Source organism: Colius striatus, chromosome Z, assembly GCF_028858725.1.
Source record: "Colius striatus isolate bColStr4 chromosome Z, bColStr4.1.hap1, whole genome shotgun sequence".
NCBI classification, from domain to species: Eukaryota; Metazoa; Chordata; class Aves; order Coliiformes; family Coliidae; genus Colius; species Colius striatus.
In genome coordinates, this window is record NC_084790.1 from 36,236,052 (window position 1) to 36,380,230 (window position 144,179).

At 40.9% G+C, this 144,179-nt stretch overlaps 1 protein-coding gene across 5 annotated transcripts; it reads left to right on the top strand.

The window, feature by feature from the left end:
• The first annotated feature begins 19,048 nt into the window (after positions 1–19,048).
• On the top strand, positions 19,049–106,824 carry ZNF462 (zinc finger protein 462). 5 transcript variants are annotated; one of them, XM_062019240.1, is made up of 13 exons: positions 19,049–19,106; positions 58,970–59,224; positions 59,775–65,263; positions 66,141–66,305; positions 68,081–68,184; positions 70,557–70,675; positions 74,858–75,049; positions 89,602–89,860; positions 92,453–92,589; positions 97,615–97,838; positions 100,004–100,136; positions 105,650–105,764; positions 106,584–106,824. In XM_062019240.1, exons 2-13 carry the CDS (start codon positions 59,005–59,007, stop codon positions 106,783–106,785), a joined length of 7,359 nt encoding a protein of 2,452 aa, XP_061875224.1. In that variant the 5' UTR covers positions 19,049–19,106; positions 58,970–59,004; the 3' UTR covers positions 106,786–106,824. The 5 variants fall into 5 exon arrangements, with proteins under 5 accessions (XP_061875224.1, XP_061875227.1, XP_061875226.1 ...); XM_062019243.1 differs by having other exon boundaries at positions 60,192–65,263; XM_062019241.1 differs by lacking the exon at positions 19,049–19,106 and adding an exon at positions 41,490–41,577.
• The last annotated feature ends 37,355 nt before the right edge of the window (positions 106,825–144,179 follow it).

Here is a 144,179-nt window from a genome sequence, read left to right on the forward strand (position 1 = left end):
GCTCAAGCTGTGCAAGGGGAGGTTTAGATTGGAGACTAGGAAGAATTTTTTAACTGAGAGGGTTATTACGCATTAGAACAGGCTGCCCAGGGAGGTGGTGGAGTCACCATCTCTCAAGATATTCAAGAAACGAATAGATGAGATGCTGAGGGATATGGCTTAGTTTAGCAGTGTGGGGTCAGTGAATGGACTCCATCATCACGGAATTACAAAATGGTAGGGATTGGAAGGAACTTTAGAGACCATCTAGTCCAATCACCTGCTCAAATATTTTCACATAGATCAGGTCACACAGGAACACATCCAGGCAGGTTTTGAAAATCTCCAGAGAAGGAGACTCCACATCCTCCCTTGGCAGCCTGTGCCAGGACTTCCTCACTCTCACAGAAAAGGAGTTTCTCCTCATGTTCAAGTGGAACTTCCTGTGCTCCAGCTTGTGCCTGTTACCCCTTGTCCTGTCACTGGGCACCACAGAAAAAAAAGCGTTCCCCCATCTTCTTGACATACACCTTTTAAATACTTGTAAGTATTAATGATGTCCACTCTCTCTTGATGAAGATGTTGAACACGATTGACTCCAGAACCAACCCCTGTGGAACTCCACTGACCACAGACCTCCAACTTGACTCAGCTCTGTTGATCACCATCCTTTGGGCTCTGTCATTCAGCCAGCTCTCGATCCAGCTCACCATCCACTCATCCAAGCCACACTGCCTGAGCTTTCTGATGAGGATGTTTTGGGAGACAGTGCCAAAAGCCTTGCTGAAATCAAGGTAGATGACAACTGCTGCTCTCTGCTCATCTAGCTCTTGGTCAATCTGTGTTGAGTCTGTCTCATAGCCATCTTTTCCTTCATGTAAAGATGATGATGGCATCCAGCATTCGTTTTCATCACCCTTCCACAGATGGAGGTGAGGCTGACCAACCCGTAGTTTCCTAGTTCCTCCTTCTTGCCCTTTTTGAAGACTGAAGTGACACTGGCCTTCCTCCAGTCCTCAGGCACCTCACCTGTGCTCCACAATCATTCAAAAATTATGTAGAGTGGCTTAGCAATAACGTCAGCCAGTTCCTGCAGCACTTGTAGGTGCATCCCGTTAGGTCCCATATATTTATGTGTGTTAAGCTTGCTCAGTTGGTCTCCATTTTCATCCACCAAGGTAAAGTTCTCCATTCTTCAGACTATCTCACTATCCTCCAGAGACTGGACTTCTTGAGGGCCAGCCTTGGCAGTGAAGACTGAAGCAAAGGCGGCATTCAGTAGCTCTGCCTTCACTGCATCTTCTGTCACCAGGGCACCCTCCTCATTCAGCAGTGGGCCCACATTCTCCCTAATCTTCCTTTTGCTGCAGATGTACTTGAAGAAGCCCTTCTTGTTCCCTTGCCAGGTTTAATTCCAACAGTGTTTTGGCCTTCCTGGTTTCATTGCTACCTGCTCTGGCAATGTTCCTATACTCTTCCCAGACAAGCAGACCCTTTTTCCACCTTACATGTATTTCTTTCTTCTCATTGAATAATTTCAGTAATTCTTTTTTTCATCCATGTAGGCCTCTTGACTCTTTTTCCTGATTTTCTAATTTTTGGGGACACGTTGATCGTGGGCTTCGTGGAAGCAGCACTTGAAGATTGACTAGTTTTCTTGGACACCTCTAGCATCTAGCATCCTATCCCATGGGATTATTTCAAGCAGGTCTTTGAAGAGGTCAAAGTTAGCTCACCTCAAGCGTAGGGTCGCAAGCCAGCTCAGTATCCTGCTTCTTTCACATAGGATCTTGAACTGTGCCATCTCATGGTCACTGCAGCCAAGGTTTCCTCCAACCTAGACTTTAAATGGTCTTCTCTAACCGTAATGATTCTATGAAATAAATAGAAATGCATCAAAAAGCCTGTGTATCTTCTCTGGGAGGCACAAAGGTGGTGTAGTGTCAAGATCAGCCTTAACTTCAGCAAGGCTTTTGACACTGTCTCCTAAAACATCCTAGTCAGAAAGCTCAGGCAGTGTGGCTTGGATGAGTGGACAATGAGGTGGATTGAGAGCTGACTGAATGACAAACCCAGAGGCTGGTGATCAGAGCATGGAATCGAGTCGGAAGCCTGTGGCCAGTGGAGTTCCACAAGGATGGGTTTCTGGGACCACTCTTGGTCAACATCTTCATCAACAACCTGGATGAGGGGACACTCAGCAAGTTCACTGATGACACCAAACTGGGAGGACTGATTCCCCAGAAAACTGTGCTGCCATTCAGTGGGATGTCAACTGGCTTGAGAATTGGGCAGAGAGGAACCTCATGAAGTTCAACAAGGACAAGTGCAGAGTCCTGCACCTGGGGAGCAACAACCCCATGCACCAGTACAGGCTGGGGATTGACCTGCTGGAGAGCAGCTCTGCAGAGATCTGGGAGCCCTGGTTGATAACCAATGAAACATGAGTCAGCAATGTGCCCTTGTTTTCAAGAAGGCCAATGACATCCTGGGATGCATCAAGAAGAGGAGTGTGGCCAGCAGGCGGAGGAAGGTTTTCCTCCCCCTCTACTTTGCTTTGGTGAGGCCTCAACTGGAGTCCAGTGTCCAGTTCTGGTCTTCCCAGCTCAAGGACGGAGCATTTCTGGAGGGTACAGCACAGGGACACTAAGATGATGAGGTGACTGGAGCATCTGTCTTATGAGAAGCTGTACGAACGGGGGCTGTTTAGTCTGGAGAAGAGGAGACAGAAGGGGAACCTCATTAATACTTAAAAGTATTTAAAAGGTATATGTCAAGATGATGGGGCATCATTTTTTTTTTTTTTTTTTTTTCTGTGATGCCCAGTGACAGGACAAGGGGTGTCAGGCTCAAGCTGGAACACAGGGTGTTCCACTTGGACATGAGGAGAAACTTCTTTCCTGTGAGGGTGTGGGAGCCCTGGCACAGACTGCCCAGGGAGGGTGTGCAGTCTCCTTCTCTGGAGGTTTTTAAAACCTGCCTGGATGTGTTCCTGTGTGACCTGATCTAGGTGAACCTGCTTGATCATAGGAGCTAGACTAGATGATGGTTAGAGGTTCCTTCCTATCCCCACCATTTTCTGATTCTATGATTCTATGATGAGACTCTGGAATGGAATTTATTACCTTTTCCTTTACTACATTATTTATTTTACCATCATCAGGCAAGATCAACACTGCATCTTGCTCAACCTGTCATCAGAACTGTCAAGGAAAAGAAGAAAATAATGCAGTTAGCTAAGGTGTGCAAAGGTCAGATTGATCCTGCCTCTGACAATGACCAACAGCAGATTCTTGAGAAAAGAATATCAGGCCACAATAGCTACAAAGACATCTTTCTCTTCTACGATCTTCTGTATTCTTAAAATAAGCTGAAGATAAGCTTCAACAAACCTGCATATGTTACTACATGCTGGGAAAATTTTTACTTGTATGTGTCTGTATACTTGGTGTCATGCATGATTGGCTAGAAGGGGATTCCATTCAATTTACCTCAGCCTAACACTTTGAACAACAGCTGGCTTACAGGACAGCAAATTCAACAAAAAATCCCTGACCTGTTGCACCCCAGAGTAGACTGTTAAAATTTAAATCTTTGAATGCAGTGTGAGAGAATAGCACCATGACAAGTCATCTACTTCTACTCAAACTCAGCTCAGTTTTCAAGCTATGGTCAGACTGATTATGTTCACCTCAGGAAGCTTGAACACAACCACTTCCCTGACATCACCACCACTCTCTCCACCCCACAAATAGATTTATTGGCAGTAAGATAAAACACACACCTAAACAACAGAAGCAAACCTTACATGGGATCACACTAGTCACTGTGCGGTAGAAGATGAAAACAGAGAAATCTGAGGGGAGTTAACATTGTGAGAATGACAGTCAAGCGTTACCAACACTCAGTCCTGTGAAGTATTTGGCTAAAACAGAGCAGACAGTTCATTAATTTCTGTAGAACAATCCAAACTATATCAAGCTTGGACTGAGGATCCTGAAGCTTGCTAAAACTTCGACTTTATCAAATGTACTTCAGTAGACCGGCCAGAACCATCTTAATTTGGCTGGCTGAAGTTTTGTGTCCTTTTCAGCTTGGGATTCATATAGCATTTACATCACTTGAGTCTCTGAGTATTTGCAGCAGGGCATTAAGCCAACTGAGGTTCTCTTATCCTCTGTTCTCTTATCCTCTTTCAGCAGGTTGTTTGGGCTTGCAGACGTACTACTTACACAGTTATATGTGGCATATGGTCTTCACCTATACATTCACCTATATTTGCATGAGATGAAGCAATTTGAGAGAAATAATTTCCTTTTTAAACAGTAGTGCAGTTTGTGACTGTTTTCATATAGCCATTTCTTAGCATAGGCTCAAGCCCAGATAAGATGCTCTGTTCTGTTCAGTGTTGCCTGTGCAGTGTGAGGATCCACTCAGCTACAGGAATGAAGGACAATTTTTGCCTTGGAAAACAGGATAAATGATGATTGGGACCCCATGGGATGTTACTGCCCAGATTAAAATCCTTTCTGAACTGACAGACTGAGGGATTCTTCTACAAAAGAGCAAAGTGCAAACAGTCATGGAAGGTAAGATATTTGGTTTTTTTTCTCAATTAGTGAAGTGTAGCAGGAAGGAGATAATATTTTGGAAAGAATCATCTGAAAATGCAAACAAAACCCTAACAAGTGAGGCTAACAAGCAGCCCATAACCTCTGCTCATCCTACTGCTTTGTGTGCTGAAGCATTTGATGGCTTGCCTTGCTAGGTCAGCCATGAAACAGGGTCATGGATGAAGAGAGTGGGTAAGTATCCTGCCCTTCTTGCAAAATTAAGGCCAAATGGGCTCACATTGAAAACCAGCAAGGACACTCCTCCCTCTTCATTCTGCTCCCAAAGCAGGCTGTTCTTTCAGCCCTGTTCTCTGAAAGAGAAACAAGCCAGTGACTGAGCTGAGGAAGAGGTAGTAGAGGCTGCTAGCAAGAACAGTGGGACTGTGTCCAAAGAGAAATGCCACTCAGTGCAAGAAAGATGGATGCATCAGGCCCTCCAGGTTTGAGTCAAAACTCTCTGTGGTTGACGGAAAGCATTCCATTCACTTGAGTGGAATCAATGAATGATTCATGACATATATTGTTTAGATGGTAGTGAGTGAGCAATTCCCTAGGACAGGAATGAACCAGAAGGTGTGAGCTCATGATGTGTAGGAAGTCTTTTTTAGATATAGATCACACTACAGGAAGCCTTTGATCTTCAATAAAAATCTTACTTTGTCTTCAGCAACATGGAATACACGCACAATGCGGCAGGTATGTACCCTTGTAAGCCATAGTTTCTGTTATTATTACGCTGATTTGATTTCTGAAACAAAATGTGAGTGACAAAATGGTAGGGCTGAGAAACATCAGGTGCAAGTAGGACAGCAATGTGGACCAAGATAACTTTTCTATTCCTGAAACATGGCTTCCAGATTGACTGAACAGGACTAGGATTCATTTTCCCACAAATTGTTTCCTCTATTTGGCAATCCACTATATTGCAAGCGTCCACATTCCAATCCAACAAACTGTGAAAAGACAGGACTTGTAGGAACTCATGCGTTTGGGATTTATCAAGTCCACTCACATGCCAGAGACTAATCCTTTGCAAACTTGTATGGAAAACAATGCAACTGCATTAGTAGCAGTATGCAGATCAAAGATGGCTTGTGTTGCTCCCTGCTACATTTGGTAAAGTGCTTACAGCTGCCAGAGGTGGAATAATCAGTGATTATTCGTCTCCCTCTTTATTCATTTACTCAGCCAAACCCATCTATGTCTTAAATTGGGAACAGACACTCTTTTCCTGCTAACTGCATGTTTCCTCAGGCAACACTGACTGGTATTGAAAGGCTTAGTCTAGCTTTTGTGTTGTTTCACCTTTATTACAACTCAACTGTGGTCATTCAAACTTTGATTTCAAACTTGAGTATTAGTGTTCAGTACCTGCCACACCTACCCAACTTTTTGAGATGCTTTCTTCACTTTTATACTGAAGCTGTTTATATAACTGTAATACAAATACTTCTACCAATTTAACATGATCAGTGAAATACAAATTCCACTGTAACTGTCCATAAACGGCAATTGCTGAGGCTATAATTCTCCCAGATTTGTACACTAGGAGATGAACCTATTTAATAACTGTGATGCTAATAACTTATAAAGTGTTGTGATAAAAGTGTTGTGACTGTATTCAATCCATGTTTTAAAACTCTTCAAAGTACCACCTTTGTATTCACAACATTTTTATAAAAAGTGAGGCATTTCAGCACAACTATTTTTCTGTTCAAACCTATGCAGGTATCAGAAAATTACTGAGATTCCATTTATGTGTTACTAATGAATTATTTCTAAAATTGCATCACAGGGAACTAGTTTATCACTTACTGCTAGACACATGCATTGATGCTTACAAGAATTATTTCAATTACTTTTGAATTAACAACTTTATTTGGAAAATACAGTTTTACCAAAATCCTATGTTATGGTTTTGAGTCATTAAAATTGTATGTGTTGAAATATTCAGAGAAATTTTTACTTCCTCTTCTAAATAAAACCAAAATCCAATTTTAAAATATCCAAGCCCTCGTGAAATTGAAAGTGTGTGTTCTAGCCAACTTTATTTAATGTTTAATAAACATAACATACCTGTTTATGAAAGGAAACCTAAAATAAGAATTGCCAAAATTCATTGGTGGCATTTTGTGGTGAGTGTTTTAAGCCTTTCAGATAGGTTTAATTTGGTTTCATTACACGGCTGAAGAGACCCAATATAATCATGGCTCTCAGGAAAACCAGTTGAAAGCCATTGCGTCTTGTTCTCGTACACCTCTGAAGAAAGGAGACCACAGAGAGGAGAGGAGAGCAATTCTGCCAATGGCAGGGAATGGGATTAACTGGATTTCTGTACTCACCTCCTAGAGTATTTCTTAATAAACAAAAGAAAATAATGATGAGTATTCAAGTTCAAAAACTTTTAATGTTTTTTTAACCTTTCATATACATTTTTTTGAGATAGGAAAAGGTTAGATTGACCTCCAGACACACAGTTCCTCACCTTCATAGCATTTAGTTCCAACACTTTGTTCTGAGTCAGCTCTTTGGTCTTCAAGGCCCTTCACAGCCCTGATTTCATCCTTAAGTATGGAGAGAAATGAGCTGCCAAAGAATGGCTGGTAGAAGAGGATAAAAGGCATGGCTGGAAGCAGGGAGACATTCCTTCCTTGACTTCAAATGGAGGGTGAGTCCCTCTTAGGCTGTGACGTTAGCCAGCCCTCTTTGAAAGCAGATTCTCACAACAAACAGGTGAAGGCTGCTCGTTGATGTGGTTTCCAAAGGCTAGGGCAAAGGAAAACCAGGAAGAGACCTGGTTGGCAGGGTTAAGTCTGGTGGCACACAGCAGTGGAGCTTCAGGAGACCTTGGGGATGCAGCAGAAGGCCCTGCCAGTACAATAGCTTTGCACTGCTTGGTAGAAATAAGGTTGAAATTGTAAGGCAAATAGTTGGAGTATGATGATGGCAATAATTTATTTTCTCCAGTGAAGAAACAAGCTGTCAGGATGCAGAAGTTACTGCACTTACTACCTGAGAGCATCTGAGCAGTGGTTTTCCATTGAATATTACACAGCAAGAAGAATTACTACTATAAGATACTCATGTATCTATGGTAATCTTTTTTTTCATATAAGGCATGTCCACAACACAAAAATCTCCATTAAGCTTGCTCTTGCTGTTCTGTCTGGGGATCTAATTTTAAAAAAAAAAAAAAATTAGGGATACTGTGTGAGACTAATTAAAAGGAAGAATTACAGTAGGCCAATACACATACACACACATAAACAAAATCCATCCACCCTGTGATGTGTGCTTGTATTTGAGTGTCTTCATAAGAAACATTTATCTGCATCACTGCAAATCCATTAGGTATTTTGGTGTTTTCTTCATATGATTTAATAATATAATGTGTAAAATAACCTAAAATACAAAATAGTGGAGTGTAGAAAACCATGAAAAAGAGTGTAGAAGAAAAAAAGTCATCTTTACTTGCTGTTTTCACAGAGGTAAGTTGATGAAATCAGTGTCCGGTCTTAAACTCTGAAAAGGATTGAAGAGGAATAATGGAATTTCTTGATTTCATCAGGTAACATTAGAGACATTGGAGTGTATTGGTGCCTTTTTTATCACACAGTATTACAAGGAGTAAGGCACTCTATGTCCATCTATGTGAAAGTTAGCAATGAAGAAAGGAATAGACCTGTTCAACTTCAAACACGCATTCTGGCCTAAAGCTGTCCATTGCTCAATTTGTTCACATTTGAACAAGGTTAGATATCCATGAATGGAAGAACAGAGAAGGCAAAAATGAGCTTGGCAAAAATGGAAGCATCCTGATGGCAGGATGTATGTGGCTTGGCTGACGAGTCTTGGCTGAAGGGCAAAAGATCTGGAATCAGATGGGTTCCAGGGCTGAAATGGCAGGAAGCCTTGAACAAAATGAAAAGGTTTGTCAGGCTTCATAATCTAGGAGTGAGATAAGACTCCAAGACATGTTCCAAGGTTTCTGCAACTGGGTCCATGGGTCAGGCAAGCAGATTAGTCTAAGGGTTTGTCTACACAGGAAATAGACTGTTTATATGGATATAATGATACTACCATAGCTTGGCTGATCAGTTTCCCATTGTAAACAATTCCTTAGCAAGGCAAAGAAATTCTTGTGAAAGAGAAAAGACACTGGTTGGCTAGGCTTATCCATCCTGTGGCTATCTCAGAGATGGTTAATCCCAAGATGACTTTCAGTCCTGCTTGTTGGGGAAGACCAAGGAAAACAACTTCTGGCAGATAGACTTGTTAGCTAGGAAACTAGTATCCTTCTAGTTTGTGAACACAGAGAGCTGCACATTTCAAAGGAATGGCAGTGACCATCTCCTGTGACTTATACTTTCTCTGCTTATGTTCTACAGTCCTAAAGGGATGAAGAGCAATTGTTTAACTTAAACAAAAGGAGGATGGATGCTTGAATAAACTTGTAGAATATTAAAGCACTGTGAATTGGTGTTTGGTCAGTGCAATTAGGTAGTGTTTGATGCAACAAAACTGGTTAAAGCCTAACCCAGAGAGTGTAAGATCAAGAGTGATAAGACATTTATTGCTCCATGCCTCCTGGCCAGCAAACTACACCTGAGTTGGTACCAAAAGATTCTTGTTGCTGTGAAATTACATGGCAGCTTGATTTTACACTGAAGATACTGAAATCCACTATTAACTAGCTATAAAGGCAATTAATCATTGTACATTAATCCCAGAGACAATTAAGTAGGAAGGCAAACCAATTAATTTATTAGAGTCCCTATGCTTTGTCTAGTACACCATGGGTTCTTGCACTGGCAATTCCCATCTGCAGCTTGAAAGTTGTCAAGAGGGAAAACAGACATCATTGCAGCTATAGACTTTCTCACCTGGAGGGCACAAGAAACACTTTGAAATTAGGGAATAAAAACTTCAGAGGACTTCTGTGAAATGATCAAAAGAGAAATAGTTAAAAATGTGGGGCCAGCACTGAAGCTGATGATTAAGTTAGAAGGTGAAGAATGACAATTTAAGAACATGATAAATGAGAAGGTTCAAACCTCTTGGAGCTATTGCTCCAGGCTCTCTGCTGACTCAGAAGTACCTGCATCAGCTGGTGTTTGAGGTACCTTTATCAGAATTTCCTTTGCACTCACAATGACTAGAAACACATTACATGACATGCACACTCGGACCTTGGAGAACAAGTAGGCATCAGGGAGAAGTTTCTGTAGGTAACAGCACCCACAGCAAAAATCACCACCTGAGAACAGAATAGGCCAGCAGTGAGAACTGTGATAATGCAATCTAGAGTCAGGGAACAATTTTCAGTGCAATTTTCTGAGTCTAACTGGCTGCAGCTTAGGCCTGACTACATCCCCTGTATATGGAATCCCCTACATTTCTTTATGAAGAATTGCAAACTTGCTGCTGTCCTCAATTTTTTTTAATCCAAAACATGAATCCTTAGTGTTTTTTCTGAAGCTGTTAATTTCTCTGTGACTGTTCTACAAACCTCTGGATTGATTATCTTTGGTACAATCACTGTTCTACTGGATTTTCTGATACCTGCTATGTCTCCTTCAATCTGTCACAAATAATACTGCCAAATAGCCTGTCAGTCCAGCTACGTCTTAGTGCTCTCCTAAATCCCCTTCTCTAGTCATTACTTACAATCATGTCAAATTTGAACCTTTTTGATGGTGGTGGTCATGGTGGTTTTCTGTCTCCTCTCCTCTCCTCTCCTCTCCTCTCCTCTCCTCTCCTCTCCTCTCCTCTCCTCTCCTCTCCTCTCCTCTCCTCTCCTCTCCTCCCTCTCCCTCTCCTTCATGCTCTCCTTGCCTTCCCTTGCCTGTTCTTTGACACTTGTGTGCTTTCCCCTTATGTCTCCCTTACTTTTAAGGGTTAGACATGGGTGAACTTCCATTGCTTCCAGGACATTACCAGGAGTAGGAAAGTGAAACAGGATTCAGTGGAACTAGATACTGTGCATATGTCATAACAAACTCTTCTATTTGACTATTTAAAATAATTCTCCCCACATTGGACATACTTACTTTTCTTTCTCTTCCAAGACTTTCTTTAAGTCATACTTTCCACAAGAAATTGTCTCACTTATTGTATGTGTGTGTAAAGATTTCAAGACACGGAGTAGAAATCATTTTAACAATATAACTAACAAATCGGCTAAATCTCTGCTCAATCATATCACTTCTCATTCCATTCCTTGTCAAGTTTTGATGCTCGGCATGTTTTACTATTAGAATAGTAAGTACTAGCTTGATTGCAGCAATATCTTTTGTACGACTACATAGAGAAGAGTACCACCCACTTACAGTTGTCAGATTTTCAGATAAATTACTTCATTACTGAGGAAATGATGGCTTTTTTTCTGCCATCTTCTTTTGAAATTAATTCAAATATTAATATATTGATTGGACAGGTGGCATTTACAAAGAGACTGATATGTATAAATAATTGTTACCTTTCTGAAGACAGAATGGAATGCTGAAGTGTTTTCGTAATTATAGGTGAGGATTTTTTCCAAGTGTACTGGTTCTATTTATGGACTTCCTTTGGTGTTCTTCTTTTGTCCTACTTTCTCCCTATTAATGGAGTCCACCTGGTCACCTCAAAGGCTGAAATATAGCCTGGGCTTCCATAAAAGAGCTTGAAAATTCTGTTACAGAAATGGTGCTGCCAAAAAGGAAACAAAACACACCAAGACATTTCTACATGTGAGTGTAGAAAATTTATTACAGGCAGTCCAAGAGAGCTGAGTATGACCAGAGAGTATGAAACTTATAGGGAAACCCACACATGCCTTCTTACACATGAGACTATCTTTCCTGACAATATGACCACCCATCTCTGAGTCAATTGGCATCTAATGGGCATTGTAAATATTCATTCACATCACAAATTGTGTATCTTCAATTCCAGAGAACACAACTACTGTCTGGAATGGTCAAAACTGGGAACAATGTCTTTTTCATCAATGGCACAACACTACTGTAGGTGAGATATTACGTTAAGAAAGGTTCCTTTGAAATGCAGCATCTTGGAATCAATTGATGCAGAGAGACGTTCAGCAAAATGCTACAGTTTAAAATGTAGGAAGTCAAGGTGGGCATTAGGTAACTGAATCACTCTGGAGAGATCAGTTAAGGCAGCAGAAAAGAAACATAAATTTTAAAACCAGATAACTCTTTGTGAGATATCAATATAGCATAGTGAAAGTACCAATGGAAAAAAACATGTAATTTCAATATGTAATACCTACAAGTAAAAAGAGAAATATCTAAACCACTGTAAGCAATTGGTAAAGACTATTAACCCAGCTAGATGAAGGAATGAGCCAGGAAGAAGGTTTAAATTAGCAGCATATCCATTGGAGTCAATGAAACCAGACAAATTACATCAGCTGAGGGTTTGGCTGATCATGTTGAGATGTGGAACCAGGGGGAGGGGGGAAAAAAAAAAAAAAAAAGTCATGTTATTAATGTCATTAATGCATGGGAGTAGAAAAAAAAATCCATCTTTTGTCAGAGATAAATGGACAACTTCATTTTGTGTTGGTCATAAACTTAAGATCACGAGAAAAGGTCTTCAAGAGTATTTGTCGAAATATCTCCAAGCAGTGACAAGCTCACAGATAGGAAATGTGTGCCCAAAACAAATGACATTATTAGAAGTACAGAACTTTGGTATGCACTTCAGCAGTGTTCAACTTTCTGCAATGTGCATCCCTATGCTCAAAGGTGAAACGAACTGGAATTGACCCATGTGTACAACTGGGAAAGAAGAAACAGCTTCACTAGGAAATGAACTGTAAGCTGAAGTATTTCAAAAGTAGGAGATACATTGTTTCCCTTTTGTATCTTCAAAGACATGCAAGATAAGAAATCAACTATGTCTGAAATACATCCATGGGAAATGAAAATACCTACTGGAGTTGCTTCAAAAAAATGAAACTTGGGCTAAATTTGTAATGTATCAATAAAAACGTCATCAAACTGTATATAGTAGACAAATTATTCAGCAATACCAGGCACTTCCCTACAAAGCCAGAGATGGCCTTGTTCAGTTTTATGGTGGGTCTAGAAAAATTAAATATCAGAAATACTGACTAGAAAGCAGAGCTCAAATCTATCAGAGGCTGTATATTATACAGGTTGAATAGGACATACAGAATAGAAATTATTTGGCTGACACTTGAGAGCTTAAGTTTTAAAAACACTGGATTGTGAGAGAGACAGATTGAGAGATGCAAGCATTGCATTTAGATTAAAAAAAAAAAAGGAAAAAAGGAAAATGCATTTTTTCAAGGGTATGTGAGTAAGAATAGTTTTGTAGTGAATGGCATAAATCTAGTAAAATATCCTAGGTGGAGAGACTGAAATATGGCGAGTAAATAAAGCCAAAAAACATTCGTATCTGAGCAATAATTAAAAATAATTTCACAAATCGCTCAGTATCTCTGTCTTCTGAAGATGAAATCAAATGGTTTCTCTCTTGATGTCTCCTTAATAGTGAATATAATATAATTTTGGGATATGATGTGCCTATACAAATGAGGAACAGTTGTCATGATCCAGAAGGTCAGACACTGTAAAGTGACTGTAGTTTCAATCTCATTGACACCATCTAAAGCCACACAGAAGGTTAAATGAAATCTGGCTGTGTCTTTGTAAGGACCTAATTTCAGAAAACTTGACTTGCACTTATAGAATAGAGTACTTTGCTTCTAAAGATTTCAAAAATGCAAAGTGAATTTAATTAAGCTTCATGCTCACTGTTTCTTAATGGTAAGAAGTGAAATCGAGATGTGCCTTCAGTTGCTTAGCAAACCTTTCTCATGGTAATTTCAGATTTCCCCAAAATCTGTTTGCTGCCAGTCTTCTGGTGATGGATAAAACACTCTTTTACCTAGCCTGTGTTCTTTTATTAAACATCAACAACAAAACATTGAAAAAGAGAGTATTGATGAATTACTTACTAACAGTTGCTTCTCAAGGTCCTTCAAAATAAGGAAACTTTTGGAGGCTAAAGAAATAAGTGAGTTGCCAGGGTAAAGCTCAGAACACCACATTTCTAATCTTCTTAGACAGGAAAGTGAAATTATCTCAATTGCTGCAGAAGATAATATTCTAGAGACCTATTATACAGAACATAATATTCTAAATCGGTTCTGGGGCCAGTCTTGTTCAACATTTTCATCAATGACCTGGATGAGGGAATAAAGTGTACCGTCAGGAAATTCGCTGATGACACCAAACTGGGAGAACTGGCTGATTCCCCAGAAGGCTGTGCTGCCATTCAGTGGGATCTCAACCGGCTTGAGAGTTGGGCAGAGAGGAACCTCATGAGGTTCTACAAGGACAAGTGCAGAGTCCTGCATCTGGGAAGGAACAATCCCCTGCACCAGAACAGGCTGAGGGTCAAACTGCTGAACAGCGGGTCTGCAGAGAGAGACCTGGGAGTCCTGATTGATAATAAACTAACCATGAGCCAACAATGTGCCCTCGTGGCCAAGAAGGTCAATGGCATCCTGGGATGCATCAAAAAGAGTGTGGCCAGCAGGTCAAGGGAGGTTCTTCTCCCTCTCTGCTCTGCCCTGGTGAGGCCTCATCTGGAGTACTGTGTACAGTTCTGGGCTCTTCAGCTCAGGAGGGACGGAGAACTTCTGGAGAGAGTCCAGGGCCACCAAGATGATCAGGGGACTGGAACATCTTTCATATGAGGAAAGGCTGTGGGAACTGGGGCTGTTTAGTCTGGAGAAGAGGAGATTGAGGGGAGATCTTATTAACATTTATAAATATCTAAAGGGTGGGTGTCGAGAGGTTGGGACATCCCTTTTTTCTATAGTAGCTAGCAACAGGACAAGGGGAAATGGGATGAAGCTGGAACACAAAAAGTTCCACTTAAACATAAGAAGAAACTATTTCACTGTGAGGGTGAGGGAGCAGTGGCACAGGCTGCCCAGAGGGGTTGTGGAGTCTTCTTCCTCGGAAGTCTTCAAGACCCGCCTGGACATGTTCCTATGCGACCTTATCTAGGTGATCCTGCTTCTGCAGTGGGGTTGGACTAGATAATCTCTAAAAGCCCCTCCCAAACCCTACCATTCTATGATTCTAGGATTCTATGATTCTATAGAGACAGTGATACTTAATTCTTCAGTGAGCTGATACAACATTTGTCTTTTGCGTAAGGACAGTGAAACATTGCTCTGGTAGGATAGAATAGCCATGAAGAAGTGGAGAATAAATAGGAAGTTCACTAAAACTTGTTTCAGGAAAAGGAAAAAACTTCTCCAAGTATGGGAAGGGAAAAAAGAAATCCCTTTCATTCTGTGAGGAAACACTAACAATGTGGTCTCACTGTTGGTTATACACTGTTGTATAAAGATGTGTGCTTTCAGTGCGTTATTTTCCACATTGCTTTCCTAATGTCTTATTCAGTAAGGCTGTGTTCACTGTCCATGCTAAGTGTCCCAGAGTTTCCCATCCTAAGGAGTCAATTATAGCCCGTGGATAAATGGTTTTGGTCTAAAAAATACAAATTAAAAAAAAAAGAGAGAAGGCAGAATAGCATCATCTTGAGCTTTCTGCAGTCTGCTCACCTCTGCGCCTGCAGCCTTGCTGCTGTGGGGCTACCTGTGCAGCCCCGCAGGCTTCCAGAGGCATTAGGAGCAGGCTGCAGGTGTCAGTCAGGGCCATGCAAACCTGCATCATTGCACATCAGCAAAAACCTGGTCTGGGAATAGGGTGCTCAGGCCCTGGTTAGTCAAGGTTTTCTGGGTGAGGAAAGATGTAGCCAGTTTGAGAAACTGGAAAATGTCCCATGTGTCTTCCCCCCCCAGGCCCCCTTTCCTCTAAGTACATGGTAGAAGACCCTTTCTACCCAGGTGGATGAATTTTTCATTTAAAACCAAGAATATCCCTTTGCTGTGGCTTCAGTCACCACGGTGGTTGGACAAGACTTTGCTGGGAAGACAGACAGAAGCTGAAATCCCCTCTCGTCGTCTCTTACTTCTACAACCCGCCCCCCTATCCCCCCCCCACCCCCGCAAACCCCGAGTGGGCAGCAGGGGTGCTGAACCCCAACCGCGGGCTGCCAGTCAGTGAGATGCCAGTGCCTTTGTGTGCACCTCGGCGTCATCGGCGACTCAAATGCCAGCACTCACAGAGGCGCAAACTATTCTCTCGAACGGGAAACGGGAGTGTTAACCCTCCGGGGTAATTAGGACCAGGGGGCTGTCAGGACTGTTTAACCTCTTTATCGCCAGGCAAGGCATCGGGGCGAGCCGGAGGGCTGCCTCGCAGCTAAAGCCCTCCCTCTCCCCCTCCCTCCCCTGCCCGCCCAACACCTCGGGAAGGTTTTACACCCCGTCTCGCCTCCTCCGGACTTGGTAGCCAGAGGCGCCAGTTCCTATGCGAAACCAGCGGTCCGTGAACACGGGACGAGTGGGCTCCTGGGAGGCTTCCCCCTCTCTTTTCTCTGCTGTTTGCTTCTTGTCGGAGTTCTCTCAGCCCAGCGTGTCCATCTCGCTGGTGGCTTTCCCCGGCGGCGCTCTCAGCACGGTGGGGATGGCAGAAAGCCTGGCGGGAGGAAGTTAAGGACCACTCGGTCCCTAGGGAGAAGCCTCCTGCCCCATTCCCCCCGCTCTGCCCTCCAGCCTCAGCGTTCCTCCGGCCGCTCTGACCTCCTCCCCGGGACGGCCGATGGGTGCCCGGACATCCGCGCTCCCTATGTGACCACGCGGTCCTCCACGGGGGTCCTCCGCGGGGCCAGCGCAGAAAAGAACCCCCCACCTCTAAAGGACTAGGGCATAGGGCGGGAAAACATTCCCAGGCTACCTCCATGAAGATACATTTCCTTTCTTTTTCCTCCTCCCACCCCGTTTTCCCCCCCTCCTTCAGGTTTCATGCCTACTCCTCCCAAGACCCTTCATTTTGAAATGGGATTCTTACTTCTCTGGAGGGTGTCTGGTCAGAAGTCAGGTGTTCTGGGGTTTGTGTTCTGGAGTTGCTCTATTTTCTTTTTTTTTCCTTTTTTTTTTTTTTTTTTTTTAATGTAATGCTGAGAGACAAAGAGGTAAATTATCTGCCTTGGCGTTGACGGTACGTCAAAAATTGCAAAGCCCAGGCGCTCTCTTCCTGCGAAGAGGATGATTTATAGAAAATTGCAGGCAGAACACATGCACATTCTGGCAGCCGTAAAGACAGTCCCTCCCTTTTCCTTAATGTTCTTTTATCAGCTTCTTAGGAGGTGTCCGCTTCATTTGTCTGCATGAAACCAGTAGTCTTAGTAGGAATCCCCAGTTTTGATGTTTTTTCCCCTTTTCCTTAAGAAGGATTCTCTAAATCCAACAGTGCTCCTTCTGCCCAGATATTATCCTTCCTCCTATTTCTCACAGCACTTGTTTGAGGCGAGGGGGGTGGGGAGCGGAAAGGGAGAGGAGGGGGGAGAAGATCTTTCTCCTGTTTAGTGATTAACTTGCACGGCTCGAAAAAAGAGAAGATTTAATGGGAGAGATCCTGCCTGTGTGCTTTGTACTCAGGGCAGGCTTGCGGATGGGAAGACCGGAGAGTGCATGGGTTTAATGTTTGACTAGTACCTGGGCAAACGATTTTTGTGATTTTATTTTATCGCTATTGTTAGCATTTCTGCATTTGGTCTTCATCTGAGCTGGGAGGGTTCAGAAAATGAAGTTCTAACATGCCTGACGTCTCCCAAACCCAGTGAAATCTGGTCTTCTTTTTTTTTTTTTTTTTTTTTTTTAAGAAGTTCATCTCGGCTTCACCACTCACATAAAACTTCCTCGGAGCAGGGGAGGGATCTTCACCCGAACCGGAGCTTTGTGGTTCTAGTCTCTCTTCCATCCATGCAAACTGCAGCGCTTGAGGGCTTGAGAAACCCCAGTGATGTTCCAATACCAGTCATGCCCTTGCGCTCAAATTGATTTTGCCTCAGTCCTGTGTATTGATTTTCTGAGTCTGCACGTAACCCCTAATCCGCGCCCCCCCGCCCCCCTGTGCTAGACATAACCCTAGAAAGAATCTGACCTGGTGTTATAGGAAGACTAGGGGGGTGGGGGGGAGGTGGAGGGGTGGTGGGAGTGGTGAGAGGTTGGGGGTGGGGTGGGGTCTGGCGAGCAAAAGAAGTAGCTCAGCACAATGCTTAATAGAAACGAGACTAAAAATGCAGGCAACAGCCGCTTTGTCTTTGCCTGCTTGCCTTCATCACCAAGATACCTTTCTTTGTGAGCCGTGATCATTAGTTTCCACGGTTTAAATAATGAGTCACAAAGGAGCAGACAACTAGGTGTTGGAAGACATAAAAGTTATTTTAAGTAGAATTATTTAATTTTTTTTCATCAAAAAACATTTCACCAATGTAGAAAAGTGATTTAGGTGCTCAGTAGTACAAGCTCTCTTTTCTTCTAAATGCTTGTGAGAAATAAAAAACCTGGAGATGACTGTCTTTATTTCCAGGAGTAGACTTCAAAATACGTGCCAGAAATGGACAATTGGAGTCTCCTTTCTCTACATCAAATGCGAGCTGGAAGGGGATTAAAAACCAACCACGTGGTAGATCTGGTTTTATACTTTGCAACCTCCAGCTCCATTTATGTTCTTTACCCTGCTCAGGGAAGATTAGCCTCTAGATGGATGTGTCTGAGGGATCACCTCAGGGGCAGATCTGCATGCAGAAACCGGTTTTTGCTATGGCTGGAAGAGAGCTATGACCTAGCAGTGCGCTCCATCTGAGCAGTTCCCCGAGCATCGCAGTAACTGCTGAGCACTCCTGCACAGGAAAGCTTTGTGAAGGCAACAGCTTGGAAGGGGAAGCTCTTCAGATCTTTCCCCATTCTTCTCCTCCTCCCTGGCCTGTGAGTGATTCAGTGTCCCAAACCTTAACTTTTTGCTACCACCTTCCTCCTCTTAATCTCCTTCATCTTCAACACCTCCTCCTCTATCACTACCATCTTCTCCTCCATCTGTCTGCCGCCTGGATCTCTCTCTTGTTCGCTTGCTTTCCCCCCTCCTCTTCCACCTCCCTCCCTCTCTTTCTTCTTGCCTTTTCCTCCTCTCTTCTCTTTCTCTTTTTCCTTCTCTTCCCCTACACGTTGTTGTTGTTGTTAGAAAGGATTCTTGCACCCCCTGGTGCTCTTGCGTTTTGTGTGGTAGGAGAGGAGATTGTCTTCTTTCTCTCTCTCCCTCTGGTTGCTCATTATTCAGAGAGAGACACAGAGGGTGAGTGAGAGAGAGAGAGAGAGACGGATATCTCAGGTCATCTGCAGCTGCAGCAAACCAGTGAAGGAGAGAGAGAGAGGGAGAGGGAGAGGGAGAGAGGGGGGGAAAAGCAGGGAAAGATGGCGATCCTCCATTGCTGAGACCTGGCAAGGAGCACATGAGACTCGCAAAACAACTTCCACAACAATAACAAGAAGAAGAGGTAGACAGAGAGGAAGAGGAGAGGAGGCAGCAGCAAGAGCAGCAGTGCCGGGACGCTCCTGTAAGTTCTTGCAATTAAAACCCATCTCCGGTTTGGCACTGGAGAGATCATCTCTTGTGTGTGTGTGTGTGTGTGTGTGTGTGTGTGTGTGAGTGAGAGTGTCTGTATTTTGTTTGGTCTTTTCTGTCCTTCTGTCCTTCCACCACCTTCCTCTGAAATCCATTCATTCGGTCAACGGAGGAAGGAGGAAGAAAGGAAAGAAGAAAAAAAAAAGAGGAGAGGGGAGTGAGAGCGAGGTGTTTTGTTTGAGAGAGAAGTCTCTTGCATGGAGGAGGAGAAGAGGAGGAGGTGCTGGTGGTGGTGGTGGTGGTGGTGGTGGGAGGAGGAGGAAGGCGGTTAATTAATTTTTTGTTGTTGCATTAAGCGGGGGGGGTGGGGGGGTGGGGGATACGGGGAGATAAGTGAGATATCAGCCGAGCTTTCGGGGTGGGGGGTGCCCGAGAAGATACGTGTGTATGTGTGTGTGTGTGTGTGTGTGTGTGCGCGCGAGGTCTGGATGGTGCTGTGCGTGTGGACTTGGATAAGAGACGGAGACACGGAGGAGAGAAAAGCTCCGTGCTGGCACAACCCAGGCAATCGGGTGACCTCTTTCTTCCTGCCTTCCTTCCTTCCTTTCTTTCTTTCTTCGTTCTTCTTTCTCTCTCTCTTCTTTTCTTTCTCTCTCTCTTTCTTTCTCTCTCTCTCCCCCTCTTCCTCTCCTCTCTTTCTCCTCGTCCCCTCTCGCTGCCCTCCTCGCCACTGGCGAGGCTGGTCCCTCAGCCCGGCGGTGGTGCCCCCACCGCGACTCTCCTGGACTTGGGATGTGGGGTCCCTGGCGGCGCCGGGGCTGGGGGGCTGGTGGTGCCCGCAGGAGGTTGCTTGGAGGAGGACAGCGTTCAGCTGGAGAGCAGGAGCCATTACACACACGCTTCTGCTCTCCTTTGAGAGAAAGAGAGCGAGAAAGGAAGAAAGGAAGGGGAAGGAGCCCACTTCTTTCTCAGTTCCCCGATGTCCCTACCATTAAACCAGGCGAGGGAGAAGGCGCTTTCTCCCCTGCCTCTTTCTCAACCACCCGGAGCAGCTTTCTCCCTATCTCTCCCCCTCTTTCCCTTTCTTTATCTCCCTGTCCTCCATTTGCAAGCTGTCTGCTTTGGTTCCAGTCCAGGCTCCACAACACAAAGCTTCTCCTCGCTCTCGTACACATGCACGCACACGCACACTCGCGCGCACACACACACACACACACAAACACACACTCACACACAGAGTCTCCAGGCTCTTTATGTCTTCTGGAGTAACCTTCTTCGGCCCCCCGCTCCCTGCTCTTCTTAGCATTGTGGTTTCTATTCTCCACACAGAGAGATCCTCCTGGAGCTTCATGTAGTTGTGATCTGATAGGATTTCTCCCCTGCTCACGTCCTTCTTTTGGGGAAGGAAAAGGAAAAGTTTCATGCATTTTTCTGGTGTTTGGAAGGAGAAAGATCTTCAAGTTTGAGTGCTTTCTGCTGCTGCTTTTGTGTGTGTGTCTGTGGGGGTCTGTCTCATGAAGCTGTTTGCATGTCTAAGAGGAAGTGACTAGTTTGGCAGAGAGCTGTGATCTGAGTCAGGTAAGCCATGTCATGTTCTCTAGCTCCACCAGAAAATGGAGGAGAGAGAGAGTAGACAAAGCTGAGATGGGAAGTGCTCCTAACATCGTGGATGTCTCTCCATGTTTTGAAGCTATGCTGGCAGTAGCTGGCTTAATGATGATTTTTTTCCCCTAAGGTTTCTTCAGTTTTTTTTCAATACACAACATTGTGATGGGTCTTCTCTGACTTCATGCTATCAGGAAACAGGATTGGAGGAAATTGCTCAGATTCTCCTTCACACAGAGAAACACATCCTCAGGCTTTTTTGGTCTTAGGCTTTCATGAGGAGGTCACCTTTCTAGATATTTTTCTTAAAGACCACAGAATTTAGGAGGTTGTTCAGTTGGCCAACAAAATAGTGCATATATGCACGCATTTATAGATTTTTGAAAGCATTTGGAGGTAAGTGCATACAGGCTGCTCAGGTTCTTCCAGAGAACATCATGAAATGTCATTTTTTTTTCTAGGTGATGATGGTGATGCCTGATTTTTGGGATTTTTAACATCTGATTTTCAAGAGCATTCCTTCTTTTGGATGTGTTTTAGAGTGGAGTCTTTCCCCTCTCACTGGGTTGCATTGAAGTGATACTGGCATGCTTTTAGTAGGGTCCTCAGAGCATCGTAACATCCATAATTTCTCTTGGAAAAAACAAAACAGTGTTCACAGCAGTCTTTTTGGTGTCTTAAAATATTTTTTTTTCTGAACACTTAAAGCAACAGTATTGTTATAATTTTAATGTCATTATGGAAACCTAAGATCTTTAAAGTGAGATAGCAGTTGAACAGAACTTTGTGTGCTTTTTTTAAACCCAACTTTTAGTCTGCAATAATTTTGAGTCATCTCAAAATCAGTCTCACTCTTTTCCTACCAATCTTAAATTTGCACATTGGTTGCATAGTAGATGCAGTTCCTCAAAAAAATGCAAACTGCTTGCTGAAATGCACGAGGGGGCTACCAGAATGCAGTGCTACTGAGCTTGAAGGCACAGCTCCATAGAAAGATATTAGTAATGTTCACACATAGGTTACTCTGAAGAATTTAAGAGGGAGTGTGTTACATATGGGAGGTGTAAGTGGCAGGATAGTGAATCTGAATCAGAACACACTCCCAAATGTGCAAAAGAATAGAAGGATTTGAGGATTGCAGTGACTGGTGATGAACTTGAGATCCAGCTGCTGCAAAGTTAAGATTAATGCACCTGTTTTACTGTGGAGGAAGTAGTTTACCATGCAGTCTAATATACTTGGGAAGGAGATTGCATTATTGACTGCATTTTTTAAGTTCTGGTTACTGATGTGTCACCCAGAGTGCTGAGATGCTGTGGTTGTCTCCACCTTTCAGAAGTGGGCCATGGAACATACCATTTCAGGTATGTTTAATACATTTTGACAAAGTTAAGAGTGAGGTTTGTTGTTGGTTTGTTGTTTTGTTTTTGTTTTCTCTGAGATGATGTTCTGTGATGCACTTTACAGTCTCTGCATAGGTCTAAATCAGCAGCCATTGAAGAAGCTGAAAAAGTCTTCATTGACCTTTGCTTGTTTGGGTCAGATCCTAAATATACACTGTATAAGAAGACTATACCTAGTCTTCTTAGGTATCTGCTTGTATTTCACACTTCTGAATTTTTAATTTCTTCTTGGGAGGTCAGCTTCCACTGCAACATGCCCTACAGATAGGCTGTTCATCAACATGGCATGAACAATCCAAGAATGAGTTTGAGATTTAAGCAGATCTTTATGGGAAGTCCTCTTAGCTCTCTTATGTTGGCAGAGATGCTAGAAAACCAAACATCATTGAGCAATTTAGTTGCAGTGAGAGTAGTGTTATTTCTATGGAAGGTTTCTTCACTATGAGAGTGATATTCTGGTTAATGATATTTCTTGCTGTACTTCTGCCCAGATAGACTGAAGTGCATTTTGCTGTTAAAATACTAGCTGAGGTGCTTATTTTATTTTTAAAACCAAAACAAATTAAAAAAATCCCAAACCAATGAGTTTTAAAAGAGCTCTATAGAAAGTTAATTCAAGAGATGGTGGTGGCTTTCTTGTAATAACGAACAAATTTCTTCAGTTGGGCAATGACTTTCGATTGCTTTAATTTGTAGCCACTCAGAACTTCTTAATGGTTCAGGCTCTTAACAGAAACTGCATTCAACGCTTATTCTTCAGTATATAAGCTTGCTTTTCTTAATCACTTTTCTCAGCCTTGTTAGACATAGTCGATGGATCACTGCTTTAAAAATGTTTAAACAATGATTTGATTTCCTCACATATTTTTACTAGGTTCATAATGCATTACATTGTTGAAAATTTTCAAACATCATGTTTAGAATTTCCTTCTATATTTTTACAAAAATGTTTTGTTACAAGAGGAAAATTAATAATATGCTGTATATGCTTAGACCATGAGGATTACGAGTACATAAAAGGGTGCTGCAAATGGAAAGTAGAACTTTTGCAAGTAGAAGTAGAGAAAAAAAAATTCAATTCAGTAAAGTAAAACAAGCTCTTTAGTTTTGTGAACTTTGACTTAAAGTAGGATTAAGGAAAGTAGGATTTTATGAAAATATGAGTGATTTCAAACAGAGCTGATAAGTAGTTAAGGATTGGAGAAGAACAGTGTTCAACATAGATGACTGGACATCTGGCAGATGTTACTGTGGGCCCCAAGGAATGGACAAGTTTAATTTTAGCCTTAAAAAGGAAATGGGAAGAACTACAATCTTATAATAGTACAACTTAAAGTTTGAGGAAGGTTACTTCTGAAAAGCCCAAAGATACCTCTTGACATTTGGAACTCCCAGAAACAAGATTTAAAAGAGTTTTTGCTATTGAGTTGTCCTATTATCCCAAACATTTGTAGAGTTAGAATATGAAATGAGATTACTCCAGTTTGCTTTAGCGCTTTCATTGCTTGGTGTTGTGGATGATTTCTTAAATTCAGCAGAAGAACACTGCTTTGTAGTAAGAAACTGTGGTGAATAGGTGTGTAGTATTCATTAACTGACATAGCCCTGTTATGAAACTATCACTAAGCAAGCTTGGAACAAAATCCCCAGTGAAGCACTTAAAAGGGTGATTTGAAGAAGCGTACTGGTAGAGGAAGGAGATTAGTTTTGACAACCAGGAAAGGTCTACAAAGACCACTATATCTTTGTGTCTTTCCATGTGTTTTGTTTTCATGTCCTTTGTAATACTTCCAAGTCATTGTAGTAGTACAAAAATAATAGAAATGGTCTCTTCACATATATTTATTTATTTTGAAATTAAATAACTTATTTTGTCAACTTCTGCTGGATTAAAAGATTCTGCTGCAGACCTCTGTGATTTGCTTAACTTGCGTACTTGATCAAGATGTGATCAGGTATGAACTTTTAATTGCCCTCAGTAAAAACATTGAACATCAGTCTAAATGCTTGCTTGCTTTTCAAACAGTTGCTTTATTCTAGAGTACTAAACCATCAAACAATCACTCTGAAAGAGTGTCTGTAATAAAAGTCTTTCAGGTGGTATGAAAATATGGGCTCATGATCTGTGAATATTAATTGAGGAGGGGAAGAGAAATAACCATTCATTCAGTGAGAAAAATTTTGAAGGAAAAAAAAGGAGTATGATGAGAATGAAGGCTGCTTAAACATCTGCTAACCTCTCAGAGCAAGGAACTCCACAATTGTTTAATCAAGAGGTGCTTGAGAAGGTGGTGTGATGCAACTCTTCAGCTGCTGGCAGAGACACAGTTAACATTGTAAACGGTTGAACTTCAGCATGGCACTTCTCCAAATGAGTTGACTGTTGAAAATAAAATGTTCCAGAAGAACTGGGAGAACAGGAAAGAAGTTAAAATAGCATGGTTTGTATGCCAGTACTGAAGAAAAGGGGGAGGAAGGGAGATAGCTCAACTTATGATAATTATCTTGTTGGTTGTATTGAAAAGGCTTTAGTAGAATTTTCCAAGTAGGGGGGGACTAGATTTAATAGCATGGAGTCTTTATCTGTATCCTGACTTTTGGAAGTGTTCTGCTTTAAGCTTGTGTTTAGGAGGTTGAATGCATAGGTAAATTAAGAGTCACATGAGATTATTTTTTATTTTGTTCCATTTTGTTCTTTTAACTTTAAAAACAATACCAAAGATCTAAGTCTGCCCCTCATCTCTTGAGTTTTATGAAGCTGTGCTAGATGTTGCAGTACAGACACAACTCTGAAGGGATATTAAAGAGAGGGTTTGAACTGAGGAAGGAAGAATCTTTATTTCTGGTATTTTATGTTTGAAACGCATAGCCTTATGTACAGTTTTGATTTTTTTTCTCTTTGTTCAGCTCTTCAGGAGTTGGAGCTCTTGGTATAGTTGCTTCGTTCAGCTTGAGCATGGGTTATTGCAGTAACTCAAAATATCCCTGCCTAATCATTACTTGAAGGAACTTTTCTTTAAGCAGTTTTTGGAAAAGAGCCTTTCCTCATTACTGGTTGTGATTGCTTTGTAGTCATTTTTGAAACACATTGGTTATTAGAACATTGGTCCTAGACCATAGCAACAGTGCTATGCCTTTTATTTCCCCTTGATCTAAAAGCCTCTTCGTTTTGGCTCATCTTTGTGATATAATTATGGACTTGCACAGCTGTTGTCTAGTTGGAATACAGTAGGTTTTTTACTTGGTCTAAAAGCTCCTTTTTGGGTAGAAGATGGTAAGATCCCTCAAGAAAAATTATCAGTTTTGCATTTAAAGGTGAAAATGAGACATCTCAGGATGTGTAGTCATTTTTCTTGAGTAAGGTCAAATACAGTCCCTTTAAGAAACATGTTTAATAATATCAGCACAAAGAGCTGTAGGCACAGCATCAATGTCAGAAGTAATTTGGAAGGACTTACTGATTGGGGAAGCAAACACTGCAAAGCCAATATATTGAGGCAAATAATTCTGAAAAACCACTTGAATTTCTGGACTACTTCCGTTAGTTTTGAACTAGTTAAATTAAGAATTCAGTGGTTGATGTGTGTTGCTTGTTCCTTCATGGTGGAAGATAAAACAATCTAATTGGGATTATGCAGAAAATTAGAGAGTTATTTCATGCCCTTGGGAGAGGAAGCTAAGTGCTTGCCTTGTGTGCCTGTGTTTTTCCCTCTTTCAATGCCAGGAATATGCAACTAATAACTTGCTAGTTATTTAGATAATGGGTGGCCAGCAGCACTGGATGGTGTGTTTGCAACACTTGTTACAGGTACAGGATCTATGCTGACTGAAGATAAAGAATGGGATTTCAGCAATGGCATTATAAAGCTCTGGAAAGGGGTCTGAGAACCCCAGCTGCTGTTGTGGTGGAGGAAGTCAGGCCTTCAAAGGATACAAGGATTAGAGTGTCACGAAAAGTAAGTGGTAGCATCAGCACAAGTAGAAAATAGGCAGAGCTATTCAGCAAACAGAAAAGTAGGCTAAGGCATGCCATAATTATGTGTAGTGGAAACTTGCTGCTAATAGAGCAATTGCGTGGGGTAGGGAGGCAGAAGAATGATTTTTCAAGACAAAACAAAGCAGACATTGCAGAGAATGATACAGGAAGACTGAGGATTCAATGTGCTCGTGATAATGTGAAAGAGAAGACTTTGTTTTGAAAGATGCTAAAAATGGAATCTTCTCATCTACATGTGGTCACTGTTTCCGTGGCCTTGTAGGACAATAGGGTCTTCTTTGCACTACCCAAATGAGCAAATTCTTCCTTCCCTCATGCAGCTCTTTAAGGTTCAAATAGTGCTACATTGAGGATGGTATCGATGGTTGTGGAAAGAAGGCATCACAGGATATTCCTTTTGGAAAGAAGATGGCTCATATTGGATTGGACTGTTGTCATGCAAATGGCTTCAAAACACAATAGCCACTTATCACAGGAGCCAGGCAAACACATTCCTCCCACACACTGTCCCTAGACTTCTCATTGCTGGCAAAGAAAAGAGCAGAATGGGGGAATGTGACACACAGAACCTGGTGCTCCAGCAGCCCATACTTGGAGTTTTTTCCTTATTTATTGAATAAACTGAGTAGCTAAGGCAAGATGACATGTGTTGGAAGATTTTGGTCAAGCACAAGTGTGACGTGCAGGGTAATGCATTTGCTTTCTAATGATTTTGACTTGCTGAAGACTTTAATTTAGGGTCTAGCTGGGAAAAGGATCATTAATAAAGACCTTGCTGTGGTCCAAATGCCAGAATTCAGCTGTCTGATGATGTTGAAAAGTGTGGGGGGTTTTTTTCATTCATCTCTTAAATTGGCAGCCCAAGTAGTTTTTAAGTCAGAAATTCTAGAGGGATTGGTGAAGGTGGCTTGTGTCTTTTTCTCTCTTTTTTCTCTCTTTTTCTCTCTTTTTCTCTCTTTTTCCCCCTCTCTCTTTTTTTTTTTTTCTTTTTTTTCTTTTTTTCTCTTTTTCCTCTTTCTCTCTTTCTCTCGCTCTCTTTTTTGGAAGGGGAGTTGGAGGATTTAGAGTGTTTTGCTGTTTGGGTTATGTTTGGTTGCTTTTGTTTTGTTTTGTTTTGTTTTGTTTTTCCTTTCAGTTTAAATTAAAAAAGGGAAAAAAAAGTGGACATTCCAGTCTGTGCTAAACTTGTGAGACAGTTTGGAGGACTGCTGGTCTTGAGGTGTATTCAGTAAATCAGGGATGACTTTTCATCTAGTTGAGCAAACTGCTTCTGGAGAGAACTTAGAGGGGCCCCTGAATATTTATTTTTTTAACTTGCACTTAAATTCTTCAGTTACAGTCAGATTTGGCCAGATTTGTGGGCATGTGGCTCTTTATAACAGGTATCTCTGATCAAACACTAAGGAGACAAAAGAATTAAGTGTCCAGCCTTTGAAATCTTGACTTATTAATGTTTTTTTAAGTTCACCCTTGTCTCGACACAGTATAATAGGCATCATTAACAGGGATATCAGAAATTTAGACCTTGGTGATGGATTCTTTTGTTATGTGTATGTTGAAACAAATCAATATGTAGATAAGAAAAATGTTTTGAGAGTGGTTCTGCTGTCTGAGACTGGAGGAGACCTTCTCTGCTGTTTGTAAATACTTGAGAGTTGGGAACTGGAGCTATCTACCACTTTGTTTCTGTGTCACCACTGCCACTCTGACTGTATGTTCTCAGGTGTATTGCAGCTTGTGGTGAGTATGGAAGAAGAGAGTAACTATACAGTAAATACTTAGTTTCACTGATAATGGCGCAAGTTTTGGAAGACTATGACCAGAAGTAGTCATCTCATTTTCTTCTGTGTTATGTGACAAGCAGAAGTCAGAAAAATAAATAAATAAATGTCAATGCGAACAAACTTGGAATGATTTCTCCTTATTTGATTTGAAGCGCTCTGGTCTTGCATTTCAGTTTTTCCCATCCCTGTCTACATTTGGGTGGCTCTGGCTGCAAGATATAGGACCTCCAGCAGTGGTGGGCTCTGAAACTGTGCTTCTGTCATGCATAGCTAAATAACTTGACAAGTGTAAAAATGCTAACAAATGGCCAATGGAAAATTGAGAGCAGCCAGACAGCTCTCAGCCTTGTTAATTAGCTTCTTGACGGCTGAATTGTGCCTCCCTCTCATATGGCTGTGGCTTGCAGCCCTGTGAGAAAGAATTTGGGTTCCTGGCTAGGAGTGCATCCCCAAAGTTGAATTCATGTTACTTAAAGTCCATGTGGACTGGTTCCTTTTGGTCTAAGTGACCTTTTCTTTGCTGGGGGAGGGCATATCAGCTTTCAGCTATGTCAGGTCATATAGAGGTCAAGTTCTCTTGTTTGTGATCAAGCATATAGTGTAAAATAGCCTAGTGTCTAATACCACCAGGTCCTGGGGAGAGGAAAGCCTTTATTAAGGCTTGCTGGAGGTAAATATGACTAGAGGCCATGTTGTGGATCAGCATATATGATGGCTTTCAGCTTCAGGCTTGTAGGATTCCTGTATTTCACCCTTTGATGGTGCTGGCTCCTGGTCTATTTCCATTCTGGTAGGCTGAGAAGAAGCTGTTGTTTCTCAAGAGCAAGCAGATTTCTCCTCCCAGGTTATCCATATGTGTGTGAGACCTTCTGAAATCCCTGGCTCCAAGGGCATAACTGTATTACTCATTGGAGCTGCTGAAAGAGTGAGTCAATATATTTGGTCTCTCAGCTGCATGAATAAATGAGTAAACCTGAATTATTTTAAAATGATCAGATTACAGAGGTGATACCATACTAGTATGAATTTTCCATTCCGTGCCCTCTACAAATGTGCTGCTCTCTTTCCTTCTTCTGTGGAGAAGGGGGAAATAAAAGATTTTCACTATGTTGTTCGCCCAAGGAACTATGTAAAAACTGCTGAGATTGCACTCAGAAAATGTCTTTCAGACCAAAAACTTTGAGTAGAAGTTGCTTGGCAAGATGACAGATAGGTTGGCCAAAGGTTGCATGTGGTGTGCTCTTGCAAAACGCGTATGAAATGATCGTTGCCCTCCTGGTCCTTCAGTGCTTCCACAGATTCACCAATGTTACTTCAGTGGTGTACAGGAATATAAGTTGCTTACTAATATTCTGGTCTTATCTCTGAAGATACTTATTTTAAGAATTTGTGTCTACATAGGTTTGTTAATACTGTACTGTAATATCATATGGGCTGCTGAGACCTGAAGGGGGTGAGGAATCTATTTTTAGTGTATTTGAAGGGTAGATGATGTTTCAGGTTGTGGAATGACTTTCTGGGGGGCCTGTCACAATATACTGAAGTTTTGTATGTCATGGCAGTGGAGGCCAGTCATATGATGATGAGTTAGTAGCTTAAATGGGACATAAAAAAAATTCTGGTCTTTGGGGAAATTTTAAAGATAGATGGAGCTAAAATGACACACAGTCTGTTCTCATGCATGTTTTCTTGATGTGTTGAAGATATCTAATTCTCTTTACAGGTGAAATAAGCAGTCTGCTTATGAGCTAAAGGCAGTGTCTGTTGGCACTGAGATTGGAGGGTTATTCGTGTCTGAGTAAGAATTTTAGTAATGGATGACCAAAAGAGTGTTTTAGTTGCCCAAGACTTGTGAAGAAGATGTTTTGTGATCTCTTTCCACATCAGAAGTTAGTCACATGTGGGAAGCTGAATAATACCAGTGCAGTCCTATTTAAACATATTTGACACCCCAGCCAGCAGAGATTTTGAGCTTTTAAGAAGACTGCCTCAGGTAAATGCTTACGTGCAGCAATCTGAACAGTGAATCCAGCCTTGCCGTGGAAGCATGGCACTGTAGTGGTAGCCATGAAGAACAGATTTTAATGATTAATTATGGTTAGATTTTATGTGGATTGGCTTCCTATCTTCTTTGGAAGGCAGTGAAACTGCAACTTTTATAGGATTCTTCTTACATTCCCAGGATTTTGTTTGCGTGTGCAGGCAAGTATGCCTTATTTATTTAATAGATCCTCACTGCCACTATTAGGAACATTACAAAGGCTTCTTAATGGGTTGGACCCCAGCTACCATTGCATTTTCTTGTTACTGTGTTATATTTGACTAAAGCCCATACATTGTAAAAGCTTATTCACATGAGTAATCAGTGGGATCTGATTTTGAATTTCACTGAAGCTACTCCTGTGAGTAGGCATTAGATGATCAAACCCTTAGCCGCACAGACTGATTCTTCTGCGGTTTTCAGGGAGGCATTCGGAAATTGCATCCTGAGTAGAAGATGCCCTTAGCTTTCAACAGCTACCACCTACATACAGGAGATGTTCACTTGTGATTGTATGTGAGGGCATGGTTGGATCTCATTTGTAGGAGCCAGTGGAAGCATATGCATTAGATAATTCTTCCACTTTAATTCTTGTGCTCCTTTTCTTTCATTCTCAGCCTTTGAATTTGAGAGCACATACATTATAACTACTCAGCTTCAGCCTAACTTAGAGCTGGCATATCCCTGCAATATGATTTCATGTGAGTTTGCGTGCTCATGAGAACATTCATATTGCTGTAGACAGTGTACATGCATTTGGGAGTCATAATATCATTTTGGTTGGAAAAGACCTTTAAGACCATCAAGTCCAACCATTAGTCTAACACTGCCAAGCTCATCACTAAACCATGTCCCTAAGCACCTACCAATAACAGTGATGTTCTCACAAGTCATGTTTCTTCACACCTTTAAAAAAATATTTATTTTTTTATTTGTTAAGGGATCAGTTTGAGTAGATACTGATGTGGTAATTGCCTTTTCAAGACAAGAGGATCAGGGAAAATGCGACCTAGGCCCTTTTACAAAGACAGGAGTGTGTACATATGTGTACACAGTACAAGTTGCTACCCCTGTGGTTCATACTGCTATGGTAGTTCATCTGGCAGATCATTTAAATATTTACTCCAAAAGATCTTGTTCTCTGTTGGTGTCAAGCAGCATTTCCAGTTATTTTTAGGTCATTTTCATCTTAGCAACTCTGTTGGAGATAAACCAGACACAACTGCTGTAAACTGTCCTTGCATTTTGGTAGAAATTAATAAAATAAAGTTTAATTGTTTGGTCCCAAGGGGAGAACAGACCATCTGGTTAACAGAAGGTTAGGCCAAGTAATACAGTGCTGAGAGTGCCACACACCAACCCAGAATAGCTGGTTGTGTGTCCAGTTGCTGCCTGTATTGAAGCATTGAAATGATGCTTTCAGATCTGCAGAGCCAGCAGTTCTGTTACCACTGCTGTGACGCAGGAGATAATTCTGTTGGGCAAGCATCAGCATGGGGGTGGATCTACAGTACAGGATGTGTAATGTCAACATGAAGCATGGGAGCTGGCAGTAAGAAGGAAAGCAGCCATTTCATGCCAGTGCAGGAAGCCTAAATAGATTTTTCCTCTCAGCATCTCGTCCTTTTATGCTGCTTTCATACTTGGTATTAAATGATTATCTTCTGCTTTGTCATCTGAAAACTTCAGCCCAGCAGGGTTTCATTTCTTTCTCTTTTTGAACCTGTTTGGTTTGGTTTGGTTGGGGTTTTTTGGTGGTTTTTTTTGTTTTGTTTGTTTGTTTTGGTTTGGTTTTTTTTTGTTGTTGTTGTTTTGAAACAAGTGAAGGGTTCTCCAAAAGCATGTGTGGTGGATTATAAAAGGGGCTGGGGGGAGGCTGAAGGGCTAAGCAGATCTGGAGAAGAAGAGTTTAGTCATGTGAAAGTCCTGAGTTTCAGATGAGGTTTCATTGTAGATCCTTTTGGCTTTAGTGCAGAGACATTTTGTTAAAAGGCTGTAACCATTTGAGAACATTGCACCAGCAGCTGTGAAATGCAGAAAGGTATGAAATACTGCAAGTGATTCTGTGTAGACTTTGAAACTCTGTAATTACTAAGAAACCGTAGAAAGCTACTGTAATTGTTTCTGGGTTGTGGGTTGTTTTTTTGATTGGTTGGTTGGTTGGTTTGGGTTGGGGTTTTTTTTAGCAGGAATGTCCTATTAGAATTTCTTGTTCCTATTTGGTTAAAGCTAGTAGCAAATTACCATGCCACCTTTTTTTTTTTTTTTCTTTTGATAAGAACCAAATAGTGTTACATGACTGTTTAAATCTGCAGAAAAAGAATTTCTAAATAAGCTTACTAAACAATCTGTAGACTTAAAAATCTAGTGATATATCTTCAGTCACAGACCAGTCAATGGGTTTGGGGTTTTCTGTTGTGGGTTTTTTGGGTTTTTTTGTTTATTGGTTAGAGTTTTTTTCTCCCAAAGCATTTGCAGGCATCTTTCTGTAGCTGCAACCTGGGAAGCTCTAGAATATCACAGCTTGTTTCCTGATGGGCATGGCAGAGCTGAACTTCATAATCAGAGCTCTCATGGTTTCTATTGCCTGCCCAGCAAGATTTTCAAAGAGTAATATTACAGCTCTGCTTGAATGAATCCTTGTCTTAGATGCTGTTCTGTAGTATCCCTCCAAACATATGACTTTCTTCATATATTCCTAAGAACTGGAGAGTGTGGGAGTAGTCAACCCACAGGTATGTTTTCCCAGTTGCATTTTGGTGACAGGAGGAGGGGATGCATATAAAATGTGACTTGTATGTGAAGACTGTTTGTTCTGTTCTGCAGTAACTTCATCCTTACACAGCCCTTGCTCCACTGGCCCCATTCAGGAGATTTTTTGGTTAAAACTATGGGTGTCTAGCACTTTTGCATAGGTCACTTGGAAAGAAATGGCACTGAAGAATTATGTGAAACTTGAACACTGTCTCTCAGGGCAGAACTTTTCTTAGTTGCACAGATAGATCTTAGGCTGTGATGTCTGTTTCAGCATCAAAAGTATTAAGGATGCAGGCAAATCAGGAGGTATGTTTGGTCTGTTGTGTCTGTCCATATAATTTCCCTTGCAGGTTTTATTTTCCAGTAGCTGGTAATTTTGTGGTTTTTCTAGTTGTGTTGAAGAACAGTTTTTAGAACACAGTGGAGAACATTCATCAGAAGTGTTTCTACATATGCAAATGAATAATGCTTCTAGATTTTGTCTGCAGCTTTTCTTATAGAACAACTATATACTGCAAAGAAAATATATTGTCCTTGAATTTTTCATATCAAAAAAGGTGCTACTTGCTGAAGATAGTTTATTATAAATAACTACTAAGATGATAATCTCACCACAGCATGCTTGGCAGTCTTCCACTGAGTTAGCCTGTTTCAGTAAAGAGCTGTCGCTTAAGATACAAAGCAATCTGCAAGGACATATGATCACACACACCAACTGTTTTCTCTGTCATTATGGATGCCTCATCATTTCCTCCGTCTGATAGTTAGGAACTGGAATTATTATCTGGTAGACCAGAAGGATCTAGCACCAGAAAGATGGACTTGAGTTCCCATCACATAAACACTGTGAGAGAAGTTCTCAATTACGGAGGCACTATCATGAGAATGTATGTTGGACATGGTTGTGGAGTTTTGATTTTGTTTTGTTTTGTTTTTTTTTTTTCATTTGTTTTCTTTTTAATGCCAAAAGGATAGGTGTGAACTACTGGAGAAACTCCTCATATATGGATTCCTTTGTTATTAGAAATGGTGGAGAAACCTAAGTCTACAGTAAAGAGAGGATTTTTTTTTTTCATGTTGGCTTTGCTTGGGTAAATAATGACTTCAAGATCTCTGAATGTTTTGTTTCATATAAATATTTTCCATAATAAAGACTATGATAGATAAGAAGCTGTATCCATTTTTTCTAAGGCTACAGGAAGACTAATACTAATACTCATATATGCTTAATCTCAAGATTTGGCTGTAGTCAGATTGTTTCATGGTAGCTTTTTTTGAGTTTGAGAAGTTGATACTGGTTTGTGGTACATGACTGTTGAGTTACTATAACAACAGTTCAGTGGTGGATATCAGTGACTGTTGTATGCAAACTTCAATTAGAGCTCTGGCAAGTGTTTGTGTTTCATTTGTTTAGAAACAATTTGAACAGGCTATCTCTGCTATTTGTTAACAGTATAACATGAATCTGAACTTTGTCTAACCACCATGTTACTCATGGATTCTGTTCCTTGTCATCTGATGCTTCACAGAGTCCTAACAACTTACAGTTCAAGCCTGGGCAGTTATGGTTGCTTAAAAATATGGAGTGTGGTGTTTAGTGGAAGCAGACTGTAAGACTGAGATGGAACAAGTGAAGATATCATCAATTTTGCTGGATTTTTTTTCTCCGTGATTTAACAGATCATGTTAAATCCTCTATGTATCTCAACAAGATCAAGGGGAAAACAAGACTTGCAAGCCTTAATATCAGTCTTTTTTTTCAAACCTTGCAAGTGTTTGGAGTTGACTCTCACCTGGGAAGGAAAGCATGGAAGGAGGCAGACAGATGGTAACTCTTTTAGCTAGTGATGGTATCTTCCCCCACAAGCTCTACAAAGCCAAATTCCTGTGTTCTTTGCTGAAATTGTGAGAGCAGATTAATGATGAGATGGCCTCTGCTTGCAGATAAGATGAAGAAATTATTGAAACTGGTTCCTGATATTCACTGACCCATGTATGATTGTGGAGTGTTCTTCATCTCTTAACATCTGACCCAGATGCCTTTATACTTCACGATTGCTGTTCAGAGTCTCTCACGTGCAGAAGCTGCCTAACTTGGATGACCTTGTGGCTTCAAAGAAAATCCCATGGACCTGTTAGTTTCAACCTTACTGAAGGACATATTCTGAAGAGCTAGCTCATTAAGCAAGCTTTGAAGGGTGTGCTCTGCAGAGCAGCTTCCTGTTATTTGGTTAACGGTTGACCTAGTTCTATTGCCATATGCCTCCTGGAACGCATTCTAATATAAAATATGAGCTAAAGCAAGACTGGGATAATAGAAGGCAAGTCAAAGCCCTTATGAAACAGAATTCATATAATGCTGTTGCATTATGGAAGGCATTGTAGTTACTAAAAATGGCAGTATCTTCATGGAACTGTATTTATTCTGATTGCAAACTCAGGAGTGTTAATCGGACCTATCTGCACTTTTTTTTTTCCCTGTACAAAAGGTTTGTATCAGTAATTCCCCATGTTCCATACGTGAAGCTAAAGTTAGTGAGTGAAGCACTCTGAGTGATATTACAACTATGAGGAAAGACTGGATTAGATTATATTTGGATAAAAGCAGGAGGTGTGTTTTTCATTGCAAACCATGGATGAGTTTTTTTTTTTTTTTTTCCTCTTTAATTCCTGTCTGAAAGCCAAAAATAGGGATTCAAGCTTTTACCTGGTATGAGAGAGGACACGGACTACATACTTGCACTTAGGCTAAAATACAGGGAATTTGGAGCTACTAGATAAAGTTCAGCCTCCAGCCTGAATGTGTACATTCAGACAGCTTGAAGTTCTCAAGAACCTACAGGCTGTGTTTTCTGGTTAATTTGATTTTCTTCCCTAGGAAAAGAAAGAGGTGTGCGATAGCAACAACTCTTTTCCTAAGTAGTAGGCATTATAGTAGAACACAGAGGAAGGGGAAAATTAAAGCCATGCTTTGTAACCTTTTCAGAGCTCCATCTGTAGATGCGGTGATTTATTATTATTCTGTTGGTATAGGAAACTGAAGTGCTTACCAGAGGTACCGCTTTGAATATTCATATAACCTGGCAGCGGCTAACCTGTGTCTTTTCAGTTGCAGATGGATTTCAGGCAGTCCAGGTGTGAATTCTGGGCAAAGGTATGTCACCACAGCAGTGGGGGTGGCTGGGGCCAGCCCAATTTGTCTGTGTGGGAAGAAGTAAGCTGTCAGGACCTGTAAAGGCAGATGTTGCTGATCAGCATGGGGAGTGCCTAACCTGTAGAGAAGCAGTAGGATGTCTTGGGAGTCATAATCATCTGGTGTCCCTGTAATTCCTTCAACTTGAAGCTCTTCACATGCTTCTTATGACTCTGGGCTCATTTGGTGAGGGTGGGATACACGTAATGACAGCATTTCACAGTTTCCCCTTCTTCCCTGGTGTATAACACTGAGTGGTATTTTTGTAGGAGAACTCTTGAATCTGGAGTGAAGAAACTGCAACATTTTTAGTAGGACACAATGTGTTATGTGAGCTGTAATCATATCGGTCATGAAAAAAAAACTCTGCTCTGGGGACTGACACAAGCACAGCTATTTGTGCAACCTGATCAGAACAAAGGATAATGGTTCTGCTGCAAGATCAGACAGATCTGACGTTTCAGCAGGCTGAGCAAATGAATGGAGGAAGTGGTCCGCCTCCTCTTATCCATTGTCTCAAAGATGCAGGCTCATAGAGAAGAAAGGGAGGTTGAATAGAGCTTCTGAAGGAATATGCTGCTTTGTGTTCTGTGGGAAGAGAGCAAGCAGGAGTTCTAGAAGTTCTCTGCATTGGCAGACTGACAAGCTTGTAATAATGAAAGTGTGGCAATGGACTATTGGTATTGAACTGAGAACTTTCTCTTCTGTAGCCTGCCTAGAAAATCTTTAGCATTAGGAAGCCGATGAAATGTTCTGGGACTGGAATATGGGACCAGGCCTACCCTGAAGGAAGCTCAGTGGGAAGGAAGCTCAATTAACTCTGATCTCCCAGTAAAGAAGGATTTAAGACCTTTTCTATACATGAGGAAATTTGGAGGTTTTTAATTTTTCTCTCTCTTTGACTTCCCTGAATGATGTACCTGTGTGTTCTGAGATGCCTCTCAGTTGTGTCCTTGATGGGATTGCGTCCTTGATAGGGAGAGCTGGACTGATTAAATTACTGGGACAGTTAGTATCTTCTTCTGCTTGGGAGAATCCTTCTGTTTCTCATGCACCAGCTATCAAGCTATGATAGCCAAATTAACCCAAGTGGAATTTTAGTAGCAACTCCCCTTTTTGAAGTCATGATGAGGCCAAGTGAGTGTGAGAGGAGAGGGAACAGAATAGGGATTTTTGATAAGTCGCAGAATTGAGGGTTGTTTCATGTTCCTGCAACTATAATACTTGAATTCCAGCCTCAAGGGGGATTTCAGCTCAGAAATGAATCCTTTAGAAGGAGGGGTGTAAAAGTCTTACCAGTATCGTAGTCAGTTAGATCTGTGTATTACCTTTTCTGAATGTTCACTGGGACCAGGAACTGCTAGCTGTTTCTCTTGATCAAGAGACTTTCATATGGAAACAATTTTCTTGGAAATCAGGCTTTTCTTCTCTCAGGGACCCATAACTGTAATTTGTTTCACAAGCATGCTATTTTTCTTTAAGTTAATGGAGATTAGATTTGTGTCTATGATAACAGAACCAATCTGAGTGATCCATGGGATTCCTTCCATTCTTTGTTCTCCCACATACTGTCTAGAGTGTTTTGCCAATTCAAAAGAGAAGGAATTAGTTCCACGGGATGATGAGCCCATCACTAGTGTGCAGTGGGGAATGAAGATGCTGCTTTAGGAGCCCACTTACAAAAACACATCAGAAAATCATTAGATGCCTTGAATGGAAGCCTGTGTTCAAACTTTTAAATGTGTGATGCTGCTATGATTGGCATGTTTATTATTCAAAAGCAATTGTGAAAATTCCCTCTTCTTTATTCTTAGGAGAGGGTTAAAACACATCCCAGAAGAAGTGTCATGCTGGATTTGACCTAACAGACCTTAAGTATGGGTTTTCAGCTGCTTTGACCTAGAAAAAGTACTGTTGGGAAGAGGCAATAATGATACAAGTTATTTTACCTCCTTTGTTCAACAGCCATTTCTAAACTAAATCAGTGTTATTTGGACAGAATGATAAAAAATGCATATATTAAAAAAAAAATAGAATGTAAAAGGGTTAAGTGAGCTTTCAGACAATGCCTGGGTGTGAGGACAAGAGGGAAATATGTCTCCAGGGAGGACATATCACAACTAAATCAAGGACCACTGTCCCAAGTGACATAGATTTAAGTCTGAAAACAAGTGCTTTCTCAAAGAACAGTATCAGCCTGGTGCTAAGCAGAGATAAAAAGGTCAATTTTCTATTGGTGAAGGCTCCAAAAGAATTTCTTATTATCTTCTGCTTACTTCTTCTTCAGGAAATGGGAGGCACAGCAGAGGATCTTGGATAGTTTCGAAGATCTTCAGCAAACCATCCTTTGAGGCTGTTGTGTTTCCCAACTTTACATTAAGCAGATCTTATCTTTGTTTTGTAGGATGTTCTTATATTTTCATAATAACAGAACTCCCTAAGATATGAGACAGTTGGACCAATCACTGTTTTCTGAATAGTCAGAGCACTGTACAAATCATAAAGCTGATAGTGTTGTCACAAAAAGACTGTCATGGCCTAGATAAAAAAGAAACCATGAAGGCTTAAGTTGTACGAAACTCTGAACAAAAGCAATGGCTTGGTTTCTCAGTGATCCATCAGGTCAAGCAAGGTAGGTGTCTGAAGTTCCTGTGGCCAAATGCTGAATTTTGTACTTTACTCGGTATACTTGAAAAAGAACAGCAAATTTTTGAGATGCCATGAAATGTTCTCAATAGAGCCAAGCTGAAGAAGGAAAATTATCAAAACATGTATCTTTAAATCTAAGTCCATCACCTTTTGTGCTTTATTTTTTCCAACCCAAAAGAGTTTGAGAATTGGGTTAGTTCCTCAGAGATCATCATCCAGATGGAGGCAGCTGCTTTTGCAGCTCCAGGAGAAGAGGACTGTGGGATGAGAAAACTTCATGCTGAAGACAGTGTAGAGGAACCATAAGTCTCATTGGCCACTAGCTTTTCTAGTGTATCAGAAAAGACTTCTGGGGACTTCTGTTACCAAAGTAAATAACAAGCTTGCTTTGGTAGATCAAACAAATAACACCAGTGTTTTGCCTTTTGAGAGCCCTTGATCCCAAAGAGAAAAGCAAGGGTTTTCCTTTTTGTTTTGGACCCATTCCATTGCAAACAAAAGCATCCCACAAGTCAGACAAGGGTGTCAGACAGGATTTAAAACCACTTTTTCCTTCTGTTCTCTACACCTTTAATTTGTATTAAAAATATATATTAGACCTAAAAGCTCCTTTTTCAGTTTGTATCTGTAGAGAATAGAAAATGTGGAATAGAAAATGCTCTAAGGAAGCTTATTCAAGAAACATCTTGGCTTTGTAGCCTATGAGGACTTTCAGAGTGCCGTTTGTCTTTCAAATTAGAAAACAATCATCTTGCAAAGTAGTAGTTATCATTAAAAATTGTTAGACTACCTATTCTGTGAAGTGGACTAGTATAGAATTTGGATGTATAAACACAGTAGATACTGTTGTCCTCTGCTGATCTGTGCAAATGCTGCTCTCGGAATACTGTATCCATTCCTAAAGTTGGCATGTCTGTAAAAATGAGTCTTGAAATATTGGGGATAGCAGTGATTTGAAGTCTAGAAAACTGTTCTTCACACTGAAAGCTTTCAGAGTCCATTCCTTGCTTACAAAGGTTTCCAGAAGTGACATTTAGAGGACTAAAAGCAGTTAATTTGCCAGGCTATGTCCAATATTACAAGAATTTGGAATCTGTACCAAGCTGTAACAAGATGCAGTGTCTGGAATCTAGACTAGAAAATGTTTGCTATATAAATAGTGCTTTATTTCTAATTTAATAGTGGAAAAGATTAAGAGCTATTGGAATAACTAATGGACTCTGTAGAAAGTCCTAAGGCATCAAGCCTAAGAGCAGTTTCTTTTCAGATGCTGTCTATAGAAGATGGACTTTTAGAAAGACGACTCCCGCTGCCATTATCTCATGTCAGGTCAGGGACTGGCTGTCGTAAAGGACAGCTGATCAGAATGCTGTAATTTGGACATGTAGGGAGTCTAAGGATGTGTTTGAGTTTTACCAGAATGTGCAGGAAGACTCTTTCTCACCTGCCAAAGAAAAGAGAGGAAAATAACCAAGCTAAGTGAAATGGTAAGGCTGATGGCAGGTTTGTAGCTACCAGATTAGGTTTGATTCTCTGTCATGAGTTTCCTCCATTTCACTGGTTTAGGCTTAAAACTATGGACAAAACATTTGCAATTTGTTCTCAAAGTGGAATCTATACACAAAGTTGGTGGAAGATGCCTCTGTCTTAAAAATTAGATGTATTTTCCTGTTGTCTTACTAGTGGAAAAGAAGAACTATAGAAGAGTTTTTGTAGTCCCAATAGAGCTACTATAGACTTTCACATTGTGGTTTCTAAAGGATCAGTAAATACCCTAAACAGAAGGCATCTGATTTCCTCTGGACTCTACAACCCAGCACTTTGGTCACCCAGAACTTTAGTCCTGGTTTTACATACTGGAACTAGAGACTGTGGTCCTGCAGTTACCACAGAGGTGGTTGTGGCACAAAAAACCCAATCAATTCACCAACATGTCAATTTCCTAGAGTAACATAATTTTCTAATACTAGAGATATCCCACCAATTGTATTTGAAAGTGTTTCAGTAGAATCAAGATTCTGGACTCCATTCAGTGATAATCTATTTCATGTTTTTGTCAGATACCTCTCCAGATCTTTTGAATATGGTCTATTAAGGATGATAAATCTAGGAAACTCAGAGATTAACTCTATTTTGTCTTCTGTGCTCATCAAAGACTTTTAACAACGAGCACCATAGTTAGATCAGCTTTTTTTGATAACATGCATAAACAAGTCAGTTTATGGGAAAAATTATATATTAGCTTCGTTTCAAAGGACATGCTGCAGTAGAGGACTCACTGTAAATGCTTATCTTAATAACTTTATAAACTAGTTACTAAAGCAGGATGAAGGAGAGTTTTGATTACCTAATTGACAATTTATTCTGAGTCCTTAATTTGTAGTTTCAATTTTGGAAAACTACTTTCAAGATTTAAAAATCTGTATTGCAGTAATCTAACTGGAGAAGTTAGAAGACAATGGGAGGACAAAGGAGTTCAGGAACGAGGAAGAGGAAAGAGTTCTGAGCTATTTCCTCTGTTTCTTGGTTTTGGAATAAGTGACTATTTTAACTTGTAAGTAACACTGAGATTAGTGGTTGTCTTCCATCATGAAGTGAAAGTAAAATTAAGATAAGCAGGTAACTTCCTCTTAGCAGACTGTTCAATCCTCATTTCTCTTGCATATTTTGTGTAAAATCTTTTCTCCCAGACATGGGTGCAAAGAAGCCCTCTTGTCTTTAACTGGAACATTTCCTTTCTTTTAGTAATCAAGCCTACATATATAGCCCCTGTGTGCTCAGCTGAAAAGGAAACCACTTTTTTTTTTTTTTTTTTTTTTTTTTTTTAACAGTGAAGCTTCACTGCCAAAATGATCTTGTACTGCAGGTGGCTAGAGGTATATGATACAAGTTAGTTTGTCAGCTTTGGAACGCATCTGAAGGGCAGGCTCTTCAGGAAGGGTGAACCATACCACCAGTCCTATGATTAGCAAGTCTGGTTCTGCCTCCTTCAGCTTCTGAGACCTTGGAGATCCATTGCAAGTTCTGCTTTCAGGTAAGGAGAAACTTATTCCTATTTAGACCCTCCACTTGATAATAAAAGGCTGTAGTACTGATCCACCTAAACATTTAGTCCTCAGCTGGGGAAAGTTTATAGAACTCCAGCAAATTTATAGAAATAAAAACCTGGAGAAAGCTCTAAAAGCACAACAGTTACTAGTACTTGCACAATATTCTGAAGCTGGTAGAAATACAGCAGCATGAAGTGGAATGATACTGGTGGCTTAATCTTTCTATGATCTCTTGTTTTTCTATGAGGGAACAAAAATCTGTAGGAGTGAGCTTTGCTGCTGTTCTCTTGGTGTTATTGGTTTGCATGGCTTTGTTTTTCTTTGAAAACTGATATCAGAAGACTATCCAGCCTTCAGGAGTGGAGCCATTATATGTGGGGCTGTGCAACAGGAGCCAAAGTTTAAAAATAAAATACCAGGCTGCCTTTTTGAGCATCCAGACATAGCATACACACACACACAGACACACGCAGTATCTTGACTGACCACAGTTATATCAGTTACTGAGTTCATAGCAACAGACAATGAGAACCAAAAAGGGAGTCTTGTTCCTCAAAAAGAAAGAGGAAGAAATTCAAGACTTCAGCAGCCTCAGATACCAGTTTCTGCAGGCCCCTCATCATCAGCAGGGTTGAGAGATGGTAAGACCAGATGACTGTCAGTCATTTCTGGTGGCGTCTCCTGTAGTTCTTCCCAGCCATCCCTTATCTCTCCCTCATTATCTCTGTCCTTCTGAAATAATAGTTCTGGGCAGAGCCATCTACTTTTGAAAATGTGCTCCTTTCTTAAGAGATAAAAACAGTGGCTTCTATTTCATGAGTGCTCAATGACCAGCACACCAAACATCTTCAGAAGAAATGGAACACCAGCTCCTTTGACTTCAGAGCTACCTTCAAGATACACCTCACCAGCATTACTCTCTGTTAGGCTGTGGAAAAAGCAGATGATGATCGGTTTTCATTTTCTAGAAGACCTGGAGAAGGAGAAGCAATAGTAGAAAAAATGAGAAGAATTATTTATGGCAGAAAAGTAGAGATTTAAGGTTTAATGACAGGAGTGCAGCTTAGAAGACAAGGAATGGAATGATATTTTAAAAGAAAAGGTGCTATTACTTGGCCAAACAATCTAAGAAAAGAAGAAGAGACAATTCTTGATCACTTATAAAAGTAGGGATGAAAAAAAATGAAAAAGATTTAATCTTTTTTTTTTTTTTGCATGCTTCCTCAAAATGCTGATGTCTTATCAACTTCCAGACTTCACTTGGTAATTGTGAGCTGGGCTGACATAGGTGGGAAGTCAGGGTTCTTCCAGTAGCATGATGCAAACCATCAGGGAGTAGGCTTCTCTCAGGTGACATGACAGAAACTGTGCCGGTGGCAGTTGTGCACAATTTTGCCTGCCTGTATGCTGCCTCCAAGGTAGTGTGCTAAAAGGTTGGAGTTTTGACTGCGTGGAGTGGGCAGATGCAGTTTCCAAAAAAAAAAAAAATCCCTGATTCACTGATGCACCTGATAGTAAACACAAACTGGATTTTTAGCTAGGCTTCTTCCAGGTGCAGCAAGCATGTTTGTATATCTCAGTTGACAACTACAGGGGAAAATAAAAAGAAAAATCTGAAGAAGAGGTGATACCACTTCATATCTCTGCCCAGGCAAAGTAACAGTCACAGTTGCCCATGACACACTTGGCTTTGGCAGAGCTCAGGCTGGTTCTGCTCTGCAGGCATAGAATGAAGCATGCTCAGTATGCTTCGTTCAACAGGAATGCCAGAAGTATAGTATCTTGGATTACTACAGAGACAGCTCTCTGTCTCTGAGCTTCTTCTGCAGAGTTTGGGTTCACATTAAATGTGTCCTTGGTAGGTTGTGCATAGCTCTCAGCTATGGATTTTTTAAATCCATAAAATATCTGGGTCTTGTCTGAGGTGATGTCCTAACAATGAAGGGTAGGTGCAACTGTCAGCATGTGAAAACTAATTACTTGGTTTATTCTAATAAATTTTGTTAGCCAGGGTGGAGTGGAAGTGTGCACATGCTTTGTGGCTCCAGCTAGGATGTGTGAAAGGGAGGTCTGATTAAATCAAACTTCCTCTTCTTTGGTCTTGAATATGTCCTGCTTACTGAAGACATTGACGAAGACCTAGAATGTCCCACTTACTCATATTTTTATAAAGGTGCTATAAAGAAGATTCCCTTTGATGACTTCTAGTAAGTTGTGATATTTTTTGTCCAGTCATTTGCTAGAACAGAAGAATTATTAGTAAGATTCTTATTATTTAGAAGAATTTGGTAAGAGTAGAAGGATTCATCAGTTTGTGCAAAATTATATTAAGAGAAAAGCCTCTCAGACCATATAAGGATTTTTTCTTTCTAGCTGTCACTCCTTCATCCTCATATAAAGCTCCCTTTTTGGATGCCCACTCTTTTTTCCATGTCCTTCCTCCCCCTGTAATCTTGAGTAATATGAGGGTTAGATGCTCACTATCCCTAAACTCCCTTTCCCCCGATATTCCTCTCAACTCTGCAGACATTTGCTGAGTTGACCTAAATTCTTCTGCAAAAGGCCTGGATTCTGTGCAGAAAGCTGGAATGGCAACTCCAGTAAATACAAAGTTGAATGAAGAGCGTCAGTTATATCCTTGTGTGTGGTGTATGATTTACCCCTGCTCCTGAAATTTTATCTGCTGGAGAGCCTTTCATTTGTAGCTGTTGTGGGAAGTTAGCAGTGTGGTTTCAGGGGCAGGGGCACAGAAATTAGTGTAGTGTAACAGGGAAGGGCTGAAGCCTGGAAACCCAGCACTTTCTGCTGCTGGTTCATGCCATAGACCAGCTGTGTGACCTGGAACCAGGCTACTTCACTTCCCTATGTGTCTCCCTTACCCAGCAAAAGGAAGAAGGTTCTCCACAGTTCAGACTCACTCACCTTGCTTTTCACACAAAGAGAGCCTACAACTGTGTGGCCTGAAGCTGTATGAGTCAAATAGGTAGTAACTATTGTATTTTGTATATTGTAACTATTGTATTGTCAGTATTGCTACCTGATAGATTTAATGCTGCCTTTATGTTCCTTACATATTGCCTATAGGTTGTGAGTCTTCAGATTTTGTTCAATAATTTGAAGCTATTTGAAAACCTGGAGAATACTTCAGTCTGTTATCTCTCTGAGAGCAGGTCACTTTTGCTGACTTAAAATTACTTGTTTGTGATAAATGAATGGAAACTTGAAAGATGAGATTACCATCTTTTGTCTTGTTTTGGTATTCTATAAACTGCAGAAGGAAAGATGAAATTTCTGCAGGACTGATTGTATATCTATTGACATAGACTCTTTTGTCAATGAAGTCATAAATTAATGTGAAGCTTTCACTCTGCATACATTCCTGCAAGCAAGAACCCATGCTTGCATGAATGCTTGTTGCAAGAAACTGGTAAAAAGTACAAATGCCTTTTATTCAAATGAGATTTAAAGAGAAAAGAAGTCTAGAATGGACTACAAGAATCATTATATTCTTTTTTTCTTTTCTATAGAGTTAAAGGATGTTGGCTAACATAAATGAAGTGCCTCAAAATACACTTTGTTCATATTTTGGTGTTATACGGATCATGTATGGTGCTTTTTGGACTAAAAAATAGGGAGGAAATTTACCTGACTGGCAAATGGTGTTGCTGAATTCTGTGTCTGAAGGGCTGTTCGCTTAGCTGGACTCTACTGAAAAGAGACATGTGTTGCTTATCTCTGATAGTCCATATCTCCTCTCCATGCGTGGTTGAAAAATTACATCCTGTCCCTTTCAACCAGCATAAATCTGAGAACATACAGTTTTATAACAGTTGAGTCTATAGTCTTTGTGGTTTAGGTGTTTTGGTTTTCTTTTCTTGTTTGTTTCCATGTTTGTTCCCTTAGTAAGAAGAAGAAAAAGGAATTTCTTTATATGGTTCTGCTTTGAAGTAATCCTGCTTTATTTTAAAACCTCTTGAGCCGGAGAATTCAATGACACTTGATCTATCTAAAATATTTATGTATACCTCTTGGAAAAGCAGTAAGTTGGGAAGTTTATAATTTTCTTCCCTTTAAGTCAAACTTTGGTTCCTATTTTTAAATGGTTCTATAATCAATAAACCCTGTTCCACTTATGTACCCTTTGCTTTGGGACTGTAGAACATTGCAGTGTTCACCACAGGTGAATATTCTTTCTCTTTGTTGAAAACATTGTGAGCCAGGCTACCCTGCTTTTGCTTTCATAACATTACTTCTGAAGTTTTCAGATTAATTGAAAAGCATATTGTATTTCATAATTTTGTTTTTATCTCATGAAACTGAAAGTTCTTTTGGGTGTTTTAAACCATCACAGGGCTTGAGTCTGCTGGGTTCTTTTGGGTATTTATTAAAATGTTTTTTGGCATCATTGTTAGCTTAAATTATGTCTACTTTGATCTACCTTGTGTGCATAGTAAATGTCAAATTTGTCTACTTATAGAGTTATTTAGACAAAGGTATTGCAGTTTGAAATAATTCTCCTTAAATCCAAAAGCATGTACAAGTATGGATGTGATGTCTCTACCAGTTCTTCTGACACATGTTTTGGTGTGACATGCAGGATGGCCTGATGGATGAAGTGTTTGTCGGAAGACATTCTGAGGTCAGTTTCAGAAGGCTTCTAATGGGAACAGTGTGACTGTGGATCCTTCTCAAGTGAAGTGGATCAGCCTTGTATGCAGATATGCAATGATATCATTATATTTCTGTGTTTTAGTTGTGGAGCTGTTGGCAGTCAAGATGTTTTGTTCCCTCCATTCCAGAGAGGGAATATCTCTGGAGCAGTTACTCTCTGCAGCTGAAACAATAGCTGCTGTACCTATGAGGAGAGAGGAGAACTGCTGCCCAGGCTGCTTTGCTAGGGCTTCTGTCTGTAGCTAAATGCAGAATACCTGTCTTGAAGAGCCACTGATCCACAAATCTTCAATAACAGACCCGCATTTGCAATGAAATCAAGAGATTTTCTGAGGACAAAGCTAATGAGACCATATCTTGTCCATTTACCTAATGCCTCTCAGGCTTCTCTTTCTCACTTGTCAGTATTATGTTCAAAACAAAATCCTGGTGAAGTCTAAGGTAACACTGGACTGTCTTTTCTTGAATCTTGGGTGTTTTCTAAGACTCTTGGTGGGTTTCTTCTATTTGGAGAAGCGCCCACTTTTGACTAGGCCCTTTTTGATTTTCCAAAAAGTCATTTCATCTTGAATTTACCTAAGAAGTCTTTTCTCTTAGGCCAGGAGAACTGGAAATCTCTTCCATTCTTTACCTTGCTTTAGACTGAGTGCTCTCTGGGGACCTGTGTTGAGTTTTCTGTATCCTACCTCTTATAAAACCCAAGCATTTGGGTTCTGTTTCCAAGGTACAAAAATTTCCAAAGGTTAAGAAAACTAATTTATCTGGAGATTTGCTCTGAAGTATGCCATCTTATGTTTTTGTTTTTCCATAATGAAGAAATGCCACCTTCTTTCAAAGTGTTTTAATAAAACATGATGGCCAGGTTTCAAATGGGTGAAGATCTGAGGGAGCTAAAATCTTTAATGAAGTATTTGTAAATTTTGAGAAGTTAAGTTGAAAATTCACTGGATTAAACAGAATGAGTGGCTGGGAAATAGAAGAACAGTATGTTCATGGTCTCATTTTAATTTCTCTCAAAGAGTCACTTTCTATGTAAATGAACTAGTCTTGAATGGAACTTACCTTATGACAAGAGACACTGTTTTCCCTATATGTAGTTTGATAGTTGTTTACATATTCTAGGATAAAGTTTTGGTGCCTAGTTCTCTTTTATTAGCTTTAACTCTGTATCTTTAGAGTAAAGCAAGTGGTTCCAATTTATTCAAAATGAGACTAATCTTATGACAATGAGAACTGACTATTTTGTTCCAAAGTAGGATTTTGTTACCTTCCTAGTTATTCAAAATACTTGATTGTGTAAAGCATTTACCAGAGCGGATAACTCCCAAAGTTTTGTGTAAACTACTTGTAGAAGAGAAAAAAGCTGCAATAGTTCTGTAATGTCTACATACTTGCAAGGGTTGTAGCTTCTGAAGGATGCAGTTGGTTATAATCTCAGCCCCTCTTACCCATGTACCTTATTACAAAGAAAGTCTTGAGTTATTTTTTCTTCTTTATGGTCCATTTCCTGTTTGGGTATTTCTTAGGAGGAAGAAAAATAAATTGGATCTTAGTGGCTGAGCCTCTAATGGCTTATTTAAAGCAAAATGGATAAAAAGAACTCCATTAGCAGCTTCAGCATCTTACCACTTTTGATACAACTCAGCTTTAAAAATAGTTTTCTCCTTAATTCAAATATGTCCAGAGTAGTCAGAGGAAAGGACTGATTACCACAGGAAAGACGAAATAAGGTTAACAGAGGTTGGTTTTCTTTTGGTCTGGTTTGTGGAGGTTTTTTTGTTTTGTTTGGGTTTTTTTGGGTTTTGGTTTTGTTTTTTCTTGTGATGGGGATTTTTCTTAATTATTACCTGCATAACAAAGTATTACTTTTATAGACAGGGAATGGCAGCTTTACCTGTTTTTAATGTAATAGTTTCTAATGCCTCTTTGATCTGAATGTTTTCACCTGGAGAACTTCCATAAACTTAGTCAATTCATAGATACTATCATCCATAATCCTAGGATCACTATGAATTCCTTGCACACACATCCTTGAAGTATTGTAGATATTCCACTTAGTTTCTTCTCGAGGCTTTCTGCTAACTGTGTATCACAGAATTGATGATTGAGCCAGTATGCTATTTTAAAAATTTTGTACTTCAGCTTCATATATTACACCAACTGCAAAAACTCATTTCATGGACAAACCAAGTGGGTGGATATGGAGGTTGAAGGGGGAGGGGAGTAAAAGACAAGGTTCTCATTTGGACTCATGATACTGCATTCCAGTGTGTATATATTGCATCCCAACATGTAATCCAATGGACTACATATCTATATAAATATATGTGTGTGTATATATATATACACACACATACACATTATTTGGAACAAAGTAAAGTATTTTGGATAATGTAAGTGTTAGCTGCAACTTCTTGTTCTGCTTTTCAGCAGTAATATTTTTCAATCGTCAGTAATAAGACTAACATCTTGCTGCCACCACCATCACACTGAGACAGAGACTCTTCACTTGCACAAGAGGAAAATAGGTTTTGGGAGGAGTGGCAGGAAGAAGTATGAGACCCTAGTGGTAACCACTAGTCTGAGGTCTGCCAAATACTGGAAAAGTATATTCTTCTACCTGGGGCAGAGATGTTGGCTGCCATAGTATGAGTGAGTCAGTGAGTGAATAAAACTGTGTATTCTGTCTGGCATTATAAATGGGTCAGTGATGGATTTGTATTACCTGAGGAAATGAATTGGCTGACAGGGAGGCTTCTGCTTGCTGCCCAGCAAATGTCAAATACAGCAGGAAGCTTGGGGGAAGGGGAGGGATAGCTGGAGACAAAGACGGTGTCAAAATAGCTAGGACGTTGATGGAGCTCCTCGAGTGTTACAGAAGAGTAGGCTGGGAAAGCAGAACAATATAGATTTTTTTAATTAGCATTTTCTTGTTCTCCAGTCGAGTTTCAACCATAGATCCTGCTTTAGAATTAGAGTTGTGCGTGAAGTAGGTTTAGATCTGCCTGAGGTGATCTGCTGTTCTATTCAGCTTTGTTTGCTGGTACAAAACATGACTTCTGGTGCTTTGGTTTTATAGGGTTAAACACATTCCTTTGAATGCCCTTTTTCATCCTCTCCACATGCTCTTGGCATGGGGTTAACCCTTTAAAGGAGTACCTCTGGAGCATGTTGGATCTCTAGATGGACTGATAGAGACAGCTGCATCATCCCCAGGGTTCTTACTAAGCTTAGCTCCTATTGGCAGGCAGTGGGCTTTGGCTTACTTGGATCTGATCCATGCAATGTTTCTTCAGTTCCTGACAGCCCTGTAAACTTCTCTTACTTAGAGAGTCTACAATGTCTACCAAACTGGGTGCTATAGTAGAAATGATCTCTGGCTGAAGGAATTCAGTCTCTTGACACCACTGCTGTGACATGGGTCCAGTCTCTGCACTTCAAGTAGGAACATGTGTCCAGCAAAGCATCTTTTCACATCTGTCTTTAGAGATGGTGATAACGTCTATTTATTCTGCCTTCTTGAAGACATTTTTCAGTAGCAGCCCCAGAGCAGAGCTTTGGCCTTGTCATTTGTGGTTTCTGAATGTTAGTGTCTTGATATCTACTTCTCTGACTACACTGAGAGTGCCTGCTTGTGTTATAAACCAGTTGTGTTGGCTAATCTCAGATCTCTTAAGATTAAAATTCTGTGGCTCCTAAAATAATCCAGCAGTTCATGTGTTCCCGTGGTTTAGCTTTGTCACCAATTTATAAGCTGTATTTAGCCTCTGTAAAAACACTGTGCTCCTTGCAAACTAACAGTGGTCCCCTCTAAAGCATGCTTGTCACTTAACAGCTACAGCATTGTAAGAGACCATGGAATATGTAGTTCGGGGTGAAGGGCAAAATTACTTTTAAAAGCACTACAGACCACGCAAGTCTGTTTTAGGGTTCATTTAAGGGCAGATGGCCAACAGGAGATAATCTCTTCTGCCTTCAGTCACAGCTTTGCTCTTTCCCACTTCAGTTCATGGTTTAGCAGTGTATGTCTATGATGTGTATGTGGCTGAGTTTGTTCTATGTGATTTGGTATTAGCAGGACCCCCTTTGTAACAGCTCTGACTTTTCTTAGCAAGAAAGAGATCTTTGCAGGGATTAAGACAATCTGAGGAGCTTGCTCCTCACCCTGATCTTTCCAGGGTGAGTCTGGTAATGCATCCTCTGTGTAAAGAGCTCCTACAGGATGTTATTTACAATGCCTGAGAAGGAATTGACTTATTTCTGTATAACCAGAGTGCTGCCGTGTTCTTCAGCACCACCTACTGACATCTTCCTCTCCCAAGTCCACATATAAGAGGAAGTACACTTCTCTTAACTCACTGGAACTGGATTTCTTGTGGCATTGTGCCACATACGGAGCACTAAGGAGCAGGGTACTTTTCTACCATGCAGCTTGGCTACGATACCTATTTTTCTAGGTCGGGCCAGCACACTTGCCTCTGGAACACATACATGTATGAAGAAAGCATTGAGAGATTGGGTTGTGTCAGCGAGGTGAATGAGTTGGCTTGTACTATTTGAGCTTTTCGTATGGGAACCAAGTGGAAGACCACATTTCTACTCTAGAGTTTTGCCCTATGCTGTTCTATCTTCCTCTTAAATGCTGGAAAGATTGAAACAGATATTTTAAGATTTTTACTGGGAAAAATGTTGATTTTTTTTTTTTTTTTTTGCATGCTTTTATTTTCTTCCTTTTCTTAGCTTTCTGGTAGGAAAGGAATAAGTTTGTTCTGTAAAAGACATAATGGAGCCTATGTGATAAAAATTCCCCCCTTCCTAGTAAAAATGTTGTTGCATTCATCTTCCTGTAACATGGGATAAAAACAGTATTGTGTTTATTGACTTTGGGGAACCACAGGAAAATGACAAAAGTGTGTGTCTGTATTTGCACTTTTATAACTACCTCTGTACAGTAAACTAAGTACTTGCCATATTTAATAAGGAGAAAAGTCCTATTGTGACCACTTAGATGTACAGTTTCTCACATATATTTAGAGCATTTTTGATTTCTGTAAGGATTAATAACTTTCCATGAAAGTAGTTCAGAAGATCAGAAAAGTCTCACTTGGAGCAGCAGCTTTAAGATTCTAGAGCTTTCTCAAGGTGGAGTTCTCCATGTTAAGGCTTAAGTTGCCCATGCTCTGTACCATGTAATGCCTCACAGCTAACCTTCAGGGAGGAAAGACAATAATAATTATACTCTGCATGTCTTTTAATTAAATTGTGGCATTTTATTTGCAATCTACTTTTATTTTAAACATTTGATGTTTGAAAGAATGCTTTGAAAGAAGGCATTTAGATAGCCTCTTTGTGTAGTTTTTTTAAAAAGAAAAGATGTATATGTAGATTCTAGGAGCCCTAGGAAAGGAGAAGAGACATTATTTTTAAGAAATGGAAAAGGACTGATCAACATTTAGATAACTTGAATCAGTAAAGCCCCAGCCTGATGTTCTTTGTATTTCAGTTACTAATATCTGACTTTTTTTTTTCTGATTTAATTTCCTTGCAAGTAATATTTGGGTGTAAGGTCAAGTATGCCATCTTGAACTTTTGTCTTCCTTGCTAGGGAAGTTTATGTTTTATAGTGAGAGACAACTTATCAGTTTGATAAGTTTGCTTGAAGCTGAGGACTGCAGTCTTTTTCTTGGGATAACTCATAGAAGCTGACATTGTGCTCCTCTACCTCTGATTATCCTTTCTTTCATACCGCCTTGTAAAATCTATGGTCTGCCTTTCTTCTGCTAGGGTCTTATATTGAGATAGCTAATATGGATTAATGTTCAATAACTGTGTTTTGTTTTGGCTTTGTTTGTTTTTTGTCCATTCCTTTGGGCAAGTTACAATCATGGAGAACCACTTGAGCTGATAGCAATGTTTCCATCGCTGGGACCTGTTTCAAGTTATTTATGTGTTAAGTTCCTCGAACTGGAGGAGACTGGAGAGTCTCTGAATCCTCGTTCTCTTCTTCAACTGAAAAACCCCCCTATGGTTCTGGTGGCTAGCACTATGTAGCCTCTCCTCCACAAGCTTTAAGAGTAACATGGTTTCTATTTCCTCTAAAATGTGGAAGATTTTCCAAGCTATGCAGTAGCTTTTCTGTGATGCTTAGTATGATATCAAGTATGTTAAATGAATGCACATATTCAGGAACATAACTAAATAGTAATTGTACAGGGATTAACAATTGGTTGTTCTGTTTTCTGGGACTGGGAGATTTCTGAAAAGTTTAGAATATAATGTAAAACGAAAATGTAGTAGGAAGACCTTTTGTGGAATTGGACCTGGAGCACACTAGGTTCAAACAGTCTTTAGGTGGCTGGATAAGTACATTTTAGGGAAACAAATGAGTCTGTGCCTGCTTAATTTAGATCATTGTTTCTATTGTTGAGTTTCATAAAGTCATTTCGTCTGGAAGAGACCTTTAAGATCATCAAGTCCAACCTTTGTCCTAGTCCTACCAACCACTAGATCATTTCCTAAGTGCAACATCTAACTGCCTCTTAAATACCTACAGGGACAGTAACCACCACCTCCCTGGGCAGACCATTCCAATACCTGACAACAAAAAGTCATCCTAATATCCATCCTGAACTTCCCTTGGCACAACTTGAGGCCATGTTTAGTACATTTCTAGTATAAGTTCTTTCCTGAAAATATCGTATATTGCAATGCATATTTCCATGTAGGTCAACAAATAATTACTGTAAGAAATAGGGAACAGGATCACAGGTTTGAGCTGACATATTTCTCTCGTGTATAACTGTTGAGTTTCAAAATGTAAAAAATTATGCAAGTCTGGACATCAGGATAAGGGCTTTGATAATAAAAGCTGTTAACTGGTGATAAAATTCTGTCTTAAGTCCTTTACATGAAAATAACCATAAAGTATCAGTTTAGTTTATTTGGATACAAATTTGGAAGATTAACTCCAAAGACAGCCCTCAGAAGACCAAAAATCCCAGCAGTTTGACTGGAATGTGTCATCGAAAAAGGATCTGTGAGTTAGGTAGGCTTGCCTGACTGTTAGTTAAGAGTTGAATTTATTCTTTGAATTCCTCACAAATTACGTTTTGTGGGGTTTTTTGGTTTTTTTTAGTGGGGTTTTTTTTGTTTATTTGTTTGTTTGTTTTTAATAAATGAAAGATCAGGCTGACTTTCTCCAGTTGGGATAGCCTTCAGATTTACAGTTTCTCAAATGTATAAATTTTTCCATTGCTCCTATGATTTTACTTATTTAGTCCTTATTTTTCCTGTTCTGCTCTTATGTTATAAAAAGTGTTGAGGGAAAAAAAGGAAAAGGCCAAAACAACCCCACACCCAAGGACATCAGAAGAGCAGCTCCGTCATATGTGAGCTGAACCTGGCCAGGAGCTGAGGTGGCACAGCTGAAAGGTCCTCACCATAGCTATTGGCATTGGTTCCTTGTAAAACCCAGATTTCTCTGGAAGGAAAGAATGCCTGTGGTGTTACTCATGGGAGTTTTGAAAACTTATTCATGTCTATAATTAGTTCCTTGCTAATCACATTGCTGTAGTGTTTGGTAGTTTATTTCTGGTAGGTTGATCTCCAACATAAACAAAAAGGTGTCAGAGAGATTATACCAATTCTGAAGCTTCCTGTATGTTTTGAAAGAAAGAGAGGACTCTGCTGCCTGATTCCAGCTTCTGCTAAGACATTTTGTTCATGCTGATCTGCTTTGACACAACATACCATGTGGGAGCTGCCAGGGCTCCCCATGGAGCGGCAGGTCAGCGCCTGGCAGCCTGGGCTTGTCCCACTGCACCAGCCCTGGTGCAGCCTCAGCCCTGGGCAGTGGGAACTGCCCTGGGGCCTGGCCATGAGGGGACACTGGCTTGGTGACACCCAGAGCACGGTGGCATTTCAGGTGTGGGGGGCTGAGGATACCAGGGGCTGAAATGGGGTCCTGGGCCATGGGGAAGCCCTAGGAGGGCTGTTCAGGAGAGTGGGGGGGCCCTCAGGGCCCTAACACATGCTGCATCTCCTGGAGGACTTTGTCCAGCTAAAAGCAGTTTGGCAGTGTTTCTGACAGTGTGATGGGGTGAGTAACATCATAGAATAATGCAGTCATAGAATCATTTAGGTTTGACAAGATCTTTAAGATCATCAGGTCCAAGCAATAACCTAACACTGACACATCCACCACTAAACCACGTCCCTAAGTGCCATATCTATACGTCTCTTAAATACTTCCAGGGGTGACGACTCAACCACTTCTCTGGGCAGTGTGTTCCAAGCTTGATAACACTTCAAGTGAAGGAATTTCATTCATCTCCACTTTGCACAGTAAAATGAAAGCTGTGTGTACAACCCATGTGTAGGAGGTAGGGATGAAGATGCCTCCGATCATCTGACTGTAGGAAGGCATGGAGAATCACAGATTCCTTTGTTTTACGTGCAATGTTACTAATACTGAGCTGAAAGTTCACATGTGTGGTCTGACTGACCTTTTGATTTGTGGTTGTGGATGTGCACATTCTTAACTTCTAGAAGCTCTGCTGACTCCATCTCAAAATACAACGGATGGGTAGTCAAACCACAGAAGCTTAATTTTGAGGTCAGTGCCTTGGGCTTCACAATTAATTTTGTATTTGGAAGCTTTAAAACCAAACTTAAACATAATGATTTGTACTACTTTGGCTGCTGCCAAATTCTCTAATGACTGTTGTTCAACAAGCACAATTACCTTTTGTTTTGGATTTAAAAAAACCTAGAAATCTAATGCAACTATGTCTCCGACATTCTCATGCATTTATCAGTGTAGAGAAGAATGTCAAAAGACAATTTGAGATTTCACCTTGAGTCTTTAAAACTGTGGCTTTGAGAATCTCTTTTGCCCAATGTTTTGGAAGCTTTTCACTCATAAGGAAAATGAGAAAACTTTCACACTAAATGTTAAAGCTGTATATTTTAAGAAGATGTTGTAAATGCAAATTAGTCAGACAATGGTATTTTAATAATCTGTTTGGTGAGGTTAGCATCATATTAGTAAGGGTGTTTTAGAAGTTGCATTATCTGTAGGCAATGTGGTCTCTAGAGATTGGCTGTGAATATGTTAGAAGGCTTGTGGGAGTTATAGATTCATTGCATGGTGGTTGTATTTGGTTGTTTTGCTTGGGGTTTTTTGTTTGGTTGGGGTTTTTTTTGTTTGCGGTTTGTTTTTTTTTTCCCCTGACTTCCTGTTCTGCTATTGAGTTAGTGGATTTGGTAGCTCCTCTCACTCCTTCCATTCTCATCTAAATTTTCTTATTATGCTGTTTGAAAATTGAAAGGATTTGTAATTCTTTGCTATAGTTGGTCATGATGGAAATGTGCAAATCTTGCTTTGTCTCCTTTGCCTGTCTTACCAGCGTATTAACGTCTGCACTTAAAAATGTTCTCTGCCGGTGGGTAGGTGGGTGTCTCTCTTTTTCACATCCTATGCAGACAAAAAAGAAGAGAGAAAGACACATTGTGTTCCAGTTTGTTTTGATATATGAGCTTAAACTAGCAGTTTGTGTTTTTCTTCATTTTTGTGCAATGCCTGAATTTAAAAGAAAAATGTGGAAATGGTAGAGCAGAATTCCTTACAAAATGCTTCATCCTGCTTTCAGTGTGATGCATGGTGAAAACATCAAATTAAAGCCCATTCAGCTGTACCTGATGTTTGCTTCTCATAGCTGCAGTGAGATTAATCTCTTCTCTGACTTGGTGCTGCCTTTATGATACAGAATGATACAGACTCTACTGAGATTCAAGCTGGAATCCATTAGAAAATTTCTTTCAGTTTTTTGTAATCAGCAGCTACTATCAACCTCTCAGCTCTTCCAGTTTGTAGCAGAAGGGTACTGTTGTTTAAGGATTGTCTAGACAGCAACGCGCATCTTTGAGGCTACCTTCTCCAAGCATCAGTGGATCATGATTACTGGAGATGGGGATGGTGGTGGTGTTTTTACCTCTTGAAGCTGCAGGATTATCATTTTTCTGAACCTTGGGTTTGCTCTCCCTTATGGTTTTCTATTTTCTAAACTGGCTTGAAGTTTCCAAAAGAGACAGCTGAAAGCATTTTGTGGTGGTATTTCGTGAAGGTTCTGATGTTTGAAAGGCTAGGGGAGGGTGGTGGTGCTTGGGGGGGCATGAGGGGGGAAGAAGGGGGGGTGGGGAGGGGGGTGCGCTTATGTTGTTTTTCCTCTCTTCGACACAATGGAGCTTTCAGAGAACCTCTCTTAAAAGGCATAGCTACAGCCTTTGTGTGAAGGGTGTGTCTGCTGGCAGGGTTCGCTGATGCAGACAGGCTGGCTGGTGATTAACAAAGGTCATTAGACTTTGGAATCTGGCAGGGGAGTGGGGTGGTGTGTCTTCTGTGCCAAGCAGGAGGGCTCCCCAGGGACAGAGCAGGCTGGAGACCCCTGCCTGCATCACCCCCCACCTCCGTACTCCTCAGCTGAAGTTCAGCTGTATGTTGCCTATGCCTGTAGGACAGTTTGGACCAGTGTCTTGATGCTGTAAGGCTGTGTTCCTGGAATGAACTGTCACATTTGTCATCCTTGGGACAGGGGAACCAACCCTGGGAGATGGTTGCAGGCAATCTGCTCAAGGAAAGAAGGTGCTGCTGGGGCAGAGCAGAGGGACACCAGTGACACAATTTGGGGGGCAGGTCACACAGGAGGAGGAGAGATGTGTTCTGAGGATGCTGATTTTTCAAGCATCACCCAAGGAGGAGGAGGAAAAAAAAGGGGGAAAAAAGAAAAAGCCTGGTGTGCTTGAGATGAAGCTGAGATAAGTGAGGCCATGTTGTGAGCAGGCGAGAAGCTCTGAGCCTCTGAGTGCAGGAGTTGTCTGAGCTAAAATGGCTGCTCCCAAAGCTCAGAGGACTAGGGCAGCTTAGTGAGTCTTAAAGCTTCAGTGACGCAGGGGCTCATATCTCTTGAAAGTGTGATAAACACATTCAGCAGAGCTGTGGCTTGTTTGGCTGAGATGAAAGGACTAAGCTTGGGGGATGGGTAGTGAAAACTGGATGATCTGCTTTTCTGTGAAGTGCTCTAAATGCAGGAGTCGTCTGCTCCATGGAAAAATTTGTTTTCAGGTCTAATGGACTGTGCTAAAGGAGACGTGGGGTGGGGCTTCACTCACTGCTGTAATTTGATCCAGAGCAGATAGCAACCTCTTCCACACAATTTGGTCTGGTGCTTGCACATAAAAGCTTGAGTATCTCGATTATTGTAACTTTGTTAGCTGAAAAGAAGCTGGTGCAGCCTTCATTTTCTTTATTGGTGGTGGGAGGGAGTAAGGGGAGAGAAAGGACACAGTGCAGCTTGCAAAGTAGTGTAGGTAAATATGTGGAGAGCCTCTCAGACTGTCTAGAATTTGACTTGCTAGAAGTTTGTTTTAGCAGGCTATCAGAAGAAGTATTCTTTCATACAAAATCCTGATGCAGTACTGTCTCTTGTTTCTTTACCTTGATGTTTCGGAGCTTTCTCCTCATTGTGGAAGTAGCTTCACACTCTGCGTATAATAAAACACAAGGAATTTTCAGTGTTTTTGGCTGCCTTTTTAAAAATGCTCATTTTATCACCCTTTCCCAGCACAGCACGTGGAAACTTAAAGAAGTAGTTCCTATGTTAGTAAGGGTGTTCTTGTACCTAAGTACTGCACAGCTAGGGTAGGGGAGGGTCTTTTGTCTTCTTGTGCATTATGCCTCCTCTCTTTCATGGCACCGTGTATACGTACAGTGCTGTTGTGGAATTAATTGGTCACAAGCTGATTTACCATAGTTCATGTGACCTTACCTGATGTTGCTTTGTACTTCAATGTGTGCAGGGCTTTTGGGTATATCAAGGAAGTCATGATGTCTCTGGGTCTTTGTAACTCCTGCTTCTTTTGTACTTTGTCAGTATTCCCTTTGCTGCCTTTTTTTTCCTCCAGCCCTTCTCCATTCCCAAGTCTGCTAAGGCACAAAGATCATGTTCTCAACATAGACCAAAATGAAGCTGTAAGCCTTTTAATGAAAGTAGAGATGCCCTTAAAAAGCTTGGTGGATGTAGGGCAGAGCAAGTCATTCTACCTTGGGTTCCTGTATCTGCATCTCACCTTGCAGTTATGTCTAGGTTTTTTACCAACATCAGGATTGATAGGATGTTGAGAAGAAAGACTTGCATCTTCCTGTAAAGGCTCGTGATCTGTGGCAGTGAACCATGGATCAACTTTTAGATAGGCAACTTTGAGAAAGATTAGAGTGGGTCTCATAAAGGCAGAAGCCACTGTATTCTGATAGCAAATTTTAGTGTGTGACTGGGAATAAGGTATTGTTTCTCTGGCATAGGAGTTGTGGTCTTTGAACAAGACAAACTTCTGAACAGCAGCCCTATATCTGTGTAATGGAGAAGCCAAGAGGACAAAATCTATTGAATCAGTGGTTACCTGTCAGAAAATTGGTTGTCTGTAGACTTGAGTCAGGATCTTATGAGTTACCTGGATAGGACTTTATGTGAATCTGAATTGGTGCCTCTTAATACAGTAAGTGGTTGGGTTTTACACCACAGTATTTGCAGAATCTCTGGGACTGACTGAGTCATCGTAAGCTTGTTTTTCAAGATTTGTTACAATGGCATTTCTGTAAAACATATCTCTCCTTTCTTCCCCCCTTCCCTTGTGTTTTTTTCTTTACAGAATTTTCTAATGTAAAAAAAGATCATCCCTAAACCATGGAGGTGCTCCAGTGTGATGGCTGTGATTTTCGAGCTCCATCTTATGAAGACCTAAAAGCTCATATTCAGGATGTTCACACTGCTTTTCTGCAGCCAACTGATGTCTCTGAGGAAAGTCCTAGCCAGCCAAGGTCTGGTTCCATGAATGCTAGCAACCAGACTGAGGTTGAGTTTTCTTCTGTAAAGGATGAATTTACAATTGCAGATGAAATAGCAGGTAAATCTCAACCCTAAGATTAATCTCATCTCTAAGATCTCAACTCTAACTCCCTATTTTACATGTGTCTTATTTCAATGTGATGTAATTACTACTTTCAGTGTGCTAGCTTCAGCCATGTTTGTTCTGATCACAGCTTCTTCTGCGAATGCAAGCCTAGAGGGTGGTTTTATTTCCCAGCTGCTTTTCATATAGTTCTTCATATTGCTTATTGGTTTTCAGATTTTCATTATTTTTCTTTACTACCATGAACCATCTCGAAATTTTCATTTTTGTTAGTGTACTCAGTTTTTCCCCCAAAAGATCATTTTGGAAATCATATATCCCTAACTGTATACCAGAGTCATATGTGTAGAAATTATGCACAATGGTTATTTTTTTCTCTCCATTGCCAGGTATGTAGACCTCACCATAACTAAGTGAGGGAATCCTGGTGGGATTATTATCTATTCAGGATATGGTTGCATTCTTATGCGTACAGGGTGGGTGGAGAAAAAGCATTTTTACTTGGTTTTACTTATTTACATATACACCTTAATTCTCATTTTAGGGCAAAATGCAACAAGTCAGATGGGGACTGGAAGTTACTATAGCCAGAGCCAGACTTTCTATGGTCAGCACATGGCTCCAAACCCTAAACCAACCAACAAGTTTTTCCAATGCAAGTTCTGTGTGCGTTACTTCCGTTCCAAAAACCTCCTCATAGAGCACACACGCAAGGTTCATGGAGCACAGGCTGGGGGGAGCTCAGTGGGGCCACCAACTGCTAGTTCTCTAAATTACAACATCATGATGTATGAAGGGTTTGGCAAAGTTTTCAGTTGCCAGTTCTGCACCTACAAGTCACCCAGGCGCGCGAGGATTATTAAGCACCAGAAAATGTATCACAAAAACAACCTGAAGGAGAGTTCAGCTCCTCCTCCTGCTGCTCCTGCTATGTCTGAATCAACATCTGCTTCTGTGCCAGTGCAGGAACCCTGCAAGGAGCTGCCTGCAGAGGTGGTGGAGCGGAGCATTTTGGAATCCATGGTCAAGCCCCTGACAAAGTCTAGGGGCAACTTTTGCTGTGAATGGTGCAGCTACCAGACACCTCGAAGAGAGCGCTGGTGTGACCACATGATGAAGAAGCACCGCAGCATGGTAAAAATTCTGTCAAGCCTGAGGCAGCAGCAAGATGGAACCAGCACACCTGATGTACAGAGTAAGAGTGCCCAAAGTGCCTCTCCAAACTCTAATTATATCTCTGTCAATACAACAGGACGTGACATATCAAATGCCAATGTCTCAAACTTCAGGAGTTCTATGGGTAATTCCCTTATCAGGCCCAACTCTTCCACATCTTCCAAGTTTTCTTCTGTGTCCTACCCTCAAATAAAGCCTAAGCCACCTCACAACTCAGGCATGGTTAATTTGTCTGACAGATCCCGCTATGGAATTGCTGATATGACGAATTCTTCTGCTGACCTGGAAACAAGCAGTATGCTAAATGACTCCAGCTCAGATGAAGAACTAAATGAAATGGACAGCGAGAATGGCTTGAACTCCATGGATCACCAGGCCTCAGGAATGTCTGCAGAGCAACTGATGGGATCTGATGGCAACAAACTATTGGAAACAAAGGGAATACCCTTTAGAAGGTACATGAACAGGTTCCAGTGTCCTTTTTGCCCTTTCCTGACGATGCACCGCCGAAGCATTTCCCGTCACATTGAGAACATCCACCTGTCTGGGAAGACAGCTGTGTACAAGTGTGATGAATGCCCTTTCACTTGCAAGAGTTCATTAAAGCTTGGTGCCCACAAGCAGTGTCACACAGGAACAGCATCAGACTGGGACACTATGAACTCTCAGACTGAAAGCATTGCCTCTTCTTTGAATGAGAGCACAGTGTCTTATGAGAGTGGGAACGTAAATGGCAGAAAGTCAACTGGAATGATGGAACCGATGCAGCCTCAGCAGCAACAGCAACAGCAGTCACCCCAGCCCCATTCACAACATCCATACAAATGCACAATGTGCAATTATTCCACCACGACTTTGAAAGGCCTCAGAGTTCATCAACAGCACAAGCATTCATTTTGTGACAACTTGCCAAAATATGATGGACCACCATCGAACACACCACAGGAGAATGAGGCAGATGCTCACTCTTCTGCAAGCACAGTGAAGAAGAGCCAAACCTCCATCCTCGGGCTCTCATCTAAAAATAACTTTGTTGCAAAAGCCCCTCGGAAGGTGTCAAATGACTTCCCCTTAGATCTCTCTCCAGTGAAAAAGAGAACTAGAATTGATGAAATAGCCAGCAATCTGCAGAGTAAAATCAACCAAAACAAACAGCAAGAAGATGCTGTGATTAATGTTGAAGATGATGAGGAAGAAGAGGAGGACAATGAGGTAGAGATAGAAGTGGAGTTAGACAGAGAAGAGGAACAAACTGAACCAATGATAGAGGTTTCCGGTTCTTACGCACCCCAGCAAATGTGGGGCAGAGAGGCTAATGATTCCCAGAAGGAGACAAACTTCAGAAGCATGCAGCATGACTACAGTTCCACCAATGGAGCGGAGATTGAGCTTACTTTATCTGAAGATGAGGAAGACTATTACTCTTCTGTCAGCATGAAGGACCATCAGAGCCCTAACGCCTCAGTTCTGGGAAGCCAGTCAAACATGTATGGTACCGATCAGAACAATGAGAATTCAGAGTTTAATGATTCTGGCAGGCTTTACTACTGTAAACACTGTGATTTCAGCAACAAATCTGCCAGGAGTGTTAGCACTCACTACCAGCGAATGCATCCCTATATTAAATTTAGCTTTAGGTATATCCTGGATCCCAATGATCACAGTGCAGTATACCGCTGTCTTGAGTGCTACATTGACTACACAAATTTTGAAGACCTGCAGCAGCATTATGGGGAGCATCATCCTGAAGCTATGAACGTACTGAACTTTGATCATTCTGATCTGATCTACCGCTGCCGCTTCTGCTCTTATACAAGCCCAAATGTTAGAAGCCTGATGCCACATTACCAAAGAATGCATCCCACAGTGAAAATTAACAATGCAATGATATTTTCAAGCTATGTTGTTGAGCAGCAAGAAGGGCTGAACACAGAATCTCAGACACTGAGAGAGATCTTGAATTCTGCTCCAAAAACTATGGCAACCTCCACCCCTGTGGCTCGCGGGGCTGGTGTGCCAACTGGTTTTAACAAAAGTGCCACCAAGAGTTTTAGTCCTGAATGTGAAAATCAGAAGGACTCTTCAGTCAATAGTGTGGTTGTTTACGACTGTGACGTGTGTTCATTTGCAAGCCCTAACATGCATTCAGTTCTGGTGCATTACCAGAAAAAGCACCCTGAGGAAAAAGCATCATACTTCAGAATTCAGAAGACCATGCGTGTAGTCTCTGTTGACAGAGGCTCTGCCCTGGCTCAGATGTCTTTTGAGTTGGGGACACCTGTCTCCCCAAAATTGTCCAACTTGGCATCTCAACCTCCACCTCCCCCACCACCATCCTCAGACCTCACCACTGAACTCTACTATTGCAAACACTGCTCATACAGCAACCGCTCAGTTGTGGGAGTGCTTGTCCACTACCAGAAAAGGCACCCAGAGATAAAAGTCACTGCCAAATATATCAGACAGGCACCCCCCACTGCAGCGATGATGAGGGCTGGTGAGTTACCTCCTGCTATTCAGAGGCCACCAGTGTCAATGCAGCAGTTGAGCCGAGGTGGATCTGAGACCTCTGTGAATCCTCCTGAGAACGAAATGTTCTTCTGCCAACACTGTGATTATGGAAATCGGACCGTGAAAGGCGTGCTTATTCATTATCAAAAGAAGCATCGTGACTTCAAGGCTAACGCGGATGTGATTAGGCAGCATACAGCCACCATAAGAAGCCTTTGCGATCGCAGCCAGAAGAAGTCAACTGGCAGCATGCCTGCTCACACCTCCAGCGCTGAGCGGGACAAATCAAAGCTGAGGGCCCTCAAATGCAGGCAGTGTAGCTACACATCACCTTACTTCTATGCGCTGAGGAAGCATATTAAGAAAGACCACCCAAATCTGAAGGCCACTGTCACATCCATTCTGAGATGGGCTTTTTTGGATGGCTTGATAGAAGCTGGTTATCACTGTGAGTGGTGCATTTATTCGCACACAGAGCCAAGTGGTTTGCTTGTGCATTACCAAAGGAGACATCCCGAGCATTATGTTGACTATACATATATGGCAACTAAACTCTGGGCAGGTCCCGATCCTTCCCCTCCTGCCCTGGTGATGCCAGCAGAGATAAAGACCTATAAATGCAGGGACTGCATTTTTGAAGCCTCTTCCATTTGGGATATTACTAATCACTACCAAGCTTTTCACCCTTGGGCCATGAATGGAGATGAATCTGTGTTGTTAGATATCATTAAGGAGAAAGATGCTGCTGACAAATCCATCCCTCAGCCTGATGAAACTGGGGCCAGGATGGACTCTGAAGACCAGATAACATCATCACAGATGGATCAGGATGCAGAGTGTCCAGAGGATCCCAGCCTTTCCCAGGAAAAAACTGTCCAGCTGGCTTCTGCAAACCCTGCCATCTCCTCCACTCCCTATCAGTGTACAGTCTGTCAGTCTGAATACAACAATTTGCATGGCCTCCTGACACATTATGGCAAAAAGCATCCCGGCATGAAGGTGAAGGCTGCGGACTTTGCTCAGGATATAGACATTAACCCTGGGGCTGTATATAAATGCAGACATTGCCCGTACATTAATACGCGTATTCATGGTGTCCTCACACACTACCAGAAACGGCACCCATCTATAAAGGTCACTGCCGAAGACTTTGTGCATGATGTGGAGCAGTCAAATGATATTGCTCAGAATGACGTAGAAGAGACAAACAGGATTTTCAAGCAGGGCTATGGTGCTTACCGGTGCAAACTCTGCCCTTACACCCATGGGACGCTTGAGAAGCTGAAAATTCACTATGAGAAATACCACAATCAACCTGAATTTGACGTTTTTGCCCAGTCGCCACCAAAGGTGTCTGCCTCAGTGGAGCCAGACATGGTGACGGAAATCAAGGCTTCCCCAGAAATTGCTGCTGAGGATATTGGAGAAGTCTCTGTGCCAGCACCTCATTTCTCCAGTTCTCATTTAGTGTCTCACACAGTTTTCCGGTGTCAGCTCTGCAAATACTTCTGTTCCACCCGGAAGGGGATAGCGAGGCACTACCGCATCAAACATAACAACGTTCGAGCACAGCCAGAGGGCAAGAACAACCTCTTCAAATGTGCATTGTGTTCCTATACCAACCCTATCCGTAAAGGGCTTGCAGCACACTATCAGAAGAGACACGACATTGATGCTTACTACACTCACTGCTTAGCAGCCTCCAGAACGGTAAGCGACAAACCAAATAAAGTGATCATTCCATCTCCTCCCAAGGATGACACTCCTCAGTTAAGTGAGGAGCTGAGGAGGGCTGTAGAGAAGAAGAAATGCTCACTTTGTTCCTTCCAGTCCTTCAGCAAAAAGGGTATTGTGTCCCACTACATGAAGCGTCATCCTGGTGTCTTCCCCAAGAAGCAGCATGCGAGCAAGCTGGGGGGTTACTTCACTGCTGTATATGCCGATGAGCATGAAAAGCCAGCACCAGCCGAGGAGAGAAGTGACTTTGAAAAGCCCGAGGTGGAGACTGAGGCACAGGAAATTGAGTGGCTTCCCTTCCGGTGCATCAAGTGTTTCAAGCTTTCCTTCAGCACAGCAGAGCTGCTCTGCATGCATTACACTGACCACCACAGCAGAGATTTGAAGAGGGACTTTTCCATCCTGGGAAGTGGCACCCGCTCTCAGAACCCCATCTACCAGTGCAAACACTGTGATACAAAATTGCATAGCACGGCAGAGCTGACCGCACACTTGAATGGTCACAATGAGGAATTCCAGAAGCGTGCCAAACGTCAGGAGAGGAGGAAGCAGCTTCTGAGCAAGCAGAAATATGCAGATGGTGCTTTTGTAGATTTCAAACAAGAGAGGGTAAGGATTTGTCTGTCTGGTCTCTTTCCCTGCTCCCCTCTCCCTGCCAGGGAGCCTACTAATATCCATTTGCATGTTCTCTTTGACAGCCAAATGGCCACAGGCTAATGAATGACTGAGCATGCCAGTGAGCTCCATAAGCCAATTACATGTTCTGCTTTAATTTCCTCATCCATCCTTCATATCTCCCTATGTTCTGCAGTATAAGCCCTGCTCCTTCCTACTTCTTCCTTCAGTATTTTCTTTATCTTCTTTCCTTCCTCTCACCCTTCTGGAAGGCCATCTGCATCTGACAGTTACTTGTTGTTTTATGGCAAGGCTGCCATGTACTTTGTTGAGGATTCTTTACAAAATGTTCCATTCCTCTCTTCAATATACCTCTAACATCAGTTTCCTTCTTAACCTTTTCTCTCTCTCAATACTTCTCTGTTTAAGTACTCGACATGAATCTGATCTGTTGACTAAAGCTTTGGGCAAGTGCCTCATAAGCAGAAGACCAAATTATGCTGCTTCTCTTTCCTGCTTAGCCCCTTGCTTCTGCTTCAATTTGAAATACACCATCGAAAAGCCCCGCACAGCTTTTAGGGAACCCATGGTGTCATGAAAAGGCACAGTTTCAGCCCAAACTGAATGGTCTTTTGGAGGACCACTATTGTGCAGAAACTGAAGGCTTCCCCTGCACAGATGTCTTGTCCATTCATTCTAGAGGTATTAGAAGATGTCAACAAAAATTGACCTTGCAGTTCTGCAAAAGAGGACATATGTACATCAAGCCTTCATGTGTACAACTTCCTCTAAGGTGAAAAATCAGAGCTGTGTTACTGAAAATGATATAGCAAAGCATACTTAAGTCATTTATGTTTGTGTCCTTAAACAGGCTTTTGGACACCTGGAAGATATTTCAAAACTTAAGGAGAGGAAGGTGGTTGGCTACAAATGCAAATTCTGTGTGGAAGTCCATCCAACACTTCGAGCCATCTGTAATCACCTCCGCAAGCATGTCCAGTATGGGAATGTCTCTTCTGTGTCAGCTACAGTAAAGGTAAGAATTTTTAAAATGTGATGAAGGGTTACTACAACTTCTTGACTGTTTAAAATAAAGGGCTCATTGAAAACCTCTGAAGGGGTTTTGCGAAGTTCAACGGGTTTTGAACCAGTTACTCCAGCTTGACATGATGTTTTAATTTAATACTAAGTTTCTGACGTGTATTTGGTTTATTTTAAGATGTTTTAACTTTTTTTCCGTTCTTGATTCAGGATCAAAAGACTATTTAATTCTCATTTCTTCTCAGCCAAAGAGGAGTCGATGTCACTGATGACCGAAAGACTTGGTTTCTGAGCAGGATGCTTTCTCTCAGCTATTCTGGGCTACTTTTCTTAGTTAAAACTTGAAAGTTTTTCCTGTTTTCTTATTTTTTCTGGTTTGTTTTGGGTTTTTTCCGTTTCTTAAGAAGAGAAAGTGTGCATATGCAAATGTGCAAAGTTGTGTGTGGTACACATGAGTTTTACCCTCTGGCTCCAAACAAAACGTTCAGTGGCTAGCTGAGACAGTGGTCCCATTCGGGTGGTTAAGTGTAAACATATTGTTCTTTTCTCTCTGTGAAAGGGGATGCCTTCTAGGATGCCTCTTGATGATAGACCATGCTCCACAGCACAATGTTGAGGATATTGGCAGGAGTAGTGAAAGTGCAACAAGGCTATGGGAACTATCTGGCTAGTTGTAGTAGCCACTCATGCTGCAGTGAGCTCTTGGCAAAGACTCCTGCTGCCTGCCTAAGGACGCTTCTTTGGTGACATCATCTGCTTGTTGTGAGGAAGCCCAGTGCTTCATAGCCTAACTCATGCTACTGGAGAGAGCTTTCATTGCTCTACCACTGACCTTCCTTTACCTTACTTGATACAACTGATAAGTTCAGATGCTTCCCTCCTAACTGATCATTCTGTCTTCTGCTTGCTTATTAGTGAAGTTTACATAGGATCAATGCTTTCTTAGTAGAAATTTTGCAGTAAGGAGCAAAAGCTGAAATCCATGGCTGGAAGAATGTGGTGGAAATACTTTTATAGGTTATTAAAGTTGCTGCAAACGTACATGCTCTAGTTAGAAAAGGGAAAGTTTGGAAAGAGAATAAAGAAAAGATTTTTTCTTACTGCTTTTTTTCTTTTAAAGAGAATTCTAGGGTATTAGAGTACTATCTTCTTTCCTGTGAATTTGACACAGACAGTCTACTATAGAGTAGACTACTGTATTAGTCTGCAGAGCAGCTACACTGTAAGCTAGAGCAAAGTAAACTAAAGTGAATTTGCTCGACGCTGCATATGTGATCAAGTTTAGAAGATTAACATCAAGAATGCTGAAAGACAGTTGAGTGAGTTTCTTGACTTTTTGGCATTAGTTGACCCAGATTTGAAGTGAGATTCTTGAAGAAGTGAGATTCATTTTTCATACATATGCATGTATGTACATAATAAATATAATGACATTTCTCTATCCCAAGAGTAGGCCCTTTATTTCAGGAAGATACTGAGTTTGTGTAGGGATATATGTAGATAAGCAATGCAGTGGGAAATCTAGGCATCATAATGAACACATAGGAAGACTGAAGGGCAGAAGGGAGAGAGAATGGATGGCTTTGGTGGGGTTTTTAGCAGGAAGCTGAAGATTTTTCAAACACAATTTTGATGGAGGGTTGCGAGGGAGTCAAAGACTCTGGCATTATGGAATGTACAGAAGCTGATACAGGAGCATCCTTGGAAGATGAAACCAGGCCTGGGGGCTACCACTGCAGCCAGTGTGACCGCATTTTGATGTCTGTGCAGGGTCTGCGATCTCACGAGAGGAGTCACTTGGCTCTGGCTATGTTTGCCCGGGAAGACAAGTACAGCTGCCAGTATTGCTCCTTTGTCTCTGCTTTCAGGCACAAGTAAGTTGTGGTTTTTATTTTTGTTTTCAAGAGAAGCACAAACTAGCACTACTGTTTTGTAGGTTGACATTGAAGAGTGCATTAAACTTGATCTTGAGCAACACTTTTCTCAGTGTTTAGGCATTTTCCATGCTGCAAGATCTCTGGCCATTCTGAGTGGCTATTTAGAAAAGGTTTCGTCTTTATATCTTCCTGAATTTATTTAAGCCTTTTTTTTTGCATGTAGGGTAAATGCACACAAGGGAAATAATGAGACTTCATTCAATAGGCAAATAGTGAAGCTCACCACTTGTTTTTGGCATGTGGCCCCAAAATGGGGTTTGTGGGATATTTTCCACTGCTATCTTAGACTAACTCGCAGGTATGTGTTTTCTCTAATTTCTGGAGATATAGATACTTATTTAGTATTTTAACAGAAGAAGAGAGGTCCAGGTGATAAATGTGATCCAGGAGCGATGGAGAAGATGACACTGTTTTGCAATCAAATGCATGTGGGAAAGAAAGCATGACAAACATTTTTTAACTCCTTATGTTAAAAGGCAAGATTAGTGCTCGTATCTCGGCATTTATTTATTGCACAGTTTGATCTGCCTTGTTGAAAAGATCTGTGGGGTTTATCAGCCAACAGAAAGAAAGGGATTGAGAGAAGGATGGGTACTGCTGGGGCTATTACACCCTGCTTTGGCAAGGCTGACAGTGGAGGACACACTTACCTCACATAGCTTGCAGAAATCACTACTTACCTAGTAAACTGATTTGCTTCCAAAGTCAGACTTGAGTTTGGTGTTGTGTCACCTTGTTTTCTGCCTAGGAAGTGAAAAAAGTTGTGTGCTACACATAGAAGGACAGGTAAGACAGAAAGTGGTGGATGGCAGGGAAGAACGCTACAGGCATCACCTAACTTAATAGTAGGTGTTATTGCTGTTGTTGACGTTGTCTGCTTCATCTTTTATTTTTGTTTCTCATGCTATTACTCTTTTGGGAGATAGGGTCTGTGAAAGAAACAAAAATGTTTAAACAGCCCACTGTTTTCCCAGATCTGTCCAAAACTCAAAAATCTGCCTTCCAAAGAATTTTGCTGTCAAAGTATGTGATTGGGAATACAGTTTTAATTATTATTGAGTAGACTACCTTAAAGTGTATGTTTAGAATAGCTTGGTGTGTATTATGTACATCTTTGGCAGTCTGCTTTAATTGTTTAAGTAAGGTCATTCTGTGTCAGCTAATTAAAACAAGTTTTTTCTTTGACGCATTCAGTGCAAATGTTCAATATCTCATTCATTTAGGAGACTTTTTTGCATTTCTTTGCGAAAGCTGTAAATTCTATTTTGCCACAAATGGCATCCCGGATGTCTATTAAATTATGTCTGTATGAAGTGGTCCTGAGAGGAGATCTAAGTTCATTTTTCATTTTTTTTCTGCCATCAGATCTTATACACAGACTCCAGTGTTAGCTCTTGTAAACAGGGATTTTCTGGCACAAGCTCTTGTCAATGTGGGACTAAAGATCCTCTGACAATCTTGTGTAGTGTGAGAGGGCTGGAACAACTGCCACTTGATCTACGTGTTGATGTTCAGTAAAAAAAGAACAGGACAATTTAGGAAAAATAAAAGGAAGTACACCTGAAATATATCTAGAATTCAGATGGCTGGTGGGGTAATAGTTTTTAAAAATTGCCATGTATCTGCCCTGTTGTTGCTCCGCCACCATGCATAAGATGACTGAAACTAAGAATAGATCACAAAATATTAATGTGTTCAAAGAAGAGACTATACTGGGAATGTTTACAATCCAAGTTGAAATTACCTGCCTACCACCTGGAGACTGCTAATTCATGGGTGTCAGACATAATGTAGGAACTGCAGAGCTTTGCACATAGAATGAATTTGTTCTTCTGTTACAAAATGTGGAAAACATCCTTTTTTCCCATCCAAACTTTACTTAGCTGTTACGAGAAACTGTGGAAAGAGAGTGAGTTGTGATCATCCCCCAGTATTCAGGCTGTCTGTGCTTCCAGTTTCCCCAAAGAAAGCAGAGGCTGGTCTTTGCCACCCCTTCTTCTCTTGCTGAGCTTCACACAGAATCTCCCACGCGGTTACTTTTGAAACTCTGCTGCCTTTTAATCCTGGAACTCATCAACTGCAGCCTGCTGGCACACTCCCCAGAGCGGAATCTCTAATCTGCTTTTGCTGCTGTAACCAAAAGAAGGCTCAGTAAATCTGGTCTCTTTCCTTTTTTTTTTTTTTTTTTCCTTTTTTTTTTTCTCCCCTTCATCAACAGGACAAAAGGGGGTATATTTTCATAAAACTGTTTGCCAGGAGAAAAATTCTGATTTGATCTTTTGTGTTTCCCTTTTCTGTCTTTTTTCAAGTCTGGATCGTCATATGCAGACCCATCATGGACACCATAAGCCATTCCGTTGCAAACTCTGCCCATTCAAATCCTCTTACAATAGCCGCCTCAAAACTCATATACTCAAGGCTCATGCTGGTAAGTTTTCTCTCTTACTTTTTCAGTCCAGCAGCTGAAATAGTCCGTGTATTCTTGTTGCTGATCCGAGATGCTGGTTTGAACCACATGTTTTGTCACCAAATTTGGGTAAGATTTTGAAATGCAAGTCAGGGTTGGCCAGCCTACGCACCTGTTGGAGTCACTGGGAGTTTGGATAATGTTCTTGGGAGGACAAGAACTTAAAACAGTAATGAGTACTTCAAGAACATCTTACTTTTCTTCTATTTTCTTTTATATATTTTTTTTTCCTTTATTATTTGAACTTGTTTCTAAGAGAATTTCATTAGTTTGCTTGTACCATTGGTGTCCTAACAGATTGGTAGTGAGCTTTGCTCCACTATATGTTTCCATTTATATTTGTGCTTTAGGTGACTATGGGAAAAGGACTGTGGATTGTACCTTATTTTTTGTAGAGTGCTACATGGCTTTCATGTTAAAACCAAACAATGCAAACTTTATTAGTCAGGTCTGTGTGCAGCAGACTAGGAATTGCCCAGTTCCATTATCATATGTGGAAATTTGTCTTGCAAATCTCTATATTGCAGTATGGAATCCATGCAAGCAAACAATCAAGCAGACATGCTTCTGATGAATAGGAATTTGGAAGGAGATGCATTGCACAGGATAGCTCACCTCCAAGTGTTCTACATTTCATTAGAAAGTTTGAGATTCAGACGTTCCTCATGTTTATTCTTTGGTCCTAGACTCTTGGCACTATCACATATCATGCATTGAAAGGTTACCAGAAGACTGGAGTAAAAAACCATTGGCTCCATTTGTTACAGTTGCATTTTTGTAGTTAAAACATCAACAAAGTCAACCCTCAAACCACAGTCCAAATGTGCACTAAGATGCAACTAACAGAATATTGACCAATCTAAAAAACTGGAAAATTTGCAAGTAGAAGCTCCTGGAGCAGATGACAAAAGGCTTAAAAGGATGCTCCTTTATTACTTGTTTACATTATGTCATATACTCAGGTTGGGGTGGAGGAGGAAGATGGAAAAATGGGGAGAAAAGGCAGGAAAAATTTAAAGCTGTCTGCTGATTTTAAAAAAAAAAAGGACAATTGTCACCATTGATCTAAAGGCACTTTTCATCTACAGAAAGGTAGGAGTGATTAAAAGTTTCTTGTACTTCATTTCCTGTATTGATTTCAGATTTCACAGAACTTGTGCCAAGACCCTTGGATTGATATTGTGGATTAGTTTAATTTTTGCCAACCTCCTGTTGAATGGGGCCATGGCATTCTGTCCCTTCTAGGAAGTCCAACTGTATGCAGCAGTTCCAGATTACAGAGTCCCACATCCTATATGGAGGTGACATCGTTCTTTAGCTTTCCCAACCATAAAATAATATTTTCTTTATGCTAGGTACAGTTGGCCTGCTTGGTGTTACCTTGTTTGAACCTGTCAGACTTCTAGAGCCAGCGTTAGCATGCAACTAATATTTACTTCACTTTACTCCTCTTCATGTATGTCATTGCTTTATTTATTATGAATTCATGCTCTTGAACTTGATTAGTGGACATTCTTTGAAGGACCATGTTTTACATCTCACAACAACCCAATTTCATGGCTCCTTAGATAGTGCTTGCACAATGGCTTCTGTAATAGGCTTTCAAAGGCTTATGATCTGTTTCTGCCTCAGTCCATTTCTACCAAATAAACGCATAACAGAGAAATTGCTTGTATGTTTTTCAGTCAGAGCTTTGCTTTGTTTTGTTTTAAGGCAATCCTTCAGAAATCTATACTAATGAATAAACATGCTATGAATACTTTTCCTCAGACTCCCTAGTTTTTCAGTAGCACAGTTGTTCTCTGAAATTCTCTTTTGTTACCACTTTTTTTTGTTGCATGTCAATCATCTCATTATCGCTTTATTTAGAATTGGAAACTTCAGTCTCCTTGATTTTTTCTAAAGTCTCCCAGGGATCTTTAAAATTCAGTAAAATCCTGAAGTCTTTAACTCAGTCTGCCTCTGTCCCTCATTTTCTGAGGATGGGTCAAAATTCAGTGGGCTATAAAATGCGTTCTTCCCTGGTACCAGTCAGTGTTTCTGGCATTTGTTTTTCATATAGTATGTGCCATCTCCTTTGTCATGTAGACGAACAGTTTACAGTATCTCTAAATGGGCTGTCTGTTGTTTTCATCTGAACCTTTTCACCTGTTTTTTTGTTTTGGAGGTTTTTTTGCTTATATTTTTTGAGGAGCTTTTTTAGCATTTTCTAGTGTTGTTTTTTCTTAAGTAATGGCACTGGATGTACTGCATGCACATATATAAATAGAGATGTTAAGATGGAGTATTAGCCTTGCTCAGTTTCTCTGTAACCTGGAACATAATGCTTTGAGTACATATGGTATGTTGAGATCCACCATGTAAACCTTTATTTATTTGTATGTGTATTAATATCATTGTTTTATGAAATGTAAAAGGAGCAGTCAAAAGAAAGTGCAAAGGACTTCTCTTAAGTCAAACTGTAGCCTTTCCTCTGCAGTGAAACACATCCTTTCATACTGATGTCCACCTGAACTACTATGGCTGATATATGTATTAGTTCTGTCTAGGCTGCTTAATATGTAATCATCCTTTATTTGCTTTAATATCTTGTGGTGCTTTGAAGTTGGCAGTTGGTTAGTGCCTACTGTCATCCAAGAATCTCTTATATTTACAAAACATGAAGGTCTATATCTATATCTCACTGTTAGCACTGGGGGTTTCTTTTGTCTTTATATTATTCTGTTCCATTGAACAATTTGTTGTACATATTATACAAAAACTGTTTTATTTCCATTTGTAAAAGTGTAATATATAACTGATATTATATATTACAGGTGGGGGATGCCATTTGAAAGAATATGTGTGGCAATTCTTGTTTCACTGTTTTAGACTTCTAAGTGATCTGTTCTTTTTCAGATACACCAAAAGAGGCTTTTGAAGAGTTTGTATTTTGTCCCCATGATTAGCATAGCTCCTCTGGAAGACAGGGGCGGGGGTTATCTTTATGTAGGGTGGTTGTTAATCTTTTCAGGTGTGCTTACTCTGACTTGCTGCAATGCGTGTGTTTTCACATTCTCTTTTTGGTTCACTTATTTCCAGTGTTGGAAACAATGCTGTCTGAGAAACTTGTTTTGCTAAATTTGTTGAGAGACGGAAAACATGTTCTGCTTTGTTCATTACCAGAACTCTTGTTCTTCTGTTACTATTTATGAATACGTCACTCCCATATTAGTTTTGGCACTTTATGTAGAACTCATATGTGGCCAGTGTTACTCTTATACATGGAAGTGGCACTTCCAAAACAATAATTTGGCACCTGTATAATATCACATTGTTTGTGTTGGGACAGTTTCATTTTGTGTTCCAGTTGCCTCCATGCTTAATGCAAAGCAAATCTTGTCTCAGGATTTGTTTCTCCTTGTTTGATGTCTTTATGGCTCAGAATGTATTCAAAATTAAATTCACTACTGTTCATTACTTCTGTTCTTTCACTTCTTTCAGTGCTTTCTCATAACACACTTTCACATAGCATTACAGATGTGCACTGTTCTTGGTATTGCCATGTTCACTCCTGTAGTAAACCAACCTTGACAAGGTTACCAGTTCTACAAAGATTACTCCTGCCTAATGGCAGGTTTTTCATAGGGAAAATATGACCCCAAGTGTAAATTTCCCCTTCCCAGCATTTTTTTTTTGAGAGACCTTTGTTAGTATTTTGTAGTGTCCTTCTTACTTCATTAGTAATGATGCTGGATGTGCTGCATGCAGAAACAGATGACTTCACCCTTTCTAGCTGCTATGCTCCCAAATAAATTTGGAAGTGCTATAGTGAAGTGACTCCATCTTCATCCCAGAGTCTGTTTTCTTCTCATATCATGCAACACAAGCATGTTAAGAGTCTGGTCTCTGTTTTTTTGACATCGGTCACTTTACAAGGATCCGCAGTTGACAGAAAGCAATACTTTGGTCCTAAGCAGGTGTCTGTTCCTGCAGACTCCAGACTCTTCCAACAAGGAGACGTGCCTAACTTGTTCTCTTTGGAATCAGTCTTTTGCTGAAGAGTCCATGGGAATTTTGCTGCTGAGTTCAGTAAGAGAAGTATGGGGGCCCCATTTTGTTTCTTTTGTGAGCTGATGACTTGCCTGTATTTCGCTCACCCAGGTGAACATGCCTACAAATGTTCCTCCTGCTCATTTTCCACCATGACAATCAGCCAGCTGAAAGAGCACTCCTTGAAAGTGCATGGGAAAGCACTGACACTACCAAGACCCCGCATTGTCAACTTTGCAGCCTCACACGCCCACCACACCTCCAAGAACCACACTCCTGCTGAAGAAGTGGAGGACTCTAATGGTAAGAGGTGCCTCAGAGCAAGAATTTAATTGTCTAAGGTGCCACTTAATATTTTTATTACAAAAAAAAATATAGCAGGCAGCTTGCCCAAAAGCAGCTTCATTTTATCATTAAGAAAAAACAGAAGTTGCATCAAAACTAAGAGTAAACGTGGTGTTGTAGGAAGTGACCTGCCTTAGACCCTCACCAGTTCATACTACACTAGCTTGTCCTGTCACCAGTTGACTTTGGAATATGTCAGTGCTGGCTATAATTCTTAGCAGAGATTTAAATTGTAGATTTTCAAATGCAGAGCCTCTGTTGATAGCCAGTGGGAAAGGGATCATCTAATTCCACCCTTTCTCCTGAAAAACACCTCTTTATCTTGTTAGTAGAGCACTTCAGAATCTGAGAACAGTTTTCTTTTCTATGCTTTCTTTGAAAGCTGTTCATCCCTGTGTGCTGAAGGAGTATGTGAAAGATATTTGGGAATCAGCAGAGGAAGGGACACAGAAGATGCAGACTCATAGAAGAGGTGTTGTATGATATCACTATAAATAAAAGGTTCAGACCTGCAGATTTTTAAAGAACTGGGATGGATGGAGAGTGTATATTGGAAGAGTGAAAAAGATACGTTTTTTCCAGAAGTTTGAGAGGTTCTTGGGGATTTTTGTTGCTGTTTTGCTTGGATAATTAGTAAACTAAGAATGGAAGATAAATATTATCAGTAATCATTTTGTAGCATTTGGGGTCTCTCATCTTCCCTTCTTTCCTTTCTCAGCAGAAAAAAAGTGTGAAATGAGAAGGAGTCAAAGAATAAGAAAATAAGTTGAAAAATGGCAGAAAGGAATTTAAAGAAAATATATAATCATCATAGAAACTATTGAAGAAAAAGAGAAACATGAGTTACATTTTTGTGATTCAACAAGTCACTTCTGGGGTCAGAATCAGAATCTTATCAAAAGATTTTGACCAGACTATGTTTTGTCAAAGGATTGTTCAAAACAGTGCAATGAAGACCTACTAATGGAACTTTTATTTTTGCTAATGCTAGCTTAAACTAATCCAACAAGCAGAGTACATCTTGTGATGAATTCTCATGCTTTTTGATTGCTTTTAAAAACAGTGTTCCATTACTGAAAGTTTCAAAAAACAGTGTTTCCTTACTGAATGAAGTGGAGAATAATTGTCAGTGTTAGATGCAGTCTTCCCTGTGTGTTAGCAATCTTATGGTAGTGATGGTGTGTTAAGAGATTCAGGAGGACAATAGCTGAATTTAGGAAGAATGGTTTATTTATTCTTTTGCTTATCCCAGGAGCCTAAAATCATGAGTAGTCAACTTGAAATTCAAGTGCAGATCTCTGTAGAACATAATTTTACAGCCTTTAAGAACACTTCCGGAAAATATATAAAAGGATGACTTTTAAAAGTATTTAACGAAGTTGACTCTGTTACCTAGATCTGTAATGCAGCCTGAAACCAAAGCGAAATTTTTCTCAATTAGTTTGATCATCTTTAAACAGGGCTAACAGTTAAGTCACTTTGACAATAATAGAAGCCACCCACTGGGAAGCTACTCAGACAAGTGCAAGTGTTATAATAATCATATTAACGTTTTCAGGATTGCTTGAGGAAGGAATAATGTGGTTTAAGTATTTTTTTTTCCATTAGAAAGTTGGCTTCAGGTCAAGGTAATGATGGCTACTTTTATGATATAATTTATTTTTGTTTCTTGGGTGAAAGTAAATCAATGTTCCTGTGACCTAGGCCTGCAAGTTGTAGCTGATACATAGGACTAGATTAAAGACAGATCCCAACGTTAGGAGATGTGTTTCTGTGTGACAGGCACTATTCCATCCAACTGGAGCTAATATTAAGGAGACTTTACATGGTGTAACGTAGTTGGATTTTGATGATGTTGATGGGTATAAATAACCTGCAGTGTGGGCTGTGTTCAAGTTCATTCACTGACAATGCAGAATTGAATTAGGATTGGGGTGAAAGGCAGACAAAAGGATGCCTCACATTGTTATGAACTTGGTAGGTATGCAGCAGGCTAGTGTAATTAAAATATCTGTTCTTGTCTATGGATTAATATTGTGGTTGGAATAAGAAACAGTGCAGAATGACTTGGGGAGATTTGAGGAGCTAACAGAACTCATCTTGCCAATTGTTGAGCCTGGTAAAAATGGGGCAAAGGGGAAAGGATACTTGAATTGTAACAGAAGAGCACATATGTGAATAGAACTGTTCTGGGACAACAGCCGGGTGCAATTTCTGCTGATGTTTATTTTTTTCAAACAGAAATTGTCCCTTGAGGGCCTTTTCTTAGAACATTACTTTTATTCTTTTAGATCAATCCATTATTAAACATGCAAATATATTTAAATTTCTGCAATCCATCTCCTTTAGTTCTGTGTTGGTAGCAGCAGTCGTATCTGAAGTGTTCAACTGTATATCCTGGAAGTGGTTTGAGTGCTTGAAATACTTTCCATGGAATTGAAGTTAAAGTGTAATTGGTGCTGAACATTTTAGGTAGGCCCATCCCTGGCAACTACATTGACATTAGAAAGCATAAGAGCCACCTTAATGTTTATGCACCTTTCTCAGGGCAGTAGTTTAAGAAGGTAAATGTGTCAAACTTGGAAAGCTTTGTTGCAGAGACATCAACAGAAGAAGCTGCTTTTTGTATTGTACCTCTTTTTGTGTGTTGGACACTATTTTGATATGTAAGGAACCATGTTTCCTTTGTGTTTCCTACTCTAACTAAATCACTTTGGGTATCCTAGTCTGACTAAATCACTCCATTTTTTCTTTTCTTGGTGGGGTGATAATGTTTTGATTTCGAGGCTTTTTTTTCTCAGAAATAACCACAAGGAATCCAGCGTTGATCACCAGTACAACTTTTCTCTGTTTTGCATAGCACAGAGGCACTGAACTGTTTATGGTATGCAACTGTTGTTGAAGTGATAAGATTGTTATTATAGTAAAGTGTTCTTTTACTCCACCAATAGTTCACAGGTTTTTTTCCTCTTGAAATAAAGAAATGCTAGTGTTTGACTATTTATTTGCATTTGTGATACTAGCTTTTTTGTTTGTTCAGATTTACTTAATTGTCCTTGATACTGAAATGTGGTTAACCCTTTTGAGACCTTATGCTACAAAATTTGAGTGTGAATTGAAATACTACAAACTGCTAGAAAGCTTGTGTGAATCCACTAGCAAGATCTATTTCTGTGTTCTTTCACAGTCATCCTAAGAGTAAGAACTTACATTGGTATTACTCTCTTCTGAGAAGGGTTGTAGGGATTTCTTGATGATACTGTAATCCCGCAGGACAGTATGTGTTTTGAGAGCAGATGGTTTTCAGTGTTGCGCTGTGCAGGGTCAGCTCTTCTCCTGTTGACTTCAGTTCAATACAATGGAATCCCAGAATCTGCATTGTCAAGGCACAACATTAGGAGACTATGATCTCTTTCAGTAGGGAAGAGTTGGAAGCAAAGAAGAAACACAAAAATTGTGTGACTGGACATTAGAAAACAGGAATGAGAGCAATAGCAACAGGTGTTATCTACAAAGTGATCAACAGCTAAGGAGAAGGCACATGACAACACACTGCTTGTGTAAGCACTGCTGCTAGGTATGTTTCCTTATATTCAGGGGCTGTGGAGGTGGTGGACTGCTTTCCTCTTGAAAGCTGCAGAAAGGCATGAGTGCAATCTGTTGTCAGAAAGCCCATACAGCAGAATTACTCAATAGGTTGACAAACGATTTTGTCTTATGACTTCACCATCAACAAAAGCTTCTTGGGAGCATGTAAAATACTTGCCCTAAATTGCAGTGGCTAGTACTACTGCTTTTCTGAGTGAAAATAACCTATTTGGCCTAACTGCAATGCAGAGCAAAGTACTACTCTTTATTCATAGTATGGCTGGCAGATTTGGAACCTCATAAAATTGCTTGTATCATGGCTATGTGCTCTAATCCAAAATTGTATTTTTAAAAACAAGTTTGATTAAGTACATTGAAATATCAAAAGTGTAAGTGACAGACTAGACAGATCTGGACGTAACTTCTAATGTCTTCTCAGTCATGCTGCTATTGTACAAGATCGTTCCTTTTTAGTGGTAACTAGTTCTTGAAATGTGGAAAACAGTACACTTTGTGTGTGCCCTTGAAGCCCAATAATCATACTTTTCACTGTTGTGCAAACCAAACGGGATCGATCATTAATATCAGCCCACATCACAAAACACATGCAGGGTCAAAAGTAGAAGATTCTTTTTTTCAGTTTCTCAGTACATAGTATGTCAACATCTTCATTATATTTAATTACTTGCAGCAGCAAATGTGTTGAAAACTGCTAAGTGAAACACCCAGTGCCCTGTTCCAGCTTTTCCTGAACTTTAGCCTTTGCCAGTGGAAAAGAATTTTGCCTCATCTAGAGACTCAAGTATAAATACATCTGGTTGCTTTGCCAGAGCTAGGCTGAGTACAAAACTGCTTGACTGCAAGTCCGGTTTCTGAGACTGTTGTCTAAGAACTGTAAATCCTTTCCCGTGTTTCTGTACACTTTTTTTAAAAGTCAATATTTCATTATCAGGATGTGTGCCTTCTATGCTGACTGACAGATGAAATCCTCAGAGGTGCAGAGGGCCTTTAGCAGGTTTGCTAAAGCAATTTTGTGTACTACTGGAATGAGAGAACAGTGGGAAGCAAGGATAATTTTCAACAAAATTCTCTCAGCTGGTTCCAATGAGGCAGGATTGTTACAGTGATCTAACTGAGACTTAGAGCCATACATCTTCTTCTTCCTCCTACCTTTCAGTAGAGAGGCAAGCTTTCCATATGCTCAGGCATACTACACTTGATTTTTATTTACTTTTTAATTCATGCCATAATTTGTGGCTGACTTATTTCTATTTATGTGCGCTGTTGCTCTTGATAAGGGATGTTTTTCTAACCTTCCAATCAGGGCACAAAGTTCTTAAAACCATCCTCTTCATCTTTGGTGCTGTTTCTCTCTTATTGTTGCTACTGTGTCTTAGTGTTTTATGGCTGCTGCTGTTTGTGGAAGACCACAAGGGTCAGAGTCCTCACAGCCCAGAAACCTTGTATTGGAGCGCAATAGCCTGTTCTTTGTATTTGGGTTGAGGTTTCTTTTTGTTGGGGTTTTGTTTGTTTGTTTGTTTTCAGGGGGAGAGGTTTGGCCACAACTCTTTTGAAGTTTGAGATCCTTTTATTTGACAATTGTTTAAGGAGACAGAGAGGCAGTAATGACTACAGGGCAAATTCAGGCAAAGCTTCAGTACCTAATTGCTTTAATTGCAAGGTGAGTTGGAAGGGATGGCATCCATGTTAAGGGTGCAAGATGGTGATCTGCATACTGCAGAACAGAAGATGTCTTTGCTTCTGTAGTTGCAGTCAGGCTGCAAAGAGCAAGCTACTTGTTCTGCCTGTTTCCCTGCATTTGTGACCCACAGAAGTAATGCTGCATGCTCACTCTGAAGTATCAGATTTGCAGATTACTTCTTTTGTCTCCAACCATGTTCCTTCTTTCCCTACCCTAGAGCAAGTTTCTGCTTTTCCCTCAAACTTTGCCTCTTTTTCCTTCCCAGATGTGCTGCCAGTGGCCATGCTGCCTGCTAGTGCTTGTTAAAATTCTCCTGTACTTGTTGGTGTGTCTTACTTCTTATGGTCAGCATTAAACTGATCAGATGTTGGATCAGATGAGAACTTTTCTCCATCAGATTGGCAGAGACTGATGGAACAAGTGCAAGGCTTGTTCACCTCCAGGTTTACTGAACAAACTCCTCACTGTTTCAAGAACCTAGGGCACGGGGGATGACCTTGTTCTCTGCAGCTCTTATGCACTGCTGTATAGTTATTTGTCTTTTGGCCTTTTCCTATGGCATGTTGAGAACAGTTTTGTGGCTAGTGGAACAGAGAGAGATGTTTATTCTGTCATTGGCTGTGCTCAGGGGGGTGTCAACTTGCTGTTCATTGTGCTTTTTTTTTCTGGTCCTGAGATTTTTATGCTTGAACTGGATGAGTAAAGGCAAAATTGAGATTCCACAGGATACAGGAATTCATGCAGCTGGGGAAGGTTGCTATCAGACTTTGTATGGATTTGGCCAGCATGCTGCGATAAAATTGCTATGATACTGAAAGACTTGCCTAGGGTAGAGAGAAGTTATTTGGGTGGATCAAGTAATAAATGAAGGAAGGAACATCTTCTGGATTCCTTCTGGGCAGACAGAAATGACCTGACTGCACTCATGGGGTGAAGAAAGAAATGTATCTAGGATCTTGTTGTTTCTTTTTTTCCTGAGGTTTTTGCTTTCTTTTGACTGTGATTTTTTATGTACAAGGTAGGTGATGCTCTTTTAGCTGTCATGTACTACTGCTGTCCCTAGAATCTGTGATCATACTATACAGAGTTAAAAGGATGCTATTGCTGTGAAGGAATATGGGGTATGACTTGCCCAGTGCTGTGCAAGACAGCATTTCTGCAGGCGATCATTCCCATATATGAATAGCCTCCTTGTGTAAGCTGACTGATACTCTTCCTGTTTATTGAGACTCTAGTTGCTTTCTAGTGATGTAAAATCTGCTAGAGGGATTTCGTGCTTGATGGAGAGGTAAGACTCCAGTGCTGATTTTAGCATCATCATCATGTGTCATCATCATCATAGTTGACAGTCCAAAGTTTGATGTTTAAGTATTTCCTAAGATTCCTAAGATATATAATTAGAATGGAACCTCAGTACCCATATATTGTCACTGTAATTTTAGAGCCAGTTTTAAAGCAGAATGCAAAAATGTAGCACTTGATAAAGCTGTATTTCCTTGCCCTATTCATTTGAAGCTTAGAAGCAAGTGAGCATTGAGGTGACAGCAGCCATGTGTTTGTGGTTGTGTTTCTATTAGTACAAATACATAAAGGGCCAGAGCAATAGAGAAGGAAATGAGGAGTGCTCCTGAAAAAACAACTAATAAATTGCCCTTTAAAATGAGAAGGAAATTATGGAGCATAATAGTATGAAGACAGTTTAGATACTGTTGCCAAAAAAAAAAAAAAAGAAAAATATTGCTTGGTACGTTATTCTCTGAGTGAAGAATCATTGCAGTAGGAAATCTTTGAAAATTCAGAAAAGAACCTGTTACCAGTAAGTTGTTTTGGCAGATTGGTTAAATCAGCATCTTGCTAAGGCTATTTCCAGGTGTTTTTGTGTTCTTCTCTCCTGTAAGTGCTCTTCCAGTTAGGAGGTTTGAGTTTAGCTGAAGAGAATAAGGAATAGCTTGGCAACTTTTTATTTTATGCGTTTAATGAAAATAGGTAAGCACACAGAGATTCCAATGTTTAATGTGTATCTGAAGCCTTGGTTTTAAGTGCCACCTTGTATTTAGACAATGGAATTTTATTACTTGAATAACAAATTATTAAGAAATTATGGGATTGAAACATGACCAGCACTTTGAACTCTTCACCCACTGTAAGCCAGTGGCAGGAGGTTCTCAGCCTGCAGTGTTCTTTAAACAGAAGGCAGGGCCTAAACAGAGGTGAAGAAAGATGAATACCAGAGCAAGGGGAGCAAAATACACTCCCTATGCATCATCTCTGTGTGGTAAGCGAAAAAAATAATGTGCAAAGCAACTAGTGAGGTTAGAAAGATGTAGTGGCTTGGCACTGATGTTACAAAAGTTGCAAGTGGTAGAGCAGTTGCTGAAAGTCGAGCTTATAATGAAAGGGTTGTGTGCAGCCTATATATGAATAGTAAGTGACCAAGTCACCTAAAGCACTGCAGGAAAATTGAATTGAAGCCAGGAAAGAAATTTTGTTGTGTGGAGGACAAATGAAAAGAGGGGATAACTAGAAATTAAATGGCTACAAGTGTTTCCTGACCCCTAGAACTGATTCTTCCAAATCACATTAGCGGAGCAGATGTCCTGCACTTGGGCCACAACAACTCCGTGCAGTGCTACAGGCCTGGGGCAGATTGACCAGAAAGGTGGCAGAAAAAGACCTGGACATGTTAATTGCCAGCTGGCTGAATATGAGTTAGCAGTGTGCCCAGTTGACCAAGAGGCCCATGGCATCCTGGCTTTTATCAGAAAGAAGGTGGCCAGCAGGACCAAGAAAATGATTATGCCTAGGTATTTGATACTAGTGAGGCCGCACCTCAAATACTCTGTTTACTTTTGAGCCCTTCGCTACAAGAAAGACATTGAGATCCTGGAGCATATCCAAAGGCCAATGAAGCTGGTGAAGGATCTGGAGAACAAGTCTTACGAAGAGTGGCTAGGAGAACTGGAGTTACTTAGTCTGGAGAAAAGGAGGCTGAGGGGAGGCATGATCACTGTCTACAACTACCAGAAAGGAGGTTGCGATGAGTTGGGGATGATCTCTTTTCTTTGATAGGACAAGAGAAAAAGGCCTCACGTTCCTCGGGGGGGGCAGGGGCAACAGGTTCTAGAACCCTCTCACCAAGAGGGTTCTAGAACACTGCCACAGGCTGCCCAGGAAGGTGGTGGAGTCACCATCCCTGGAGATACTTAAAAGTAGTGTAGATGAGGGGCAGAGGGCCATGGTTTAGTAGTGGACTTAGCAGTGAGTGGCTGGACTCAATTGTCTTAAAGGCCTTTTCCAACCAAAATGATTCTACAATTCTACAGAAGGAATTAATATGTTAAAATTATTACTTTTGTCTTTTTGAATGAAAATATCCCTTTGAAATTCTTTTGATAATACCACAAGAAGCTGCATAGCATATATTCTGGCCAAATTCTGTTCAGAGATAGGTATGCATATAACTCAAAAGGGAATTCAGACTTATAAAGAAACATGGATATAGTTCTTACTTCTGAATAAACAAGATAGCATAGTCCTGTGTGTCTTTCTGGTTGCCCTCTTCTGAGCCTTAGAAATACATGTAATATGCTTCTCACAAAAGCTGATGCAAAGTGATACAAAAAGTGGCCTTTACAGATAATGGTGAAAGAAATTCCTCCAACAACAAGTTTTTTTATTTTTTGGGGTGGGTTTTTTTGGTGTAAATACATTAAGTGCCAATTTTATTCCAGGGCTTTATTTTCTTTCCCCTGTGATTTCTCTTTTTATCTTTTGGAGCATGCAGAGTTTGTTGATGTTGCATCTTGTTTGCAACAACTTAGAAAAGTTTTTTATTAGAATTTAGGTAAAGGAGTAGGCTGATATTCTGTTTTTAAACATGCAGTGAATAAAACTTCCTTGCACTGAATGATTCCCTGAGCTTCTTCATGAATGTTTTGTTTCATCCCTCTGAATCTTAGTCTCTTCTGTCTTCCCTTCAGCTTAATTTATTGGCAGAACATTTCACCCTCCCACATATTCTTCCTTCCAGGTCAGTGCTGCATGGCATAAAGTGAACAAATGTGTGTAGTTGTGACAATCTTTGTATGACACCCTGCTTTGCCACCTTCCCACTTTTCAAGCTGTTGCTATTCATGACTATATGGTATCCTACTGCTCAGTAGGAATCTGACTTCCTAAGTTCCACTCCTAGCCTTACCTTATGACTTTAAAAATAATTATTATTAGTTCAATCCTAATTGGCCACATATTTTGTGTTTGTTGGTATTTTTTGGTATTGCATCTTGATTTGATTTCACAAGTACATTTCTATCCAGAGGAAACCATGTGTCTGCTGCACACATACAATGGTTGATCTCTTTTGACTTGGACTAATATTTCTTTGTGCATATACCAAGAAAGCATGGCATCTTCATTTTTGTCTTCCACTGTTTCTTTCTGATCATTTAGCTATTCAATTTGTAGTAGTTTGCAAATACCATAAACTCACTTTCCAATGCCCTCAAACAATTGCTTTTCCAGAACAATTTTTCTCTTTCCTTCCCTATCCCTCATTGGGTAGGTATAAAAATGCTGTATTAGATGTGTCTGACTCTATGCACTCTAAAATGGTGAAGCAACGGTTTTATTTCCTTCCTTTAATAGGTACTTTTTCCTCTGTTTTCTCAACTGCTGCTCAGGTCTGTTACTTAGAAATGTCCAAGTGTATCTCTGTTCTGTTGCTGTTTGGTTTAGGTGTCTTGTTTTAATATATTTTCCTGTTGTGTAAGTTTTCATGGATAGCTCTGAAAATACCTACACATACTTTAAAAATCAGTTCTGGGTAAATTTGTGTATCCAGATCAGAATCTTTAGTATTTTTTTTTCTTCTGGAAAGATAGCAAATTGTTCTTGCTTTAGTTATCTGAAACATGTTGCATGCTGCAGAGGATCCATGAAAACTTGGATTTTCATTTTGCTTCAGTGGTGAGTTTTCATTGTGTATTTTTCCTCACTGTATGATCCCAGGGTATGCAGGGGTGTATCAAGCTGCATTTTCACCTTTTCATTGCATTGTAGTGGAGACTATGTTCTTTTGGATAAGGTAGTAATTTCCACTACTGTTGATAGACTCACTGTACCAGTCTTTGTGTCTTTACTCTGAATAAAAGTTTTCAGGGTGGTAACATCACTTACCAGGCATTTCAGTGTTTTAGGCAGTCTGGAAAGTAATTTAGATATGGCTGTGTTGATGTGGCACCATGTGGACAGTCATTTCTACTGGATTCTTTTCCACTAGTCATTTCCACATTTGGATATGAGAATGCTGTTGTATACTGAGGGTAAATTCTGTGGTGTTTCAAATCCATAGGTGCTGGTAGGGATTGCACTACTTGCTAGTCTTGTTATACTTCCCGTTCAGGTAGACTGTAGGTAGCCATGATATGTGACATTTCAAAATTGAAATTTGCAGCATTGCCACTGTTCTTCCATATTTTACTACATCAAATACTGTTAATTTTTTACCTCTTGGCATGACTGCAGGTGTCTTTCCTCTTACATCAGATCATCACATGCTGTTACCTTGCTTCTGGGGTTGTACAATGAAGTCCTTCCGTTCATTTTGGATAAAATTACTTTTAAAAATGGATCTCAGTATTTTTGGTAGAGGGTTTTATTGTTTGATTGTTTTAAATCAATCAGGGCTAAGTATTCTGTTTTCTTTCCTTGTATTGCATACATGAACACACTTTATTTTCTTGTATGCTGCAGAGCTGTTCAAAGCTTTTTTTTTTTTTCCCCTCAACGTGTAATCTGTACTGTCTGATGTTTCATTTTTCTTCTTTTTTTTCTCCTTCATGGTTTCTCTGTGCCTCGGTGGCTTACACAATAAAAATTACCTTAATTCTTCCTCTCCTTGTTTTAACGTTTTTCTCCTGCTTTCTGACTTTGATGTAGGCTTCTTCTTAGGCCATTTTACTTTTTTCAGACATGGATGACCAGACTCTTTTCATGCTCCAGGCCAAGGTTATTAACAGTTTCTCAGAGCACTCCCAACGCCTTTATGATTGGGGTGCAGAAAAAAAGACTGAAGTGGAACTTGTGTTGTGTTAAGCCACGACACAAACCAGTTCTGAGGGAAAAACTCATCTCTCTTCCTCCTTCATTCTTCCATTCAGGTATCCTGTATTTGCAGCAACACTGCCAAAAGGTGTCTGGCAGTTTCACGCACAGGAGCTCAGGGCTTCTGTAAATGCTAAAGCTTGTAAAAATCTTGGTCAACATCTTAACTCAGCCCAACACTGAAGTACACACAGAACTGTTTGGAACATAAGCCTGCTCTTCCAGCAGGAATAGAGGACGTGCCCATGTAGAAGTGTTCTGCCAGTTTAAGGCAGTACTGTTATTCCTTGGCTGTGGACTTGCCTCCCTAGTCCTTCTCTCAGCTGCCTGGCAAGCTGATTCTCAGAAATCAACAGAAGCCCTATACACATGTGTTAATCCTGAGTGTTTTTCTTCAGGGAGTGCTAAATCTTGCACTGCAGAAGGACTGCAAAATAATAAAAGCATTCGACAGGCAAAAAGGGAAAGAATGCACAGGCAGAACTAGGGACATGCAGCTACTATTGTTTAAGTCTGAGATACTCTGTGTAAGTTCTTCAGTGGCTCTTTTGGTTTTTTTTCTTCAGCTATAACTATCTTAATTGTAATAGCAAAATATACTAGAACTTGTAAGATGGCCAACATGAATCCTTCTTAAAAGAAAGTAAGAGTTCAAATAATAAAGGCAGAATTTGCTTTGGCTATTCCTGATGACAAGGAAAGCTACTTCGTATACTTCATGGATCTTTTTCCCTATGGGAATAGATGTGTAGCTATCTACTTTTACAGTTTCAAGGTACCAAATTCCACAGAAGTATGTAAATACCCAAATGAAAGTCTGAAAGCTGGAATAATAGACACTGGATGACAGAAGAAGTAAAACTAGTAGACAGTAAGTCTTCCAAACAACAACAAAACTTCCTTGTCCTGAAAATAGTAATTTTTGTATATTTAACTTTCTTAGCAGTGGATATCACTGCAGCTTTAGCTAGGAACCTTGATGATGTCATAGAAATTTTTAATGCCATCTTTCTGAGGAAGGGAACAGTAAGCTTCAAACTAGATTTTAATTAGTACCCTACAAATAATTGGACCTATTACACATACCAAAAGAGCTGTTTCCAGTGCCATGAACTTGCTTTTTAGGCTGTCATATTCTTGTCGGGAAATCTGCACGTGTTTTGAGCTTTTAGAAGCATTGAATCCAGTAGCTCAGACACCAGACTGCAGATATGCAAGTCAGCAATTCTGTTTTGAACTATGCACCATTTTGGGCCTCAAGGTCCTGTTCCAAAAGAGGATGAGCACACAACTGTTGCCTTTGAGGGAGAAGAGACTTCTGCAGAGGTTTTGTGGCTCTTCAGGCCTGTCCTGTGTCAAAGTAGAGGATGTGAGTGCTCTCTTTCAAACACAGGGAAAATAAAGCCTGGACATTTGAACGGGAGGAGTTGACTTTGAGCCCTCATGGTGAGCAAACCTGCTGTAGAAGTGGTAGAATCAAGAGATGGTAAATGCTGCATTGTAATCCAACCTAAGTTTGTGATGCTTGGTTAAGTAAAACAAAAGATATTTCATTCATTTCACCAGATCCTTTCATGTCTCTGCCTTTCTTTGCTGCACACCTAGTGATGAAGCCTGGGGAGCCTGGAGACATTTTATCTCTTGCTTGTATTTTGTTTGTGTGTTTGGGTTTTGGGGAGGATTTTTTTTGTTCGTTTGTTTTTCATTTCTCAGACATTTATAAGCCCCTTCTGTGGTACAGAGGAAAGAAAGTAGGCATTTCATTCTTTTGAAGACAGGTGGAGAAGTCCTCACACTGAGTGCTGTATGGGCCTGTTTGCCTTTTGTTTCTCTGTACTAATTGGTTAGAATGGATGGTGTTAAGTTCCCACAAGTATGTCTGTTAGAGAATTCCTACAGATCTAGCCTCAGGGAATTAAGCTTTGGAAAATGAAGTACCGATCAAAGGAAGAGGTGGCTGGTTGGTACAGTTTGTAACCGAGCTTCCCCTCAAGTACCGCACCCCGTTCCTGCCACCTTCTTCCAGAAAGCCTAAGAAAAGAGCCTTTTGTCTTCTTTTCAGGGAAGTTACACAGAAAGTCATCCATTTTTTATTCATCTGCCTTTATTTGTGCCATTCATGGGCAGCTGTGGGTTGTGTAGGACAAAGCAGATTAATTCCAAACCTGCACATTCAAGAAGTATATTGGGAAGGTTTCATCACCACTCTCTCCCATTCCATTTTTTTAGGGTCTAACTAAAGTATTATGAGTTTCAGTACTGAGATATCTCTGGACCATGTTTCTGTACATGCCATTAAAATAGTGGGACAGAGTTCTGAGGGACTGTAGAAAGGAAATGACTGTACAGATAAAGAAATACGTCTGTACAGACATCTATATAAAGATATCTTTCCCTCTATATAGCAAAACTTAGCAGCTTCTAAGGAAATGTGTCTCAAAAGTTTGCTTCACTGGAATTTATGATGAAATATATTTTTCCCCCCCATGATTACTTCATTTCAAACATAATCAGCTAGGAGAACTTGAATTTACCTTTTGTGAATACTGCTTCAAATGTGTCAAAGTAAATTCATATCATTTCACCAAGGTTAAGTTCTGATGTGGATTTCTTAAATAATTCCATGAATGAGTAGGGAAGAGTATCCATTTATTTTTACCTTCTTTTTCTTTTTCTTTTTCTTTTTCTTTTTCTTTTTCTTTTTCTTTTTCTTTTTCTTTTTCTTTTTCTTTTTCTTTTTCTTTTTCTTTTTCTTTTTCTTTTTCTTTTTCTTTTTCTTTTTCTTTTTCTTTTTTTTTCTTTTTCTTTTTCTTTCTTTTTCTTTTTCTTTTCTCAGACTTCTTTTTAGACCACTTTTAATTTTCAGCTGTCTTTCTTTTCCTTTCCAAAACAGATATAAAAACCATAATTGATTTTTATCACCTTTCAAATTGTAGAATACAGATTATTTTTGTTTGGATTAGATTAGATTCTAAAGTGCTGTAGTCCCTTCAGAAAGTTGGTTTCACAACATCTTGATCAACCCTCTTTAAAAGCCAGTAAGTGCTGGAGCAGGCCTCAGACCTTTTTAGATTTGTTTATCAACCTCAAATAACAACTTCCCTCTGTTTCTCTACAGACTCTTCATACTCTGAGCCTCCTGATGTTCAGCAGCAGTTGAACCACTACCAGTCTGCAGCTTTGGCCAGAAACAACAACATCAGCCCAATCCCACTTTCTGGGAGTGCTGCAGGACTGGAAAAAGAAGCCATCCTTAACTGTGAATTTTGTGAATTCTCCTCGGGTTACATACAGAGCATTCGGCGTCATTACCGTGACAAGCATGGAGGAAAAAAACTCTTCAAGTGCAAAGATTGTTCCTTTTATACAGGCTTTAAGTAAGTACTGTGTAAAATAGATAAAGTGAACTCAGGGTTTTTGTAGCGCTTGAAAAGACTTCTGAGATCTTTGAGAGCTGGCTGTAGCTAACAGAAACATGGCCACTGCTGACCAGGGAGAGGAACATAGGAAATGCCATGCCAGATCACAGCAGCATCCATGTAATCCATTTTCCTCTCTCCTACAACAGCTGGCACCATCTGCTGCAGACGAAAGCACAGTAATTCCTTGCAGTTGGTTTTGGAATCATAGAATCATGTAATCGTATAGATTGGAAAAGACCTTCACGATAATGGAGTGCAACCATAAACCTGACACTGCCACATCCACCACTAAACCATGTCCCTAAGCACCATATCTACACATGTTTTAAATACCTCTAGGGATAGTGACTCCACCACTTCCCTGGGCAGCCCTTTCCAGTGCTTGACAACCACTTTGTTGAAGATATTTTTGTTAATATCTAACACTAAATCTCCCATTGAGCAAGCTGAGGCCATTTGCTCTTGTCCTGTCACTTATTAACTTGGGAGAAGAGACTGACAGGTAGTTGTATAGTGTGATCATGCCTCCCCTCAGCCTCTTCTTCTCCAATTCGCTCTGCCACTTGTCATCACACTTGTTCTCCAGACCCTTCACCAGCTTTGTTGCCAATCTCTGGACACACTCCAGCACCTCCATGTCCTTCTTGTAGTGAGGGGCCCAGAACTGGACACAACACCCAAGGTGCAGCCTCACCAGTGCTGAGTATGGGGGGACAGTCACTTTCCTGGTCCTGCTGGCCACACGGTTTCTGATACAAGCCAGAATGCCATTGGCCTTCTTGGCCATCTGGGCACACTGGTGGCTCATGTTCAGGTAGTGGTCAACCAACGCCCCCAGGTCCTTTTCCTCTGGGCAGCTTTCCAGAAACTCTGCCCCAGGCCTGTAGCATTGGCTGGGATTGTTGTGACTCAAGCACAGGACCCAGTGCTGAGTTTTCTTGGACCTTATACAGTTGGGCTTGGCTCATCTCTCCAGCCTGTTCAGATACCTCTGTAGAGTCCCTTGCCCCACTTTTTGTTGGTAGTGTGTTTATAGAAACATTTTTTAATGTTCTGTTGTGGTAATAGCCAGATTAAATTCTTCTTGGGCTTTAGCTCTTCTAAATCTGTTGCTGCATCAGCTCACATCATCTTTGTAGTCCTCCTGAGTGGCCTACTCATTTTTCCAAAGATCATAAACTTTCCTTTTTCCCTGATTTCTAGTCAAAGCTGTCTGTTCAGCTAGGTTGGTCATCTTCCCTGCCAGCTCATCTTTAGGCATATGGGGATGGCTTGCTTTTACACCTTTTAGAGTTCCTTCTTGAAGAATGTCCAGCCTTCCTAGACTCCTTTGCTCTTCAGATTGCCTCCCAAGGGACTCTTGTCTACCAGTTTCCTAAACATACCTAAGTCTGCCCTCCAGAAGTCCGAAGTAGCAGTTCAGCTGATCCCTCTCCTTACTTCTCAGAGAATCAAAAACTCTATCATTTTGTGATTGCTGTGCCCAAGACAGCCTCCAGCTGTCATGTCATCCACAAGTCCTTCTCTGTTCGCAACAGCTCCAGTGGGGCTCCAATATACTTGCTGGAGAAAGCGGTACAGGTAGTACTATCCTTATCCTCAAGTGTGAAGATTGTCTCTACAAATGTAAGGTCATTTTCTGGTGCAACAAGCATGAAGCATGGGGCAATCAAGTGGCCTAGGGTTACAGGAGAATTTGTATCACCTCTCCAACGAAACCTCTGTCATGTAATTTTATTTCTCCCAACATCTACCTAGCTGAAATGCAAAGCATTATTTAGCATACCTGATAGCATACAGAGATGTTTCAGAAAATTCAATTAGATGTGCAAGATTTAAAAACTCAGTGCTGGGTGTTTGTTTGTGTGTGTGTTTTATCTGCTGTTTGGTAAGGAAAAAAGAAGGTCTGTGTACCTGTGCTGTTCATCGTTTCCTCCTAATATGCTACACCCTCCAGCATAACATCCTCAACTGACACAAGGTCACAAACTTGTCAAGGTCTTAGGAGAATGATTACAATAAGCAGTACAACTGGATAAAGTGGAGGCATTCTGTTAAAGAAAATGTTGAGCACAAACCTGAGAGAATCCTCGCAAGAGCTACTTCTAGTTATGTGTCTCTAGCTTCTACTGCTTTGGCCCCCTGCTGCCTCTGTCGTAAAATGTTGCTTGTGCTTTATATCTTGATTCCTATCTGTCATAAAGATTACCAGCAATTGCCAGGTCCATTCAATCTGTTCATGTCTTGCAAGTGCCATTTTCATCTACCTAGGTGAAACTAAATATTCTCAAGTCAAGCAGCATTTGAATATGTTCACTGTTGCATAAGGGAGTAGTGGCACTTGAGGATAGAAGCCTGCAAATACTTCTGAAGCTCATGTGTTACTCATGTGAGTAGCCACAGCTGAAATGCCATGTGGCACTGTGAAGACAAGGCGGAGTGGTATCTGTACCATATTACACAACACGTCCCTTATAGAGCTGTGACGCTTCGTCGTTCCCTGCACACCTCTTCTGACTGCTTCCATCTCTCCCTCCTGTTTCACAGATCTGCTTTTACTATGCACGTGGAAGCTGGGCATTCGGCAGTTCCTGAGGAAGGACCCAAAGACCTTCGCTGTCCTCTTTGTCTATATCACACCAAATATAAACGCAACATGATTGACCATATAGTTCTGCACAGAGGTAACAACATCCCTGCATGTATCTCTATCTGATGAGGGGAATGCTGAACAACACCTTGTCTTTCATACTGGTTTCACTAAATGTTCCCCTTCTCCACATGAGGAGAAGTAATGTTGGATAAGTCATCAGCCCCTGGGTATCTTTTGTTTGTTTTTTAAATGATACATCTTATTTCTTTCCTGTAAAATTGAAAGTTGGCCACTATTGAAACAGGGCAGATTTTAAATTGGTTTTAAGCTTTTCCTCTGGAGAGGTTAACAGCAATCAAACACCTGTTTAGCAAAAGTTGCCCTAATTTACAGCTCTGATCTAGGACAGAGTTGTTTCTTGTTTAAGTCCTTGTTGTCATAAAGGCCTTGCTGTCATGAATGCTCTGACATGGTGTATTGGCTAACCACGGAGGCTGCAAAATATGCCTTAATTACCTGCTTGAATTTTTTTCACTTCAGCATTCTTGAGATGAAAACAAGAGTGATCTCATTTTTGTTTCAAGACTCCCTTTCTTTCTTCCCCTCTCCCCTCCTTTTTTAAAGACAGCCAGAAGTGGGATTAGGGATTTCTATATTCTATTAACCGCGGGCTTGCTAGCTCAGAAGAGACAGCTGTTTGGGCTCTCTGGGCTGGGATTCCTGCCCATAGCTATCACACTTGATGCTTGTAGATGGTCTGTTGGCTGCTGAAATCCAAACCCATGTGTTGGGATGGCACTCTGCCTGCTTACAGGTTGGACAGAATTTCACAGTAGGGTATTGGTGATGAGCAAACACAAATTTTCATGCCATCTTTTTCCTGGAGGAGATCCTGGTGCGACAAGCGCTATCGTAATTCCCTGTAACATGTGACTTTTCAATGTTGGTAGCTTAAAGTTCTTATACCAAAGCAGTGACGTTGGCAGAGTTCATACTAATTATTATCTACCAGCAGGGCTATTATGAGGGAACATCTGGGAAAAATGACCTGTCAGTGATTCAGAAAGCACACTACAAAGCTGCCTTCTTTGGTGTAAGAGTTTGTTTTGTTAGATATGCCAGGGCCAACAGGCCTTTAAAATGGAGATAGACAGGCTGAGGGAGAACTGGGTGGGCATAGTTAGGGGATGTCCAGTTGCAGAAGTAGAAGAGCACTTCATGAGCTCAAGCAGCTGTACTGCTTATACAGAGCTATTTCTGACCAATTGCAAGGAGTGACACTGTAATCTATTCTTTTGTAGAGCTCTTGCTTCAGTTGCACAAACCAGCCTCTAGCCTTTGTGCTACTGAAACAAAGCTGACAGCAAAGGCGTGCCCACTAGAGCACTGGAAGAGGTAAAACGTAGCAAAAGAAATTTTAATGCAGATGGCAAAGAATCTCTGAGGCTGCTGAGAGAAGGACATCTCTGGCATCAAGTATCCAGGTAAAAAAGGGAGTTCTTCCTTAAATTTCTATTGGATGCATACATTCAGCTAAAAAAAAACCCCTCTATCATTGAGTTTAATTGTGTGGCAGCTGAAGTAGACAATTTTGATAAGATTTAACATGCACTGAAAGAGAGACTTGAGAGATGGTGAACATAAGTAGTGTGAGAGAGCTTTACTTTTTGATAACCATGCATGGGTAAAAGAAGGGCATAGCCATGAGCTGTGGACCAAGAAAATTAGTTTTGTAGTAGATGGAGTGGTGCCATTACTTCCAAGTTGCTGCGCTCCTCATCCTTGGTGAAACAGCATGTGCTTAAAGTGGAGAATATATTTGCTTCTTAAGAAGTGGCTATGGAAGCTGACTTTTACAGGACTAAAGCATTATGAATGCCTAGTGAGAAAAATTAGGCAAGAAATTTGCTTCCTATTAGGAGGGCAAATAGGAAGCTTCCAAGAAGCTTCTTCCATGTATTACCTATTCCTCATCAGTATAAAAGCAGTTCACCATCCCTTCTTTGGATATAGATGGAGCACAGACTCGTGATATGTGATCTGTAGCAGAGGACTGACACAGGTAGAGGTTGCTATGCAGATGGGTGACTAGAAAAAGCCGTCTCTGGTCTTTGTGATAGGCATGCTTAGGTAGAGAAGAGACAGAGGACACAGTGGATTCTTGCTGTCTAGCCAGCAGAAGAGCTATCCCTTAATTTACTCTGGACAATGCATTTAGTTTTCGTTATCCCTTCCAGCAGCATTCCCATCATATTTTGAAACACATTGATATTTTCCAGAGCAGAACACAATGTGCTAAGATTCTGTGCACGTTAAAATCATTGGGGAATTATTTTTTTTCTTCATTTAGCAATCATTTTATTATCTTCCTGATAGAAATAATGATTCTGATCTTCCATGTAATAGAAATCACACCAATCTCTCATGAATTGTAATTTTAAGATTAAAAAGTCACATATTTGAATTTACTTACCTCTACAAAGGCTTCATTGCTACATGTCCCGGTTCCTTGCATGTGGTTGTTTCTGCTGTTGTCCTTTGTACACACAGCTTCATTGATACACTCAGAATCCTTGTGCTGTGCTTGCTTTTGGCTACGGGAATGCAAAAGCTACATGTTCTGTGACCATTTTTGCAGGCAAAAAGGCATGTTTTCAAACACCAAATATGACCAAATAATTTATCTGTGTCTAGATTGTAGAACTGTTTTGTTTGTACTTGGCTTACTGTTAAGGGAAGGAAATAATTTGATGCCTTGCACAAAAAAAATTATGTCTGCTCTGAATTAACTGTACTGCAAGTGTCTAGTACATTAATGGCCTTTCATTTTGATCTGATCTGCATTAAAATTAGCCTGGATATTTGAGTATAATGGAAAGATTGGATTTCTCAAACCAAGATGATTCAGTTTAGGTGTTTATTTCATCGTTGTTTTTTAATTACACCTCTTACTAAATTGTTTCACAATTCAGAACACCTCTTTTTTTGTGAGGCATATGCCTTAGTCTTTGTTTAGACACTGTTGGACTTTGCAGAAGTTTCACACAGGATGAAGAAGCTCCTATCTCTTTCAATTTGTCTGTGGGGCTTTATGGTTTGCTCTACTTTTGTCAGTTGTCCAGATATGATAAGTGCATTCTAAATAAGTAATTAAATAAACAGAGCTTTTTTAGGAGGCTCACTGACATGAATGCATCATGTAAATCATCCCCTGACAGTGGAATCCCTCAGGCTAGAATTGATGTTTACATTTATTTTGCTTTTCTTGTATTATTGTGCAGCCTTTGATTTGGAGTGTGTGTGTGGTTGTGAGAGGAAAGGTTTTTGCCTATGTGAATTAGAGAATGCTGCATTACTTCAGACTGGTAGACTAAAAGTTCTGTACCATCCCATGTTTTAGCTTTTTTGTGCCAGGTGCTAGGAAAAAAAGTGAATTTTCAAGTATTTTAATTAGTATTAGATTATTTTTGAAATTGGAGTTTCTCTTTTTGAAAACCTTAATTTGCTTCTTCACTTTTGAAACCAGCTGTATCACTTATTTCAGTGAGCCCAAAAGTATACAGCTACAACAACTTTGTAAAACATTTTCTTATGACCCCAGAATAACAATTAAATTCTGTTGTCTCTTAAACCGTGTTCTTCCTTCACCTTTTCCCACTGGAAACAGACACAACTTGGTGTCTTTACAACTAGAGAAATACTTGTTGATGTAGAAAAGAATTACAAGTCCAAGGGGTGGGTGTGTGTGGGAGAGGGTGGGTGTGTGTCTGTGTGTTAAGGCATAGCTGTGGGGCAAACTTCCACTTTTTGAAGTGGCCAAAATTATGAAATAGGATAAGTTTTACATTCAAGGAGAAGCTGAGCAGGATGGACTATTTTGTTGAGATATAGAGAAACTCTTCTAAGTACTGATGGTATGTGGCTTGGCAAGAAATGAATGAGCAGTGAGCCATTGCCACCTTTTAGAAACACTAAGGGAATCTGTGTTTCTGTAGTTGTCTTGGAATGTGATATTACCCTATCAACAAAGAAAAGGGCCCCTTGGCATGGATCCATGTGTGGTTTGCCATGTCACACATTCCCTTAGCCTTCATGTCTACCCTCTGAGATTCAGGCCTTTTTTTCCCATTAATTTGTTTTAATCTGTTGTTAGGAACAAACGGACATGATGGAACTCCTCCTTTAATCTACCTACCATGGGGAGTAATAATGCTAAATTTCAGCATTCTGGTTCAAAAGGCCAGTGGAGTAACAAAAAGACCATAATGAGGATCTTCTGGTGACCCTCAACTGAAGGGTTAAATTTAGGGCAGCTCCATTGTGTGGGCAGCTCAAGTAACTGCAGTGGATGAGTATGATTCTGACTGTCAGATGACTGAAGTTAGTTGCTACTCTGTTAAACACCAGTGCTTCATTTGAGAAGTGGAGAGTTGGAAAACTCATCAAGAGCATTTCCAGTATGTGCCTGTATCCATGAAGTGTGACATGACACGGGTGTAGACTTTGAATTTGAGCTTCCTGGAAGCTGTGGGTGTGCTGGGAAGTTCTTGCTATTGGTTGAACTGCACAGCCTCTTCCAGGAAAAAGTTCTACCTTGATTATCGTCTCAGCCCCCAGAGAGTAATTTAGATATGATGGTGAGGATATCAGCTCCGATTTTTATAGAGCAATCAAGGTGATGCCTTGGGAAGCACCCTGCTGCTTCCCTGTTTATTACATTCCTAGCAGCTGTTCCTGGCTGCTGTCAAGTACTGAAACAAAAAGGACTTTTGGTCTGTCTGATTTTTGACTGGTTTTATATTCACAGGTTATGCTGCTGTGACTCAGATGGAGAGTCATTTGCCCCAAAACCTCCATTCCCATCCTCTTCAACCAATAAGCACATAGGTTTGTGAGGACACCTGCATTTGCAACCTTGGAGGATTAACACTGTTATTGCAGGAGGGATTGTTGTCTTTTTTGTATCAGTCCAACTTATCTCCCATTCCTTTATAGACGGACTGCCTACCAATGTAGCAGATCCTATTCCTTGTGAGAGTGATAGCACCCAAACTGTTGACACGTGGGCCTGGTACTTCATAAAATTTGAAAAGCGAATGTTGTGTTGTCCTTACAGAAGAACGGGTCGTTCCCATTGAAGTCTGCCGTTCCAAACTGTCGAAGTACTTACAGGGAGTTGTTTTCCGCTGTGATAAGTGTACCTTTACCTGCTCCAGTGATGAGAGCTTGCAGCAGCACATCGAGAAGCACAATGAACTGAAACCTTACAAATGCCAACTTTGCTACTATGAGACCAAACACACAGAGGAACTGGACGCTCACCTTCGAGATGAGCATAAGGTAACATGCAAATAGTTCTAATTTGTAGCCATATTCACTTTGTGAACACTCTATTAGTTTTCTTGCATGTTGAATCTGAATAGCCAACATGCTATTGTTATTTTTTTTCTCTCCCTCCCCAAATCTTGAAACGAATACTGTTGGGGGCTTCACTTCCACTGTTTTCCATTATTTCTTTTTTTCTTTAGAAACTTGAGAGTTTCTAAAGCTGTTCAGATTGATCAGAATTGTCAGACTTGTATTCAAGTCTGTATCTGGAAAAGACACTTGTGTATGCTAGGTTTATTTAAAGAAAAATAGTTGTGAAATGATATTAAGGCTGTGTAATTCAGCCTCTCTAAAATGCAGGAGATTCCAAACATAAAATTGCTCTGGCAACTTCAGAAGCATGACATGCCATGCATATTTTAATAACAAAGAGGGCAATACATCCCTGTTTACATTTAACAAGGGAAAGATAAACAGCAAGTATAACCAAGTCCTAAGTTAAGATTGCTTTGGAGCTTTGTGGAGCACTTGAGTGCGGACCTGATCCAGTCTTTGAGAAGCCATTAGAGGCTTTCTGCAGACTGTTGGCTTTGAATTTGTTTAACTGTGAGCTGTGTAGCTGAGAGACACTTAAGTTCTAGAACTGAGTTGAGTATTTGTTAGAATTCTTCCTTGTCTCATTTTCAGGGGAGGCAGCTGTATGCCTTCTCTTTGAAAACTCACTCCTACTTCATTGACTGAATGACACTTTCCTTACAGTAAAATACCATCAGTATTAGCAGCAGAAGTTCCAGCACAACTCTTAATGCTTAAAAAATATTTAGCCATCTCAAGGAAACAAACTTGGTAAACTTTGTCTGCCCTCTTTTTTATTACTTCTGGATAGTCTTCTGTAATTCACATGGTATGCAAGATGCTCCTTTTGTTATTTATATCTCTCTAATTTATGTCCATGTTCTGGGATCAGATACCCAAGGACTGTATTGCACTTTGAAAAGTTCCTGTGCAGCTCTGAGTTCAATTAAATGCCTTGCATGTGGTCTTGTTTGGTTTTAAATCTCAGTGCGTAAGGTGTGGAGAACCTCAGCACAGCTGTCTGAATGGAGCAGTGCTCAGTATCTGCACTGCTCAACACCATCACATTTAAGATGATTTGCTATTTGGAAGATATACTCCAGTCTAATTCACATTCTCCTTAGGCTCATTCCCTTTTACACAGAGGGGTAAAAAATAGTCAGTGGGTGTTGATATGTCGTTCAGCATCTTGCAGGAGGTGCTGTGCTGTGCTCATTCTTCCATCTCCTCTCCTCTGCCGTGGTGGCTCAGTGCCTGTGTTGCTGGAGGGCTATCTCTTTGCATGAAAGGTGAATCCAAAATCCTTCCCAGCAATGATCAATGAGCTCAGAGGGTGCTTGTCATCCAACAAATATTGGCCGCGGTGTCCTGGTCGTGCTCCATGCTCTCTGCCTCTACTGTAAATCTGAACTGCTCCTCTGCTGTTCCTGTTGGATGTGGCAGGGTTCCTGGTGTCAGTGACCTAAACTACTCCTTTACTACTGCTACTGTGAGCTGTTAAGTAGCAGGTGCATTTTGCCATAGAGTTAGCTGAATTTGACTACTGGGTGGAGCGTTCCCATTATCATCTGTGTATCAGTTTGCAAAAGCACTCTGCGGCCCTCCGTAATGAAAATTTATTGGTTATTAATGAGTGTAAGTGTATGTGGCACACGGCAGCTGCGTGCTTAGTTAAAGACCCGTCCTTTTGTGAACGAAGCTGAATGAACCGGTCACAAAAGATTTTCCTTCAGGATGGATGTGCAACAACAGTATTTGATCACAGCAGTTGAATGGTGATAAAAAGAGTGTACAACTTGAACTGGTTTGCATTTCTTGGAAGTGTTTTTAGCTTGTTTTAATATAAAAAGACTGGGAAGAAATGCAGAGGATTTACTGAATGTCATTAATTTTTGAAAACCAAAAATAAGAAAGGCAGAATAATCAACAAAGAAAAAAATACTTTTCATTCAAAATAAATGAGCTTTAATTGACCAGGTGACTACATGTCTCCTGTAGTTGAGCAGGCTTTGGGGTACCCTCGCTTTCATTTTGCAGGTGTTGTGATTTTTCTGATTAGTTGACGGTTGTCCTGACTACTGACAAAAGTGCTTCTTTCCAAGGTGAGCCGTAATTTTGAGCTGGTTGGACGGGTTAACTTGGACCAGTTGGAACAAATGAAAGGGAAAACAGAGAGCTCTAGCAGTGATGAAGAAGAAAAAGAAGAAGAGTTAAGCCCCAAAACCGAAGACAGAGGTCAGTGCAGCTCTTTTTTTTTTTTTCTTTGGCACTGCAACATGCCCCACCAGCCCCACCAAGCAAGGTCAGCTGTTGACTCTACAGCACATTCCTGTAGAGCCATACAGGCATGCCAGCAGGAGCAGAATGGGACTTTTGTGAAGACACTGCTTCTGGGGGAATCTCATGTTTCTAATCCTTATTACAAGTTTTCTGTCTTTTAAGAAAATACGTACTATGACAAAACACAGATAGCATCTGTGACTTCTCTGCCCGTGCAGATGACATCTATAAAGGCTTGGAAAACAGCCTAAGTGAAGTACTTTAGGGGTCTGTCAGATTTTCTATTATGGTTACCAATTTTCAACTTTTCACTGGACATTGTTCAAGCAAGGGATGAAGGGGTCACAGCCAAAATTTTATGGGCTGTTAGTAACTCTGCATCCAGCATTCCTTGTCAGACAGAGTCAGTCCTTTTGTCAGTTGGTGCAGTTGCCTGCTCTGGAGCCAGAGGAGGTCCATGCCTCCACTTGTACCATTGTGTATTTCAATATATGCCTAAGATCATATCTGAGATTAATCCCACTGTCTTCAGCGAGGCTAGGCCATGTGCTTGCTGATACTTTTGATTTGATCAAGGTCAGATAGGCAGGGAAAAAGTAAGTTCTCTGTAAATTGAACTGAGTGTTTCTTCCTTTCCAAAAACCTTCCCCCATTAAAACTGGGTTATTGAAGTATCTGGTGTAAACTTTGTATTGTCTAGTCTGCTCTGTCACAGAGTTCATCAGTCAAATGCAATTATGTTTGCAACCCCAGTGAACATCTTTATCCCTGTGATGTCTGAATGTCAGGTTCCTGGGGTCACTCACCCTCTTGATGCTGACAGCCACACTTAGCCAAGTTCTATGTACTTTAACTAAAGGTATACCACCATTTTTACTCCTGAATTTTTAGTTTTTAAACTCATACAACAGTTGCTTGCAAAAGAAAGCTTCTCTTCATCTTTCAGACATTGAAAAATTCTGATCTCTGGATTCACAGGTTGTTTACAGAACAGCAGGGGCTTGGATCATGCATCTTGGCTTTTATTTAACATTCCTGTAACATAAATTTGGTCTGTGCTTATCATTTCCTTCAAGTATGCTTAGTAATGGCTTTTGTTTAACTGAAAAAGGAAGTGAGTTGCATAGGAAACCAATTATGTTTTCATGAAAAAGATCTTTCACAAGATCTGAGGTAGAGAGGTAGAAAAATCAGAGGAGGACCTAAAGAGATGTTCGTTCTAGATGCATTTCAAAGCTCAACATTCATAAGTCATGTGGAGGCATGCTTGGGTGTCTGTTCAGGGACAGCCTTGACTCTCAGAGTTTCATTGCTGGGACAGAGATTGTGTAATAATTTAACTAAAGGACCAACTCACCTTAGTTGCAGGTGTCACAGCTTGATAAATGTTTTGTATAGACCCACAGCTAGCCGGGGACAAAGAAACATGCTGTCCTTGTGAGGATTACCTTAGCATTATATCCAAGCACAGGTGCTGAAATGACCTTAGAAGCCATAGTACCTAGATCAAGGAAAAGAAGGTGCTATCTGCCCAGCATTAGAAATCCCTGTAAATGCACTGTGTGGGGTGGGATAGACCAAGGTGAAGTTCATTGTTCAAACTGTCATTAGGTTACTCTGTGAAAATGTGAGAGTATGTATGACCTTCTATGCTGGAGATTTAAATTTGCAAGGATAATAGAGAAGTGTTGTCCCCATGTTTCATGTGATCAATAGTTAAATAAGGGGGAGTATCTTAATAGTTCTAATTTTTATTTTGCATTCTTTTCACTTGTATCTGTCGCTATTTAATCTGTGACTGAATAAAATGACTTCTGCATGTTTGTTCAAATGACCACTCTGAAAAAAACATGCACATTTCCAAGTTCGTTTTGCAGCTATTCTTTTCTCTCTGTCTTTTAGGATCAATATTTCACTGTTGTTATTTTTCTCTCCTTTTTAATCTGTAACCATTTGTAACATACTATGCAAAAATAGGTAGAGAATGCAGAAGACCTTCGTGACTGCTACAGCAAGGGTATATAGGAAAGATCCAGTTGTATAGACTATATTTTTCTAGACAAGTTGTGGATTAACACTATCAAGTGCAAGATGCAATGTACACTTTCAAAAAATGTCCCATTGAGACTTAGACTCAAGGTTTGGTTGGATGCCAAGTTGCATGCTGTCATCGGTCTGTGGATTTTCAGAAGGTGGTTCTACACAGAAATGCTTTGTTAGCAGAGAACCAGACCTAAGGTTTTAAATAAAGCATGTCACAGTGGCTGATGCTGTCAAAGCTTTCAAACTACATCAGCCTGTGTAATCCTGGATGCCACTCAGGTGCTAGCCTTTGTGGATTTAGGAGGAAGTGGGGTTTGCTGAGAGTGCCTCTGTGTGCCGAGTATTTGGTAGCAAATGCTGCCTGAACCGTCTCAATGATAGAAACACAGCTTCTTCCCATGTGTCAAACAACTGTCAAGATTCACCACTTTAACTTCAAGCTGATATGTGAAGTGATGAAGGTGCAGAGAAGAGTGTGTTACTTGTGAAAATGGGTTGTTGGGCAGTAGATGAAGGAAAGGTTATTGCCTGTGTAAACAGACAGAGCTAGGTACCAGAGCAGAACTACTATCTATGATGGGAAAGAAAGGGAGTTGTTGGCTGCTGGTAAAGGACAATAGAAAATACATTTATCTGGGAAGAAGACAATGGAGGTTGAGAAGAAGGCATTTGGCATAGAAGATGGAAAGAACAGCTGCCCTCCTGGTAGGAACTGCATCTCAGAGAGACTGTCTTCACTGACCTTTATGTCTTGGTCTTAGGAGAAACTGGAATTGAGAGATGTTTCTCCACAGTAGACAAAAATAAATGTCCATGAGTGCTTGTATGTGTGATGCAGGAAAACTGCAGAGAGGTCAGATGTCTGTGCAGTCTGTTACCTCTCTTCTGCAGGCCTCAGAGAAAAGAAGCTTCTGATACTCCTCCAGGGAAGCAGTCCAAATTCACAGCCCTAGAAGCAAAACTGGTTGGGAAGTAGGGTGAACAAGGCAGCATTTTCTGAAGAAGTAGTGGGTTTACTGGAGTAGTGCTTGCTAATCTTGATGAGAATTACAAGTATAAATCACGAGCTGGTTTGGGTTGGGTTGGAACAGACCACTAAAGATCATACAATCCAACTCCACTCCCATGGGCAGATACCTTTCACTAGATCAGGTTGCTCAAAGCCCTGTCCAACCCAGCTTTAGACACTTCCAATGGTGGGGCATCTGCACCTTCTCTAGGCAGCCTGTTCCAGTGTCTCACCACCCTCATCTTAAAAAATTCCTTCCTTATGTCCAATTTAAACCTGCTCTCCTTCAGTTTAAAACAATTATCCCTTGTCCTATCACTACAGGCTCTGGTAAAAAAATCTCTCCTCCTAAGTCTCCTTTTAAGAACTGGAAGACTACAGCAAAGTCTCACTTTAGCCTTCTCTTCTCCAGACTGAACAACACCAGCTCTTCCCTGAGCAAAACAGCCTGTGTTGCATATCTGTGTAGGCTCAGGACAAGCTTCTTATTGTGTGCTATAGAGTAGGTATGTTCTCATACAGAACAGCAGCATTTGCTTCTAAAACTTTTATCCTCCATAAATACTTGTTTCTGTGCTGTAACTAGTCTGTGTGTTAACTGTGTGTTAGTGAATTTGTGCCACATGTAAGGTATTAAAACCAGATGTGAAGTGAACTAATGGCATTGACTTAACTTTCTGGTGTTTCTCTTGACACAGCACTTTGCTTTATGATACCGTACTGGTTTTGGCTTGAGGGAGAGTTAATTTTCCTCACAGCAGCTAGTATGAGACCATGTTTTGCATTTGTGCTGAAAACAGTGTTGATGATTCAGGGATGTTACTGCTGAGCAATGCTTACAGAGTCAAGGCCTTTTCAGCTTCTCACAGCACCCCACCAACACATAGGCTGGGGGTGCACAAGAAAGTGTGAGGGGATGTAGCTGGGAGAGCTGACCCTGACTGACCAAAGGGGCATTCCAGAACCTATCACATCATGCTCAGCAATAAAAACTGAGGAAAGGAGAAGGAAAGTGGGGACATTCAGAGTAATGGAGTTTGTCTTCCCCAGTAACCACTGGGCGTGATACAGCCCTTCTTTTCTGGGAATGGCTGAACACCTGCCTGCCCACAGGAAGCAGGGAAAAAAATTCCTTGTTTTGGCTTGCTTGCATACACGATTTTGGCTTGATCTATTGGACTGTCATGATCGTAGCCCATGAGTTTTCTGACTTTCACCCTTCCGATTCTCCTCCCCATCCCACTAAGGAGGAGTATGGGCGAATGGCTGTGTGGTGCTTAGTTGCCAAGTGAGGTTAAACCACAACAGATATTTAACCACATAATAATTCACTGACAGTAAGGAATACAAAACTTTTTTTATTCTTTTAAGGGGAAGGGACAAAAAAATGACATTAAGAACTGTTCCATATAGAACTTCAGTAAGGCTAGCTAGTGAGAAATGTGCCACAGAAACACATTTATAGAACCTACGTATGAATAACAGAGAACGTGTGGGCAATTTTTAGTTCATAGATTGGTCCTGAGCAGAATAAATCTGAAAGTGAAGAAATCAAGTGAGCAGAGATCAGAACCAAAATGAACCAAAATCCTTTTAATATGTAGTTTGGGAGGAGTCAGAAAGACATTTTGTTGATTTCTTCCTTAAGACAATTCCTGCTAAAGAATTAATGCTCTTGAGCAGGTGGTGCTGTCTCACTTCCAGCAAAATAATCAAGTGAGATAGTCCATGCAGTTATTTTTAATGGCTTGTGTGGTGGTCTTCTTAATTTGTGAGAAAATGTTTCATCTTTTGTTAAATCTGGCTCTATTCACATGGAGCTTGGCTATTAGAAACACTCCTCCCTGAGCTGCCAGTGACTTCACTTGTATTAGTAGGTGCTCAACACTTCTGCAAATGAGGCCCCAAGCACTTTGTATAAAAGATTAGGATGGGTTGAAACACCTATGCAGTTAAGATGCAGGACTTAACCTGTGAGACTTCGTGATGAAATGATGTCCATTTATTATGAGGATCACATGGTAAATAGTTTGTGTTTCCTAAAATTTGTACTACCAACTCAAAAATTATAGATGGGCTTTAGTGGGTTTTTTAATTTTGCTTTCAAGCCATTTGAGCCCTAAAATTCACAATTTTGGTTTTGAATTAAAACTCTGTGGTCTCCACGTTTGTTGAAATTCAGGAACAGGGAGTAGGAATTCATTACCTTTATTTTCAGAGATGCTTTAAGACTTAGGTTGTGATTTGTCTCATGTAGCATCACTTTGCTTTGAGTTGCATTTTCACACAACATACCATTATTTGATAGGTAAGTCCATTTGCTTCTCAGTGATGAGAATGCAGCAGAAGGGATCAGAGTATGGTCGCTTCCTACCTTGCCACTCCTGAGTTGACAGGCTATGCTGTCTGTTCCCAGATGCCATGATGTTTCCTGATGGCGGTGCTCCAGAGAAGCGCTTCCCATGTGAGTTCTGTGGCCGATCATTTACAGAAGGCTCTGAGTGGGAGCGGCACGTGCTGAGACATGGCATGTAAGTTTGTTTATGTTTCTTTTCCAGACAGCCAAAGGTGACAGTAGATCTCTGTGTGTTCTCCCTACCCCACTCCTTGCCTCCCAACAAACCCTGCAATGAAGGCGAACAGTTCTATGAAGAACAACTCTGTCTCATTGCAGTATTGGGTACTTTATTGACCATACCTTATTGGGTACGGTCATCAGATGTCTCTGCGTGGCCACTTGCTGTTTCGTTCTTTTTAACCTTACCACACAGAGTTGCTGTAGGGTTTAACTCTGGTTCTAAACCTTTTATCTCAAGGTGAATACCATTTGGCTGTGACTGACTGTACTTGAGTGTACTGTTGATTTTGCCTACCAGCAAAGTAATGTAAAAGTGGCAGAAAATTAAAAGGAATGTTCTGGGAAGGAATGGCGGTTTTTTTTCCCCCAGCCATCTCTTTTACATGTTCACAGCTGAACTTGCATCAAAGAATTACATGCAGAAAAATGTCAAGGCAAGTAAAAGCAATCTGAATTAACTCCTCCTTGTTTACAAGGGACTGGAGAAAGGGGAATAAACTTGTAAAAACATAACTGGGGTTCTTCCATCTCATCTCATCTCTGTCCCAGTCTAGAGTAGATAAAGATCTGTTTTTAAAACTGGAATGTCACAGGTCCCACTGGTAGCTTCATTCCACCACCTCTTCTTTTGAGTATGAGATAGCAACAGTGTGGCTCCTTGCATCTACCTTTTTAGGAGGTTTTTCTCCCTTGTGTGATTCACACAGAATGGCTTTGCTGTGCTCTGTATTAACTGTAGAATGTTTCTGTTTTCTGCCACTCTGCTTTCCAGGGCATTGAATGAAAGCAAGCACAGGACCAGCGAGGAGAGCCAGACAAAGGAAGACGTAGAAGAAACTGTTAGCACACTGCCAGAAGAGAAAGAAGGCATTGAGAAGATGGTCATGGACTATTCCCACAACAGTGAAACAGCTATCAGCGTGGTAGCTGCTGACAAACCTCTCCAAGACAATTCGGAGGCCAAAAATGAATAAGCATTTGGTGTGATTCTAACCAATGTACTTGAACAGTGATGAGTGGGATAGGATGGGGGGTGGGGTGGGGTGGGCAGAAGGAAGACGTAAAGCTGCTTTTAGGACTGAATGATCTATTTTCAAAGCACTGGTACCTGTGTGAGTGTGTGTATATTAAAGTTATTTAAGTGATGGAATAAGTGGCTCCATTACATCACTGCATCTTTCCTTCTGGATCTTGACAACGGGAAGTTACGTTCATCTTGGACTAAAGAGGCAACTCCCCGTGTTCCTACATTACACATCGTGCTTTGCAGTGGATACGTGGATTGTTTGTGAATGAAAGCATCGTGAGCATGGAAGAAGTAGGGGGATAACTTTTCAACGCACAAATTTGTGTGCGTTTTTCTAGTTTTAATACATAATGCTTTTTCCAGACTGAATGCAACTGCTTTAGAAAAGGAAAAAAAAAAAAAAAAAAGAAAAAAAAAAACCACCAAACAAAAACAGAACAGAAACCGCTTTGCTTAAAACAGTCACCTGTTTCCTAGTACCTCAGAATTAACCAAGGGAGATCTCTGCATTTGTCAGTACTACCTGTTGTTGTTGTCGTTAAATGTAGAGAGACTGCTGGGCAAGGTGGTGAATGGAGGAAGAAAAAAAAAAGTTTTAAGGAAAGGAAAACAAATTGTGCTTAAAATCCCAGTGTGGGTTTTATTTCTTAAAATACTGTGATTTTTTTAATTATTTTAGTAAAAAAAAACAAAAAAAGAGAGAGAGATTTTAATTCCTAGATAACTGTTTGTGAATTGTCATCCTTTATTCCAGGTAAGCTGTTTGTTAGTATTCAGTTATAATTTTAGGATTTGGTAGATTTCATGTGACTGATTGTGCAGTTTTGTTTGCCACATGTTTATTTTCCGTCAGCCTGAGGTGTTAACAAATACAGCACAATTAAGTTTTTCATGTAAAATGAGTATTTCTTTTTGAGGCGGGGGGGACAGGGAAAGGAGTTTAGATCTTGTGAATAGAACTTTTTTTGTTGTTGTTGTTGCTGTTGTTAATTTTAAACATATGGAGATAACAAAGAAGTTTTAACTCTTTTTTTAAAAAAAAAAAACTAAAGAACCAAACTTACGGCACAGCTATGCAGCTCGTGGGCCAAACACGTGGGTCCTCATAACCGTTCCGTTGCTCGTCATATTAACATCTATCAGTCTCACACCAGTAACTGCCCTTGTTTTTTTTCTTCTGTCTGTGGAGCGTATGTGTGTTTTCTTTTTGTTTTGGTGTAGTGGGAGGGAGGGGTGTCTGTTAACATATCTTTTTGCAAGCAAAGGTATTGAAATAGTTACATATGGCATTGAGCCTGGAGAACTACTTAACTTGATTCAAGGTGGAGTTGCTAAGTTTTTTTCCCCTCCTCCTTAGCTTTTAGCTTGAGGGGAGCAGTGTAGGATGAGTAGGAACCTGCATACCTGAGTGACTGATCCTGCACTACTTCTCTCTGGTAGAAAGCCTTCTGAACTTGGAAGGAATTTTGCCTGAGTAAGAAATACAGGATCTGGTACCCCTGGTATGTTCTGATTGTGAACAAAAACAAAATCAAACAAGAAAAAAAGAAAAAAAAAAAACACAAGAAAAAAAAAGGAAAAAAAAAAGTTTCTTTCCAAAAAGTAGAAAGTACTTGACTGAAACCTAGTTTTAGAAATGCATGTGTCTTTGTTTTTTTTGTTTTAGGGGGGGATCTGCGGGAGGGGGAGGGGGGAGAATAGGAAGCTGCTGAGGAAACAGTGACCTAGGGAGCTTCACATAAAATTGATGGCAAAAATGTTGCATTTGTGGAATAAGTGCTACTTGAGAAGCATGGTGTTTTGCTTTTGGGGATTCATCAATTGTGTGTTAAGGGGATTTTTTTTAAGTATTTTGTTGGGGTTTTGGTTTGGTGTTTTTTTTCTTTGTTTTTTGAAGTAGGGAGGGAACATAAGGAAAAACACATTGGAGGGAGAAGTATAAATACACATTTTTGTGTCTGTATTTGTTTTTTAATTGGCCTCATTTCAAATGTATTTAAACAGTTCCATACCTGGATTGGGTGTTTGTAATGGTTACCAAAAACTAAAAAGAAAAAAAAAAAAGAAAAAAAAAAAAAAGAAGAAATAATGATTGTGACTTGCTTTTATCACTACTTTATTTTTCAAATAACATGTAAATATTATAATCCATTGGATTTTGTTTTGCTAACCTGTTAATAAAAAATATGGGACCATTATCCTTTTAACAAGTCTAGAATGTCATAATTTTTTTTTCTTGTTTTTCTTTTCCCAAAAATGTATACCTGATATATTGTGGACACTCATTTTAGACGCATTATTATGATTCTGTTGACTGTAATGACATAGAATTGAAAATAACATTTTTTTCATTGTTTAATTTATACAGAGGACTTTTTCAGAGTTTGACAGAAGGAAATAATAGCAAAATGCTAACCCATTGGCTTCAGCACTCGGTATTTCCTGATTTTAAAATTACTGCTTACTGATGGGGGATAGGAAGGGGATACTGAACTGTTGCACTGACGGGTTTGTTTTTTTTTTAAAAAAAACAATGAAAATTAATAAAAACTTTTTAAGAGTGAACACTGTGTTTATGTGTAGTTTTGTACTGGCTTCTCTGCACAAGTGACGGGTTCTGCGCTTGGCAGCACCAGGACAAAGCAAAGCACCCTTTTCCCCCCTCCACACCCTTTCCTCCCCTATTTCACCAAACATTTTGGATCTAGCAGAGGGGGGCAATGACTTCCCCTGGTTTCACACAGGTCTGGGGTCTCTCCAAAGAAAGCCTTGAATATCCAGCAGTCCAACATTTTTTAGAGGTCAAGGGCACATTGCCAAGGTTTACTGACTCTTCCTGAAACCGAACATAGAAACAAAGGGATTTTGCAGACTGTCTTGGAAGATAAAATAGATGGAGACAGGCTGGTATTTGAATTATCAACTTCATCAGTTGAGATACTCTATGCTCTCAGTATCTGGTGACCTACTGGATCCAGCACTGAGGCTGTGCTTAGTTGGGATCCAATACACACCCAGTATAAATTCTGTTTCTCAGTATATTTTAATCAGATCCTGCTTCTGAATTAGGCAGCTTTTTTATTTTACTGGAACTGGATTTCAAAACATATGTTAAACAGTGTGAAAGTTTTGATAGCTTGATAGTTTTTATGCTTCTACCTTTCTCCCTAGGAGTCAAAATATTTCTCTTTTAAAATGCTTCTGTCCTCATCCTATGTTTAAAGAGAAGAAAACAAAAAGAAGGGGGAAAAAAGGGATGAGTTTCAGGCTGTTAGACATTACCTTTTTTTCCAGTGGTCTATGGAAAAATTTGTTCATGGGGGAGACCTACAAATGATTCCCACTTTGTACGTTCTAGCCAAGAGCTAACCTGCACTTCCACCAATTTAAAAAGAGGAAAGGTTGCTCTGTGGTACGTCAATAACAGAGATTGCATAACTGATGTAATGAAAAACTTTGGGATGATTACTAGAGCATTACAGTTGCATTATCTCATTCACTTCAGTGGCAGGATTGTATGAGCTTGAAACAAAGCCCTCAAGCTTCCCAGGTTTAGATTTCTGGCTGAATGGGACTGGATCACCTACCTTGAGACTCCTGTGCTGAAGTGAAATACAACAGGGAGGGTAGGAGGGAAGAGGCAAAGCAAATAGTTTGTTGTGATTCTTTGCTCACATTACTTCTCTGCCTTTCCAGAGAATTCAGTTTCTTGTAACTGGGAGCCCTGGGCTTCACAGGGAGTATTTGTGCTGTGGGACAAAGTTTTCTGCATACACTGTATTCCCAGTTTCATTGTCCTTTTTCTTAAGAAGTCTGAGTAAATGTTTGCCACATTATTACTAGCTGACTGCTGGCACTTACCTTTGGTCTAGAGGTTACAGTGCCCCTGTATGCATGCTCTCCATGGGATGATCTTCCCTTCATTTTCACACTGATGCCAAGGCTTTCCAGGAGTTGCTGTGGGAAGAGAGACCCCTATCTCTCTTCCTTGCAAGCACACAACCTCCCAGGAGAAGAGCTGAGCAGTTGAGGTTACCCTGTGACTCAGTCCCAACCCTGAGGACAGGCAGTGTCATGATTAGTAAGCTCTGAAATGGTAGAATTTCCAGCAGAAAGTCCACTCTTTGTGAATTGAAAGGGTGATGCATGTGGCCCAGTTATCTTGGAAACTTGTGCAGCACAGGAGACTTCCTGTGAATTTAAACACCAAAAATCACTCTCCTGGCTCAAAGGAAATACAGGAATATGATTGCAGATGTTCAGTACATTCCAATGAAAACTGCCCCAAGTGTCTCCGCTTTTCCTTACCCTGAAGTCTTTCTGCAATATTTTTCTGATACCACATGACTTTTACACCATCGAAAGCCATCTGTCTTGCTCCAAAGCAGTAAGATTACTGAATAAGAAATGCTTCTGGGCAAGAAGATTTTGAAAGTAGGAATGCTTCAGTCCAAGACAGGCTTGAGATGTTAGAGAAACCTTTCTTTGTTTTCAACATGGTTAATTCTACACCGCATCAACCACCACTGGAAGAGGGGATTTCAGCTGGAGCAGTATGAAGTACAAAATTTAGCTTTGAAGGCTGCAGTCTTTCCAGGATGCAGCTTGTAGAACTTTTATTGTCTTCTCATCTGTCATGCAACAAACTGTCCTCAGATAAATGGATGGTTGCAAACATCCTTTGAACCAAAGTTGGTGCTGAGTGGCATAAGTTGAAGAATTGTCCTGGCCAAAGTCATGGTGAAGAAGGCGGAAACCTCTTCGAATCAACTGATATTTGGAGAGCCTAGCTGAAGGTATTGTCTTTCCTGCTGTGTTCGCAATTACTTATAGTGTTTTTTGTAAAGGTGGAGAGACAGAAGGAAGCTTGATTCATCAGGATATGTGTCCTTGTGTCAGTCAAGGGAGAAGACATTCGGGTAAGACAACGGGATAGCTTTTCTCTTGGGACAGTGGTCGCAGCACTGAGGCAAGTCAATCCATGAGCATGTGGTATTGTCACTGTTTGTGGGTTTTTTGATTAGTAGATACAAAACCATGACTGACCCGGCCTAGAATTGGCAGTAACCCTACTTTTGGCAAGAGGTTAGAGCAGAGAACTCCACAGCTCTTGCACAGTCCCATTTCCTCTTTCTGTTTCCTATTCTTTTATTTCTTCAATGTTCTCTTAACCTTTGATTTCTCCATCTTGTCTCTGCAAGCACAGGTTTTTGGTGAAGTGTGAACTATTTTAAGGACAAGGAGTTACAGACTCTGCTCTGACCAGCATTTCTGTCTCTCATGTGTCCAAACATTTTTGACCAAAAGGCACGCCTTCAATCTAAATGTATTGCTCAGTGACATATAATGTAACCAGATTACAAACTTCGGCTGTGTCATTGCTACTAGAAGTTGGCCTGATGTATTTAGAGACTGATAATATGGTTGTAGGTGCTAGAGGAAGCCCAGGCTCATATCTGTGTAAGACTGAGACTGTACAGACACTGTCCTTGCCTGGAAGGGAGGAATATATAGCAAGGCAAAAACCCCACACTTGTCTGCTAAGCTTTTGTTGGGATCAGATATAATCCACCAAATGATCAAAACAGCATCTTTGTTCTTGCCTTCATCAGTCTTTCCGATCTATTCTGGGTGGGAGGTATAAGCAGGACATGTAGTTTTCTGTCTCAGTCACAGAAAAAAACTTTTTTTGGGTGAACAAATTTAAATGTGTCCGATACCTTTCTGAAGAACAGGTTGGTGTTATGTCTATCCAAAACAGTCAGGACAGGTGATCAGATGTATATATCATAGCCCATGTAATTAACTATGCGGCAGTAGAAGTATAATTATATTCTTATAATCAGATTAAATGTTGTATGTTGTTATTTAACCCATTTAACACACATGTTTAGCAATTAAGACCTTGTTCTGCAGGGATTCATACTGTAACTTAAATTTTGTTCCATGATTTAGTTGGAAGTCTAAGAAGGAGATGCTCTTTACCCATTAATTTCTATCAAATAGTTGTCCCTGAGTATGTGGGCTATTCCCAGGGATGCTTCTCTGTCTGGGAATGACTTAAAGTGACAGGGAGAAGAGAAATGGCAATAAAGCTCTCCAGTATGCTGGTTACACACCTGCCCACCTCCTTGGGGTTGGCTAAACAATGCTTCTGAGAAAAGGAAAGCTTTTCCACTCACTCTGGTGAGAAACAAAAATGCATTTGTGTGTCTGGGGCAAAAAAATGGCCCTCTCCTTCACCTTCACTTTGACCAGGCTTATTCACACCTGCCTCACACAGGTCAGGAGGCTAGTTGGATATCCTTCCTCTATCACTTCCTTCTGCAAGCGGAATAGCTCAACAACACAGGTCTTCCCTCCAAAAATCTGTCCAGCTTCCTGACAGCTTTGCCTTCCCCTGTGTTGACTGTTAGCAGTCCTTCCTTTTCTCCAAAGCTGTGGTGCAAGCCTACATCTGTGCACAAACCCTCAAGGGTGATGGGCCAAGGTGGCTGCATGCAAATCTCTTCCACTCTTGTGCCTCTCCTGTGAGTTTGTATGCGATAGCTGAGAGCCACTGTGAAGAAACCAGTCTCCTGACTGCATTTGGCGGACTTAAGCTGTGTTGGTGAGGTGAGGATGTTATCTTGCTTGGAAAATATATTTATCCTTTCAGAACTCATTGTGATGGGGAGGATGGTAACATTAGCTTGGGCAGCAGATGGCTTTTTCAGGAAGACATTCTGGGAATGTGTTCAGGTTTCGCCTTTCATGTGGTGTATGTGCATTCTGGCAGCTGATTTAGACTAAACAAAGGGTAATTCTACATTGTGGTTTCCTTCTGTCAACAGACTGTGTGATTGGATGAAGTTCCCAAAGGCATATATTGGCTATTATTTTCCTTACCTTTGGGATCCCTAGTAAAAATCCATCTTGACTGAAAGACAAGTCTAAGGTGCACCTTCCCACCCTCCCTTTTCTACTAATCCAAACTCCTGCTTCTCACTCTCCTCCTGGTGATGCTGGGTGCCTCCAGCTTTCTGCGTTTGGCTGCCCTCTTCCCTGGCCTCTGCCACAAGCCTACCTGTTGGTATCATTTACCATTAATCTCTGCCTCTTCCACGCACGGGCATTCACTGCAGATTCAGTTTTGTCTCTCTCCTGATGTGCTTCTAGCTACTGACAAAGTTCTCCACACTGTGAATTACTTTGTTATTAATGTATCTTTCACTGACCATATTTTTAAACACAGCTTACTGGAGATGAGAGCTGAAGACCTTGCTCAGGGAGCATGGGAGTATCTCTTCCTTCCTTCCTTTCTTCCTTCCTTCCTTCCTTCCTTCCTTCCTTCCTTCCTTCCTTCCTTCCTTCCTTCCTTCCTTCATCTTCTAGCAATACAGGAATGTCCTGCGTTGTAAGAAAGGTGATTCTGGAGATGATGAAGCTCGACAATATCTCATTGTTCCCAACAGAACATGGACACAGCTGATATAAAATCACTGAATGGTGTCTGAAAGCACCTAATTGCTAGAACAACCTGAGCACTGCATATTGGGGGGTTGTTTCACGTAGCTAATGAAGAGCTCAACAGTGTTTTAGTGATAATTTGATACTTAACTTTTAGCCTGTTATGTAAGTGCTAATTAAATGTTTTAACATGCTGTACATGTTTTATGTATTAATAAGCAATAAGTGTTCAAGTTACACTTTTTTATACGATTTAGAATTAATTGCAGGGTGGTGAGACTTTCTCCTTTATGTACCTATTAAACCCACATAACTGCTGTTTTTAAAGTTGATTGGTGTTCAGTTAATATACAGTAATTGCTCTTTAAAGGCTTTAGTAAGTGCATATTTGAGACAATTTACAGTGTTGGCAATTTCCTGGTGCTATTCCTCAGAGGTACAGGGAAGCTAATCACATTCAATGCTGGAATTCGCTGGGTGTCTGCCACGTGCTCCCCACTGTGCGCTGCAAGAGCTACTTTCAGTCATGAGAGATTCCACTTTCAGGGACGATAAATGCACGTGAAGAAAGACTTTATTGGCTATAAAACGATCCTGCTGCATGGCATGCTGTGGCAAGGCGAGCAGCTGGGAGGTAGGGACACATTGTTAGCAAAACAAATCAGGAGGGCATCACTCGATGCTTTCTGGTTTATCATGTGAAGCCACAGAGAAAAGCAACCAGCTGTCCTCTTTTCTCTTGGTAGATCACACTGCACCTCTGTGTTTGCTTCAACTTTACAGACAGGGAACCTAAACCCAAGCGTCCTGCCTCTCCATGCAATCTCAGTGTGACCTCAGGCAAATCACTCAGTGCCCCTGTGCCCCACTTACCCTCCTGTGGATGTAACACTCTGCCTATCTTTACTCTGATGGAATATTTCTCATTCCAGACTACAGGCTCCAACATTAAAGGGATCAAACGTGTGTCTAAGAAAGATCTAAATCCAGACAAAGAGCATTACCCTCCTGTCCCATTAATACAGAGGTTTTGAGAGCAACAGAAAATGGATTGCTGCTTCCCGAATGACAGCAGCAGCAAGGTGCACAAATGCCTGCCATTTAATTGACACAGCCATCTGAAATCCAATCTACTGGGCAAACCAAAGGAAGAATACTGTTTGAAATCTGTATGCCAGTGAGAGAGAGAATACATGGAAAAGAAAGTATTTTTTTTTGCTCCACATCGTTCCCTCTGCATAATGTTGTATCCTTTTGACAAGGGGGCATAATAAAGCTCAACTCCCTCTTTGCTCCCCTCCCTCCAACTTGAAAGAAAACAGCAAAGTCCTATCTTTAGTGTCAGATGAGCAATGGGCACTCTTCCAGCAAGAAGAAATGAGCTGCTTTTGAAAGAGTTGTGGATGAAAGTGAAAAATGTTCTAACTTCTCATTAAATAAATATTTGAGTGATAGTCACTTGGCTCATCCTCTAAGATGTCACTGCAGGCTTTACACTCCAGGTTTATAGAAAATATTGTTTGGGGTCGATAGAGGGACCAGAAAGCCCATATTGAAGATAAGAAGAGACAGAGATACAATAACATGAAATATTTCCCCTATTCAATTTACTTCAGAAACAGTAACTAATTAATATTTCCACTACAAGATGGTATCTTTCATCTCATCTTACTGATGAAGCTTGGCCAAAGCTTTCTAGGCAGCCTGAAGGATATTGAGACATTGATTTTAACAAGACTTGGGAAACTCAATCCCTTAGGCAGTACTGCATATTTCAGAAGAGGCTCAGGGCTCCAGCTTGAATGGAACTGTAGGAAGTCGTTCAGCACAAAGCAGCAGACAAAGTGCTTCCTCCTACAGTGCACTGAAGAGTTAATGAAGCAGCATGGGCTGAGACCAGGAAAGAACCTGTTTGACAAAGCTCAGGGCCTGATCTGAAGTTCTACTGAAGCCACAAGGCACTCAGACCACACAGGACGAGTGGCCTTCACAGAAACAGCTTGCCTTGGTTCTCTACTGATATCCATATTCTGCTTTTCTCTTTTTTTCCTTAAACTATTAAGTATGAAAAAAGTCCCAGAACTTTGTTTACAGTGTTTAGGCTCCTGTTATTCCCATTCAAAGCTAATAGAAGCTTTCATAAAATTTGTCAAATGTAATTTAAAAGAGGTTCTGGCAGATTGTAAGATTCCCTGTATTGTCAAGGTAGATTTTAGCATTTTTGAAGGAATTTTTTAATTTAACCCATTTTAGAGAGCTTAGGAGGTACTCCACAGTTTTCTTCCCTTTCCAGAAGCTGGAGCTTCCAATACTTTCTCCATGAAGTGATGATATTTAAAAAGTCCCTGCATGTTAGTGCTAGTTCTTGTGCCTACAGGAAAATACATACAGAAATGATAATTTATCTGCATGATGTCAAACCGTAAAGCTACCCTCAGCAGCTGCCTCAGTTTTTGACAGTTCTTCGTTGTCTTGGTTTCTTACATGTCTCCCATGTTGCTCACCTCCTTTGGCACGGTTACATATTTCTCACTGATGACAACATATTGCTACTTGCCGCACAATCGAAAGGGGCAAAAATAGTCTTAAAGGTCAGGCTTAGGGGTAAAGTTCAGATGAATTGTGCTCAGTCTTCTACGCCACACCATGATTCATATCTAGGTCAATGGGGCAATGCCATCCTATCTAGCACTGATACAGAGAAAGTAATTGCTTAGGAAGATGGAGGCTGCAAAGAGTGACTTTGCAAAAGGAAGTAATCATCAAATGGTCTATGTAAACCTGGTTCACGACACAGATTCGTATTTTGGATGTTTCATTGCTTACTTCTCAGTAACTACCTTCTGATACAACAGTGACCGTGGAATGATATATAAAAGGGCAAAGAGCAATGAAATACGTGCTCAAAGCATCTTGATTTTAGAAAGCTTGGAAGTATTTGGCTTTTTTCTTTCCCTAAATTTACAATGTAATACTCTTTGTTGGAGTAAAGTTTTTCAGTGGCGCTGTAGTTGAATGTAATCATTAATCTTTGTTTGCTTTTAATCCTTCTAAAATTGATTCTTGCAAGTAATTATCATTACCTATAGGCTCCTATGCCTGTCAGAGTGATTTGGCAGAGAACAACATTGTAAACACAGAATTGTTTGTTGCCCTTTGCAAGAACTGGAAGTGGAAAAAAGGTTTTGCGTGAAGGGTGTGGTGAAACAACTTGCTTTGGAAACCCTCTAGATTTCTGTTTCCGTCTAAACTATGACTCAGCATTGATGTGTCAATGTAATTTGCTCTAAGCACTGTTTCCAAAGCAGAGATGGCTGGAAACTTTCCAAACTCAAGGTTTGCTTCTGGGAGGTGCTGAATCAACAAATACAAAACTTGCCATGCAAGAGCATTACTCCAGCTGGAATCTCCTCCCAAATCAAAACAACTGGTTGCAACAGTTTATTGGCCTGAAAGGGATGGCCTCTGTTGAGAGACAATATGCTGCTAAAAGGTCAGTTTGAGATGGAAGTTTTAATTTTGATAGAAACATGTTGTTTCCCTTTTCCTCTTTGGGAGGGACAACTCTTCCCTGGCTCCAGCTGCACGTCACGTGTGTGTGTGAGGAGCTGAAGATATGTCTCCAGGTAGTGGGGGATTAGGAGCAGTCCCAAGGATTTGCACATCACCCCTGCCTGGGTTGGTGGGGTCCTTGGCTGGAGTGAGACAGCTGCTCAGAGCTGCTACAGAGCTGGGACTGCGCTTGTCCTGGGATTTGGCACCCACTCTCAGCTTGGCTGAGGACTCCAGTTTCCACATACCACACTCTGCTGTGTACATGGTTCCAGAAGCACAGAGGCTCAGAGATCCCCTTCACGTGGAGAACTGTGGAGGGTCACTACAGCCTGGTAGGTTCTGATCATGTTTTGCCTTATGGCTGCAACAAATACGGCCCTAAAGCCTGTGCCACCCCTCAGTGATGCCTCCCTGCAGATGCCACAGCCTGCAGAGAGAAGCATCCCACCTGAGGGATCTGAGCAGACCGTCTCACAGTCCCTACATGGTGAAGGTGATGCTCTCACTTGTCCCTGACTAAACAGCCCTGTTTGGTTTTGCACATTCCTCTTTCACTGAGTCACACAAATTTGCCAGTCCCAGTACAGGAGACACTTGATACCTTTTAACTGCAGACTTAATGAAGGTGAAATGGATACTCTGTGGTAGGAATCCATGTTTGCCAATTTCCATTAAAGGTAGTGCAGAGGGCAGAGGTGTCTAAACAGGAGCAGAGGAAACAGGAGAGGTTAAAGCTCTGTTATCCCATCCCTGTGGACCTGGAGCAGCGGAGAGGGGGAAAGGGGACTCTAAAGGTTGATGGTGTCAGCCACAGCAGCAGAGGAGGCAGGGAGTCAGTGCCTTCATATTGACAACCTCTCTGAAGCCTGGTAAAGTGGCAAGCAGATGACAAACTTCTGTTACAATCTGTGGATCCAAGCTGGACACCAGAGAAAAGGATGAGGTCAAGATTACAGAAACAGCGTAGGCTGAGGGAAGGCAGAGCATGTCAGGCAACATTTCCCTGGTGTTTTTCCATGACCTCACTAGGTTCAGTTTCCCACCTTCTGAAGCCCAGGAAGAATACCACAGAGTCACACAAACAGCAGGTCCTGAAGAAGTTCATGTGCACACACTTCACACTATCTTGCTGAAAAATAGCAACGTGTCAGTGATCTCGAGCATGCCTCAAGACATTTAAGCATCCCACAATAGTCTCCTTTCCCTATTTTCTCCTACCACCAGCTTCTGCCTGAAAAAAATGAGCCTTTTTCTCTCTCTCTATGCCTTGCCAGAGATATAAGTGAGGGCAATAAACAGATTGTTCATCTCTCAGTAGACTTGGTCTTCTTCAATACTCTTTATTGTCAGAGGTTTCTTTAATTAGAATGGGTGTATTATGACACCATGCCCAGACTGTAATGCTCACATACGTTGGTATCTCTCTTGCTCAGTTGTGCATCTGTGGCCTGTTGCTCTCAGTTGATGGAGACTGCAAAAAATCCCAGAAGTTTTGTAAGCACTTCATGCAGATGCAGAAAAAGAAGGTCACAAGTTCTGATAAATTATCTCCAGAAAGACTGAGAAGATACAATAAACCACTGTATACTATTAAAAGGGTTATGCCAAAAAGAGAAAAAAATAATGCAATGGAAGGACACCCTCTGAATTATATTTCCCAATCTACGGCAGTGACAGTGAGTCTGCTGACCTCTGACGAGGGCTGCTATGACACTAGGGTTTTGTTCTACATCATGATGTGTGGTGCCTGCGGCATTGCTGGAGCAGTTGCTGCACAACAGAGATGTAGCACAAAGGTGGTGTGGGATACAACACTAAGAAAGTGCATTGGGCAGGGAAAAATGAGACAGGTGAGGGCCTAGCAAATAAGGGCTTAGTAAGGGTCATACATATGGAAAGAGAGGACACCAGAACATGGAACTAGAAGGTGGGGCAAGACCTTTTTGAAGGTTTGAACAGGTGACATACAGTCCACAAGCATCTTGAGGAAGCTGTTCCCACTGAATGGCACATTAAAAAAAAAACCATAAAGAGGATGACTTCTGCAGCTTCACACATGTACACAGATGCATCTCGCAGCATGTCTGCAAGGAAAATTTCCTGATGAGCTGGAATGTGTGACTAAAGCATTTGTGAAGTTTCCCCAAGGCATCAGCTCTTCCAGTGACATAAATCAGGACCTCTGCATTGACTCTGACGGATTTAATTCCCTTTGTGCCCCCCAAGAATCTGGCCAGAGGCATGTGCTACCCTTTGCTGCCCTGTCCGGTTATGCAGGGTTGCAGATTTGCATGGTCGGGCACTTTGAAATTCCATCCTTTGGTTCCAGTGAGAAAAACGAGTCAGCCTTGAGCTTTTTGAGTGATTTGGAAGGTGCACAGATGTCACTCTATAAATAGCTAGCTAGATCTATCCCTTTAGTGTTTCTAACAGTGATTGCAGTGAGGTGAATTGTAGCTCATAAATCTGCGGAGGTCTGTGAGGCATTGCTCCAAGGATTTGGAGTGCAAAAAATGAGGATCTTTCAGGAGCTCACTGCGTATGTTATTTCAAAAGCACAGAGTACTGCTGGAGTTTCTGCTAAGATAAGGGACCTCACATAATAGTGCCAAGCATCTGTGTATCAAGTGGAAAGAATAGTATGGACTCAACTCGTCTGAGCATTGCCTTCTGAAGTTGAGTGCTACTTGACACAAAAGATTCATCGCATGGTAGGACAATGGTAGCACTTGCATTGTGTTATGCTTCTAGCCGGTATGAAAACAATAAATGTGTGCTTCTTGACAAAGAGATATCCCTAACCAAGGCTCAGCCCTGCCCTGGTGAAGCACAAGTAGGGCTCTGTTCTCAGAAGTGCCTGAAGAAGCATACTGTGGAGTTGCATGCTCAGTTTGCCAGTGACCTCCTCATCCACTGCTCGTCACCATGCAATGACACGCCCTTTATTTATCACTTGCCAGGCTTGTGTGCCCTACCTCAAGTGCTGAGACCATGTAGGATGTGTTCATTCTCTTCTGTAGGCAGCAGAAGTGAAAGATCTCAGAAGAAAACTCTACTTTTCATTCCACTCACATTAATCTTTACAGAGTGGTAACAGGAGCTCAGGAAACAATTTAATGACGATCCACAGTCACAGACTAAATCTGTATCCTGCTGTCTCAGGGATGTTATCTCCATGGTGCCTAGGGAAGAAAAAAGCTACAAAATACTTCTATAATCACTTGGGTCACCAAAGTAGCTATATATATGGAGGATCCCTACTCTGCAGCATCTATCTGACAGACAGAGAATAGTTGCAGGCATTAGAACTGATGAAATAACAACAGCAACAACAATGATAATAATAACAATAATAATTATTACTAATAATATTTCTTTAAGAAAAAAATTAAAATAGAGGTGTGAAGAAATCTTTCAAAAGTATTTTTGATTTGAGATCCTCATGAGGTTTCTGCATTCAGGCTGTGCTCAGACATTGCCTATTCATTCTGCATAACACCTCAAAAATCAGCCTTTTCTGCACACCCATGTAAATAAAACTCTTGCATCTCAATTACTATCAAAATATACCTCTGACCTTAACAAACACTACTCTGCCTTTCTCATTTTCTCTCTAGATCATTGCTACTGTTTAGCTTTTTAACTGTCTCTACACCTTTTTGTTAGCTGCTTCTTTTCCTGAGCATCAGACACAAGACTGCTACTTACCTTGTCTCAGGTTCTGCTGAACATCCCGTTCAACCTCTCTTCTGCTTGGAAAGCTTTTAAATGGGCAGCTTGATGCCTTCTCCCATACCTTCCCCACTTGCTGCACTTCCTGCAAAGCCTCTTTCTCTTCTCCTCCAAATTCTTCCTTAAGCTTCTTTCTTTTGCTGAAGAGTCCTCTAAAACCTCCTTCATAGTGCTTGGGATTCTGTTGTGCAGAGCTCACTTGCTGACCAATGGATTTGTTGTCTTCATGCTCAGAAGAATGATGATCCACAGTCACAGACTAAATCTGTATCCTGCTGTCTCAGGGATGTCATCTCTATGGTGCCTAGGGAAGAAAAAAGCTACGAAGTACTTCTATAATCGCTTGGGTTTATGTGCCTTTCTTGTGTTGAACACCTGCACCGATACAGATGTTCTCTGCAGAAGGGGCTATCGGCATACTTGGCACAGTGTCCAGGATGGCTGGATCTAGGCCCCTGGACCAGACTCGAAGTGTCAAAGAGTGCAACATGGTACAGAGTTTAAGGATTTTACCAATGTTCTCAAGATTGGTTTTTTCTGCTCTCTAGAAACAAAAGCTGCATTACAGAAAGGAGTGGTAAGTGCAAGGCCAAATTTTTACACCTGAAGATTTTGGTTTCTGCAGTCCCAAGCCTATGTCACTGTACTGTCCCATCAATCTACTGAGAAGAGGGGAGGGATAGGAAAGATTTTTTTAAAAAAATCAAATGATATAATTTGTTTTGTGTTTCCTTTAATTAAATTTTTGGTTTGATGTATTAGGTCCAATATTTACATCTTAGTGGGCAGGGAGAGTGCTGAGTGACCTTTGAGACTTTCACTCTCATTTCTCAGCATGAAAAATATGCCCAAGGTCCCATTGTATATATATACAAAAGAACCTGAACCCCACACCTTCCACTTTCCAGCCCATGGAGTCTGAAACTACTGGTTTATTCTCTGGATTGCATTGGTTCTTAACCTGGATACTCTCTGATCCCATCAGCTGAGTGAAGGCATTGTGCCAGGATGCATGGGATGGCTCTCAGGAGACTGCTAGGCAGGCTGTGAGGGATCTTTTGGTTTGCATTTGCTGTATTATATTACTCTAAGAAACAAGCAAAGCCCAAGATCTGTCCTGATTTCACAGAGGTGTTGAATGATTGCAGGTGCCTTTAGTTTACGGGAACTGGATGCTTTCAGAAAAATCAGGTCAGCCTGTGGTTTCTGTGAAGTAGAATTTTGTTTGTTTGTTTGTTTGTTTGTTTGAAAGGATAAAACCAGAATTAATCAAAATTAATCTCTATGCCGGGCTTGTGAACCTCAGCACCTTGCTATCTTGTTAACTTACTGGCTGCAGAAGTTTTTGCTGCACTTCTTAAAGTTGGTAAGCACACAATGGCTGTTTCCCCATTGAAAGTTTTGCAGCACTTCTGAGCTGGTTTTGTAATTCTGGAACTGGGCGAGGGAGCAAATACCAAGTTCTCCTCTTGGAAACAGTCTAGTATGGTAATATGTGGCTTGAAAGTAATTTTGGTGGAATTAGAGAGGATTTTGTCTATATCAGAGGCAGGCAGTGTGAGAGTTTGGTTCTGTGTCTTACAAAGCCTTATGGCAATCGAAGGCAAGGCAGGGTCTCCTGAGACTGACTGTCAGTCAGCTTTTCCATTTACAAAGTATTTTCAGCTCCATCATTTATGTTAGCCTGGGTGTGACACTGATGGGGTTTTTCTGATGTCAGAGCAAGGTCAGTTGGCATTGGTTTGAACATCTCTGGACTGCACTCAGCTGCACAATTCAGCAAACTTGACATATCCCACATAACTGATCACAGTGAAGTAGGCCAGCAAACAGCAAGAGGGATGACAAGTTCCAAACCAGTTACACAAATGGACTGCACCTTCGCTGTGTTTAAGTTTACAGAGCGTTAGACTTCCACCAAGATACAGTGATTCACCCCATCTGCCCATTGAAATATGACAAGGCATGTACAGCTTGAGGCACTGAGTATTATTTCACTCTCTGTTGATTGTATTGAATGAAGATCTGCATCATCCTTCTGCCATTTTGGCTCAAACCGTGGATTTATGGAGTAGGAACAAGCTCAGACGATGAGTATCAGTCATTGTACCTGACATGTCAGCTACTAGAGGCCAGGAGTAGAGTGTGCCACTGGTTGCTCAGAGCCTGATAGCAAACAGCTGAGACCTATCTAACTTTGTCCTTCCCCGACAGAGACAAACACAGACTTTTTTTTTTTTTTTTTTTTTTAAATAATCAGACATAATTCCTACTCCCTTCAGGAATCAGGGTTGTTATACTAAGGGTTGCTAGTGGGTCTACAACTTTAATTGCCACTACGCATAGCCTTGTTTCCAAACCTGGAAGTCTCTTCTACTCCACCACTGAAGAGCAGGAATAGCTGTTCCTTAAAGCTTGGATAACTTCTTTCCCTTCATGTTGGCTGATGTTGATGGTTGCATCCCAGAAAATGAACTACTTGTTCTGAAGAAATGTGATATTTAGAAAGGATTTTATTTTGGAACTGAGCAGACAGGACAGCATCAAAACTAAAGACAATGACAAAAGCAATAGGCTAGGAAAAATGGCATCTCAGAATTTGAATGGAAGTAGAAGACACAAAACTTTTTTTTCCTGAGAATGAGACCAATGGAAAGGGGATCATTATGATAGAATTACATTTGTGGATTCTCCTTTCTTGGAGGTCTTCAAGACCCTCCTGGATGCGTTCCTATGTGACCTGATCTAGGTGGACCTGCTTCTGCATCTCTACATCTCTAAAGGTCCCTTCCAATCCTTTACCATTCTATGATTCTATGATTCAAGTGGATAGTTTCTTGTACTACAGGAGAAAATGGAGAAGGTAAGGTAAATGCTAGAGAAAAACATCTGCTTATCTGAATTTAAGATCCAAAGTTTGTGTGCATCTTTCTTTCCTACTCTACATGTGGAGCAATCTCAGCTGAATGTTTGCTCTTGGACATTTGCATACTGTCTTCTGTTGGCACACATGGGTTACCTTTTGTGTCACTGTATAGATGAGAATTAGATCTCCTGGTACTGCTAAAAAATATAGCAGCATGTGATAGTCATGGGGTCCTGGCAAGACCTGTCTGCCTCTCCAAAGCAAATTCCTGGAGATGCAGTCAGCCTCCTTTACACACCCTAGGGCAGCCTTGTTTGAGTGTGGAGTAACTAATTGGTGTTAATTACCTAAACCTTTGGTGAGCCACTTTGTGGTAGAGCAAACAATGTCATCTAGAGATGACTCCTCTTCTCCTCCTTTCAGTCCAAAACAATTGGGGTAATAGTTGAGGTTTCCTGGATGGGTAAGTGTGACTCACCCTGCTTGATGTACAGAAAGGAGAGGAAATGAAGTAAGGGTCCAAAAATAGTCCTAGAGACATTAGCTTAGGAGGAAGGACAAAACAGAGAACAGGCTAGAAAATAAAAGACCTACAGTGATGTGACATTAAGACCATCTGGACAATGTTTGGCAGCAATGAAAAGCAAACAAAGCCCTAAGAAGGGTTTCTAAAAGTGAGGGGAATATAAATGACATACTGCCGAGCAAATGCTTAGAACACTTTGAGCTCTTCCTATCTATCTGCATTGATATGTTCAGTTTTGAAAAAGGGTAGCCCAAAGGCAAGAAAAAAAAGTCTCAGGGAATATGACAGTTTGAAGAGAGATTCGACCAACTCTTGGCTTGCTTATACTTAGATAAAAGGTCTGAAAGATCTGTCCCGGACAAGTGTGTCTGAAAAGCAGGTAGAGTAGTAACACTAACCAGCTATGCAAATAAGTCCAAAGAATAAAAGAACAGCTCAGTGGCTGCCATGCAGAAAAGTGTAAATGGACTTATGTGTTTGCATAACATCTGTGAAAATGATTGAGGCTGCTGAGTGCTTTTTCCAGGGAAATGAAGTATCATAATCAATCTAAGAACTTCAAAGCTTTGGAATTCTTAAGAAGAAGCAACACTTTTGGAGTAGGTCTTGACAGTTGCTATATTTATCAAGTTGATTTAAATGTAACAAAAATTGAGAGTGAGAAATGCTGTATTGGGAGGCAAAGAAGGGGTTTTTGGATGTTTTTCTGAACTGAAAAAGTGGTTTCCCTACAAACTTTTGTTTTTACCCTCTGAAGAAAATCCCAAAGCAGAAAATATATTGTGCTCTTTGGGTTAGGCTGCTGGAGTCTTTTCCCCTCTGCTTATCTTTTCCTTAAAAAAAACCTAAAACACCACAAAACATATTCTAGCTACAACTGTTCAGACCGTGAGACAAAAATAAAAGGATAAAGAAGAGATGCTAGGAAAAAAAAATGCTGTTAGATTCCTCCTTCCCCTCCCCCTGATAACACTCATTTTGATCCAACTACCACAGTAACACTGTTGGGAATGTTTCTTCTATCTGTAGTCCAAAATTAGAGTGAGGGAACTTTGCTGGCAGGCAACTAAGCTTTTGTGTTGGCGAAGCATTTCTGTACAGATGATCATGAGCTACGCTACTTTTGGACAGCAGCTAAGGATGTGGGCCCTTATCCACCCAGACTGATGGATGGAACAGAAATTTTTCTGCCCAACAGTTGCCACAAATTGTATCAAGCCCTTAAGAATACCACAGCTACTGATGTGGATAGGTATTGTTTTGTTAACAGCAATAGCTTCAAGTAAGGCGATGATTTGCCATCTTTACATGCAATGTGTGCATCCTTCCCTCCTGTCACTTAAGGAACTGTGAAAGTGAACATCAGATTTGAGGCAAGCCAGATTTGTGTGTGTGTGTGTGTGTGTGTGTGTGTGTACAGATCTCTCCCCTCACTTTTGGTTTTCCTGTGTGTCAGGCTGACATTGAGCAACTCATTAAGCAGAAGTAATGTCACTGTGTGATTGGTCTTGGAGACTTTACAATACCTCCACCTTGAATATCATGAGCATCTCTTGTGCTCTGAGGCCACCATCTTCAGCTGCGTCAGCCTCCAAACAAGGACACACTCACGGTGTCCATATGGCTAGACAAGCTTGGTCTTGGGTTGCCTGCAGTGTGGAATCTACAAACAAGCCTGAGAAAAATGGAGGAAATGAATCTAAGCATTGGTAAACAATTCATACAACAAAGAGTTAAATACTCTTCTGGTGAAGATGATTTATTCAAAACGTCAGTTTGTAAACAGGAAACCACAGAATACAGGCCTGTAAGAGGTATCAACTTCATCACTGCGCCTCAAGGCTTGTTCAGCCTTGCCCAAGTCATCCAAGATGGATGTCTGTCTAATCTCTTCTTCTATCTCTCATGAGGTGAAGGTGTGACAGATATGCCCTAGGGCTCAGCTATTCTTGCTCTTTGAATGTTTGTTTCCTGAGGCCAGAGCTAAAGATCTTTTTGCAATCCACAGCATAATTTTGTGTCCCATCTGCAATGGAAATGGAGAACAAGTTATTCCATTCTTCCTCAGAACAGCCTGGGACATAGCTGAGAACAGCTCTCATACCTCCTGTTGTTCTCCTTCTAGCTGAAACCAGCTCTTTCAGTGTGTCTTTGCAGGTCATGATTTCCAGCCTTTCAACCACACTGCTCCCCTCTTCTGCATTTACTGCAACAGATTCATGTTTTTGTTTGAAATTTGATACCTTAAAATGCCTAAATGAGGAAACACACATAAATTCTTACTAGTGTGAAGAAGTAGAGGGATGACGTCAGATGTCTTAGACATAACAGCTCTATTCCTGATACAGGAATATCTTCTGTATCATTCTTGTCTTACATTTAGTTTGTGACCAGCTATAATCTCCAAGTATTTTTATCCTATATTTGTGCTGTTGATTGTTCCTATCTGATTTTCTTCATTATTTTTAACACAGTTAAGTTTCTTTTAAAATCCTTTTTCAAGATTAATTTTCTGCTTTGTCAAGATCAGTTTGAATTCTCAGGCTGGTTTTCAAAGCCGACAGGCTCTCTAACTTACAATCTATACATTGATGAACATACTTTAAAGTTCCTCAAATCAATAAAAATGTTGAATAGTAAAATGTTTAGCACAATCTTTATCTGAATAGTCTTGCACACTGACTTTTTGTTATGCCAAGGAATAACTTTTTGCTAAAAGGAAGCATACAAAGATGTCTCTGTTTTGCCTCACACTACAGGAAGGTGTTCATGTCAGACATGCTTCATGGGAACAGAGATTTGTGCAAGAAAGGAGGCAGAGCTTAGAGGCAGACTTGGTTTATAGCTGAGCTTTAATGCTGGCTTTGGGTCTCACCAAACTCTCAAAGACACTAGGAATCTCTTCCTCACCAAGCAATATAACTAGGAATGTGACTTTCACAGACTGCCAGAGTACAGTGAGTCACTCGGCACTGAGAGGTGACAAAGCTTTGAAAATGTCATTACTTTGCGTTCTTTTACTACCTGGCAGTGATCCAAAACTTCCTGTAATAGTCACAAATAGTTACGCAGCATGCCCAAGACTATCCATTACCACATGTGTTTAATACGCATCATGCAGGGGATTTATGCACCTCTCTTCTTCTATGAAGTCTTTTGATTCTTGAATCCATTCTTATTGCAACAGCCAGAGGTGGAAGGTCTCTTATAAAAAGAGAAAAGGTGATAGTGCCTGTGTCTGCCTGTTCTTCCAGCCAACAATATGGCCCAAGACACTTATTATTGAACCTTTTAGCTAGTGGTTCGTTATTTAAGAAACCTCTAACTTTTTCAAAGCAGTGCTAACCATTTTATCTCACATTTTTATCTATGTTTTCTCTGCACAGAACATGCCAAGTTGTAGCTGATCCTGTTTACCCTGCCAGTCTGAGACTGCAGTGTTGATTCAGTTCTGAAGTATATATTTCATTACAGAAAAAGATACTTTTTTTTTCTCCCCCACTCGATGCAGTAGTAATTAAGCTCTGATTTCCAGTGGAATACTGAATCAAATAAGTGTGTTTTGCAGACATCCAGATGTGTTTCAAGAATCCTATTTTTTATGTATGCTGGAATTTGTCTCCTCTGGGCTTGTAAATAGCACATCAGCAGTACTTTTTTCCTTTAAAACAATCCAGGCTGGAAAACTGCACTGAAGCTGTAACTGGTGTTGTTGCTTGGGAAAAGTGTCCAGTGCCAAGATAGCTAACTCCTCACATGCCCAGCGCAGCAGGCAGAAGCAGTTAAAAATAGGTGAGGGACAAAAAGGCTTTATCCAATCTTTTGTTTGCAGTAATACAAATGGTTTTTAAGGCTCTACTAGGGACTAAGACAGTGCTGCTTTCAGTGGAAAAGTTGCTTGAGATTCAGTGAGCAGTAACTGAAGTAAGAAGTAGCTGAAGTTCACACCTCTGGTTGCTCTCCTGATACTGAGTCAAGTGTCAGGAGATACCAGTCAGATAAAATTGGCACAGTGTGAATGTAGCTTGTCTTCTGCAGCAGTTTCCTGATCTATGCACTGTTGACACAAACTAGTCCTGACTGAATAGGGTGGAGGCCACTAGGCTTCAGCTGACCTGATCCACAGCAGTGGTGTGGACCTAACTTCTCATGGTGCTGGTTCGTTTTCATGTGGGAGAGAGGACATGTAAAGGAAGGTAATTTCCTCGAATCCAGCTTTTTTTGTGCCCATCATGAACATAAAGATTCTTCCAAGTGTTGTGAGATCATCTTGCTTTCTCAGTGAATACTACCTTTCATTTTCAGGTCATTATTTACTGTGGAATTTGGAGTGTTGTTTGATCATTCATTCTCTTGCAAGAATAGGAATGCTCTTACAGTACTGAATGATGTGCTTTATTTTGGATAACCAGTAAGCCAATTTAAAGACTGTTCTTAAGTTCAAGAGCTCCAAGCACAGGTGGGAAGAAGTCTAGGAAGTGATTTAGACCATCACTTTTCACACTACACCTGTGTTTTAGTATTGTCTCTCATGTCAGTCACCTCCAGCACTGGAACTACAGATGTTTTCATTGGACCTCCTCATGCTTTCAGGATATATGCAATCCTCAAGCAAATTATCTAAGAAATAGATATATGATTCTATGATTCTATGAATCTTGGAGATCTTATCTACCTTCTTGTTGCTTGTGCCTTTGCATCCCATGTTATAGTAGAGTCAGTGCACATTATGAGCTTTCTTTCTATTTTTTTATCTCAGAAATTGCTGGGAAGAGGAAAATATTTTGCTTTCTATTTCCTAACCAAGAAAAACAAATCCCCCAATGAACCTAGGTGGAATAGATCTTAGCCTAACTTTGGTCCAACATGGTCAATCTGCTTTACAGTCAACAGAGAGTGCAGAAGGTAATCAATGAATCCAGCCCTCGGTCAGGAGAGATGTCTGTGGCGTATCAGAGGAGATTAACTGCAGATCTCTCCCAGAAAAGCAAGTTAATCCCCAGTCTGTTCTTCCTGTCAGCTTTTTGGGGACAACTTTTGCCTGGGTAGAGCTCTACCTCCCTTGTGTTCTACCCAACCATTCCCCCATCACCAAGTGATGGGCATTATGTTGCATTAACTTATTTCAATGGCAGGAAAAGCTGACCCCATGTAATGGAAACCACAATGAGGAGAAAGGTAGTGGTGTTGGTGTTCCAAACAATAAAGGAAGAGCTACTCTGTTGCCTATTTAAGGGTGTCACCATCTGGCCACACAAGGAGTTGTGGAGGTGAAATTGAGGCTGTGAAATCATATGATTAGGCAATTTTATCCCTGTGATAAAAACTAAATTAAGAATAAGTGTTAAACTGTTCAATTAATTAAGAGTGTAATAATGTCTATTCTTATGCTCTAATTTGTGCCATGTTGAAAGTAGCTGTTTCTTCCCCCTCCGCCTCTTTATAAATAAATCATATGCTTTCTGGATCAACTTATCCAATTATATCTTAATTGTTTCTAGGAGCAAACCTCACTACTACATTAATTGTCATAGAAGGATTTTTTCACACACAGCCAGAATCCCATTGATAATATTTTAATTATTGTGGTGCAAACATGGAGTTCAATAGCTTATTAACACTAGAGGGTTTAGTAAATTTTTATCAGCAAGCAAATGCCAAAAAGCTTGTTACCTGTGAGGAAGCTGGTAACCTCTTATTTCTTTATAACTTCACTGAAGAAGCTGGAAACCTACATAGGTCTCAGGAGTCTGATTTGTGTATTGGAGATACATATGGTGATATATCTGATGCCACCAACTACACAACTATGACACTCTCTAAATATGTACATATATTGCAAGACAGACGGTACATAGTAAAGTTGCTAGAACTACATTTCTGAAGTGTAAGGGGCCACATAAGGTTTACAAATGACATTTAGTCAGGTAGGTTTAGATTTAAATCAATGTTTAAAACCACTGAAGGAGTTATCCCTGTTTAATCTTTTAGCACATGCCAGTAAGCTATGTGGTTAAAGACAATGAGAGGACAAGACACTCACTTTAGTTTTAGTGGCCATGACAATTTTTAAAACTCGATCTTTTGTTTGACTGTTCCCATATAAAATGAAAAGTAGTGGGAAAAACTCATTCAGAGACAATAAAATCTTTAGGCTTGAACAAAAACATCTCTTTTCAGCTGAGACTTAGGTTTTTAAGGCAAATAAATAAACAGAAAGAGATTTGGTAACACATAATTTTGACATGAGAAATCAAAATATGACATTTAGGTAGTAGTGGATCAAAGGTTGGTTTCATTTTGCTTCATCTCCCTCACCTTCTAAAAAATTTCTAGTGAATCACATTTTAAGCTCCTTTGTGGTGCATACTTTTGTTGACTAGGTTTTGCATTTTCAGTAATTAGGTGGGAGAGATGAGCTCCACTCAGCTACAGCAAAATTAGCTAATAAAATTTAATTTTAGCTAATAAAAACTTTATAACGGCAAGAAACAAGCATTCAATATGCATCACATTCTTTGAACTAGTCAAAACCATCCACTCTGTAAAGCGAGAGCAGCAGCAGTGTGAGCTCCCTCAGACCTGCCCAGATACGTTTCTCACCTCTTCTGAGAAAGAGTTTTCTCCAGAGTTGAAGGGATGTCCACTCTGACATGTCTCTTCAATGTTATTGATTAGTTTGGATGATAACTATGATGGCAGTTCCATGTCACCTAATGCATGCCAGGAAGGTCTTCAAAATACTTGTGGATGGGAGTCTTTTAATCTGCTTAACCTGAAGCTGGGTTAGGGTTAGAGTTAGGGTTAGGGTTAGGGTTAGGGTTAGGGTTAGGGTTAGGGTTAGGGTTAGGGTTAGGGCCCCCACTGTCTCCCAGAGCATTATGGTATTCCTAGCTTCCTTCAGGATGAGAGTGGAGAGAGTTAGCTCCTGAAAGATTTATTCTCCTAGGGGTCCTACCCATAATGAAATTTACTGAAAGATACTGGAAAATGCTTGTTTTCTTTTTGCCTTTTCCACCAAACTGCTCCATCCTCTTTGTTTTGTAAAAGGGTAGTCTTGTGGCTACCAACTGTGTTGTAGGACATCTGGGTTTGGGCTCCAAACTCAATTGTCCATGTGGCTCTGTGAAGTGCTCCCAGTCTGAAATCCAGCTCTGCTTCAAGCTCATTTGGGTAAGGACAGCACTTTTGATGGGGTCTAGCATGATGAGGCCACAACCTCAGTTTAAGGAATGACTGTGCTGTTTCACTCTGTTGATTAATCAATGGTGATACAGTTAGAAATAAGATGAAGAATAACAGGAGCCTTCAGAGTGTGGCAGATCCCTGGCTGGCATAGCCATGCATGTGACATGGCTCCCTCAAGGTTAAAGGGTGAGTTTTTTCAAAAGTAACATCTGAATATGCTACTATTTCCTCTTAAGTAATCCAGTAGCAGATAATCAAATAAACATGGCATGAGAGAGGAGAGACACCTGTAACTTAGGCAGGAAAGGAAGACAGGAGACCAACAATAAAGCACAGGTATCCAGACTCAGGAAGAGCTGGCCGAGGGTTAAGCTAAGTGCCAGTCCTGACACATGTGCTGCATAGCTGGCCAGGTGATGTGAGCTGCCTGGGCTGGATGAGGGTGAAAAGGTGGATGGAGATGCCAAGGGCTCATGTGCCAACAGAGGGAACCTCAGATGCTTCACTGTCATTTTCTTAGATAACCTCTTGGGAATCTAATGGCGTGTTGAAAATGAATAGGACTTAGAATGTTAAAATTCTGATTCTATTTTGGAAAGGACATATAATCTACCTGTCTTCCAAGTGCCACAAATGTGGTGAATTCATGGGTCAAGCCTATTCCTAATGAGAAACTCAAGCGTTACTGCAATGACAGACAAGAAGAAGCTACCTAGTTGCCTAGATTTCTATCCTAAACATGACCCACCTAATTAATCTGGATTTCTAAAGTACTTAAAAATCTTTCATCTGAGGCAAGTCTGCATGCTGTCCCACTGCCGTGAATATGGATGCAAACTTTACTCATCTGCACTGTTGCAGACTCTTGTGTATTTTGAAGGGATACATTTCAGCCTCAAGAACACAAGCTAATCTTGATGCAATTGTTTAAATTTTTTAAAAATATTGTTATAATTAAGAGGCACAAAATGAATTACAGCTCTTAGGAGTAAACTTTTCACTGTTTTCCACAAGACTGTTATCTGCTCTGGCAAAACCAGCAAAGGTCATTAGGCAATTAATAGCACATAGACGTAATTACAGTGTTACTATTCACAAAGAAAAAAATTATGTTCAATTACTCAGGGTACACTTTCAACTTCGTGCAGATATTTTCTATCTACAATATATTTTCTTGCCCAAGAACTTATTTATACTTGATAGGATATTTTTACTGTTGCCACTAGAGGTCTATTCGCCACTACAAATATAAAAGAGGCAAGCAATGCATTTTCTTCAGATTTTACTACTTGTTATTACTATTCAGTGTTAGCAATGGAGTAACGACCTAAAGTAACATAGCTGTGGACGCCTTCTGCTAATAACTGTTAAGTCAGAACGTGCCACTACTTTTTTAGGGTGTATACAGTTTGGTCATACTAATACCACCCTTTTGGTTTGGTGAAGGATGTTTCTTGGGTTTTGTGGGTTTTGTGGGTTTTTTTTTCTCTTTTGGGATAGAGCAGCTATTTGCTGCACCCAGATCCATATGGCCCAGCTACAACACCTGATAGATATATAAGTACATTTTCCTCTGATAAACAAAAGTGTTCCCATCCTCTCCAGATTTACTCCTGGGGAGATACACTCAGTTATCACAGAGTTCAACAGAATTTGTTTCAGCCTGGGTAAGACCAGAATCTATCTTTTTATTTCCCTCCATGCTTTCCTGCTCCCTCTTTCCCTTCATCCATCTGTCTTTGTCAATGTCCATGTGAACACTGACTTTGCCCAGTCTATATTTTCATCCCTCACCCTGCATAGCCTCCTGTTTTGGTGCTACATCCCAGGGTTTCCATGAGGTTTATTAACAGTTTTAGCTGATTGTCTGAAACATGTTTCTGCTTGACTCTGGAGCGAAGGAGCAGTACAAAAGGTGGAGTTTGCTCAGCCCTGACTTTGTTCTGCTCCCATCAAGAGCTGATCTAGAGTATAATTTCTACTGACTTTAGTGAGACCGAAGTTAGGCTCAAATTCATGGCATTTGAAAACCTTCTCTTTGCATCATTTGGATCCATTTTTCTAAAGGATTGGAATTAGAAGGCATTTATTAAACTTCACCAGTTTTTCCCTGGTTGATTTAACAGTCATTCTGCCCATCCTTTCCTCTCCAATTTGTACATATGTTCTTAGAGCAGGACAAAATTACATCCCACCACAGGAGAAGTATTGGGAGGAAATCTCATACCAGAGAGAGACTTTCCTGAAGCAGTTTTACCTAACTCTCTCTGAAATCAAGAAGTGCCAACAGCTCAGGGCTGGCCCTCTTATTTGTCCCTGGGGCCATTGTCCAGCATAACCTCTCACCCCTCGCTGGACTCATACCTGTGGCTTTGGCTTCCCTGGACTCAGCCTGGGTCAACTCTGCCCACCACCCTACCACAACCTCAGATCCATCACTCAGCCTCTTTGCACAGCCCAGAGGCTGTTGAAATTGTGTCCCAGAGACCAGAGGAGGACAGGCCTACTCTCCAAGCCTCTCAGTCCCAGTATACAAATGGGATTGAGAGGAGGAACAGTATCTGAGCCAAGGCTTGCTGCCTGCTATTTACACTGACCCAAGTGTTAAACTTGTGATTGTGACACTGGGAATCTCTTGTGTCCTCAGTTTTAATCCCTGTACCCTTTGCTTCATTGTTATACCACCAGAGTTCTCTCTTGACATCTGTGCAGGAGCTTTCCTTTGGGAATTAAGCAATTAATTACCCAGCTCCAGACTCAGACTCCTCAGATCAGCTCATGCAACCTGGATGGGAGCTCCTGGCTTTCTAACATGGGAAGTTAGCCATGTCACATTTTGCCATCCTCACCCCTGAAGTCTCTTGATATCTGAAGAAGATGAGAGGAGAGATGGTTTGGCAGCAGCCTCATTCTGTCCTGCTCAGCCTTCATCATTTCTTGAAACCCACTCACTCCTTTTTTGTCTTGTGAGCCACAAAAGCTTATGAAAACTCTGTTTGGAGAGGGAACTTTTATCCAAGTTGCCTGATAAGCTCATGAATGTCAGGAATTTTAACCCTTTGAGGACCTGCTCCCATATTCCTGTCCTAATCATTGGACTGATTGATCAAAACATGACTCTGAACAGATCAGTCAACAACCTGCATCCATTATACAAGTGAATTTCCAAGTTTCCTCTTCTTCTAGCAATGAAGATTGTTAATGATGCTGAGCACAGGATAAGTGTTTTCATAATTCACCTTGGTGGTAAAACATCAGAGAGTGTCACACACTTACACATCTGATAGTGCAGATGAACCATCCCTGACAGTTGGAGATCTTCAAGATATAACTCAAGGTTCCCAGGCAAAAGCCAGCAAGCGCTGGGGCTGACTTACATGTCTTTATGTCTGTACACAGTCTTCTCTTCTCTTTCCATTTCCTACCTTACCTGTCTTGCCTTGCTTCCCTCATCTGAGGGCATAATTCTCTGTCTCACAGCAAATTGTGAGGAGGGTGCTGAGACCAACTTGGACAGCATGAGGAACTTCTACTCTCTTACTTCTTTTGAAACCTGTTTGGAGCAGACTTGTGGAGGAGTTCTGGATGTTGCTGGTGCATGGCTTTTGTGTGTCTCCTGCTTTGCTTGACTCAGAGAAATGGTGCTTCTCCACTGTCTCACAATGTTAGAGTATCCCAGAGAAAGATCCATGGTAGGAGGCTGGACTGCCTGCCAAGTCCAGCCCCCCTGGCACAGGCAACATATAAGCCTCCTTGAACAGGTTTACATGGCCCTTTTGGAGTATTTGTATGACCTCAGATATTTCCCCTTCCTGGCCACAAGGCTCCTGCGTTCAAACTCAGGATGAGGTCTGGTGTGGGTTCCTCATTTCATGAGCTTGCAGAGCTGAGGCTGTGACTGAGACTTATGCCTTCTTGTACATTCACTGATTCCTCATGCCATTTGGTCATGGGACAGATGACTCATCGTTGCTTTGTGGTGTACAGACATTTCTACTATTTGAATCTTTTTGCTTATCTTCTGCAGCATTCAAAAATTGTTACTTTCCACAGTTTCTGCAGGCATTCTTCAAACCATGTGCACACAGAAGGGATAATTCTGCCCTAAAGTGCTGGTATGCAATTATTCCTTTGAGACCTGACGGTTGTCTCTCCTTTCCCTTGCATCCAAAGCAGCCAACTGAGACTCCAACTAGCCTCCATGGTGAGGTGTTCCTGCTCTTTCAGGAGTTTTGAGGTACTTATTTAAGGTAGCTCTAATCCTGCTGAAGCCATGCTGATCAGACAGGCACTGACAAACATATGAACCCCCATTGCCTTCTATAAATATAAAACCAAGTACTGGAAGGATTGGAGAATTCTTTCTGGTACCCTTGTCTCACAGCAGATTCAAGAGATCAGGATTGCTCCCAATTCACATTTCTTTGTGCTGCTCCTCAACACGTATCATAACCCTTTTAAAAACTGAAAAATCAGTTCCCATGCTTTCTCTCCCCTTGTTTTCCATTGTGTCATTCCCAAGTCTCATTCAGCAATTCCTGCCCATATTCTGTTTCTGTTTTGGTGAGCAGTGAGGAGTGCTGCAAACCTCTGACCATCTGAAGACTCAAAAAAGTAGGAACTTCCATCCACAGAGATCTCCAATTCTGATATTGGTTTGCCCAATTTAAGGATCTTATTTGAGTTTCTTCATTGTGCATTCCAAGGGCCATTTTTTCCCCCTATACTTTAAATAGAAATTAGAGATAAAATATTTCAGTAGAAGCACAGCAGAAAGGAAGCACATTTAAAGACAGCAAAGACATACAGAGCATTATGTTGCACTGGATTTTAATGGATTTCCATGTACTGAAGATCACTGAAATTACCCATATAGAGTCCTCATGTAGTTTTAGGGAGTAACGATGCTGAGGCTGCAGCCTGGCTGTGCACACTAGTGCTAAGAGATTTACTTCTGTTGATAAACTTGGACATGTTTGTGGCCAGACACATGGAATCCTGTTCAGAGCTTTGCAGGAAAGTTGCTCTGTGTGCAGGTTCCTCCCATCTGCTTACAGCAGAGTAGATTGTCTCATCCCTTCTCCTAGCTGTGTAGCTGGGGAGGCCTGCCCATGCAACAAGTGGGAAGGGAGATGTGGCTAGGTCTCAGGGAGCCTTGAAATAAGTGTGTTGTTTGAATTTGTTTTAATTTCTACAGCACAGCTTCCCCTAGCTACATTGTGCTGTTTCCTTTTTTTTCTTTTCTTTTTTTTTTTTCTTTTTGTGGAGAGGGAGTAATTTCCTAGCTGGTTTTTTGTTTGAACAGGACAGAACTGGAATGAAAACCACCCATTATCTTTATGGCAGCATTACCTGAATGTCCCAAACAATACCATGGGGTCACTGGGATGAGCCCTTTACACCCTTGAGCAAAGAGAAACATGCTGCCCTGAACAGCTTTTTATCTAAAACATAATTTCTCAGTCTTGTTATCCTAGTTTGTGTTATATTACCATTACTTACTGGTTTTACGGGTTTTATCATAGCAGAGATGCTTTCCACTGTGCCCTCTGCATGCAGTGTTAACACAGCACACAGCTGGAGAAGAGTAAGCCTATATAAGTAATGGCAGGTAAAGGTCAGGAGATTCTGTAATTTCCAGAGAGCAAATAAAAAGGATGCAAAATTTATTCTCCTCCTGTTAAATATTCTCTCTGTTCAAACATACCTCTGGTTTTTGCACCATCTATGAAGAGCTGACATGACAAAGTATGTTTTCATGGAGATTTGAGACAGTGAGCACTGTTTGTGCTCCTCAGTGGAAAGGAGAAACCTCAAGTGGTCTGCTTTTTTTCCTGTTTTACACTTCTTTGAAGCATTTCTCTTCACCTGTCCAAAAAGTTCACATATGCATATCAGGATAGGCCTTGTGCTGTTGGCCATGACCAATGAAAAGAGGTCTACATGCCCCACATAGCTCATGAACACCAAAAATATCCCTTGGTATCACCTTCAGCCATACCATTGATCCGGGACTTAAAGGCTTTCTCAGTCATGGAGGTAAAACTAGGCAATTTTCCCAGTCTGGAATGTTATCTTTTTTGCATTCATGTCCTGAAAGAGCTCAATGTGAATAAAACAGTGACAGGGTCACATCTGCACTACATGTGAGTCATAGGAGACAGCAAGGCCACCCAAATGAGCAAGCAGCTGGGAAACAGCTCGGCGAAAGAAAGCAGGGCATTTATCCTGATGTACTTTGTCTTCTAAACCTCTTGTAAAGGTTTAGAAGAAATTCTGCTGGCCTTGAGGCTGGACATGTTTACCGGTTTTAGGCTTGACAACATTTTATGAACTGGAATAGCAAAGAACACCACGTGTCTTTTCCTGAGCTCTTTGATAAGTCTGTGCGTTGGAGGGTTTCATATGATTTTTTAGAGAAAAGGTGTAATTGTCCTGATTTGGTGAAAAATCTGTAATTAGCATACCTAAAGCAGAAATTTAAACTCTCGGGCTTTTTTTCTTTCCTTTTATAGCCTTTCAATATCCTGACTCCATTTTCCCTTAACAGTCTACTGATTTTAGTAATCGTTTGTAGGCAATACAAGAAACATAAGAACAAGACAGATAGGATGACAGAGTGGTATTTGGAAGGCTTTGGGACAGGTCATCAGCTAACATGTCTAGCTTAATAAGCAGCATTGATTTTTTTCTTTTCAATGTTGTCTGAATTTTTTCAATCTTTTTCCCTTTGCAATAAATAAGACTGGAATACTGCTCTTTTTTTCCCGCTCCTTTATTTATTTACTTTTTAAATTTAAATTGAATATTTTCTGTGAATGGCCCTAGCACCTGACAAGAGATATCTGGCAAGCTATGGTAGTAGGAAGGTAGACTGGCTATACTCGAGAAGAGCTTTAGGACAATTATCACAGAAACTGGAAGCACTGAGTAGGAGTATTTTGTTTATGTGCCAAGGTTTTGGTAATGGTACTGAGGAGCCAGACTGCAGGGATGAAAAGATACTGGGAGCTGCACTCGTCTTAGATGGAGCTAGCGCCAGTCACCTCCAAAATGGACCTGCTGCCAGCCAAAGCTGATCCCATCAGTGACAGCAGTTGCACCTCTGTGATAACAGATTTCAGAAAAGGTGAAAGTGCTGAGCAAGAGCCATTGTGGAGATGAGGTGACTAAAGCTCTTCCCTTCGATGGAGGTCTAAGGTATAGCAGAGATCTACCCTGCAGCCCATTGAGGACCCTGTGCCAGACCAGGTGAATGCGCTCTGAAGAAAGCTGCTTGGGAAGCTTCTGCTGGAGCAGGCTACAGGAAGAGTGTGTGGTTCCTTGGAGAAGAGCCCATTCTGAAGCAGGCCTACTGACAGGACTTGTGACCCTCTGGGCAACCAACACTGGAGTAGTCTGTTCCTGAAGGAGTGCACTCAATGGAATGAACTCATCCTGTAGCAGTTTGTGAACAACTGCAGCCCACAGCAAGGGCTCATGTTGGAAGATTCATGAAGGAATGTGTCTGATGGGAGGGACTCCATGATGGTGCAGGGAAAGAGGATGAGGAAAAAGGAGTGGAGAGACAACACGAACCGGTTGGAATCTCCATTCCCCAGCTGCTCTGCTTCTCTGAGGGAGGAGGTAGAGAACTCCAGAGTGAAGTTGAGCCTTGGGAGGAAGAGACAGATGAGAAGGTGTTTTTAGGTTTGATTTATTTCTCATTACCCTGCTCTGTTTAATTGGCAATAAATTAATTTCTCCAAGTTGAGTCCCACAATGATAATTAGTAAGTGATCTCCCTGTCTGTATCCTGACCCAAGAGCCTTTCACTGTATTTTTGTCTCCCTGTGCTGTTGATGCAGGTAGAGTGATTAAACAACTTGGTTGGAATCTGGTGGCCAGCCAAGGTCAACCCATCACAAGTAGGCTCAAATCTTTTGGCAGGTTCTTCATTCAAGGTCAACACTTGTCACTCTCAGTAACACTGAAGGTCTCTTTAACTCTACACTAGGATGAGATGAGGAGAGAGAACTGGTTTACAACTGAGAACTAGGCTTACTCTGAAAATGACATTCTGACTTTCCAGACAAAACACCCTGAAATGTGTCCACAATGAAGATACTTGCCTTGTGCGGGTTTGCTCCTTCTTATCTTTGGCAATGCAGTGAAATACCATGTGCAGTTGTGTGTGTGTCATGCTGTCTCAGTACAATCCACATCACCGGTGTGTGGTGGTCTTGCTTTTGCAAAAGAAATGAGAAACTTTCATGAGTGTTTAAACAGTTGTGTATGGTTTTTTCTTACAAAATACAGACCAAGGTAGCACAACATTGATTTTTACATCCCATTCCACCCCCACCTTCTTTTTGGTAGTGCTGTTGTGAAGGATTGCTCTTACAGCACCTGTGTTACAGGTTAGAGTTTTTTTGCTTAGGCAGCAAAAGTGGACAGTGTCTACTCCCAGACTCAAAATGGGAGCAGGGTTTCCCTGGCAGGCTGTGCGTGTCTGTGTGTGTGTGTGTGTGTGTGTGTGTGTGTGTGTGTGTGTGTGTGTGTGTGTTTGTGTGTGTGTGTGTGTGTGTGTGTTGTATGTGTGTGTGCATGTACACACTTGAGGGCAGCCCTGACTCAGCTTGTTATTAATTAAGAAAAACTAGTTCTTTTCTACTGCAATAATACTTCACAGTTCCCATAGGGAACTGGGACAGCTATTCAATATATTCGTAATGCAGCAAATATGCTGATGCAAAGAGCCAGCTGATATTGTAATCATAGCCATCCTGGATAGATGTGGTGGACATACGTACTCTTTTCCTTTCAGATGTTTGAAGAAAAGTTAAACATTATACCAAAATAACTGAGGAAAGCAAAATCAAGACCTTCCCACTCTGCACTGGTATGCATGAGAACTGAAAACTGTTTGACATTACATAGAAAATGAGATGCTTAACTTTCAAATTGACATTTAGATAATCAAAAGTAGATTTGCACCAGCAAAAGCAAGGAATTTTTTAAAGTGTTCTTTCACCTAAACTGTTTTTCAGAAGACAAACAAACAAAGGAACAAACCCCCCAACTTTCAATCTCTATTTTTCCTGTTGCTGTAAAGGGTCTTATTTGGAAAAGGTAAGGAATGCACCAGTACCACTTCCGTATTCTATTGTGACCCATAATTAGTTAGTAACAGCAAAGTACTCTTCTTGTATGCTGACAAAAAAAAAAAAAAAAAAAAAAAAAGGAGGAATCTGTTCTAGTGGTTTAGGGAACTCAAGTCTTGATTTGCAAAAGGTCAGTGAAGGAGATACAATCTATATCACTACCACATTCTCTAATGAAACATGACCACGAGATGTTTGGATGTCACTGCATAGTGAGCAGCAAGACCTGAATGCCAGCTCTCCACCTAGCTGGAACTGCAGAGAAAGAAGGTGTCATGGTTTCAGAGTTCCTTGGGAGGTATCACAAAGTTTCATCTAGAACCTCAAAGATTTCACTAGTGGAGCTGCAGCTGCTCATAACCTCCCTGGATTTATCAGGGAGGTGATGCTATCAGGGTCTCACACGCTTAGCTGCTTCATATGATTCCCTTCACTGGGCCAAGATACTCAGGCATTTGCTGTTGTTTTTGGGCTGGGCAAGCAGTTCCTGAAATGGCTTTTCAGAGCAAAAAGAGAGAGACAGTCTGCACACTCCAGAACTGACTAGATGAAGTGTGATGTATTGGAATGAACAAGGAATGTGGGCGGGAAAGCAGAACACCACCAAGCTGCACTAAGGTCTGCCTTTTCATATCAGCAACACTGATATAAGCATAGCTGCTATCACTCTGCCTTCTTACAGAGTTTGTGGAAATTAATCTTGCAAGAGGATTCTCAAGCCTTAAGGAGTTACTGGGGAAGTCAGCACTATTACCTCCATTTGAAAGGCACAATGTATCAAACAGAAGAAACAAATGTGCTTTTTGCCACAGACACCTGCAATGAGACAACAGATTCCCTAGACACATTCCCTAGATCACACATTTCAAACATTATTTTCTAGATAACAATGGTAAAAATATTTATGCTGGCAAGTGATAGAAGCCACAGGCATTAATGGAGCTGCTGTCACTGCCATGCCTCTAGTGAGTCACCTTTAAACAACAGTGTGACACCACGGTGAGAAGCTTCAGCATGTACAGTTTGGTGTGTCCCTTTGGTGCTTTGGAGTGTGGCGTCTTTTACCACAGCAGCTCCTAAGTCAAGGCAATTGCTGCCACTTCATCCTGGTTTATGTGAATATTAAATAGTTCTCCAGCTCTTTATGCCCAGGACACAGTGCTCATCTGAACCCTTGAAAGGAAGGACAAATTCCTCACAATATCTCTCCTAAGCACTAAGTTTGTAGAAAAAGTATATTTATTTGGAACAAGCAGACCACTGCAGGATTAAATCCTGTTCTTCTTTTGTCATTCACTCAAGTGGGATGACAGATACAACCTTGGCCCCACCAAGCACAAAGCACAAAGAGCCCTTGCTGTGATGGCAGTAAACAAGGAATTCAAGGATGAATTCAAGGATGAGGATCCATCTCTAGAAAACCAAAGAAAGCAGCTCTGTGAGTGTAAAAAACTGTAGTGTTCTCCACAGTGCGTGGTATATCCAACACTACCCAACAGAAGGGGTTGGTGGGGAAGGGAAGGGGATATTTAACACTGACCTCCAAACTAAGTCTAGTGACTGGTCCTATCTAGAATTATCCAGATATTGCTCTTCTTGCCATCACTCTTAGTAAAAGGCAAGCAAGTCTTTCAGAAAAGACCCTAGGAAATCATCAAGTCCAACTTTCAGGCACAAGATGGACTCAGCTATATATGGATTATTCCCAGTGGAGGTTTGCTTAACCTACTCTTAAAGACTCTCTCTCCTGATAGTGGCCCCCCGACAGCTATCCTACTGCTTCTCTGCTGCAGGAATGCTTCTCTTCAAGTCTCGTCCAATCTTCGTTGCCATAGGTTGAACCCATCATTCCTCCAGTTGTGGAGATATATTATCTTTCTCTCCCTCTCCTTTTTAAGTATTTGGAACTTTCTATCACCTTAATTTTGAGTCTTTTCTAGTCTCAACACAGGCAATCTTTCTCCCAGCCTGTCACTTTTTAGATTTGTCATTATTTCCACTGTTGTGCTGTGGACTGGGAACGGTTTCCAAAGCAGGATACAGTACTGCTGCCATCCAGTGGAGAATGTAATTGCTTTAAGAGTGTTGCAGATGAAAACCCATTCGCATATTACAACCTTACTTTTTCTTGTTTATGTGCTGTTTAATTATTTCTTTTCCCACAGCACCATACCACTGCCATCTCCTCTCAGCTTCTGCTTCACAAGGACTCTGATTGGCCACAGCTTCCCAGTTTTGAAGTGCAGCAGGAGGGAGTTCAAGCAGGTTGCAGAGCTGCCTACCTAATTTTGGGGTGAACATGGCTTCATTTGTTTCAGTATGTCATACAAAGCAGTTAGAAGATTGCAACTTTAATAAATCTATTTTTTTTAAACCAGGATAAAAACTACATATACCCTGCTCATCTTGTGCTGCAAAGAAACTGGGAGATGGATATGTGCTGGTCTAACAGCAAACAAAGCTTGTGCAAGGTAAATCCCACAATCTCTGTTATCACTTCCACAAGGCATAAACCACACCAATTCATCTAGCAGCAGTAACCTGAGGCCAGCTCATGGTCTCCAAGAAGCCCACAGGTGGCTTGGGAAACAGAATGATCCTGGGGTACTTGATATATTTGCCATCTGTGTTTTGGGGATTTTATGGCTCTTGATGAAATTTCTCATGAATTTGTATAGCTCCTGGACCTAGTGACTTTCAAGCGAGGTCCAGATACCTCAGGAACTGCAATTAAATATAAAGAAACTAGCATGTCCTCCTAGCTATTATGTGCATTGAAAGATGCTTTAAACATTTTGGAACACATACATCTCTGTGCAGTAATGCTGTACACCTTTTTCCTCAGTCTAGAAAAGCCTTTAGCATTCCCATCAGCAATTCAA

Coding starts and splice junctions, on each gene's coding strand:
- ZNF462 (XM_062019240.1), top strand. CDS start 59,005: ATGGAGGTGCTCCAGTGTGATGGCTGTGATTTTCGAGCTCCATCTTAT. Junction 65,264..66,140: donor TAGATTTCAAACAAGAGAGG/GTAAGGATTTGT, acceptor GTCCTTAAACAG/GCTTTTGGACACCTGGAAGA. Junction 105,765..106,583: donor CACGTGCTGAGACATGGCAT/GTAAGTTTGTTT, acceptor TCTGCTTTCCAG/GGCATTGAATGAAAGCAAGC.